We start from the raw sequence: 144,179 nt of genomic DNA, 5'->3' as shown, positions 1-144,179 counted from the left end.
GCAACGTGAACGCCACACGGGAATTCCGCGATTGACCAGTTCACAATAGGTTTCACCATCTAGAGAGCATACTACGAGGGTCATTCAAACCGTTCTACCTCCATTATCACATCTTTGTTATCTTACATGTCAGGATATTGAAATTAGTCATGATAATACTTTTAAACCTAGGCTACAAATTAAAGTTATTTGATCAAAATGTGATTTTTGGTTGTTAAGATGTGTTAGTTAAAGTGAATACAGATTTGGTACGTGGAAAACGGTCTGAAAAGCAAGGTTAATTTTGCTTTCACCTTTTGTAGAAATCATTACAGATTTATTTTCTGAAAATGATTAAATTGCTTTAAGGAATGGGGTATGAACGTTTGGACAGTATTTATTGTGGCACATCAGACAATCGGCATTCTGAATAAGAAGAATGTCCTGATATCAAATAATTTAGATTTTTTGAAATTCGCAATGTAATACACATTTTATGGCAAATGATTAAAAATTGATATTTTTGATATTTAACAGTACTCGAAGTAAACTTTATAAATCAAATTTCAATAATTTGTCATAAAATTTGCATTATATCGTGAATTTCAAAAAATGAAAAATATTTGATATCAGAAAGACATTCTTCGTTTCAGAATGCAATTCGATATGTCTGATGTACTCTCATGTCCCACAAAAAAATACTGTCGAAACGCTCAAAACGCTCATTTCCAGATCCCTTAATTTGCTTTAATTAATATCTAATGTTTGCATATAGTACAGTTTTACTGCGTATCATGTGTTTTGCACAACATGCTGTTGACTTCGATCGGGTGACTTGGTTCAAGTCATATTAATTGGTTCATAAGTTAAAGTCTGTTTTGTGTCTGTGTGTCTGTTGAACCGTTCGATGTTTTCTTCTCATATAAAACATTTTGTTTTGAAGTCCCAGGGAGCGCAAATATCTATTCTGAGTAAGCAGTTTGACAACCATATCTTATCCAAATAAATATTATCCAAAGATACAATATGATGCTTACTAAACTTTTGGCTTCAGTTTTTAACCGTTTCCGATGTACCAAATCTGTATTCGCTTTAACCAACATATCTTAACAAGCAAACATCACATTTTCAATAACTTTTATTTTGTACCCCAGATTTAAGAGTATAATGGGTAATTCAACTCCCTGGCACGTAAGATAACAGAGATGTGATGATGGAGGTAGAAATATTTGAATGACCCTCGTAACTAATTTTAGACTAGCGTAAAATGCAGTTACCGTTCAGGTTTCGCGTTTCACGTAAAATTCGCAAAATCTCTAATATTAGGTGTATCACCTCAAACATAAACGCAGCAGAAACACGTTATTTTTTTGTTTCTACATGAATGATCTTAATAAAAGCTTTAAAAAAAAACCACCATTATACCGACTACACAGGCAAAGCGCGTGGGCGATTTGCGTCCCCGTGCGTGCGTGTCACGTCGCGTGTGCGCCGACGCGTTGCTTCTTTGTTACGGTACGTGTTTTGTTGACATCCTTAGTTCAGAGTCTTGCCACTCCGGCATGGCGTGTCCGTTTGAATGCAATACGCGTGCGTCATGCCGCTCTGCGACAAGTCGCATGACAGTATAAAACCAGCAAATACAGCGAGTGAGCGATTGTAACGAACGAATCGAAAAAAAACTAAATGATAGGGGTAACGCATGAGGTGCCCATCGCACCTAAAAATAATGGGAACGGGATTAGATAAACAAATAACATTGGAAACGGGAAATCAAAAACTAAGTAGCAAATATATAAATGGGAACAAATTATAACGAAAGAAGGAATGGAAGAAATTAAAAAGGAAATGTAAGTAAGGACAGATTTACCTTTTCAGTGAAGGACAAAGAAACAGATTTATGTACGGGTTATGGGTTTTATGGTACAGGATCATGACCAGTATGAAAGCCAATGTTGCCGCTAAGCACCGCCAAAAATTGGCTTGAACTCCTATTTTAGTCAGCGTATTTTGAACACGAACGACATCATTTTTATGTTGAAAAGGAAAATTAGAAAACAAAATTATTCTACCAACTTTATTAGAAATGAAATGATATTACATAATGAAACTGTCCCCCCCCAAAAAAAAAACCCCACCTTACATACATAAAGAAAGCTCCATGAGAGTTATTCTTGTTTGCTAAGAATTACCTGAAGCCACAACAATGATGCTGCGGGATAATTATGCATAATTAAAATTCTTTTTTCGATTTTCTTTTTAAATTTCTTTCTTTTTAACTCTTATTCAATTTCCTCCAACAGTTCCGTAAGCAAGTCCCAGATCACGTATATTCCTCTCATTACATGTGGTATATCTCTGATTCGTGATTATATCGAAGAAAACAAGAGTTGTAATTATTGTGTGTTCTCATTTCAAATCCCAGCAGAAATGACATTAACATTTATGTTTCTTGGGTATCAGCTTGTGTCAAAATTGATTTATATTTCATCGACCAAAAGTTTATTTGATAATCAACTTCGTATTTATATCCAGCACGCATTCAGAATGCTAGTGAATCGATGCCTATTGTTATACATTTATTTTACAGCTTAAAACATCAACGTCATGTATTTCAGCATATTTTTTTCCAATTGAACGATAGGAGTACTTCAAGTATTCCTTCACCCTAAAACTAAGCTTAGAATTGTTTTTCACTGAATAATCTGGATTTCAAAATACATCATTATGCAATAGGGACACCAAAATCCACTGGGACCCTACTTGCAGAAACAACCACATAAAGAAATCTCAATGAGAGTTATTCTTGTTTGCTAAGAATTACCCGAAGCCACAAAAATGATGCTGCGGAATAATTATGCATGATTGAAACTCTTTTTTTGATTTTCTTTTAAAAGTTATTTTTAACTTTCATAGAATTTCCTCCAACTGTTCCGTAAGTAAGTCCCTAGATCATGTACATTCCTCTCATTACATGTGGTACATTTCTGATTTGCGAAGAAAAGAAGAGTTGTAATTAAAGATGCAAGTGCGGGACAAGTGGATTAAAATCCCTTAGCAAGGATGCATGATCAATTTTGAAGAATAAAGTAACAGACATCAACTTTCAAGGTTTCCTAACTGGATTAGGTACTGGTACTCAGTTATCATTATTCAACATAATGGAAAGAATTAAACCGTTGTTATAAGTAATTAAAGTAAAATAGAATGTAAAGCACATTATATCTTTGCATACACATTCCCAGCACACTCTGAAAAATAATTGCTCAACACTAAAGCTAGAATGATGAAAGACTACTCAAATTCGTGGTTCAACTTTCTACAGGATGTCCCAGAATAATCTATATCCTTAGCAATAAAATGTTTTAATGTCCAATTGTTTGAGGTAGTAACCTCAAAGACTGCTCAAATTGCATCTTTACATAAGGAATGTCCTAGAATAACCTATACTTAAATGTCAATATCAAAGGATCAAATTGGTTAAATTAAAAAAGCAAATGAGAGCTGAGTGAGGTCTTTCTCAATTGAGTTATTTCGTATTCAAATATTATTGTATTGAATTAGTAATGCAAGATTACATGAACAAGATTATGGTATTGTTTTGCTAGGGTGTAGATATACTTCTTGGGTATCACACACGCATAAAAACAATGTAATATTATATACTACATGTTGTTATAAGACAGGGCCTACAGATTACTTTTTTAATATAACACTATATACAAGCTCAAGTGTTTTAAAATATACATATTAAAGCATCATTAATAAGACTAAAAACCACCATTTTGAGACACTGGTAACAAATCTTTCGTTGTGGATCTTTTAGTATCGTATATCACATTTCTTTTGTAGCACACAGTTTATCTCATTGTCATATATTTCAACACATCGTTTTCTAAATCTCATGGGGATAAATGTGTTTTTTTAGTCTGCTTTCAAAACAAAAAAAACAAAAAATAACCAAAAACAAACAAACAAAGATACTGCATTTTGACTGATTAAGTGACTGACAGACTCAGTGCATTTGTGGTCAGAATTTTACTTGAAGTACATTAAGATTTTGTACACTATCATTCATCTCTGCATCAGGGTTTTCTTTAAGCATTTTGCAGAAAGGGGTATATTCAATTTTATCTCTGAAGGGGTATAACACATTGCTCAATGGCAGGAAACTCAAGAATCTAAACAAATACGAGAAGGGGTAATACGGACCGAAAATTTTCTCCTTCCTTTTACGGTCATGATCCCATGGTTCATTGAACTTTGTATTAAGGAGTACAGGAAGTGCGTGAACGCGTAGATATGCGTGATTTGTGCGTTAAAGTAAACCCTGCTCTGCATAGTAGTCGAGATGGAATTGTAGATGAAAATTATTTTAAACGTGAAATGGCAATCGAATCAGAGCTATACAATACGAATACCGAACTTTATTAGAAATGTATAATGAAACTGTTTTCCAATAAAAGCTACTTACATAAAGAAATCGCCATATAATAGTTATTCATGTTCGCTAAGAATTACCAGAAGTCACAAAAACGATGCTGCGGAAGGATTATGCATGACTAAAATTCTGTTTTCAATTCCCTTTTTAACGTTCTTTATTTTTAACTTTCGTTCAATTTCCTCAAAGTAAATCCCTATATCATGACACCCTCTCATGACATGTGATACATTTCTGATTCGTGATTATATCGAAGAAAAGAAGATTTGTAGTTATTGTGTGTTCTCATTTCAAATCCCAGCAGAAATGACATTAACATTCATGTTTCCTGTGTATCAGCTTATGTCAAAATTGATTTATATTATTTTCATCGCTCAAAAGTTAAATTGATTAATTTGATTAATTGATTGATGTATTGGAAAAGTTAGTTTGCTTTCGTCTGAATACATTTGTGTCCGACTAGACTCAGTCGATCACTTACAGTCAATGCCAAGGTACATAAATGGATTAATTGAGGAATGTTATTGCTAATATAAAATTGTCCATGCATAAACCTCAGACGAAACGTGTACGCAAATGGGTTAATTGAGGAATCTCATGAAAACACTTGATAAATTAATTACCAGATACAGGAAAGTAATCATTTCAAAATGAGAATGCCACTAGACTTAGCTGTGGTCTAAGACCACGAACACAGCCGTGTTGTGACCCCTTAATGACCTTTGACCCCAAAATATATGAAAGCCCCATAGACATTGGCTAATGTCAATGCACATTTGCACGTGGCACGTCACTATGCCATGTTATTTGTGGCAGAAGGGGCATTTTGAAGGTTTTTCGTCTCAGTTTTTGTGGAAGAAGATGCATTTTATAAGTATTTCGTTTTAATACCGGAAATGACCCCTTAATGACCTTTGACCCCAAATTAAAAAATGCCACATATACACTGGGCAACCACAATTTATGTGTGCATATACCGTTACTGTCCTACGTTTTTCTTAGCTAATAAAATTTTTTGAAGATATTTCGTTTTATACCGGAAGTGACCCCTTAATGACCCTTGACCCCAAATCTGTGTACACCCCATAGACACTAGGTAATTACAATACATGTGTGCAAGTGGCGTCACTGTCCTGCGTAATTTGTGGGAGAAGATGCATTTTAAAGGTTATTTCGTTTTATACCGAAAGTGACCCCTTAATGACCTTTGACCACATATAAAAAATATCACATATACACTAGGTATCTGCAACTCATATGTGAACATACCGTTACTGCCCTATATTTGGTTTAGCTAATAAAATTTTTTTGAAGATATTTCGTTTTATACCGGAAGTGACCCCTTAATGACCTTTGACCCCAAATCTGTGTACACCACATAGACACTGGGTAATATCAATGCATGTGTGCTAGTGGCGTTACTGTCCTACGTAAGTTGTGGGAGAAGATGCATTTTTAGTTGAAATCACGTTTTTGACCCCTATGACCTCTGCGTGACCGTTGACATGTGAGTGCTGGAGCAAATGTAATGGTCGACAGAAGAAGAAAGATCGCGACGAAGGAACTTATTCTTTGAGTCATGTATACAATCAGCAACTGCAAACAACTTCACACCCTGGGGATGAGAGTAGAAGGACCAGAGGTGGTGCAGCGGCTGTATCGGCGCATTGCCGATGAAATCTTCCCCACGAACATGGAAGATGAAACGTCTAAATCGTAAGTAAATTTCTGGACTTGTACAACAAAATCTGATATTTAATAAAACAGTCCCGGTATAAACCACAGACGAAACGGTCAAGACACCACTTTGTATAAGCATACAGACTTTCGCCCAAGGCACTGTCTCCAAAAAAAGTCCGTGAACACAAGTGCAAAAATATTCACTGTCATTCGAAGCTCTATATATTTTCAAGAGTACGATTACGATGTGCTGCTTTTGCTGTCTTGCTTACCGCAAGGAGGATGTGGATATAGCAGAATGGTACCAACAGGAATCCAAAGAAGTTTAACCAATGAAAACTACGATGGAAAAATAGGTCGAAGAAGTTTAACCAATGAAAACTACGATGGAAAAATAGGTCGCTAACTCATAGCCTTTTATGGTTGATATTTTCTAGCTCAACACCTTCAATAAAGTGTATTTGAGCTGTAGTCGATATTAGCTCAAAGTTCGATATCAACAGAACAACACTAATAAGTAGGGTAACAAACAAGGTGTGCATAAATGGGTTAATTGAGGAATTTGTTTGGTAATATAAAACTTTGTATAAGCATACAGACTTTCACTCAAGGCACTATCACAAAACAAAGTCCGTGAAAACGAGTGCGGAACCTACTATTTTAAGAATCCAACATTAACTGGGAAAGCATCACCGGAGGGACAGTTTGCTACCCGTTAAACCCGTAAACCGCATTACATTACAAGCTTTCTACGCTGCCGAATAGTTAGAAATAGTTATAGTAGACACATTATGACATTTTGGCCAATCCCAGCTGTCTCTTTAGTGTCAGGAAACTTTCACTAAGCTTTAAAGAAACAACAGAGATAAATATCATATTTTCCACTAAAATTGGAATTATTTTATTACTTTGATTACTCTATTCGTTTAGTTTGTAAATGACAACCAAGTTTTAACCACCGTTTATCAGTGGGAGCTGGTAGCTTAATGGATAGAACGTCCGTCTGGTAATCGGAAGGTCGTGAGTTCGAATCCCATGCCGGCACATTCCCTTGCTTTTTTCAAGTTGTGTTGTGTGCCAGTTGGGATTTGTGTTAATTTGTTGTCTTGTTTAATTTAAACACTTTGGGTCGGTAACCTGTTCTTTCTTTCTTATTAATTATATTCAGTTTCCTCTTATAGCAAGAAATCGTCCCCCTTTGTGTTTATTAGTTCTTTTGCAGGATGCGTTGCCCCATTACCTACTTTACATTTCCTTGTTATAAAAAACAAGGAAAATTATAAATCATCAAATTGTGTGCACTAATGCGAAGCTTACAAAAAAAAGATTTCTGAACAATTTAGTAATTGATATCATATTTCCAGTCATTGCTTTTTTCTCCTGATGCCAATTTCGTGAAAAAATAATATTCATATTCAACACAGCAAAATGCAATTTTGATTGAAACTAGAGGAAACAAATAAGCATCTCAAAAAAGTAGCTAACCCCCCTTAAATATTATGGCCATTATTTATAATCTGTAAAATGCGTTGGAAGCAGAATTTATTTCTGCGCATTTTGACACCTCATTTGATACGATAGGTCAGAAAACAATGAAACACCGGTCAATTTAATGTAGTGGGGTCCAGATTTAAAAGTTGCATTTATATGCAATACAAAAATACTCAGATATCATTACACAGACTTTCTTCCATTATACTGAATACAAAATCAATACAACTTACTGCAACTTTCAAATCTTGGGTTACATTGATTTAAATGTACGTTGTGACGTCAATATTTAGTCAGTAGCTACAAATGAGGTGTCAAAATGTGCAGGAATAAATTCTGCTTCCAACGCATTTTACAGATTTGTAATACAATCGACCATTATTGAATAATGGTCATTATTTAAGAGGGGTTAGTTACTTTTTTTGAGATGTTTATGATGGGATTGTTTATTGATATTAACGTGATTGTATTCTTGATATTGTATGCAATCACGGTATCAATGTTAAATGTAAAAGGGTAACAAACGCGAACACGTGACGCTATTTTCTCGCATATATAATAGGCCATTTAAAATGTTAAAAATCGTTTCATGTCCCCACCTCTTTGGGAAAAGTGTTGTTGTTTGTTTGTTTTGTTTTGCTAAATTGAGAAAATACAGCAGTTTCCACGTAAAATGGACAATACTAGCAGTTTTCAGCATCTGCCAGGAAAACGATGAGGCTTTTTTAAAATTACGACTATGTGGGGTTCCCCTAAAACACTTGCAAGTGATTCGTGCTGACTATAAACATGTTTATCAGCATTAACTTATTAGTTAAGTATTAAAAACTTAAAATTTAATATGAAAATGGTACAATCATAAGCAAAATATAACCTATTCCCAGAAAGTGAGGAGGGGTGTGGGGTGGAATTTTTTCTTTGGCCTTATAATACTATAGTTTGATCAGCACGTAATCGGCGGGCCTTATAACATCGCGGATTGATATCAATATAATTTATTTGGAGAAATGTCTTGTGACATTTCGTCAGAAATATTTCAAATTTTTAATTTTCTTTAACACGCACAATATAGGCTAGACCAGGCAGATCAACTATACCACTCTTAACAGTAGACTTCGGTTGTATATATAAATGCGCTTTTATAAATGCGCACGTGACCAGATAATGCGCCATATTTGCATTACATCACTGTCAATCACTGAAATGGCGACCATTGAAGGAGTGGCTACAGTTGTGACCTTGTTTCGTGGCTAGCACTGGCAAGGAACATTGGCTGGAGGTTCGATGCTATAAATTTGCAAGGATAAATCATGGATATCAAAGGATCATGATTATTGCACAGCACCCCCATGTACAAACATAACTAATGTTTATTTATTTATTTATTTATTTATTTATTTATTTATTTATTTATTTATTTATTTATTTACTTATTTATTTATGCGACGAAAAACGAAAACCCTGTTCTATTTTGAACAAATTGGGAAACAAATTTTTCCTGTACAAATGAATGCCGACCCCAAATTTCGGAAATTTCAGGACAATTTTTTTTTTTGTATTTTCTCAAATTGAAATTTATTTACAGATTTTTGTGTTTTTTTGGGTTATTTAAAATTTTTTAAAAACCAACCGACCGACCGACCCTACTTGAAAGGTCCGTTCGCCCGTAGAACAGGGTTTCTCTCTTTCTCGCCTTACTTATAATTTTATAAATATTATTTGTCCCCCCCCCCTTCCCCCCAAAACCACCCCTCCCCCTTTTACACTCATAAATTAATTGGTTTTTTGCTAACTTTCCCCTTCCGTGTTAAGTAAAACTTTATAAGCCGGTTGAATCAAACTGAACAAAATTTGACGTATACAATTACAATATACCATGACAATAATGTGTATGACGCGATCTAACTTACTAGCGGAATAAACCTCAAACCATGCATCACATACGTGATTGTACGTCATATTGTCATGTTACGTATGAGCGTGATGTATAGTAGACGAGTCTTCCTCAACATCTTCCAGCCGGGATGATTAGATCATGTACAGTCATCTACGTGTTTATACTCTAAATTGTACGTCAAAGGGTGACAAAGGGTGTACAGATTACCGATTTAGCATGGGGGACACAAAAAGGTGCTTAAAAACACATTTTGAATTTGTTTTTTGTCCATTTGCGAGCGAATGAGTAAGATAGAATTGAGGAGGTCGGGCGGGGACATCTAGCCTATTAGTTTGAGAGGGTCATTATACCGAAAAGGGCTAAAGTTATAGTTTCCTCAATTTACGTTATAATTAGAGTTAAAACTAGGGTCAGAGTTATGTTCATTGGCGGCGCTACGGGGGGTACTTATCTTGACTCCCAAATAAATAACTCCATGACCCTTTCCTTCCGAAGGAAATGACAGCCCCCTAAGTTCCCTACGTGCAAACATTATCAAATAACATCATCGGCAGCTACCCAGTTCTGACCTTAATGCCAGTAAGAATCACATTTCGTCATCAATATGGCCAATTGCCACGCCCATTTAGCACGGAAATAATGAAATATAACTTTTTAAATCAGCTATATCTAGCTTTTCCGTCATAAATGTTTTTTTTTTCCGTAATGGAAAATCCAAATAAAGAGTCTATGTTTCGGGTCAAATTATTTTGCCCTTTGCAATCAATGCCACTATTTTGCAAAACCAATTTTCCTTGTAACCTGTCATTTTCGCCTAATACTTTTGCGTGTGGAATTTGTGCACATCCGGGTACCTTACATCGTTGAACACGGTATGGCGACTTGTAGATGTCACGTGCGCATTTATAAATGCGCATTTATATATATACCCGAAGTCCACTGCTTAACCATAACGTGTGTCTACTTTTCGGCGTAGTGGTAAAGCCTATTAATTTCCGCCGATTACGAGTTGATATTATTTATTTACTCAATACACCCACAAATCGAGTAAATTTAGCGCCATATCATGATATACATTACGTTGGTTGTTTCCTCAACATCGCTCTCACTTAAATGGAACTGGTGGGAGTATTGCGTATCACACGTCATTCTTTGCACGGTTTGTTCATCTTGATCCGCCACGATATGCAACATTTTGGTGAAATCCAACAGAGAAGGCGCACTGTTACAGTGTAGTTGAACAAAAAACGAACTGTCGAAGTTAATTTGAATTTATGAAAACTAAAATGATATCCGTCTGCTGGGTAAAGGACACGTACAAAGAGGATTCTATCATTGCATCGTATCAAGACATATTTTAACGATGGATGCTCGTCTTTTCTGGACATAACTAGATTTTAGGTGAAAACCGAGTTTATTGCACACTACGTTTGACTCGTAATCTGCATGGTGTTATTCGCATTTGCTATGTTCGTAATTTTCAAAACAGAATTAACCACTCCGTTGTGATATATCTTATGCAAAAACAAGTTCTAACTCTCCATTTCCATGTTATCAGTTCTTACGGAATACCCATAAGAGACAACTAGTGGCTGATGGTTTCCAGACAAATGCCTCATTCTAACGGAATTCCGGCGTGAGATAGACTGATATTCAGCAGACTTACTACTGATGAAAAGATAAGTAAAACGTTAAAGACCAAGATCACTTTGGATCTTATTGGCCGTAATTCCATGATGGCGACGAAGCATAGCAACGTGTTTGATGTAAATATTACCGTTCATAGTTGGGACGATACAGAACTACTGCGTCACAATGATCTTATAAAGGATATCATAAAAGACATCTGTGCTATTCAAGAAGACTATGTTTGGCGACTAGTTATGTTTGTCATTTTTTTGGTATTTGGAATTTTTGGAAATATTGCTCTGCTGATTATAATTTTGAAGAACAGACATCTGCGCAATGCTCCAAACATTCTAATCATTAACCTCACAATTGCGGATCTTCTATACATCATGGTGACTGGACCTATCAAATTTGAGAATGAGATTCACCCGTGTTGGATGAGTGGCAGGATACCATGCGCTCTTAGAAACTATGCACCGGTTGTTTGTCAATGTGCATGCGCATATTCATTAGTCGCTTTGAGTCGCGAGCGATATTCGGCGATAGTTCATGGGGTGCATTCCCGTAAGTCTCGTACTAAACGTGTTTCATTTTACTGGGCGATACTTGCATGGGTTTTAGGGTTTATAGTTGCTTCACCGATTTTAACGACATATTTCACGACAGAAAAAGACATTTTTAACATCACCATTAGCTGTCAATCTGTTGAAAGAGGCAGCGGGAGAGCTAAAATATTTGAGGTTTGTAAATTATTTATGCTCTATATAATTCCCTTAACATTAATAATGATCCATTATACCAAAATGGCGTACTTTCTCATTTCAAGCTCAAATGTATTTAAAGAACGAAACAACACTTTTAAAAAGCAAATCAAAGCGCGTAAGAGACTGGCTTACATAACCATGATAATTACATTATTTTTCTGCATCTTTTCGCTTCCAAGTTTTACTTATAGTTTGATGTTCCATTTCAAATCAATGAATGAATTTAAAGGCGAGCCCGTTACCAAGTTTCGACATTTTTATTATTTTATGTCTTTAGCTAATTCAAGCTTGAGCCCATGGTTGGTGTTTGTCCTAAGTTCTACTCATCGAAAATGTCTAAAGAGGTGCTGTAATTGTACAAAACCTTCTAACAATTCTAACGTATTGAATTTACAGCGCGTGTCTTTGAAAACATTCAATAATGGCGAACGTCAAAATTTGATTGCACTCAGGCTGAATCATGCGTCGTGATACAGAAAAAATAAGCATATTTTCATCCAGGCCTCGGTAAAAGTGGGATAGAATACCAACTAGAGATATTTTAAAGCTGGCCGTGAAATAAAAGCACAGGTTGACTGTACGTGTACATCACATGAATAGAATTGAAACAATTCAACTAATTCAACTTTTCGCGCTCCTTTTTTTTTGCGCTCCAATTTTTGCGGTAAATCCATTTTGGGAGCAGGACGGCTTGAAGATTTTCGAGGACACCCTCTCAAAACGTTTCGAAATCTTTTAGGTCGTCGGTACATTTGCGATTTTGGGCCTCTGCTTTTAAAATGCTGGCTACACAATTGATTCTTCTTTTATCATTTATGATAAGTGTTATACTGACAACTGTAAATATTCTACAACTTTACACATGGCTCTTTCATTAAAGGAAGGTGGAATAATATAAACTGGGCTCAAAAAAGAAACTTTTTATTTTTTCACAAGGTAGTATCTTAAAATCCTGTCCATAAAAATGAACTAAAATTACATACAAGATTACTTCAATACTCTATTCTAAAAACATGTCAGTATCCAAGCAGTTGTCCAACTGACACAACAGCAAAATGCACTGACACGGAACAGCTTCCTGGACCACATTCACAGGCGAATAATCGGCACCCAGCAAAAGAAATCTGATAGAATTCGTACAAGATCCGTACACAGGTTATAATTTTCTTGTGTTGGGTCCCAATCATTGGGCGAATTTTGCCGTTGTGTCAGTTGGACAACTGTTTGGTTACTGACCAGCGTTTAGAGTAGAGTATTGAAATAATCCTGTGTGCAATTTTGGTTCATTTTTATGGACAGGATTTTAAGATACTACCTTGTGAAAAATTTTGGTTCAGTTTTATGGACAGGATTTTAAGATATGACCTTGTGAAAAATTATAAGTTTCTTTTTGAGCTCAATTTTTGGAAAATTGAATTCTTTAAAATTAATGTTTAATCTAAATGTTGTCCCTTTAAAGCATTCATGCAAAGAGATCACGTACCGTAAAACCTCGTCTACAAGCATATAGAGTACTTCTGATGAAAGCTAACTTAATCCCGGTGCCATTATGGAGTTTATGCAAATAAATGACAGATCCAAGCATATACGAACAAGTATTATTGTAAGACCAATATTACTAACCCCCCTTAAATAATGGCCATTATTCAAAAACGGGCGATTGTATTACAAATCTGTAAAATGCGTTGGAAGCAGCATTTATTTATTTTGACACTTCATTTGTAGCAATTGACTAGATATTGACGTCACAGCGTACATTTAAATCAATGTAACCCAAGATTTGAAAGTTGCAGTAAATTGTACTGATTTTGTGTTCAGTATAATGGAAACAAATCTGTGTAATGATATCTGAGTGTTTTTTGTATTATATGTAGGTGCAACTTTGGGGTTCATTCATATATTTTCATGACTAAACGGTTGTTTATGCCCGAGGGGCCGCCCGTTCATATATACCAGAACATTTTGTGATTCCTATTTCATCAAAATAATAACAAAAAAGTAACATTATTAAAAAACACGATTTTCCTTAATTTTCCCTACCCGGTGATCGCACATCCGGGATACCGGGCATAAACGCTGTTTATGCCCGGCTCTCGACCAATCACGCGCGCTGTTACATAGCGTGTATATATGAATTTCAAATCTGGACTCAACTACATTAAATTAACTGGTGTTTTATTGTTTTCTGGGCTATGATATCAAATGAGGTGTCAAAATGAGCAGAAATAAATTCTGCTTCCAACGAATTTTACAGATTTGTAATACAATAGCCCCTTTTTAATAATGGCCGTTATTTAAGAGGGGTTAGTTACTATTTTTAAGATATTTATTTTCTCATTAGCATATTGAAATTAGGAGTTCCTAATTGGTGTATTTGTCTCAAACGCTGTATACCAAAGTCGAGACTAATTCGACAGTTTTTTTATGATTTCTCCGGAAATATACCGATTTGGAACGCCTAATTTCAATATGTTAATGAGAAAAATACGAGCTTTCACCTGATACCAAAATTTACTTTTTAAGGGGGTAAAATGGAAGATAAGACTGTCAATCGGGCCACCCATAAACTCATTGTTGTGACGTGAATGTTCTTATAAAGGACCATTTTACAAACACGATTTAAAGTTTCCAATATGTGTTTTTATTTTGTTTGTCTACTAGCTACCTTGACAACATTACACCAGTATCAAGGTCAGTTGTCAGGGAGGGGTAATATTTTACAAAACCTGGTTTCTTCAATTTCACTATTTTCAAAACTTTCATTATTGCCGGTCACCATAAACAAAGTGGATGCTAAAGTTGTGTTACCATCTGCTGATTCACCACATAACAACTTTAATTTTTGCATATCAAAATGGCGGTCTTTGCATCTGCTGATTTGCCATGATAAAAGTATTATTCCCTGTTGCCTTGTGCAACATAGCCGTACTATCTCTCCATCTGCTGGTTCCCTAGACAAAAGGTTTTTTATTGCCTGTCACCTTGTACAAAGTGGTTACTAAGGTTATCTTTCTGTCGTCCTCCACGCAAAAACCTTGATTATTGCATGCCACCATGTATTTCATATTAATCAAACGGGGTACAGAAAAAGTTTGTACTCAATTATCCGTATTCTTACCTAGCTGGGGGTTCACAAACCCCCGTGCTAGGTACTGTTTTTCTATCCGATTCTTCTTTCTTTCTTCTTCTTCTGGAAACAAACTTTAAAATGCTTCTCCTCCTACTTACACCCTACAATTATGTAACTTGCACATATGTATCGGCTATATCCAGTGCCCATAGTGCCTAAACAGAATTGGGGTTAAAGTTCATTAAGGAGGCATTTGCGGTATTTAACCAAATACCTTCAAAATGCTTCTTCTGCCAATAGTACAATGATGTCATTTGCATAATGCATCGGACAATACCACACGCCTATAACTATAGAATTGGGGTCAAAGGTCGATAAAGGGATAAAATCTTACAATTGCATTATCTGGAATGGGGTATGGGGCTCAAACTCGGTGACAAAAAATCTCATGACCAAGGGAACATTCTGCAGGGGTCAGGTCAAATGTCATGCAGAGGTCAAATTTTAGAAATGCATTTTCTGGACATCTGTTATGGGTACGGGGCTCAAACTTGGTGACAATAAACATGATGACCAGTGGAACATTTTGCAGGGGTTAAGTCAAAGGTCATCTGGGGTCAAGTCTTATTATTTTATTTTCTGGATATCTGTAAGGGGTATAAAATTGGGGTCAAAGGTCGATAAAGGGGCAAAATCTTACAATTGCATTATCTGTAAGGGGTATGGGGCTCAAACTCAGTGACAACAAATCTCATGACCAAGGGAACATTTTGCAGGGGTCATGTCAAAGGTCATGAAGAGGTCATGAAGAGGTCAAATCTTAGAAATGTATTTTCTGGACATCTATAAGGGGTACGGGGCTCAAACTCGATGACAACAAACTTGATGACCAGGGGAAGATTTTGCAGGGGTCAAAGGGTCAGGTCAAAGGTCATCTGGGGTCAAGTCTTAAAATTGCATTTTCAGGACATCTATAAAGAGTACGGGACTCAAACTCGGTGACAACAATCCTCATGACGAGGGGAACATTTTTGGGACATTTTGCAGGGGTCAGATACCTCCACAACACCAACACGCCCCAGCTAGGTTTGTGGTCTATGACCACCATTTGCCACTAGTTTGTTTTCTATTTCTCTCGCTTTCGTCTCTCTTTCTTCTCTTTCCCATCTCTCTTTATTTAACAATTCTTTCAGTTTCCATGTCCTCCTAAGCATGTATTTATAGGACCCATTTACCTCGTCATCTGATGAGTGTGACTGTTATAATTACTGTAAAGCATTGAATGTTTTTGTACGGGGATGTGACATGCAGAAAAGGCACCCAAATGTGCCCTATTTGGGCGCTTCTAAGGAAACTTTTGCCCATGCGAGCATTGGTCTGCACTGAAAACCCACCTATCGATATACCAAAATAGCTGAAAATACGGTGGCACATACCCGTATACATTCAACCATGCAGACCCACTGGGGCTAGTGTGTTCTCGAACGATATGAAAATTTACCATGTATTTTCGTTTTTGTCATTCACCCGCTTCCATGTAAACAGGTCTTGCCGTCAAGATTTAAAGGCAAGTGAGTCAGTCACTCGCTTACATGATGGTAGGTCGAGCGGTTGATCACTCTCTAGTAGTATGTAGTATTCGATTTACTCTAGCTCTGAAAAATCATTCACCCCAATATGAAACACTTACGCACTGCTGACACGCAGTTTCGTTTTCTGGGATTACAGCTAATATTTTATTTACGATAAATCAAATATTGAAGTGCTGAAACTTGAATGTAAATTGGATTCAATTTTGGGTTTATTACATAATAATATTTTTAGAATCAATTTGAACATCCTTCGTTTACATCCTTTTTACGCCCCATGTTCATGAGATCAAAAACGTGTTCATGTTTTTTTTTTAATGTGTGTCCCCTAAAAACCGCGTTGAGTGATTGCTTTCTCCTTTTTTATATATGTGCTGCAAATCGATCAAAGAAACGATGTCGCCATTTATAAGAACCAAATGAAGTATCGATTAAGTTTTAGATACCCGTTTGGGGGAACATTTTAGCGAATCTTACATGACAAAAAACAACTGTTTGTTACTATTATCGATATCTTGATTTTGGAACGTAATTTTCTTCATTAAAGTTTTATTTTGTCGCCGACAGTATAAAAATTTGTTTTGTATGTAAACTGTATATTCAATAGAAAACATAAATTTATGTAGATATTGTTTAGACAGGGTAACCTCATCAGCCCTGATTGCTACTCTTCCTGAGTGCCCTGGTGGTCTAGAGTTCGTTTTGCTTGCCATAAGACACAATCAAGTTATGTACATAAACAATCATCCTGTTTGTTACTCATACAAGACAGAGGGCATGAAAATATGTTTCAATACGCTAGAGTTTACCTCATTCCACACATTTCTCTTGAAGCCAGTTTTTCAGATTTGCCTTGAGTTTATGCCTCGGAATAAAACATGTCTTAGGTTATACTGTAGGATATTCGTCAATTAAGGGTAATGTACTTTGAAGCAAGAGATAGACGTGTTTCTACTTCTCACATTGGTGAAATTGTTTTCTCCAATTCTCAAAGAATTTATCCCAGACGCATGCAGTTTTTATGGTGTAGCTTTTACAGTTTTGCATTGACCTTCCTAATGTTGGTCAAATGTATTTACATAACAAAATACAAAATAAGCTTTTATGGATACTACAAGAATCGTATAAAAACGTATAAATTAAAAGACGTATAAACCTATTATCTAAAACCAAGTTTAATCATAAATTAAATATCCCAGTGAGAGAAATGTTGGTGCGTTGGATATAGCTTTACATTATTTTTGTATGTTTATTACATAATAATATTTTTAGAATCAATTTGAACATCCTTCGTTTACATCCTTATTACGCCCCATGTTCATGAGATCGAAAACGTGTTCATGGTTTGCTTTTTAATGTGTGTCCCCTAAAAACTGCGTTGAGTGATTGCTTTCTCCTTTTTTATATATGTGTTGCAAATCGATCAAATGAAGTATCGATTAAGTTTAGATGGTGTAGCACTTATATTTTTGCATTGATCTTCCTAATTTTGTTCATATGTATTTACACAACATGCTATAAAAATAAAGTATAAAAACGTATAAAAACGTGGTTAAAGTCCTCTCCACATCACGCCCGTCGATAGAAAGGTTTCTATACAAAAACGATTATCTTAACCATCAAGCACACAGTTTCCACCTCGATACACCTGAGCACACATTTTCCTCCAAGAGCTGCCAAGCAGATAGACTATATGCCATAGTCGATTTTTGATAAAGAAAAGCATGAAAGCATTCAGTTGAACTCGAAATTATACTGATATTTATTACATCAAAATACTAGTATAAAATTGTTATGAAAAAGTTTATATAATTATATTACTTGGGAAGCTAACAAACAGAGGGAGTCGGGTGACTCACTGAAAAGATCAGATGTGAAAACCTATCAATTGTGCACACTTTAATTAAATAAGAGTTTTAAGCTGAAATACAATATCCAGAGTATGCACAATGGGCAAGTGGACTACGGGGTAGTCTACCAAGCAGAGAACAACAAGCACTGAATGTCTCCACCACAGTCTTTGATTACACTACACGATTGAGTGTATAGCAATTTAAGAACTGTAGAGCTTCTACCTGAAAATGGGCCTCTTTGATTGGTTTTTGTCGAAACCTCAAGTGTTCCCTTCATCCAATCAGAATTTTGTTATATCAAACGAAGGCTAACACTTCCCCCTAAAAACCCTTTCAGTCACTAGGTCAACAGATAACGCAATTCAATGTTATAGCAAGGCGAATGTGGAAAATATGTTGAAAACTACCTATCAAAGCACATTTTTGACCAAAATGTAGGTTTTAAAAGTCAAAAAAGTGTTCCTTAACAATATTTTTTCAGTTCTTATGTCATTAAATGAAAAAGCACACTTATATTTTCCATATTCTAGAGTCACCAGAATGAGCAATAGTCAATTCTCTTTAAATTGCAAATCTTGTGGAGTTACTATTTTCGCCTGTTTTGTCCTACGGTTGTAACTTCAATGAACTATGACTTTTAAAAAAGAGCGCTTACAAATTAGTATGAACCTCCCCCCTTATGGTCCGCCTAACCCTGCCCCATAGGATAATTCACGAGCCACGCCGCCAAGTTTGACAGATTCATGGTCCTGTGCTTGTTGATTGATATACAAGGTACTAGTACGTATGTGTTCATTCTTTTCTGCGTGGCTGTTTTTGTTATTAACTTACGCCCCTTTGGAATCAAGCTTTGATAAAGCCATGTTATAACCTTAACGGTAAATATAGAATTGTTCATATTCAAAAATTGTTTTCATCGATTGCTATGGTAGTTAATCCGATTATTACGTCACTTCGCCAGGGAATAGCAGCGGTAGGAATTGCTGTATGTATTTACACCCACTTAGTTAAAAAAATGCTTCATGGATATTTTGCAATTTGATATTTACTTGTTTTCAAAATAGCCGGCATGTTCTTATTCTAATAATTTCTCCTCATCTCGGATGTAAACGTTTAAAAAGATTCTGTAGACTTGAGCTGTAAAAACAATTGCGTACTCGGGGTGTTTGTGTAACCTGTTTAACATTATATAGCCTATATACATAATACTATCACGTCGAACCAACTTAGCAGCTGATATTGCCAACATCCGACTTGATCATCTCACACGCTCACATTACTTGCACCACTTGTTGGGAACTATATTTCTATTTTAAAGCAATATTGTATTGTAACATAAAAATAAGATTAGTATTTCTTTTCCATAAAATGTTTTAGCTATATCCACTTTTAATTTTGAGCCATATAACTGAGGCAAAGCATAGAAAATTTACTACCAGCGCCAATGCGTGTTTCTCCTTCGGTTGTGCTACGGTATGATCCTCTGATGTGTGTATGACCGTCCCACACGACGTGTACGTACTGTGTAATGAACATCGCATACGTGTTCGACCAATATTTCCATCGTAATAATAAACCATCTTTATAGGACGGTTTATTCAAAATCTCGAAATTTTGACGCTGCAAGGTATCTTACTTTACTGGGGCAGGGTAAAAGTTGTAAGTTCCTGCCCAGGTAACAATTTTCAATAAGGGTGATAAATTTGAATATATAGCCCACTATTTGTAGTCAGGGCAGTAACTTTCTAGAAGTACAAGCATGCAGGTAGCGAGTTAAACAAATGAGCAGCACCAGCAAATATATCTCCATACTGAGTTAGATTAAAAAGATTACACCCAAAATGTGTGCCATTGCCCTGAGTGGATAGAAATTGTGTTACATGCATGTACATGTGTAAGTATTGCAGGATTCATTTCACTAAACCTTTAACTCTTCATTACTCAAGAAACTGTTACGAATCATCATCATCAGTCGGCTGCGGAGCAGGCGACTACAAGCTTTCTCCAACTGTTGCGATCTTGGGCAAGCGAAACAATTTTCTTTGGCTGCAGTATCCCTTCAGTATCTCCCAGGAGGTGCTGGGCATGCTGTAAGTACAGTGTGCGCGGCCGTCCTGGTTTCCTCTTCCCATATGGTGGAATATAAAGGCATACTCTTTCACAGGCTCATCGTCTTCAAGACGCAGTATATGGCCGAGAAATTTGAGTTGATGAATCTTGACTCTGGCAACCAGTGGAGTGGTGTTGGTCAGATTATAGATGGTTTCATTTGGAATCCGATCCACACGCTTGATGTTTGACTTAAGTAATAAGTAACTAAAATAAAATTAATTCTGCTTATTCACATTGCAATATGCAACAACTTATCAATGATTACACAACTGAGACATCTAAAAGTATTTTGGTAAGATACTATGGGTAATGATGTGGACAATGCCTTCAAAATGTTGTAAGATATATTTGATCCATGATTGCAATTGGCAAAATTGGAAAGATAAATAACAAACTATATAATAACACGCGTGAAACCTTCGCTTTATATACAATAAAGTAAATATATGAAGCGAAATTGTTTTGGTATTATGGTTTGATATTAGCGTCTGTACAACAACTATGCTTTGATTTGGTATCATAACAATTTGACCATGCTTATTTTTCATCTGATTGCTCATGAAACATGACCTTCGAAAAAATTAAGTATTATTGTTAACTATAATATAAGTAGGGATTCGTGGGTAAGTAAAATATTTGCGAGTATCACATATTTGAAAGTATGAATTGGTAAACGGCAAAATAGACAATATTACTGAGGGTTAGCGATCATCATGTGGTTATTTCTCTTTGTATTTAACGATTCCCGTTTCTCTATTCAATTGCATTCTCCCCCGGCATTCCCCAGAAATGGTAATTTACGATAATCAATCAAGCCCTCATGATACAGTTTTAGTATAACTACAAAACAGTACTGTTTTGGTTCCTATTTTGCATGTTCTTAAAATTTTAAGATGAACAAGAAACATTCCATTTATGAGTAACTCCGTGGATTCGTGGGTACAGCCGAATTTAGCTACAAGTAATACAGTTTGGGGTTTGAATTTCTGAAGTAAAAGTGTAGGTACATAATTGTAAGTACTGTTACAAAATATACCATACCAGCCTTGAATATGTGCTGATGTAGAATTTAAATAAACATTCTCCTTGCTTTTCAGGGCAAGCATTTCTGCCATCGTACATTTTGAAGCGTTGAACGATTTACACTTTCAAAGCGCTTAGTCAAACCATAGATTTTACGAAATTCAGCCATCAAGGTCATTAAATGTAAATTAAATTTATAGCAGTTATATTTGCTGGACTCGTGGATTGTCATCCGTGGTAACGTCACATTTGATTATGTGGAATTTTATGCGTAACATTGCATTCATATCAAATAATGACTTGACTTCTTTCTTTCTTTCTTTCTTTCTTTCTATCTTTCCTGTTCAGCAAAGATAAGACGGAGGTTATCACCCACTTGCGTGCGCAAGGGGGGAGGGGGTGCCCTCACTTTTGTCAGTGGGGAAAATGCACCCAATCTTAGCTATTAGCTATTACGGCGAGCGAAGCGAGACAAAAAATTTAGAACAGTCGGAGGAATCGGGACCCGTGGCACCTGACTTTTGAAAACCAGCGTATGCCACTGAATAATGCTGTTTTGGACTCTGATATCACCTTTCTTTTGCAAAGCCTGTTTACGTACCTCGGTGCTCGATTAGATCAAACTTTGTCTATGTCTGAACATTATTATCAGTGATATCTGTCAGTCCTCATTTCTAGCTTTGAGAGTACAGGGTGTATCAAAATGATTGGGACCCATCCCTTGAGCATGGCTAAGACTGTCACATCAAAATGCAGTACAACATCCACCTGCAGTTTTATGTTATGAAAGGTAATACAACTGTAATTTGTTGTCATTCCATGGATCTAATGCTGAATATGGAATAATCAGGTATTTCATTAGACAAGAGCTGATGGGCACCAATCATTTTGATACACCCTGTATTGGCTAAATTCGATACTTGTTTGATAAAGCAACATCCTGTCTGGTTAATTCAATAATTCTTTCGCAGCTCGATTTCTGCAATCTTTTTTGTATTCAAGTTGGAGAAATAAAATCGTGCCGAATGAGGTATTGACCACTTTATTTTATAATTTAGTTTTAGTACCGTATCTTGGGAAATTGCTTTTGGTTTAACTATAGGCTACAAATGATGTGCTTAGTACCTAAATTGATCCTCACTCACTATCCTAGCTCATTTCTGTAAGTTCTGACATTTATGTCGTTTTTTTTGGGTTTTTTGTTTTGTTTGTTTTATTATTCATTTATTTTTATTTCTGAACTATGCAAGGCATTAACAGTTGCTCTCAGTTCTATCATGTCTGCATTCTGTCTTTTACACCGGCCAGCAAAATGTGTGTTATGGCGGGGTGGGGGGGGAGGCAAAATCAACCAATTGCTGCAAAAAGTGAAAATGTTCGTAATTTTGGATTTTTACGGGGGGAACTGGGGGTAAGAGTTCCGACTGTGGGGGATTTTCCCCATGCCCCCGTGGCGCCGTAACTGCCGTCACACAATGATCCCCAAATACCAGAGTGACCGGACCAGCCAGAGTGTTGTTGACAATACTGGAAGCCTCTAACGTTCAACTTTATCAAGTTAAAATTTAGGAAGAGAAGCTACATTCGCAAATACCAGGAATGAACGAGGATTGAAATTTGGTTCAACAATATTTGCTGTGGCAAATATTCCACGTACAACTGTAACGTGTAGCATATCAGCCTAATAAATAGATGTATTTGTATAACGACAATCTGAATGGTCGTGAATATTATTGCAAAACAGACCCCGGAACAAGATCAACATTTAAGATCAACACGATTTTAAAGGTTGGTGTATTTTTTGGTTTTTCACTATTTTTATAGAAAACTAAATATATTATTTATGTCTTAGTAAAACATTGCTTTTTTTATTAGCGAACCATGCACTATTTGCCTACAATATGTTACAGCACAATTTGTTGTTACATTTGAAGCACTTCATTTGGTAAAAATGCCTTTGTGAGCACAAATTTCACATAATATTTGTTCTTTCATTTGTTCTTTTTCCTATGTTTTGACTAAATGCATTTCTCCTGTCTTTTTATTTTATAAAAAAAACCGCTACATTTTATACTACATACAATGTTTGTACAAGAATTGAAGCGATAGTTGGCCTTACTACGTACTATGCCATGAGCGAGGAGTCAAATGTTAATCCTATTTCATCGGGTAATCTCATCTCTGGGGATGGGGAAACCTCATCGTTGTACTGCAAGTACGCTTCGGGTGAAAACCAGTTAAGGGAAATCAGTCCAAATAATATAAACCATTATTTTTTAAAAATACTCAAATTATGTTGTTCTTAAAATATTGTGTGTGAGGGAGGGGGCGACAGGTTTATTGGGTGTTCCATTTAACAAATAAATGTAAAAATACTGACATCCAAAGACATTTCCGTTCTAGTGATCAAACTTAGTGAATAGGGATAATTTACTGGGTGGGCAATTTAAGTTATATTTGCTCTCAAATCAGGAAAAAATAATATACTGGGTGGGCAACTGTAATTGATGGCATACAGGCTTGTGGATTTTTCCTAAATGAATTGTTGATAGCTCTTTTTATCATATCTCCTCAAGACAATGGACCCTTTGTGATTGCCATGGTAGGGGCAATGATAGGGGGGGGGGGCAAAATTGCAAATTTGTCCCACTGAATGACTAACATGCGAAAACGTGCAATTTCAAGTTATTCTACAATCCCGAGGCAATGTTAGTCAATTTAGTCAACTTAGGAATTTATGAAATTTGTTTGTTTGTCAATTGGTAATTTTTGTGTGACAAAACACGAGGAAGACATATATCCTTTGTGTATAAATCTTCGCACAGATGCAAACCTCCAATACGGTGCTGCCTTCACCAATCACCAATTTTTTAGGAAACAGACCACAAATAAAATGTTGTTCCACCTGTTCCTATTTAATGTTGATAGACGTTTTGTTCTATAAACCAGACTTCAGCAAGTCGACAGAAGAATATATTCCCCTTTTGGGAAGAGAAGAGCAATTTGTTGCACTCGCAATTTCCTTCGATATGCATGTGGACAATTCCTTTAAAATGTTTGAAGATATGTTTGATCCAGGAGCGCAATTGGCAACATTCGAAGGATAAATAGCAAACTATCATAACATGCATGGAACCTATAAAGTGTGCTGAGGCTTGTGGATCAACGTCTAGGCGTTGTACCTGTGCGTAGCGCACTATAAATCACTGCGCTTTCTTTATGGAACCCCTATGCATTTAAGTAAATATGAAGCGAAATTGCTATTATGGTTATGACTTTCACAACCGTTAAGTGTTATCGCCAACTATACTTTAAGTAGGGGTTCGTGGGTATCTAAATATTTGAAGGTATGTATTGATAAACGGCAAATATATAGAAAATTAGAAATCGAAAATAATAACAATATATCTTCTCACGGATGAGAAAAATGATACTTTAAGGCAAACTATTGACACAGTAGAAAACCCTTAAGAGGTAAAGTAATATAATATCTATATAACATGTGGCATGCCTGAGGACCTTAGAGTCAACTATATCTGTCTATTCAAGAAGGTATTAATGCTGTTTTGTGTGGGATGGATAGTAATAAGCTCATACTGAAAATGACGGAGGTTATCACCATTTGAGCGTTTGGTTAGCAAGATTGAGAATAATACATATACTATACAGATTTCAAAAGCCTTTTAAGTACCTCTTCTCACGGATGAGAAAAATGATACTTTAAGGCAAACTATTGACACAGTAGAAAACCCTTAAGAGGTAAAGTAATATAATATCTATATAACATGTGGCATGCCTGAGGACCTTAGAGTCAACTATATCTGTCTATTCAAGAGGGTATTAATGCTGTTTTGTGTGGGATGGATAGTAATAAGCTCATACTGAAAATGACGGAGGTTATCACCATTTGAGCGTTTGGTTAGCAAGATTGAGAATAATACATATACTATACAGATTTCAAAAGCCTTTTAAGTACCTCGGAGTTGGATTACGTCAAACTTCCTTTATGTACATTGTCATCTGTCATTCCTGATTTCAAGCTTTGAGACGTATTGATGCATTCGACCTTACGTTTCTGATAAAGCATAAAGCTCGATTTCTGCAATCCCTTTTTTATTCAAGTCTGTGAAATAAAATCACATCGTGTCGATGAGGTATTGACCACTTTATTGTTAATTTAGTTTTTGTGTCTTAAAGATGAAGCCCCACTTTTGGTCTAAGTTCCTTAGGGAATTAGTCAAGGTTAAAAATATCCATGTAAATTCCGTTCCGTCTGTCATCAAAGTAACAGGTGTTAGTCAGTTCTTCTGTGGAGAACTGGCCAGGCGAGGCTTCAAGTTCAAGTTCAAGTTCAAGTTTTATTTGTTTTCATCTCAATTCACACATTCACAAAAAGTTATACAAATGGAAATGCAAGATAAGAAATACTTAATGATAATTACTTATAGAAATTCAATTATAAAAGAACATGAGAAGTGAAGAGATGTGGATGCCGCAAAGACGCAGAGCGTGAAGCTTGTGGCACCCAATCTGAACAAGATGGAAATTTAACTTACTCTACAATATTAATATGTACTACAATGATGATATCATGTGGCCGAAATAAGAATAAATGAAATTTAATTCAACGGAATCATTAAATCAGATAATCAAAAGTACAATAATAAAAAATATATAATAAATCACATATTTTGACACAAAGCTGAATGAAATGAGAAGCATATGATTCCTTCACATAAAGGTAATTTGGATAATATCGGAATCAAATATATTGTGCCAAATAAATTAATGGGGTATGGACAGACTGAACAATACAAGACAGGACAGGACGGGACAGACCCAAGTGAAATGGAAAGTTTGAAAATACCCTTAATCAGTTGTGGTATAAGATTCGATTAAATAATCTTTAAGTCTATGTTTGAAAATAGCCAATGTTGGAGACTGTTTCAATGATTGGTCGAAGGAGTTCCAGAGTAGGGCACCCTGAATCCGAAGGATATTTTCAGCCAGCCTGGTATTGGTAAGGCTTACATGAAGGTCATTCGAAAAACGGGTGTCATGGGTGTGGATGTCTTTGTTGGTTATAAAATAGTCTAAAGTCGGAAGTCAAAATGTTGTTCCGACTTCAGACTTCCTGTTCAAGGGCTGGGGTAAAGGCAAACTTAAAGTACTGGTAACTGGAGAGAGCGACGAGGAATCCTAAACACAGAGCCAGGTAATGACGGGCCACCGAGTGCAAATGTGCATTCATTTTAGAAGGTTCATGATTTTTTTTTAATTTGGGGCGAGACCAAAACCATCTTTTACCCACTTGAATTCACTTCAAGATTCACAACTCAAAACACACTGTTTGATTAAGTTAACAATATTTGAATCTTTAATGAAAAGTAAAATATTATTGATCACATGAACAATGCACATTATAATCACACTAATACATATGTTAGGAATGTTACTGCGCCAGTGTTGTGCTTGTCAATTACACAGTTCTGTTGTACTCAATGACTGATGTATATCCTAATTCACTTGTCCTATGCAGATCACTTTTCAGCAAAGTCCACTAAACGCTTATATCCTTTACGTATACATCCTCGCACAGATGAAACCTCCAATACCGTGCTGCTTTCACCAATCACCCATTTTTTAGGAAACAGACCACAAATAAAATGTTGTTCCGCCTGTTCCCATTTATGTTGACAGACGTTTTGTTATATAAACCAGACTTCAGCAAGTCGACAGAAGAATATATATTCCCCTTTTGGGAAGAGAAGAGCAATTTGTTGCACTCGAAATTTCCTTCGATTATATGCATGTGTGTAATGATGTGGACAATGCCTTCAAAATGATTGAAGATATGTTGATCCGCATTGGCAACATTGGAAGGATAAATAGCAAAATATCATAACATGCATGGAACCTTTATTTTGTAAAGGACCCCTGTGCATTTAAGTAAATATGAAGCGAAATTGCTTTGGTATTATGGTTATGACTTTCACAACCGCTAAGTGTTATTGCCAACTACCCAGCAAACACAAAACGTTTTCGATATCATTCGCGAAAGGTTATAAAATGTTGTCAGAAAACGTTTAAATGTCGGGTTATATAAAGGGTATATTAAGAGTATAAAACGTTTTCATAACCTTAAAAAACATTTTTGATAATCTACTGCTCAGCAAACAAAAATGTTTTACAGAAAACGTTTAAATGTCGGGTTATATAAAGGGTATAAAACGTTTTAATAACTTTCCAAAAACATTCTTGAAAACTTGATACAAAACATTCTAAACAGAATGTTATTTTGGGGTTGAAAACATATTTTGCGAAAAATGTTTGCCCAAAATATTTTCAATAACGTTTTAAAAACATTTTCATGACCTTTATATAACCCGACATTTAAATGTTATTAAAATGTTTTGAAAAAAACATTTAAAGAACATTTCTGTGTTTCCTGCGTTCAAATATTTTAACATAATGTTATTTTAGTATTGACACAATATTTGGCAAAAATGTTTGCAAAAATAGTTTACAATAACATTTTTTGAAAACATTTAAAAATATTGTTGTAGTGTGTTTTCATACAAAACGTTATAAAACGTTATCATGACCTTTATATAACCCGACATTTTAATGTTATTAAAACGTTTTTACCTAAACCAAAAGCCAAACTATAACTTATTTAAAACGTTTTTAAAACGTTTTTGTGTTTGCTGGGTATAACTTCAGTAGGGGTTCGTGGGTATCTAAATATTTGAAGGTATTTATTCGTAAACGGCAAAATAGAAGGTTAGAAATCGAATATAATAACAATAATAATATCTTCTCACGGATAAGAAAAATGATAATTTAAGGCAAACTATTGACACAGTAGAAAACCTTATAGAGGTAAAGTAATATGATATCTATATTGCATGTGGCATGCCTGAGGACTTTTGAGTCAACTAAAGCTGTCTATTCAAGAGGATATTAATGCTGTTTTGTGTGGGATGGATAGTAATAAGCTCATACTGAAAATGACGGAGGTTATCACCATTTGAGCGTTTGGTTAGCAAGATGGAGAATAATACACTATACGGATTTCAAAAGCCTTTTTAGTACCTCAGTGTTGGGTTACGTCAAACTTTCTTTATGTACATTATTATCTGTCATTTCTGATTTCAAGCTTTGAGACATATTAGATGCATTCGACCTGACTTTTTGATGAAGCATAAAGCAACATCACGTCTAGTTATAAGAATCGCGGCTCGATTTCTGCAATCTCTTTTTTTTATTCAAGTCATTGAAATAAAAATCCTATCGTGTCGAATGAGGTATTGACCACTTTATTGTTAATTTAGTTTTAGTGTCTTAAAGGAGGATTTCGTGATCCTAGCATTCTCTTTTTATCACATTTTTCAGTAGATATCCATGAAAAAAAGCTTTTTCCGAAAATTTCAGTTGATTCCGACTTTGCGTTTGCGAGTTTTGCATGATTATGTGTATTTACACTGCTGCATATAGGCCACTGTTGTAATTTCGAATTAATCTGCAGAAATGTTTGGTACATAAACATTATGTAGCCAGAGGTTTCCAATGGTATAAACATGGAGGTATATAAATAAATGGAGAATGATCGCCAGAATTCTAATCTCCTAAGTGGAGATTATCGCGTTACCTCTATTCAATGAGTCACCAAACTTGAATTGACCAGCCACTTCAGCCAAGCTATTGATATCCACGATGGTTATGAGCCTCTACCATGGTTCATTGATTATCACTCCCAAAATTTCCTCATAGGAATTGACCCTACAATGACCCGTACCGGAAGCCTTGTAAAAGAGACTGTATAATGACGTCAGCTAGTCAATTAGCTAGATCAAAGTCACCAGTTTTGATAGCTTATAGTTTCAATGTATGATCGTGCGAAAACCCGAAGAAATTCGGATGTTCTGTTCTCAAGTTATGAAACTGTTTTCTACACTAGTTGTGCCGTAACTTGACAAATATACTTTGTTTTCATGTTCATATATCAAGATTTTAAGGGGTCTGAGGGAGTTCAAATATAGTGCAAATGAAAGCAAAACGTTTTTACCTTCCGATTGTGAAACAATTATGTTGGGCCAATTTGGGCCATTTGAGTTACGAGCGAGAAAAATTTACCGGAAGTACTTCGGAAATCGGAATTCAAGCAAAAGTGATGATCAGACAATCTTTTCTAGAGAGAAATTGATATATGGAATGTATAGGCCCTATATACTTTGTTTAAACAGTTTCTCATAGTTTAGTGTATGATAATCGTGATTTTGGTTGAAGCTTCGGGTCAAATTGATTGAGTGCCATGACGGATATGTCATGTTATTGTTTTTAAACTTTTAATTCTGTATTGTCATGAAATCGTATAGGCCGCCTAAATCATCATCATTAAACTTCTCATTGTATAATAAATAATTAGCAGTATTTAGGCCTAAATGATTATTAATATTATTAGGAGGCTATCATTTTCTTTGGAGGAGGGGTTCCAAATATACGGGGGGGGTCATAACTTTTGGAAAAAAAAAAAAAGTCATAGGCCTAATTCAATTTTTTCATGACCAAAATGTAGGAGTCACAAGATGACAACAGATAAGGTGTTTCTTTTTTTAAATTGTCTGATTTCTTGATGCAATTTAAGCACTCAATTTTTGGCGAAAATGAGATTTTGATATCAAACTTTTATGAAACATGAGCACTTAATTTCCAATAAGTATAAACTTCATTTTACCCCATTGAAATCAATGGCCAGTGAAACAGACTTCACAATGTAATCAGCTTAGCATAATCAATATAAACCTGAAATTGCCTATTCAACAATAATTGGTCATAACCAACGTAGTACAAAAGAGGCTTGGCTGGATCATCCTCCATTTATTTATATACCTCCATGGTATAAATATCTCAACTATTTTTGAGAAAAGTGGGAGATGAGGCTGTAGATCACGAAATGCCCTTTTACGAAATGTCGTCTGTTTTTAAGTGTAGACTGCATTTGGTGTACGGATACTTTTTATGGGTACTAGTGATATTACATATATTTCAAATAATTATGCCCCCATTCCCCCGATCAATGTTGGTATTTTTTTGGTCATGCAACCCTACAAACATCCAACATTGACAGTGGCGTACCGTGGCTGCCCCAACCCCGGGGGCTGAAGCACGAAAAAGGTTGACCCAATTTTTTTCTCGGTCGTTAGAAAAGTGAAGAGCAAAAAAAAGGGGGTTTCAGGCGCCGGCTAGTGCCCTAAAAGCAGCACATTTTGATGTATAGTACCATCAAATTTTTCCGCCCTTTTTTATTTACTAATTCTTTTTGCCGCCCTCTTCGTTTTTGCCGCCCCTGTTTTTGCCGCACCTTCTTCTTCCGCCGCCCCTTCATTTTTGCCGCCCCCTACTTTGACCCCGGGGGGCTGGTGCCCCCCAAGGCCCCACCCCCAAAAAATACGCGCATGATTGATTGGTGGGGCAGGGGAGAGTTGTAGTAGTCGTTAACGGTTCAGACTTCACACCAAAGAAAGCGAAATTTTAATATATAAAGTATAACAGAAATACGGTTTCAAACAGTCCTACTTTGACACAAGTGTTCCAACTATATATTTCTGTAAGCTCTGACATTCATATCGGTTTTGTTTTTGTCTGAACTATGCAATGCATTAACAGCAGCTATCTATTCTGCATTCTGTCTTTACACCGGCCGGCAAAATGTGTGTATACAGTGGCGGCGGCGGGATTGGGGGGATCAGGGGAATATGTAAAATCTAAAAAATGTGCCCAAAATTGCTGAAAAAAGTAGCAATGTTCGGAATTTTGGGTTTTATAGGGTGATGGGGCCGGGGGTGGGCAAGAATTTTGACAGTGGTGTATGTACCACCAATTTGTAAAGTGCGCCACCACGGATGCAGGATAGGGTGTAAAGTTAAACCTGGGATGAACGAGGATTGAAATCTGGTTCAACAATAGCTGTGCCAAATATTTCACGTACTACTATAACGTGTAGGATATCAGCCTCGTAGATGTATTTGGATAACGACAATCGTACGTCATACTGAATGTTATTCCAAAACAGACACCGGAACAGACTCAACATTTAAGAACATTGAACAGGTTGGTGTATTTTCACTATTTTTCACTATTTTTATAAAAAACTAAATTTATGCCCTGTAATATTGCGAACGGTGCACTTATTTGCCTACAATATGTTTACAGCACAATATAATATTTCAGTATTTATATTTGTTGTTACGGTATTGTTTTAGCAATTCTTTGGTAAAAAATGCATTTGCGAGCACAAATTCCTTTAATTTGTTCTTTTCCTATGTTTTGTCATAATGCATTTCTCTTGTCCTTTTATTCTTGCTGAATATACGCGTACGGCGGGTTAAAGTCAGTTCGTGTGAAACCCCACACTACAATCTTTGTACAATAAGTGGAAGGGATAGTTGTCCCTTATATACGACTAATATAGAAATGCCATGAGCGAGGAGTCAAAATGTCAATCCTATTTCATCGGGTAACCCGCACCTCTGGGGTAAAACTCGTCATTGTACTCAAAGTACGCTTGGTTGCAAACCAGTCATGAAAATCAGTTATTGCGCACGAGCAAAATATCCTCAAAATATTGTAGGGTTTATGGTTTATTGCGTGTTGTATTTTTTCCATTTAATAAATAATTGTATAAGTATATAAGTACTGACAAGCAAAGACTTCCCTTTTCTAGTGATCAAAAAGTTTTCACACACACTCTACTTAGCAAGCAAGGGCAAATTTAATTTGAGAATTGGGGAAATCTTGATAATTGTGGTATCATTCCAACGATTACGCTCTGGATAATGTTATTGCGCATATTATTTGGTAACATCAGCCTATTAACAATGATCAAGTTAAGGGTCATAAAATCATTTGAAATATTTTTGGTGAAGTTGGTCAAAATAAAAAAATAAATAAAAAATAAAATAAAATAATAAAAAAACGGTTCCAAGATATTTTTGTATAGTTTTTAAAAATGAATAATTTTCTTTTTGGCCCCAGAATTTTTTGTTACGTCTTACTTCCATGGTTACGTTGACCGAAAAAAAATTGGGTCAAAAATCAGTTGTATAGGATTTGCTCCAAAAAATGAGCATTTTGGCCCAAATTTGACCTCACAGGTGAATTTATCAGGTCTTTGTGTATACTTTTATATACTTCAGACCAGCACATTAGCAGTTTTCTGAGGCCCGAAAGTTTCCACAATTCCAGGGTTATGACCACCCTTAAATGGTAATCGCCTATCTATTACATGCACTCTATGACGTACGAATTGAATTACAATACAAGACTATTACATTCCCAAACAAAGTATGTTCGCATTTATATAATAATAATAATGGGAATATGTCTATTATATATGAGCTTTTTATGGTCTCATTTTACTGTACTTGCAACGTAGTTGAACTGGCTTTGAACCTTTCAAGGTATTAAAATTGCTTTAGGGTTGATGTCGGTAACAAGGTTTTAGTATTTTTCAATTCATTTCAGAAATGGCTTTTGGAGCACTACTCCAACAAGTTCTGGTGCTGATTATATTAGGTAGGTACGTTCGATAACTACTTGGATTAGGTTAACAAGTTTTAAAATGTGAGTTTTTACTAGTTACGTATTAAATAAAGTTTGATATAACCAAAATATTTTCTTGCATTGTTTGATATTAGAATTAGGGTCTGTGCAAAAAGTATGAGGGGGACAGCATTTTTTAGCAGGTGGACCATGCATTTTTAACAGGTCGAAAGATGGGGGCTAGCATTTTTCGCAGGTTGAGAGTGATTTTTGGCAGACCATTTTGAGAATTCATCCTCGGGCCGCAAATTGTGTAATATCAACCCTAAAGCAATATTAATTACCAGTGATATCAAAATATAACATATACGGTAGAATGTCATGTAATATAATACAATGTAATGCGATGTTATACAATGCAAATTACTGTAATGTAATGTAATGTAATGTAATGTAATGTAATGTAATGTAATGCGATTCAATATAATGAAATATAAATGTAAAGAATGTAATATAATGTTATTTAATGCGATGTAATGTAATGTTATGTAATGTAATGTAATGATATTCAAATATTATCAATCAATCAATCAATCAATCAATCATGCTGATCAATCAATCAATCAATCAATCAATCAATCAATCATGTTGATCAATAAATCACGTTACAATTATGTATTGTATCGACGCAGTGCAATATACATGATATAATGCGATACAATGTACAACGCAATGTATCAGAATTAATCAAATGTTTATGAAAGGTTAAGAAAAGGTTAAGAAAAGGTTAATAAGTTTCACTTATTAAACATGCTAAAAAATAATGAATGTGTCTTTATTAATTAATAAGGCATCCTTATTGTGACCTCCGAACCCATACCAAAGAAAGGAGGAGTCTCTTATGCCAGCAGAGGCAAGTTTCGCAGGTATCTAGGACGCTTTAAGCATGACACCGACATGAGCGAAAGAGAATTACGTGATTGTGACGTCACCCCAACGGTATGACAATGTTCCAACTATTATCGTCTTTATTATAATCCCAGCAAACACAAAAACGTTTTTAAACGTTTTAAATAAGTTATATTTTGGGTTTTGCTTTAGGTAAAAACGTTTTAATAACATTAAAATGTCGGGTTATATAAAGGTCATGATAACGTTTTAAAACGTTTTGTATGAAAACACACTACAACAATATTTTCAAAATGTTATTGTAAAACATTTTTGCAAACATTTTTTGCCAAATATTTTGTCAACACTTAAATATCATTATGTTAAAATATTTGCACTCAGCAAACACAGAAATGTTCTTAAATTTTTTTTTTCAAAACGTTTTAATAATATTTAAATGTCGGGTTATATAAAGGTCGTGAAAACATTTTAAAAACGTTATTGTAAATATTTTGGGCAAACATTTCTTGCAAAATATTTTTTCAACCCCAAAATAACATTCTGTTTAGAATGATTTTTAGAATGAAGTTTTCAAAAATGTGTTTGGAATGTTATTAAAACGTTTTATACCCTTAAAATAACCCGACATTTAAATGTTTTCTGTAAAACATGTGTGTTTGCTGTGCAGTAAATTACCAACAAATGTTATTTAATGTAATGAAAACGTTTTATACCATTAATGTACCCTTTCTATAACCCGACATTTAAACGTTTTCTGACAACATTTTATAACCTTTTGCGAATGATGTCGAAAAAGTTTTGTGTTTGCTGGGACTTGAATTAGTATAGAAAATTAAAAACTATGTTTAAGAAGCGATTGGCATTATTAACATGATTAAGTAAAAGCTGGCAACCATCGTATTTCAGTTAATTTGAGTATGCTGATATTTTAATATTTTACTGTGATATGATATTCCAAGAACCCCGGACTGCTCGTATTTAAAAAAAAACCTCGATGAAATATGGTGCAATAAAATAACCAAAGTTTTTCTTTTCTTTTCTCCGATGCCAAGTTCCTACCACCAACAACCATCAAAACTGACGAGCGATTGAAAAATCTTCGAGATTTAATGGCGAGTCAAAATTTAGCAGCATTTATGGTACCTTCAGAGGATGCGCATCAGGTAAGAATAATAGAAAACAAAAATGTGAGCACGTAGAAAGAAACAAAATGTTGTTGATGTCAAGGTGATTGGGTTTTATTAAAACCTCAAGTGTTCCCTTCATTCAATCAGAATTTGTTTTATATCGAACGAAAGCTAACACTTCCGCCATTCAATGCTAATAGCAAGACGAATGTGGTAATGACCAAAATGTAAGTTTTAAAAGTCAAAACCTCAAGTGTTCCTTACAATATTTTTCAAATTTATGTCATTAAATAAAAGAGCACACTTATATTGTCCATACTAGCCTCATTTAAATGAGCAATGGCCAATTCTCTTTAAACATGTGTTAAATTACAAATCTTGTGCAAAAAGTTACTATTCTCGCCTGTTTTGTCCCCGGGGGTTTTGTCATACGGTTGTAAATTCAATGAACTATGACTTTGCTAATGAGCGCTTACAAATTGATATGCAAAGCAAAAACAAAGAACCGGCCAAATGCAGACCCCTCCATCACACTGAGTCAAGTAAGGCAAAAACGACAATGCATGAATATTATTAAAACAAGTTAAAAACAAAAAATCAAAATGATCCAAAAGTCAGATCATGAAGCGGTCCGCAGCCAGATATTAGTTTGAGTTAATTGGAAGGGTAAATGTAGATTCATTTAATTGACTTGTCATTATTTTTTATTACCTTCAGCTCCATTGAAGTACACACCAGGTTCATTAATGTCATTAAGTTTGTGGTATTATGATTAAAAAATTTTAATCAGAATGCACAAAACGAATACGAACTCTGCATAAATGCATAAAATGCACACAGGTGCCTACAATTGCACGACATTAAGTTCTGTAAAATGCAATAATAATAATAATAAAAATGTGGATTTACGTAGAAGGTATAGGTTATAATTTAAAATGCCAATCCATTTAATTGAATTATCATTTTTGACACCTCGATGAAGGTGCAGCGCTGGTTTTCTGATTTCAAGTTAAGCGGTATGATGTTCAAAAAATTTTAATCATGAAAATGAAAAACGCGTACAAAGGTCTGTATTAAATATTGTGTACAGGGTGTTCCTGAAAGAACTGTATCGTCGGAAACTTAATCATTTGGGTATTTAACGCAACAACTAAACATCCAAACAAATCCCTTTTGTGTAATGGAAATCCCTCAGCAAATCCCGAAAGAGATATTCCTTATATTTTAGAGGAATCCTCAAAGTTTGTGTTTGTTGATAATATGGGTATGGGTGGTGGCAAGCTTCGAATCTCTTAGCTTGATATTGAGTTCAACTTATACGACATAAGAAAAATGATGACCTTTGTTGTTTCTTTATCATAAATCTAGAGTGAATATATAGCAGAACGTGACAAAAGAAGGAAATACATCTCTGGACTCAGTGGTTCTGCTGGTAAGTAAGTTTGTACTTACACCGCAAATTATCTCTTCGTCGTACATGTTTGGGATATTATGGCGCATAACGACAGTGTGTGGTCAAAATCCTAATCTTTTTGAAACTGAGTGGACGTGGGCTACAGTGGCGCATATTTCTTTTTGACATTGGGGAATGGGGTTGGAAAAAATAATGGTTCGTGTAATTGCCTTAAGTACATAAGGTCCTGGGTTAAAATTCCTGGCGATGGAGATTTGCTGGGATATTGGCTTGGCGAAAAATGTTTGAAATTAATTGGCAACCTCTGTAGATTAAATTCAGACTTCTGCTCTCTCCTTGGTTCATTTAGAATCGGGTAAGTGAAACATGAAAGTCCTTCGGAGGGGACGTTAAGTCGTCGGTACCGTGTAGCCATACCATACACGTATCTCGCAGCAAGTTTCGAAAAGAGTAGGGTGTTAACCCCTGACTGTTCCCAACCCATCTCGGTGCTCAAATTGACCCCAATGGAAAAACGCTTAAATATATGCTTCCTTGGCTTACCCAGGGTTGACAAAACCCGAACAAATCAGATTTTAAACGATAAATGTCTCTCGTTTTAGGAAACTAAGACATAGTTTGCTTTTCGTTTCATATAGGTTTAGCCATAGTTACTGCTGAAAAGGCTGCATTGTGGACGGATAGTCGATATTGGTTACAGGCAGATATGGAACTTGACTGCAATTGGCTGCTCATGAAATATGGTAATATAACGCATTTCTATTTTCTTCGTTGATTCTTTAAAAGATTCCATTTTGTTTAGATTCTGGGAAAATTGGCAATTGACATTTTGTTGGAGGGCTATAACGTTTCCAATCATTATTCGCAAAAGATTCAAATATCTTGCCAGAAACCGTTTAAATGTCGAGTTATATAAAGGGTAAACATTTTCGTAACATTGAAAACTTTTTTGAAACCTTACAGCAAAATATTCTAACATAATGTTATTTCAGTGTTGACAAAATAGTTTGAAAATGAAATCGTGTTTGCAAAAATAACAATATCATTTTGACATTTCAAAATGTTGGTGCCATTTGTTTTCATACAAAACTCTTTAAAAATGTTCATGACCTTTATAAAACCCGACATTAAAGGTACCAAAGGTACCAAAACCCAAAGTGTAATATGTTTGAAATGTTTTATGTTTGTTGGTGGTCAATAAACGGTTTTGAAAAACAATAGATTTTAAATCAAACATTTATTCAGTTTTACCATCCAAATAGAACTTGAAATCTACGTTTGTTATGGTTTCACAAAGCTCTATTGTTATTTAAATGTTTCTTATTTATACTCTCCAGGAGAACCAGATGTGCCCACCTCTGCCAACTGGTTAGTTGACAACCTGAATCCCGGTGACTACGTGGGCTTTGACTCAAGACTAATGGCAGTTAGTAAGTTGAGAAAAGCGGGAAATTTAAAAAGCACGTGTTATACTACATGTAATATTAAGTTCAAAGAAAAAAAAACGTTTACAGGTTGGTAGTCAAAAGGGTCATTATTTTGTCCTAAAACCCAATAAATTGGTTATAAACCATAATCCTTACCCTAATTCTAACCGTAAACGTCACCCAAACCCTAGACTATGCAACAGTCGATTTTTGATAAATAAAAGCATGTTATTAATCATGATGAAAGCATTCAGTTGAAAAATACTAGTATAAATTGTTATGAAAAAGTTTATATAATTACGTTAGTGAAAGTAAAAGTAAAAGTGTACGTAGGCTTATATTATTGAATGCAACATATCATAATGTCATAATTATATGGGCACTTCAATACTGAACAATTCTGATTTTAGAATCTACCAGTATTAATCGCGAAAGTCCCGAGTTAAAAATCGACTATGGACTTTCACTTTTAAGCAGAACTTTACCCCGGGACTTCGTTCTCTAAAACACACTGTCAATCATACTTCTTTATCATCAAATCTAACCACAAGACTAAGCATGGTGGTACAATACGCGCTAGATGCGTACGTTCATCCACCAACTTTCGCGCCAGCACAAAAGCGCCGCATTCCATAGATAGTTGTGTACCATGTATAGTTAATGGTAATGGTACGTGTCGGGAGGATTTAAACAATAACGAGATCTGGGCGACCAATCACAAGCCAGATTCATTTAAAGATGCATTACATCATGACCAATTTTAGTTAGGCCAGAAATTGGCCTAACTCTCCATAGAGTCCCGTGTTAAAAATACTAACCGCAATCCAAAGTCAGTAGTCCACTTGGGAAGCTAACAAACAGAGGGAGTACGGTGACTGAAAAGATCAGTTGTGAAAATCTATCAATTGTGCACACATTAATTAAATCAGAGTTTTAAGCTTAAATACAATATCCAGAGTATGCACAATGGGCAAGTGGACTACAGAGTAGTCTACCCAAACCCTAACATAAACCTAATCTTTAATCCAAATCCTAACCCTAACTCTAAACATAGCCCTTACTTGAATCCAAACTCTGACTCTAAGCCTAGTGTGTTTAATACAAATAATTGGGATAAAGGTTGAATTTTATTCACTACTAAAGATTATAATTAATATATTGATTATTTTGATAATTCGGCAACTTTTACTTTTTCTCTTTTCCCTTTCTGTTTATCTGTTACTTATTTTTATTTATTTATTTATTTATTTATTTATTTATTTATTTATTTATTTATTTATTTATTGATTGATTTATTTATTTATTGAATTTGTTTCTATAGCTCACCTGTAATGGGTTTGAGCACTCTAAATTCAAAGTTAGTCACTTGTAAAGTATACTTGTTATATATTTGTTTATATATTGATGTATTTATTTATTTTATTTATTTCATTTATTTTATTTATTTTATTTATTTTATTTATTTTATTTATTTTATTTATTTTATTTATTTTATTTATTTAATTTATTTTATTTATTTCATTTATTTCATTTATTTATTTATTTTATTTATTTTATTTATTTTATTTATTTTATTTATTTTATTTATTTTATTTATTTTATTAATTTTATTAATTTTATTTATTTTATTTATTTTATTTATTTTATTTATTTTATTTATATACTTACTTATTCGTTATGTATGTATTTGTTTTGGTTATTTTGTTACTTTGATTAAGTTTTGTTTGTTTAGGTTTCGTTCTTTCTTTCTACAGGTACATATGACTATTACAACAGCACCTTTGAATCCTCCCAAGACGGTGGTCCCGTTTTGATTGACGTGTCAACTACCACCGGCAATCTAGTTGACACCATTTGGAACGCAGACGCTGAAAACCCACAACCTTCCTATCCAAATAAACCACTTCTGATTGTGAACGCAGAAAAGTATACAGGTAAGGCCTATTAGTCTAGTAGGAAGATGGGGGCTTTTATGCACCTATTGATATATTTTTGAAGTTGCTTTTTTGTAATCCCGAAGGTGTTAGCAAATTACCATGTTCCCATCACAAAATATTGTCCAAATAGAGCCATGCTGACCCCCAAATGACCTCAGGATTATAAGCAGGTCTGGTTATAAAGGGTGAAACATTAAACCTGCTTCAGTTTCATTCAAAAATATATCAAATTATCTGTCTGGTCGTAAGGATCACAAGTATATAGACTTTGTACAAGTACGACCTATGGTTGCGGAGTTCGGTACCAAACAGATTCGGAGGTCATTATTTTCAGTTTTTTACGGAGGTCCAAAATTAAAATTGCTCAAATTTTCACAAAATTTTGACCAAATTGGTTTTTTAGCTTCAGGGAGTCCATAAAAGAATAGTTTCCATTATCTGTAATGTTTTGTTAATATATTACGCGGAAAAGAAGGTCTGTATGATCTACTGAAAAAAATTCCTTTTAAATCAGCTTTTCAGTTCTTCCTTAGCAATTATGCATGATAGTTGATGGAAGCTATTCATTTGAGGCCAGTATAAAAATTATCGGGGTTTTTTTTTGTAGTGTTTTTCATTACGATAAACGCTGCGATTTGTGATTAAACAATGGTATTCTCGGCTGTGATTTGCGATTCTCGGCTGCGATTTGCTGTTCCTCGCAGCGGTTTGCGGTCCTCCGCTGCGTTGTGCGGTTCTCCGCTGCGTTTAGCGGCACTCCGCTGTGATTTTCGGTTCTCCGTTGCGATTTTTGGTACCCCGCTGCGATTTGCGGTTCCCCACTGCGATTTGCGGTTCGCTCCGCTCCAGTTACCTGCTCAGTGATTAGCTTTGTGGCTTTGTTTTCCTACGTTAATTTTCCGTTGTCTTCCTTTATTTTTCTACTCTTTTTATCCAATTTTGAATCATCTAAGGTGAAACCTGGCGACAAAAGATATGGCAATTTCCCAATACAGAAAGTATACGAGGTCAAATGTCAGCTAAAGATGCAGATGCACTGGTGGTCACCAAGCTGGATGAAATTGCATGTAAGAATAAGTCAATATCGACTTTTATCTATTATTGTACATTTGTACCAAGTTTTGACAGCTTAAGTTCCCAAGCATGTAGCTGCCAATAAAACAATAAATAAGTACTTAAGGGCTGGGGTATGAACGTTTGGACAGTATTTATTTTGGGACATCAGAGCACATCAGACATATCGAATTGCATTCTGAATACGAAGAATGTCATTCTGATATCAAATAATTTTCATTTGTTGAAATTAGCAATTTAATACACATTTTATGGCAAATCATTAAAATTGATATTTTTGATATTTAACAGTACTTGAAGTAAACTTTATAAATCTGATGATTTATACTTAAAGTGTATGTAGGTGGGATGAAAAGCCGACGATCAATTGAAAATTTTGACCTTTCGTATTGAAGATATGGATTTTTTCCCAAAACACCAAAAAAAATAGGTCTTTTTGGGAAAAAAATCCATATCTTCAATATGAAAGGTCAAAATTTTCAATTGACTGTCGGCTTTTCCTCCCTGCTACATACACTTTAAGAATATATCATTAGATTTATATAATTTACTTCGAGGACTGTTATATATCAAAATTTGAAAAATATCAAATTTTTATAATTTGTCATAAAATTTATTATATTGTGATTTTCAAAAAATGAAAATTATTTGATATCAGAAAGACATGCTTCGTATTCAGAATGCAATTCGATAGGTCTGAGGTGCTCTCATGTCCTACAAAAAATACTGTCGAAACGCAATAAACGCTCATTTTAGATCCCTTAAGGTTATTAATTATTTAAAACTGTTGTGATTTGGTAGTTCACAGCATCTTACGAATGGTAGTGAGCTTTGGCAAAAACTGCATCGCTCAATTCATAGCGAGCGTGTAGAAGAATTAAAATATCACAGCTATACCTTTATAGGTGCTGCGGTTCTTGAGTTACGTTGTAAAGAGGGCTGAAACAACAACACTTTTGTAAAACGTACATAACTCACTAACAACAATAAATTAAGCAAGTTTGCAAAGTATACGATTAGTAGAATGAACTTTTTCAAAACACAAGGTGTTAATTTTCAATAATATATTGATCTGGATAATGAAAATCGATTTTTAAGTTGCTTCGACCAACAATACCTCGTCTACCCTTAAAACAGAATCTTCATAATCTGTAAATCCAACGAAAAAACACGTATATGTTAGGTTACGTAGCGATGTTACCATAATGTGTGTGTTTTTCTAGGGATCTTCAACCTCCGTGGTGAAGACGTTCCATATAACCCAATGTTTGTATCATACGCCATAATTACTACTGATACAATACAACTGTACCTATACGACATGAACACAAGGTTAACGGACGAGATACGGAATCATCTAGGTATTGGAGGTCCCGGATGTGAAAGCAATGGTGAGTTTGTGCAAACTGTCGAATATGAAAATTGGTCATGTCGGATTAAGAGAAGAATTATGGCGAACATGTGGCAAACGATGTAAATTAAATAAATTTATTATAGATCCCAGATTTCAGTTGTCTTTCTTGCAATCCTATTTTTTCCATTTTATGTTGATCAGCGGATATTCATTTGAATTAAATAATATTTTTTTGTTATTGAAAACATTGATGAAAATTTCATGAAATCAGAACCGTTTTTGAGGATTATAGCCATTTAGAAGGAGAAAAGTGACGAATTTGTTTCTTCTTTCTTTCAGACGGAGATGAGTGCGTCACTGTGAAAGACAATGAAGATTTTATACCAGATTTAAAATCACAATCGTTGACACGAAATAAGATTTGGATTAGCGATAGATCGAGTTATGCAGTCTACTCAAATGTACCTGAGGTAAAACACTTTTATACACAATACCATGTTTGATGAATCCAATGAATCCAAATGTGTGAAAATATTGGATACCAAACATAATAATGATAAATTTGGATGCGAACAAAATTTATTGGTCCCGCGATGAGTCTTAAAATATTAGACTCGAGTACGTTACGTCCAATATTAAAAGTCATACCTCAACCGACAAATATGGGCTCAATCGATCAAATTTAATACCAAACATATCCCAAAGAACTTCTGACGAAAGGCAGCACATTGTCCTTTACATCTATCTTGCTTAGTCCGCGGTCCCCATAGGCGTAGATCAGGGGGGGGTAAATTCCCCAATATTTTGACAGGGTGGGATGGTCCATATAATCACCCCCCATGTTGACACCTGTATGTGGGTTTCAAATCAAATTAACCTCATAGTTGGCCATTTTAGCCCCCAAAGAGTAAATTTTATCCCATTTTTGTGTCATATTTCAACAGTTTAGCTTCAAAATGGCAACATTTTTCGCAACTTTACCAAAAGCTCATTATGTCGCCAAAAGGTGCTAAATTCATTATAGGCCCCCTACTCCAAGAAATTTTTTCCAACTCCACCCCCCCCCCCAATATTTCGCAAAGCATTCTGGGAATTATAGGTAAATTGTTTCTTTTCAGAGTAAGCGTTTGCTTGAGGCATCACCCATTCTCCTAATGAAGGCAGTCAAGAGTGATATGGAGATTGAAGGCATGAACTATGTACATGTAAGAATTATTGTAATGATTAACTGTAATAATTTTTATACTAAATTTAACCTTTTAAAATCAAATAATTAGAAAAATATTTGTAAATAGGTGAAAAGATTCATTTGAGTAGGAATGTAGAGATAAACTGGTTGATTTTTCTGTTAGTAAAATCTATATCATATACTATAATTTTATGCAAATCTATTCCAAGATCAAGCTATGAACTGGGTTACGCAATAATTGTATAACGTTCGTTATTTTCATACTGCTGTCTAATTAAGTCATAGATATCCGATATCATACTCTTTTGGTATAAAAAGCAAAAGACGTAACATAAAACTGTTAATATTCATTATCTAATTTCTTTATATCGATATATATTCCATAGTATAAGGATTCTATAGCCCTGTGCCAGCTTGGAGCATGGATGCAAGAAACGGTCAATACTTTAGAGGTAAGCTTTAGCTGAGAGCTGCTGAGAGACCCATCACTACCCTAAAACATTTTACTCAAATTGGGTCAGATAAAGATGGATATCCCGGATATTGGGCCTACCGTAAACGATTATTCTTAGAAAACAAGAACATGGAGAAAGTTTTAAAATCTGTTTTCATTCAAACATCGAAATTAATAATATTACTGTATATGACAATATAGTTGTGATAATCTGATTATTACCATTCATTTGTATGCTTAGGATCCCATCAACGGTGACATCAATGTAATAAGTGAATTAATTGTGGAAGCTAAAGCAACAGAGTTCCGCAGGTAAGGCTGGTAAATAACTACCGTATTTTCTAGAATATGAGCCGCAGCTTACCTGTCAATTACGGAAACTCCTTGTGTACGCACAACATCTCACCCACCAAAAACAGTATAAAAACCATCGAAACAAACCAAATTATTAATATTCGTATATAAAATAAATTAACCTTTAAATATTAAAATATTTAAAGGTTAATTTATTTTATATTTATATATTTTATTTAAAAATCAACAATTATTCAAACGATATTATTATTTGTGTATTATGTTCTATTTTTGAATACGTTAAGCGTTTGTTACATGCTTGTTCGATCGATTGCCTTTTTTTCCAGCGCACAGCCTGACTACCGTGGGTTAAGTTTTCACACTATATCTGGATTTGGTCCGCACGCTGCTGTCATTCATTACGGGTAAGATAAATAATTAGATAAAATTAAAAGATATAATTAGTAAAAGAGCAAAATAAAATTAAAGCTTCTTTTTGATTCAATCTCTCATTGTTTTGCCACCTATCGATTCCCGTACGCGCCATTGTATAATAGGTGTTCACAGTGATATCTGTAAAACGCTATAACTTTGTCAATTCAAGAATATTACAATGAGCTTTGCAGAGCAAGGTTATCCAAGATTCCCTATAAATTCTGTCGATTACAAACCTTTTCACTTTTCATCGTGTAAAACAATCATAACTTTAATATAGTAAAGGTCAGAATAAAGTCGGACGTCTTATAGAGGAATCCAAATTCACGCATTCCTACACCTGACTAGCTGCCTTTAGTTGGGTAGCCGCCGGCTACAATACACCCAAAATGTGAAATGATTCGGCCTTGGCGGAAATTTTAAACTGCATTCCATCACCCGTTTTACACCTTCCGCGAAAACACAGGTGGACAAAAGAATGATTAAAGTTCCCTTTGTCAAAACACACAACTTCTATATTCTCTGTTGAAGTGATATAATAATCGGATTAACAACACGCGGTATCTATGCATTGATGTACTTGCGAACAAAAGGACTATGTATGAATAGATGCGACGGGATTACCTGCAGAATTATCTATATTGTATATATTATTCTATTACCCCCTCGTCCTTGCATCTTCTCTAGATGTTAGGCGGCTTCTATATTCACACTAGCGCTCAAAACACCAGGTTGGTGCTAGCGGCTACCCAAAGATGGCCGACCAAATCCTGACCATGACTTGGCTCGTTGGATTCGTCTATATGTGTGCTTTGACGTTTTGATTGGAATACGTCTGACTTTATAAACCTTCTTTCGTTTTTCATCGACAGTTCTTCAAAAGAAACAGACATTCCAATTACCAAAACGAGTACCTTTCTGTTTGACTCAGGGAGTCAGTATCTGTAAGTTTCATTTTTACCATGACGTTGGTCCTTGATATAACAAGTTGTTGTACCCCATAGAGATGAGTAGTCAGTTGCATAGTTGCATTCGATGTTCAGTCCAGCTTTCCAGGACGTGACCTTCGCCTGCGGCAATATGTTGTAAAGTTGGTGGACTCAATGACACGTAACACATTGTCCATACGGGTCGTATGGGCACGGTAAATGCCGTGCTGGGATAGATATTCTGTATTACAGCATACGTACATGTGCGGGCATACGTAGTATGTATTTTAAATTTTTAACACGATAGAAGAATATAAAAACATTATATTTGAAGGTCGTTACATTAAGTTTACTCAAGGTTTTAACATTAAGGTTATTTTTTTTAGAGAGACAGCCCGGCACCCTTAAGGTTAGTCATTGCTTTCATGCTCTGCGGGGCCCTTATATTGGGGTCCCACTTGTTTAGGAGTGTTTAAGAGTCATATGGGAGTCGTCGACCTCGAGCCTGCCGGTCATGCGGCCTTGATCAAAAGAGTACCTCATCCTCATTAACCCGACCTCAACCAAGGATCAGCTTCAGAATGAATTCATTCATAGATTTTTGTTTGCTTTATTAAGATTATCATGATTAACTGTTTCATTTCTAATACTATTGTGTATTAATTGCTTTATTTATGCCAGAGATGGTTCAACGGATATCACTCGTACTTTTCATTTCGGCACGCCAACCGCCTTCATGATAGTAAGTTTTATTGTAAAAATTGCATAAAAGATTAATGATTGCATTGACCACTTTGACTTTGTGTGGCGATCATTTTGATTGCGATCAAATAGTGATAGTAATAATCGGATTACACGTAACACTTTGATGGTGAATTTTCAGGGGATTTTCTGGGCTGCGATAGTTATTCTAACTGTAGGCTGATTTGGGTACTGCGCTCTGAATTACGCCAAAATGTCTTGTTAAGGTTAGCCGAGAGTTTTTCATGCGCTTGATTTCAGAGGGGCGTAAGTTCATAACAGAAACAGCCATGCAGAAAATGAACAAGCGTACCGGGACGTAGGCCTACTTACAATAGAATATCGATCCACGGTCAAGACATGAAAACGCTATGAAACTTGGCTTAGCTCGTGCCCGGAGCTCGGATGCCGGGGGGGAGGGGGTGGCACAAGCCGTTTTCGGCAATTTTCACAAGGATTTTATAAATTTTAAAATTGATTGGGGGCATTTTGAATTTATAGCCTTGATATCTTTGATGAAATCAATGCTGCTATTCCCCTGATTACAATGTAAGGGTAGGCAACAACAACAATATCAAAAAGCAATTATTTGTAAATCGAATTTGGGATGAAAATCAACAAGACAGACTTAGCAGGCCTACAAATTTCTGAATTATATAAAGTGAAAAACAATCAATCACGATTCACTGCACTCAGCGAATCAATCAAATAAAACTAAAAAGAAAGGAGCAAGAAAGAATAAAGAAATAGTGAAAAATAGAAAGAAAGAGAGAGAAAGAAAATGAACGAAAAAAAGAAAGAAAGAAAGAAATGAAAAAAAAAAGAAATGAAAAAAAGAAAGGAGAAAGAAAAGAGGAAAGAAAGGAAGTAAAAATGAGAAAAGAGAAAAAAAAAGAAAATTCAGCCACACGGAGACTCGAACCCACAAAAATAGTTCATATTAGATTCCCAGTCCAATGCTCTATCCACTGGGCCATAGCTCAGCTTACGCAATTGACTGTTCTCAAAGCGGATGATATTACTGTAATTGGATGCAATTACATATGATTACAATCGCGTCCGCATTATGGCTCTTAGAATAAACACGCATGTCGGCGCTGAAATTTTGAACGAACTGATGGAGGAAAACCTCGTTTTTGCAAAACTAGCTTCAATTTGGAGTGAAAATCAAATGGAATAGCAATTGGCAGAATGTTGAGAAATAATGTAGGTATTCAGATGTCTAAATTAACGTCTCGTAATCAAGATATCGATAATTTCACAAACCAGCTTTTTCTCAAGCAAATTCTCCAAAATTTTCCCCCCCAAAACGGGCTTTTAAAATTTAATCGGTACTGTATTTGGTTCTTCCCCATGGCAACATTATTTCTTTGATCGATTTGTAATACAATACGAAAAAGAAGAAAACAATCGCTCGGTGTGGATTTATACGGAGCGCACATTTGAAAAAAACCTCATGGAACGTGTTTTTGATCTTGTGTACATGGTGGGTAAAAATGCTTTAAACGAAGGCTTTTCAAATTTATTCTAATAATTTGTATATAACACACACAAAATGTTAAGCTACATCCAATGCACCAACATTTCACTCGCTGCGATATTTGATTACTGAGAAAACTCTGTTTTAGAGAACAACTTTATACGTCTTTTATACGTTTTTTATACGTCTCTTTGTGTAACCTTAAGCGCAATAATCTGATTTGATCAATTAATCATTATAATGTATAAATGTTGACATTATCAAAACATCAACTTGCACAACATTTAAATAGCAAAACGGTCTTTTTGGTTGTGTTGCTTTTGTGCTTCTTTTTTAAAAACGAAAATGCAAAACATACATGTGTAACATGGGGAATAAATGGATCCTTTCATCTTAAGCTTTTGCTACACCTCTGCAATAACGTTTGTTGTTATTGGGTTACTGTTACTTGCAAGAGCTGTGTAGATAAACAGTTTGCACGCTGCAGTTTGCCTTTTGCTAAGTAACATTATTCAACATAATGTATTTGATTGATTCTGACTAATTGTATGTATTTATATTCACTCACAAAGTTCCCAGCAAACACAAAAACGTTTTAAAAACGTTTTAAAAAAGTTATATTTTGGCTTTGTGGTCAGGTAAAAACGTTTTAATAACATTAAAATGTCGGGCTATATAAAGGTCATGATAACGTTTTAAAACGTTTTGTATGAAAACACACTACAACAATATTTTTAAATGTTTTCAAAAATGTTCTTGTAAACTTTTTTTGCAAACATTTTTGCCAAATATTGTGTCAATACTGAAATAACATTATGTTAAAATATTTAAATCCAGCAGACACAGAAATGTTCTTAAAATGTTCTTTCAAAACCTTTTAATAACATTTAAATGTCGGGTTATATAAAGGTCATGAAAACGTTTTTAAAACGTTATTGAAAATATTTTGGGCAAACATTTTTCTCAAAATATTTTTTCAACCCCAAAATAACATTCTGTTTAGAATGTTTTGTACAAAGTTTTCAAGAATGTTTTTGGAATGTTATTAAAACGTTTTTATACCCTTTATAGAACCCGACATTTAAACGTTTTTTGTTAAACATTTTTGTTTGCTGAGCAGTAGATTATCAAAAAAGTTTTTTATGGTTATGAATACGTTTTATACTCTTAATATACCCTTTATATAACCCGACATTTAAACGTTTTCTGGCAACCTTTTATAACCTTTTGCGAATGATGTCGAAAACGTTTTGTGTTTGCTGGATTATTGTTAAATTATACTTTACTTTTGATTAAAAATTCAGAAATTGTTAACTTACTCAAACCATGGAGGTATATAAATAAATGGAGAATGATCCAGCCAAGCCTCTTTTGTACTACGTTGGTTATGACCAATTATTGTTGAATAGGCAATTTCAGGTTTATATTGATTATGCTAAGCTGATTACATTGTGAAGTCTGTTTCACTGGCCATTGATTTCAATGGGGTAAAATGAAGTTTATACTTATTGGAAAGTGCTCATGTTTCATAAAATTTTGATAGGCCTATCAAAATCTCATTTTCGCCAAAAATTGAGTGCTTAAATTGCATCAAAAAATCAATATTTTTAAAAAAAAAACACCTTATCTGTTGTCATCTTGTGACTCCCTACATTTTGGTCATGAAAAATTGAATTATGACTTTTTTTTTCCAAAAGTTATGACCCCCCCCCGTATATTTGGAACCCCTCCTCCAAAGAAAATGATAGCCTCCTAATAATATTAATAATCATTTAGGCCTAAATACTGATAATTATTTATTATACAATGAGAAGTTTAACTTGATGATGATTTAGGCGGCCTATACGATTTCATGACAATACAGAATTAAAAGTTTAAAAACAATAACATGACATATCCGTCATGGCACTCAATCAATTTGACCCGAAGCTTCAACCAAAATCACGGTTATCATACACTAAACTATCAGAAACTGTTTAAACAAAGTATGTATAGGGCCTATACATTCCGTATATCAATTTCTCTCTAGAAAAGATTGTCTGATCATCACTTTTGCTTGAATTCCGAAGTACTTCCGGTAAATTTTGCTCGCTCGTAACTCAAATGGCCCAAATTGGCCCAACATAATTTTTTCACAATCGGAAGGTAAAAACGTTTTGCTTTCATTTGCACTATATTTGAACTCCCTCAGACCCCTTAAAAGCTTAATATATGAACATGAAAACTAAGTATATTTGTCAAGTTACGGCACAACTAGTGTAGAAAACAGTTTCATAACTTGAGAACAGAACATCAGAATTTCTTCGGGTTTTCGCACGATCATACATTGAAACTATAAGCTATCAAAACTGGTGACTTTGAACTAGCTGATTGACTAGCTGACGTCATTATACAGTTTCTTTTACAAGGCTTCCGGTACGGGTCAATGTAGGTCAACTCCTATGAGGAAATTTTGGGAGTGACAATCAATGAACCATGGTAGAGGCTCATAACCATCGTGGAGATCAATAGCTTGGCTGAAGTGGCTGGTCTATTCAAGTTTGGTGACTCATTGAATAGAGGTAACGGGATAATCTCCACTTAGGAGATTAGAATTCTGGCGATCATTCTCCATTTATTTATATACCTCCATGCTCAAACAGTGTGTTTTGTTGTGTGTTCTGAAGTGTATTTGAGTAAAAGGTGTTTTTGGGTTTGAATCATTAACGACTCGTAACAACATATTCAATAGCCTTATTGTCCTATCCTTGATTTTTTAGGAAGCTTATACACGGGTTCTAATAGGGCATATCGATCTTGCTCTTGGAGTGTTCGCAAAAGGACAGATTTACGGTAAGAAATGCACACTGCAAACAAAAATAAACAACACATTAAAATTGGTTCAAAAATAAACAACATAATGAAGTATATTCTATTTGCTTTCTATTAACTTTTACAAAATTTCAAGCTCAAGTTGTTTATATGTGCCAGGTTTAAAGAACTTATCATGTTGTTTAAAACTAGCTTTTAAGCAACTTGAGTTGTAGAAAATATTTTTTGCTGTGCAGAATCTTAATGGATCAAACAGTTAATACTAAAAATTTTAATAAGATTTTGTAATAGAAGTAATTATCTAGCATTAGAAATTGATGGAGAGTATCAATCGCTTCTATAAATAGTAGCATTAATTACTTTTCGTAGGGCCCTATGGGTCTTCGGCATGCAACTGGATAAAGCCTTGTAATTTAGGACGGGCCGCTTTACGTCAACCGATCAAGTGGTCGGTTTCTTGCATTATTCATCTTTCGACTTTTAATTAATCTTTAACGACTGTTATTTTTTCATAACATCAAATTATTTGATTTTGCAAATATCCAGATAAATAAAATGTTTCAGGAAGTTCACATTGGGGTAATTTTCCGTGGCCCGTATCCCATGCTTAATAATGCATAAATATTAAAGTAGTACTGAGAGTTGATTTAATACATCGCGACGGCGACAATGTGGTACACCGCAGCTTAAAGACCTACGCTACGGTCGTGAATGACATGACTTGTCCGCATTTACCATGTTTACAGTAGGCCTAGTGAAGACTACTGGTCATCCATAATAGTAAGTGTACCTACTTCCAGACTCGAAGTAGACACAGTTAAACAATATCTCGGGACAGTTGACGTTCACTACTTACCTTAGTAGATTGCGGCTCAATTCTTCATTTCCCCTTTTCATTGTAGGTCGTGATATTGATGCCTTTGCACGTGAACCACTATGGCGAGGAGGCTTAGACTACAAGCATGGTACGGGACATGGAATAGGACATTTTCTTAATATTCACGAAGGTATGTTCCTGAGTATAACATCCAGCACTGCATCTTTAGGTTAGGTAAAATGCGAGTCTTGCACCTTCAGTTGTCTCAGCATTGTGCAATATCTTTACAGTTCACAGACATGACAAGGTATGCGGAACATTGGCCTTTCAGAAGATAGCGTATTTTAAGGTCTTGGAATCTTGGAAATACACAATTGAACATACCAGCAACATAATACTGGAATCTCGCATTTCCTTACACTAAAGCCTAGTAAACCAGTTTAAACCATAATTTAATTAATTTTAGAGTATTATTTAGGCCTACAGGCATTGCATTAAACTAGGGACAACTAGAAGATTACCTTTCCCCGGTATGCCCATAATGTTTTTAAAGACATCATTAACATTAGTAGTATATTTGTAATAATCTTTTTTGTCTATTATATAGCTCCAATCAACATTAATGCCGATTACGAAGGAGAAGAACCTATTGATCTTAACGTTTGTGTCTCGGATGGTAAGCTCTATGCCTACTCCCGGGGGGGCACTCAACTTTGGAGGTGACGCGTATGTAGGGCTGTTAAGACCCCCTTTTCAGCATCGCTGTCACCCAAAGACCCCATATTTTTTTTTTTTTTTACGAACAAATGCTCTGTCACCTGAAGACCCCTTATTTTTCCATTTGATCTGTCACCCAAAGACCCTTACAAGTTCAATTTGAACAGCTACTTTCATTTGTCACTGATTTTGTTACTTATTTTTAAAAAAACAATGAAATTTGAAGCCATTTAGAACTAGAAATCCGATTTTCGAGGTTTTTGTTGCGCTGTTTCGGCTCTCACCCAAAGATTCCATTTAAAAAAAAGGTCATGTTCTCACCCAATGACCCCATATTTTTTACATTTTGCTCTCACCGAATGCCAAAAATCATGCTCTCACCCAATGACCCTATATTTTTTACATTTTGCTCTCACCGAATGCCCCTTAGTGCGAAAGTGCCAGCCCTACACCTATATCCGTTTCATATTGAAGTGCCCCCCCCCCCGGTGCCTACTTGTTCCTCTCTTTTTTCCCTTCTTTCATACTGACTTTTCTTTCTTTCTAAATGTGTCTTCTTCCTTCTTTTTTGCTTATCTTCATCATTTTCTTTCTATTATGTTCAGTGTATTGCACAAATTGGGAAAATCCCCAAGATTGTAAAGTGATTATAGCATCATATGGGGAATACCAAAAGGAAGTGTTGTATGTGACAGAATGGTCTATTAATAGATCATGGGTTTTTTGATGAGTGTAAAGGTGAAAGCAACGAAGTTGCTCTTGGCAGAATATGAAGAGAGTTTGTAAGCTATCCATGTGTTGGTCGTCGCACATCGTCATCATCCCTATATCTTCGTATCAAAAATTGCCGTGATAGTACGATGAATCCTCACGTTTTTCAACAGCTACGCATGGTGATTTTATTCGAGATAGGCCGAGCGACTCAGGCTAAGCATACAATGTGAGATTTTGAAAGTCTGCCACACTGTTTCTATTCTATGTTTTTACGATTTTCGCATGATCAGATATGGCTGGCCGTAACCGCCACAACGTGGAGCTGCTACGCGTAGCTTACTTTTTGCTTCGCGGAGCTAAATTGACCAATCATGTAGATCTTTTCATTACGCGGAGCCAGTTGATGCATCCTCGTTCCAGAGAGAGAAACTCTTGCCAAAATTAATGTTTACTATGTGGATTTTAAATGAATCGAATGTAAATAAACCACAAACAGTTGTACAGGATCAATACCATTGTTTGATTAGTGTATAGTCAATGTTACCTTGCACGCATGTGTCATGTGTGTGGCGTGTTTGTTTGTTTGTCTACTGTGTCAGGCCAGGATCACTGACACCCACGGTACTGATACTGTCATACTATCACGGTGATCATATTGTTGAATGTTGTTGACTTTAAAATAATCATGATGCAGTCATGTCTACAGTAGAATTCACCACGACCTTTGAAGGACTTAAACCCCATTAAAAGCTATTAAACCAAGATAACACTCAATGAAAACAGCTCAACTATGTTACATCAGATCTTTTCTGGTTAAATACACACTGCACTTGTGTCTGTTTTACCTGTGCAATGAGCAATGAGCTGGTATTATAGTTTCAGTTGGGTGAATGATTATAAAGCGAACGCAAGGTAACAATACTGTCTGGGCTTTTGTTTACGAAATGAGACAATAGTCTGCTTTATATTGTTAACCAGCGTTCTACATATCCTTCCTAAAACACAAAAGTACCAATATTTCCAAACACCTAAATTAGCTAAAAATTTAGGAAATGTTACAAAACTATATTTTCTAGAATTTCAGAGAATACTTTAAATATTGGCTGGTTATTTTTTACACAGTGACGTCAACTAGGCAATGGCATAATACTTCTAACATACACTAGGTCACGCGTCAATGGTGAGCGCACTGAGTATTGTGTATAGGAAAACGGGCAGTACCGTAACTACAGTATGTATGGCCTACTACTAGTATATAAAGTAAATCCGAACTGGTTTGCTGAAGGTCGAATTCCGCAGGCCACGCCGCGCAAGATGTACAAATCAGCTCCCGGCGATACACTGCAGATCGCAGAATTGTGTGCATGGTTTACCACCACTCTGCCTAGCTATATAGTTGTGTACAATACTGTATGAGTTTCTTGTGAGTGCATGTCCATCTTAATAATAAGTCGGTTCGTACTTTTCATAAACTACTTTTTGAATCATAACTTTCGTGACCGAGGATATCTTGCAACTACGTGAAGCTCGTCTGGCAAATTCTTAATGAATAAATTCGCTTCACGTAATGAGTAAGTCGTACTTGATTGGTCAGTTTTACCTCCGAGTAATGAAAAACTCTAACATGATTGGTCAATTTGGCTCCACGGAGCAAAAAGTCAGCTACGCGTAGCAGCTCCACGTTGTGGCGGTTGCGGCCTGCCATATCAGTATCCCATATGATATTTCTATTGCAAGAAAATTTTATTTGTTGTCACGTAAATCACAGGTTTCGTTTAAATTAACTACCTGGAAATTAAATTAACTAATTAGTGAGGACCGGTATTTTGCTGTGGATATGTTTAACTGCAATTCTGATGTAAAACATTTGAAATCCGCTGTAAATTCTCTTTATCTACGTCAATAATAGAATAATCGATTTCAATCGAATTGAATACGTTGCTCTATTTTGAGTTTGTAGTTGACTACTGAGCGACCTAAGCGATCGATTGCTAGCCAATCAGATAGAACTCCTTTTCTTGCGTTCAGTGAAATACCACTCGCCTGTCGCTCACTACCACTCGCCCGTCGCTCACCAACGGAGTATTAAATTTATATTTATCGTATAGGGCGTCGACACTGTGCGTCGTGCTTCAAAAAGAGGTACATTTGAACCAGTTTGTATAGCCAATAATGTGCTGTTTTAATACAGCAACGAAAGAGATTTTGAGAGACTTGCTGGAGTCTGGTTTATAAAACAACACATCTGTCAATAAAGTTGAGCAGTGCAGAAATAAGCGCGTTTCCTGGAGAAAGAGAGTGATTGGTGAAAGGAACACCATTTTTGGAGATTGTCATCTGCGCAAGAAGTTAAGTGTTTGGAGAACGAGCAAGGAGTTAAGTGTTTGGAGAACTGCGCAATGAGTTAAGTGTGGAGAAAGCAGCACCATTTCTGTGCGAAGATTTTATACGCAAAGGATTTTACGCAGGGGATTATAAATGCAAGTGTACAGTGGACTTCGCTGAACAGTGATTTTCACAGGACAATTGAATAAGGATATACATCAGCCGTCTAGAACTCTATAATCACCAAGAAGATGACTGCCGGCTAAGTAGTAATTAGTTAGGAGTGATTATATTTGATTATATTGCATGTGCATTTGTTGTCAAGTATCAAGCATATTTTCCTTTCAATTAAAGACTTGGCTTGATTTTGTTAACTTAATCAAACAGTGTATTTTGTTGTTGTGAAAGGTGATTTTGGCCTTGGGTCATTACGGCTCGTAACAATTTATACTCTAACCCTATTCGTAAGTAATCTGATCTTTGGTCTTGGATGGGTGTCGAACCAGTGGAATGTCCAACAAGTGGAGTATTATGGATTGATTCAATTATTTTCATTTTGTTTGACAATTATGTTTGTTTGTGTAGAGCCTGGTTATTATGAAGATGGTGAATTTGGTATACGTATTGAGGATATCATGTGTAGTGTGGAAGCAGACACGGAGGTTAGTGAAATATTGTTGTTAATGTCAGGAAAGTTGATATTACATTACATTGGAATCATCAAAACACCCAGCAAACACATAACTTCACTCATTCAAAACTCTTTTAATACATGTAAATTCAAATATCTGTTTCACGTTTCAAAACCATAGTTAAAATGCTTTTATGTTGACAAACATCTTTAACAAGTTCATTTTTGTTGACGTTTAAATAAGATCGGTTGCGGTCATTTGGTAGTAAAATTTAACAAAGTTGTGAAAGTTGTCTGCAAACTTTTTATAACCAAACATGGAACGCATTCTGATAACATTAATGTGCCCATTTGAAAAGGTAGTCTTGCAAATACGATTTGTGCTTGCTGGGAGAGTCACATGACTTTCTTTTTTCCCCGAGTGACATAATTCTTTGGTTTCAAAAAGCTTTTTTCTGAAAAGTGACGTGATTTTGTTGTACCCGCATATAAAATAAAAATGAATAAAATAAAAATGAGATCTAAAACATTTTTGAAACTTTTTAACATACGACATTTTGTAATGATAATACTATCTTTATGCTCATGTATTTGCACACACAGCATAAGTTTGATGATGCGACATACATAACGTGGAAAATGGCCTCTCTAGTTCCACTGGAACCTCCTCTAATTGATTTCAGTATGTTTACTGATAGGCAGGTAAGATTGTTATCAACAGACGATGTATACGTTAATACACGGAACTTATCCTGGGTGCTGTAGTTCATTCTATTGAGCGTAATAAGGGTACTGCACATGTATATTGTTGCGTTACTGATAAGGTTAAATGAATTGTGAAATTCTTAAAAATACTATTAAAAAGGAATTCTCCGGCAATCACAACATTATGTTAGAAAAATAATAATCAAGCACGAATCACGTGATTTTATTTTAAACAAACTCATATTGGCCATTAGAAATGAATAACAGCCGTCTCTCAACACGCGATATTCCAAATTCCCGGGCGTTGAAATTGTCTAGTGCAATGACGTCCATGTAATACAATGAAGGCTGGCGACAATAATTACTGAACACAAATAATCATTACGTCATTGCACTAGAAAATTTCGACGCGGGAATTTTGAATATCGTGTGTTGAGAGCTGGTTGTTTTTATACGTTTTTATGGTCAGTATTAGTTTGTTTTACAAAATGATGTGATTAGTGATTGATATTTAAGGCATAATGTTATGATTACCGGAGACTTCCTTTAAGACGATTGGTTTTGCCCACAGCTTGATTGGTATAACGCCTACAACCAGCGTATTCGTAATGAAATCGGCCCAGCTCTCCTCGCTCTAGATGACAATAATGACGCATACAACTGGATGATGTCAAAGACCAAACCTATCACGTACAGGTTCTCACTAGGCTCATCAGGGTATTCTAAGAGTCATGCTAAGACTGTTGTTATATGGTTACTGGTATGCGCGGTGGTAGTTTTAGCAGTTTCTTTGCTATTTATTGCAACAAGACAATATTATAGTAGACAAAGATTAAAAAATAGAGGTTTTTAAGACCAAAATGATAAAGTACCTGAAATGTTTGATTTATCATTTAAAGTTAGGTAAACATGGTAGAAACTTTATCCTAAACTCTGGAGGCAGAGGGTTCAGGAGTTTCCTTTTATCGGCACATCAATTTTACATTAATATCTATGGTTACCGCAGGTTTTTTTACATATTATATTTTATAGGAAACCGATCAATGTGCTTTGTGCCAGTTTCAATAGTTTAGTTAGAAACAGAACAATACAGAGACCACTAAATAAACATATTGTTCTTGAGAAGAACACCAAAAACTATGCATCACCAAAACAACGTCATACCGACTGGCAGCCGGACTAATTCCAGTGAAAACGAGAAATCACGAAAGTAAATTTGTTATTTTACATTTGAAAGTTTATTATAGTATGAAGTAATCATGATTAAATTAAATTAAATTGCAAGTACGATTTACTCTTACATTCGATTTCCCAACAATTTTCGGACATCACTGTAGATTTATACTCATGCTTCACCACCATGTTGACCATACGGCAAGGCAATAAATGCTTACACAAACTGTACATACAAACTTTCAGGTCTGCAAACTTAATTCAAGTTCGCCTATTAAGTTATTTTCTTCTTGGTAGATATAACGGGCAATTGTGTGTTCTTTATATTGCTAATAAGATTCATCCTTAAATAAAAAGAGGCGAGTTGTGATTCCAATTTCTGTAGAGTCTTATTTATATTTTATTTATACACCTTATTTTAATTGATGGAAACATTCAAAATTTTGATGACGTCCTATAAACAAAGGTCCTTTTGTTAGGGGGAATGGTCGCGTTTGTAAGAAAATAGTATCGGTCAATAATGATAATTTGGGTTGGAATATTCAATATTTTTCGTTAAAGAGGAAGGACAAATGAAAGCACTTTTGTTGATAAGATGTCATCGAACTTTTGCTTTGTTCCCTTACATGCTCCTCAATCATGTTAATAAACGAAAGGCTAATGCATCTAAGACTGAACCGTGTGCCTTACTTGCATTTGGTCTTGGCTCAAATGACAAAAATCCGCCCATTTCTTCCAACAGAAATATATGTTCTTGTCCATCGAGAGTCTCATCACCAATTCTTCTTCATCAAAAGTGGGATTTTGGTATCAGAAATCTCATATTTTTCTCATTATCCCATTGAAAATTTTCAACCTTACTAACAAGTAAAAAGTCAGTAGCTCTTGGCAAAATGTTACAACAACCAAATGAAAATCAATGATTTGACTGCAGAAACCAATGATGGGCCTCACCAATCCCCTCTATGGTTTGATGGCCAGTCATACCCCCGTGTAAGGTGCTGGGGTAAAACATTTTAGTGCAAAGGAATGATCTACAATTAGCTTAGGTCATTTGGACGTAAACGCGTACGTTTTTTCATAACGGATAAAATATATTGGGGTGGCAAAACTCCCTTTCGTAGTTCTAGGGTTAAATTGTGTGAACAAAAACGTAGTGATATATGAGTAGGTATTATCTTAAGAGGCATTGTTAAACACGCTTTTGCTCCTCATACATGTCATATCAAATCGACTGGAACAGTACAACACAAAATTTGGAAACATATTGTTTTAAGGGATCGGTCACCCAACTTTGCACAATATTTTTGTGGGCCTGAGGGCACATCGGACATGGCGATATGTATTCTGAATACAAAGAATGTCCTTCTGATATCAAATAATTTTGAGTTTTTGAAATTCGTGATAAAAATAATACAATTTTTTGGGCAAATTATTAAAAACTTATAAATAAAAGGCTTTTAAAAATACTTTGAATCTGGCGTCTGTTAAAACATCAAGATTTTCGTCCTTACCATGCTAAAAACTTCAACTATTTGTTTAAAAACATTATCACTGTCTTCTCTAAAACTTTAAAGTACCAGTAAATGGACCAAAATATACAAACATATTAACACTTTACCAATTAAAATATATCTTATCATAACAAACAAAAGAACATACACTACTAAAAAAATGTAAAGGAACAGAATCTGACAATTTTGATTTTCCCCTTTCTTTTTTGTTCTTATGGTGCTAACAGGTCTTGCCGTTTGAGGCGAGCGATCCCTCTCGCTCGCCCATACTTGATTTCTAGTGAGCAATTTTCCACTCGCCATAGACACTAAATAATACTCGCTGTGAATCTCCCAAAATCAGCCATCGAATCAGTCAATTCATCATTTAATCGATTCTTTGTTCCCTCCAACCGGAGAAAGTCACAAATTTTAGCGCACTTCTTGCGCATTTCATCATAAGTACATGAATACCGTTTTAAGCCGATCTACTTGTAAAAAGTGGCATTTGTGAAAATCTGACCACACGCCTAGCATAATACTAGCGAGTGATTAACTACTCGCCTTTAAAATCTAAACGGCAAGGCCTTAACCAAAGTGTATTTCAGTATCACTGGACTTCAGCACTTGGTAGTGCAAGTGTTCTGTTGCCTAAAACATTACCGAATGAAATGACACTCGTCTGATTTACAAGGTTAAATAAGGACAAAGGCCGCCACCAGCTACCACCGGTCTATGAACCTGTTCTGTCACATGACATCGTCAGCTCGTCATGTGACATCCCAGATCAATAAACCAGTCACCATCAGTTTGAAAAAGACACAGAGTCGTCGTGTCGAAAGCTCACGTAAGTGAACAAATTTAGTTGTGTGTAACGGTTTAAACTCTACCAATAAGGTTAATGCTGTTTTTGAAAAATGTTAATAAATAAGTCTGATCACTTTAATTTCTTTGAGTAGTGTATGAATGAAAGTGGCGTTCAATAATTCACGTAGTCGTAGTTCGAGGTGGTAGAGGCATGGGTTGTATTGCCTCATAATCTGGATCATACGGCCCTGCGTTATCTGCAAGAAAAGAAAAAATACCAATTTATCAGAATGTATACGGACATTCTAGTTTGGTACAACATTTCTAAGATATGGGGTATTTGTCAATTTGAATGGTCAAATACTGAGTGCTGCAGGCAGCCTGTAAATAGCGTCCATCCAAAAAGGGCTATACATGGTCATCAGCCTAACCAAATTATCTAAATATGGACAACAAAATAGTTATCTGGACTCTTGTTGTTCCTCTTGTAATCTATAATGTAAACTGAAATATAAAGCGTACCTTCATGCCTTGCAATGTTCTAGAAATTTATTTTTGTATTCTCACTTAGGAACCTGTCCTTCTCAAAAAAAATAGTAAATTGATTTATTCAAAGTATTATTGTCACTGGGCGGGAAAAACATCATATGTACTTTTTGCCCTTGAACATGGATGAAGCAAATCATTTAATATACAGTCTACACCTACAAGGCTTTATCCATTTTCAAGGGCCAAAAGTAAATAGTAGGTTTTTCCTGCATGTACTTATGGACCCTGAACATGGATGAAGCAGCCTCTTTAATATAAAGTCTGCACCTAAAAGGCTTTATCCATGTTCAAGGGCCAAAAGTACATTATGAGGTTTTCCCCGCCAAATGACGTTATGTAAACTCACCATATGTATTGTCGGTGTACGATGTAGGGTGATACGTGTTGCTACTATTATCATACGTGTGTCCGTTCCTACTATTATCGTACGTGTGTCCGTTGCTATTATTGTCATAATGTCCGTTTTCAAACTGTGATATCCTGGAGGACACAGCAAGAGGAGACATCGATGATGTTGAGATCTTCTGTTGCTGTGTGATGCGGCGAGTTGTGGCATCATTGGATGGGTAAGCTGGAAAGAGAAGGCACTTTGAGTTGAGTAATGCAGGGATACGATACCGAAGATACTGATAAATGCAATACCGTTTTTTGCAAGTTGCAACATCGACAGGAAGTTATAAGATGTATTATATATTTTTACACACGTTGTAAATTCGCTGTACCTCATAATTACCATAGGCTGATTTCTGCACCATCTTGCACACATTTAATGTTTATTCCTCTTTCCACTCTTCGTCACCGCGTCATCATCATCATCATCATCATCATCATCATCATCATCATCATCATCATCATCATCACCCTTGCATACTGTTGGGTCAAGTCAATAAATCAAAATTAAATGCGGTTTCGCCAATTTCAATGCGTCAATTTTTGGAATAACAATTAGCACTTCCTCAACACATTTAATGTATATTCCTCCTTTCACTCATCGCCATCATCATCGTCATCATCAAACAGCAATATTTCCATTCAACCCATAGCCTACACTACATTCCTGTTCTTTTCCCTAGTTACCGAACTTTCTTATTAACCATGAAAAATTATCTACGAATGCTTATAAATGGTATAAATGCTTACGATCATCTTCAGGTGGTGCACATTTGGGACAGCACACCCTAAACCATCTTTTACGTATATCGGGATTGAGAACACATTGAAAAAAGAATAGACTGAATCCTTGTAATGAGTTAAATATTGCGAACAGGTAGCTGAATGTGAGATCTGCACTGCCCACAGCGAAGATGGCCAGGATCCAGGTTAGACCCAGGAGGAAAGTTATGCTGAGAGGTTGAGAAAAAGATTAAAAAAACAATAAACACAAGGAAAACAATGTTCTGGAGGAAAACACCAAAATGCAGCACATCCCTTACGGATGGTCTCAGCCCTGGAATTGTGGAAACAGTTGACCCTCATAACTGCTAAATAATTCTTACGTAAAAAAACATACGTAAGAATTATTTAGCGGTCAGTTATGAGGCTCAAAAGTTTCCATAATTCCAGGGTTAATGTCAACCCTAATGCATAGAATATTTAACAAGACAAAGGAATGTTGGTTGTATATTAACTTAAATTGAAAACATGAATACAAACCCCACCCAAGTCCATGGAAAGTGATTTTGAGAAAACTAAAGAAACTGTATTATTTTAATTCCTTCAGTTAGATTTACCTGGAAAATAGGTCAAGTTTTACATGCAAATGAATGGCTTAAACTGTATTAGGTATGATGATTAGCATTTCGGGGATTTCGTGGGGTGTTATTTTGTAAACGGACTTGGGTTGTTTTTTGAATCACATAGCTAGTGTATTCTTTACCCTTTACTCTCAGTTTTTTTCTTGTTCTGTGCCCATTCAGCTTCATTTCTGCGTTTTTTACCACTTATTCCGTCATCACTGTTGCTATCACCTCAATTTAGCATGTCAGCCATCTTGCCCTGTTTGGAGGGCACTATAATATGTGAGTTAAGTCCTGGACTTGGGTGGTTCTTGGATTTCACATACTCAATAGAGGCACGTAGATGATGGTGAGCATATGATAGGCCTATGTATAAGCAAACAATTTCCAACGTTTAACTCAATTTGGTCAAAGTATGGACTTGGGTGGGTTTTGTATTCAGGTATTCAATTGATTTTTAGGTTTTTAATATTTCATTCAGGGATTTCAAAGAATCGAGCCGCTTGTTGTTTAGCTTCGTCTGAAACGTTATGATATATAATACAAATAAAGTAATAAAATGTGGGTTTAATTTCAAAGTTACCTGAAAGAAGCTCGGAGTTGGGCTGCCAGATCAAAGCTGTCGGATTTTGTGATTTTTCTCTTGCGCATGTCACACAACTGCTTTGTCACCATGATGAATACAATAGAATTGAACAGAAGAATGAGACATACAGGAGCAAGAAAAGCAGCGTAGAATGGAATCGTAGACAACCAACATCTAGAATGGAAACCAATTGGAGAAAAGATTATTATTAGCGTAGAATGGTATCACAGACAACCAACATCTAGAACGGAAAACAATTGGAGAAAAGATTATTATCGTTTAATGATCTGCTTGATTGCCATAGGCTTCAATAAAAGGTTTTGAGTTATGACGATAGGCTAAAACAGGTTTTCGTTATTTCCCCTTACAAGAAAAATCCATGCACATGGTGGGAAATAAAACCCATTATAATGACCTTGGGATCTCATGTATTAAAATCATATCTTCCCTGTGAGTGTGGGCTTTATTTTTCTCAATATGTGAGCACCAAACACCACTAGCTAAGGCACCGCTCCAACTCACCTTGAGCAACCTATACTAAAGTAAACAAGCATTTTTTATCTTGACAAATCCCAAAAATCAAACTTGGAATTATGTGAGTCAAGTTACTACAAGTTTTCAAAAATATACATTTGAAATTCAAAAGAAAAGTAAGACTTTATAACTTGCAGTATTACTTACAGACCACTGTGATATCCATAGTTGTTGATATCAAATCCAGCTGTGAACGCAATAGCTATGATTGGTAACCCTGAAAGAATACAAAATGATACATGAATAGTGTGATTGTAAGAGAAAAAAAGTAATTTGAATTTGATTAGAATGCTACCATAAAATCATTTACTATTTTCAAGACGTAACTCACCCCATCCGGCAATGCACATCTTCAACAAGTAGTGACTATAATAACTTTCAAACACTTTCACCAGAGCCATATACATATCAAATGCCTCCAATGCCATCCACATCATAGCCGACAATAGAAAATAATGGAGGATGACAGCCATAGCAACGCATAACGGCCCAGAACCACTGTAATCTGCCACTAAGGCACCACAGATGAAGAAGAGATTCACTAAGAGGAGGGCGACGACAAGGTTGAGCAGGATCTTGGTACGTTTATCACGCCGTCCGGATCTGTGGTACAATATGTAGTAAATATTAGTCTTAGACAATAGAGCCAAATTAGTTCAATCTTCTGATCGATCCTTATTATTTGTGTAATATAAATATAGCTATTATAATTGTTGTAACATTTAATATTTGTAACTAATGCATTGTCCAATACAATTTACCCTAACTTTTAACTAATTAAAATTAGTTGATAGTTCATTAATAACAAACATCACATGCAATAATGTTAATAACTTTTATTTTATTTTATTATATTATATTATATTATATTATATTATATTATATTATATTATATTATATTATATTATATTATCAATCAAAAATAATACCTTCGGCAGAATTACACAATACGAGGTTTCGGTCTGTATAGAACACTTGTATTAAAACATCGTACACCCAATAATAAGCTTAACTCTGTTTATCAAAAATCGAGTAGAGTAATACTTGCTATACTAGAGCGTACCGGCTATATTTAAACACTTTGTTCGATTACAATTCTTGTTCTTCCAGATAAATGTTTACATAAACTTCAGTATAGAAGAATATGTTCTAGTTATGACTAAATTCTGAAATACAGATGTACAGAAAATGTAAGTGTATTACCTGCGGTCTCTCCTCTTTCCTTTCTTCTTGTCTCGACTGCATATGAAATGAAATGAATGGAATGCGTGCATATGGAGATGAAAAAAGCTACATAATTGCAATGCTAAAGCTATAGGCCACTTGACATCACTGTTTATCAACAAAGGCGAGGGACTGGTCTATCGATATGCTTGAACGAATCGCTGCAATGTTCAATGGCTTACTTGCACTATTTGAAATGAGGTGGGCTATTTAAAATGCTCTGAGCAAACTACGATGCGTATGCACACTGCAAAGCAAAGAACAATGGCAATTGTCATAATTCGCGCGCATAATGCCGGGCAATGACGTCACATGTCAAGTGGTCTATGCAATTAATATTAACATAAACTAACAAAACATATAATATAATAACTGGAATACTGCATAATACATGTCACATGTGACGTAAAAACCTCTATATTATGCATCGTTCAAACTTAACAGAAAACTGTTTGGGAATTCGCATACATAATGAGATTGTCTTAATTTGAGCAGTCAATTCAATGAGTTGAACATTGGACATGGTCATTCCCGGGGTACTGGTAATTGACAATTTATGATACACCACCATTACATGATGTCTATCGTCCGTGAAAGTTCATCTGTGTTGGTATAAATCATAATTTTGATTTACACTTTTGATCCAAACACAAGGAATGAATTCCTGCCTCGGAATTTTCAGATGGTACTCCATCTTTTATCAGCGAGTGAGTGAGTGACTGTATGAGGTTCTGATCTGAAAGTTCAGACCGGTGATGTTTGGTGAAACTGAAGGCCCTTTGAAAACGCGGTTTTATGAACATAGGAGGCCCATTAGTACAGCATCTGAGGTCTCAAACGACATTCACATCAAGTATAACTTAAAATCAATGGCGATACTAATTAATTTCTCATTTACTTGCAAAATGACATCGTGTAACTACATTTATGGATTGAGCTGTTGGTTGAACATTACACTGATGATTTCTTTATAACTGGGTGATATAGACAATATGTAGGCGTATGGAAAGCAGGCCTAACTTTAACACTTACAAATGGTCATTGCGTGAATTCTGGTGCAAAGAGATTTAATACGCTTACACGGAAGAGACAATGAGCAGTGTTTATGCCAATATTCAACATCATAGAATACAATGAGCATGGTGTTTATGCCAATATTCAGCATTTTAGACGGCACGCACAATGAAAACATAGACTATGGTGAAAACTACTGGTACTGAGCTTGATTGATGTTTATGCCAATATTCAGCATTTTAGCACCCACGCACAGTGAAAGCGACCGGTACTGTACAACAACTATCACTACCTCGGTCTTGGTATACATTTTCGCGGCAAACATTCGGGATCTACTTTGTTGCTACTCGTGACTACAGGAACACTTATATAGCCATGCCTACTTACATTCAGTGTTTCCAAAAGTTTGACAGCATTAACAAAAGTAGTACAATTCTGTTAGCACTTGTGACAGGGTAGAATGCTGATGGGGATCAGACCCTTTTTCAGAATATTCTTGTTTGCTTACAATTTACAATATAAAGGAATAGAAACACTGCACCGTCGTGAGACGATTTCAGATTTCGGATTCCGATCTTTTTCAAACTCAGATTTCGGATTCCGATCCTTTTCATAAACGGCCATAGCCAAGTTATGAAGAGGATTCGGAAGCCGTTGTCCCTTATCGGGTTGTCCCTTATATGACTCCTTAAAGAGTGAAGATTTCAATCTTTTGGAGTACCAATTTCACTCTTTTAGGTTGATTTTCACTCCTTTTGGAGTGCATAAGTACTCACTCGTTTGGTTCACTCTTTTACATTAAGAGAGTACGTCAAGAGTATTCATTACTTACCCGCACATTGTATAAGTAAGCAATGTTAACAGTAATGCTATGAATGACACAGCACATCCTATGTATGAAATCACTGACAAGGCGATGGTATGTCCTCTGGATAACTGGCTACCGTCTTTGTATACATCCTGCAAAGGAATGACAAGAAACGTATCGTCAAGGAGAGCTGTAACGTCATTTATGATAAAATGCCTTATTAACATCATTTATGATGTAAAGGAAATGGTATAAATAAAGGTTTTTTATTATTTTGTTAGAGTTGAAAAAAGATTGTTGAAATGAATTAAATCTAAAATAAGGTACTGAACTCAAATCCTATGGATTCATTGCCAAACATCTAAATTGATGGGCTTGTCCAACTTACTAAGTATGGCCCATCACACAGAAATATCTCTAAAGGAATATATTCATTATTTAGAACACACACGTTTGCAAGTTACCTCCTACAAAATAAAGAATCATTTCGTCACTGGGTGGGAAAAACCTCATATACACTTTTGGCCCTTGAACCTGGATAAAGCCTTGTAGGTGTAGACTTTATATTGAAGATGTTGCTTCATCCATGTTCAAGGGCCCAAAGTACATGCAGGAAACACTTTTGGCCCCGTGAAAATGGATAAAGCCTTATAGGTGTAGACTTTATATTGAATGGTTTGCTTCATCCATGTTCAAGGGCAAAAAGTACATTATGAGGTTTTTCCCGCCCAAATACTTACCATAATCATAGCAAAGTTAGTAAGATGGTCGCATTCGCATACAGTCAACGATTTACTGGATTCCTCTTCATTAACTCTACATCCCTTCTCAGACCAGCCTCCTTTGCCGTCTGAAATACAAATAACAAAGTTATAACCGGAAATGAATACTATATTATTAGATAGGCCATAAAGTGGTCACACTAAATTCCCCCATAAGACTTTAAAATTAACAGTAAAGTCTGTTATAAATTTTCCTCCACTTGAATTGAAACTTACTTTTCATGTTAACATCCCAAAACACGCATCTCGGATTGAAGGCATCCTCGTTAATGTTACGTAATTTGATAATAGCAGGTTCGTCTAGATCGTTGACCTCTAGGTCACCGATACTACCGGAAATGACGACACTGTTCAGTATGGTGATGATATCCTCATTGTCGCCATCTTGTTGATTATCTTCCTCGTTTGGCGATTCACAGTCTGTCGCTTGGAGCGAGTCGTCGCTGGTTGATGGGTTGCAGGCTTGATCCTGTGAATTACTGGTTGGTCCTCCGACATCGATAACCTAGTAGGGTTTATGAAATAGGGGTATTGGTGTAATTATGTAATGGAGAAGCGAGCATGTACATACGCACACACACCCCCACCCCATAAACAACACACACAAACATTGAACTAAATGAAAAATAACGGTTAAATGTGCGTTTCCCACCACCCCAGAATCACAACCCGAATAAAAACACACACAAATTAACACTGTGCACACCGGGGCGTGAGTGGTATTATATCGGGTGTATCAAAGAAATAGTGGGTAAAATGTGCGTTGTCCAGTTCCTGGTTGTCCATTGAACACGAAGGCCTACTTAATTGTTTCTCATATCTTTGCAATGTTAGGTTAAAGCACTATTTTCTAGCCGTACGAATTAAGCCACATAATAAGACAAACCTCAAAGAAAGTTGTATCTTGGAATAAATTGAATTGACACCTGTCAATATCATCAGCAACAGTTTGTAGAAGTGAGTTTGGTAGAAGAATAGAAGCCTGCAGAATACCATCATCGTCCGCAATATTAAATCCAGTTAGGGAAAAGTTCAAGTATAGTTCAGGCTGTAACATGAAGAAAATCAAAACAACTTGTTATGATTTGATTATTAAATCAATCATATCATGATATCACTGTGTATTTTCGAAGCCCGTCCTCTTTTCTGATCCATTAGAACTACCTGTCGATTGGCCAAAATGAATATCGTGTCCAATTTTGAACCAATCAAGGATTACTAAGATCATCTGCAAATGCAAGTTTGACCATAAATAGTTTATAAACACCCTAGTCATAATTGGCAATTGAAATTAGCATTGCAAGTTATCAACCAATCAGAAATGTTCTTAGACGACCAGTAGTGTCCACTGCGTTAAATGAATTACCTGACTACGTCGACATCTCTATAAGCGCTCGGCCTAATGCAACTTTCAAGAATCATTTGGTGTTTGAAATTAAATCACAGTGTAATCTTTCTTATTAGCCCCTTCGTAGAAACAATGACGATAATTAATATGACATACTGTGGTGAATCATTCATAACGAAATCTGAAATTCATAACGAAATGTGTTATCGAGCCACATATGACTTCAAATTAAAATCTTATTTGTTCTTTTTCAACATATGAAGAGCTTGGTTCCGAACCATGTTAAGTCCCCCTGGTTTACCTGTGCGATTATTGCAATTGGTTGTGATGCTATAGGTATAGTAATTTTTGTTGGATTCACCATTACAAAGCAAACAGTGAATGGATGCACCGTAACAATATTGTGTGAGGCCTCTGGTTCCTAAATGAGAACGATAGTCTGCATATTGTCAAGGGAAGGCACGTTTTCATATCTGCAGTTCATATCTGCAACCGTCAGATATATGCAGTGTGTCAAATCTGCAGTGAGCCGGGTCCATATCTGCAGCATGGTCAAAGTAATTGTGATTGTATCACACAAGTATGAGAAACATGTGGTTGTGGATTTAACATAGTTTGGAAACAAGCACTTCATATATAAGGAAAGAACATATTAACGTTTCACGTTATTGATGGGAATGTATTTGTTATCATTTAAAATAAACAGAAGAATGACCTCGTTTTTGAAATTGTACTACCCAGTCAGGATTTTGTGGAGTTCATTTTCTCGTAGTACGAAGAAACGTACAACAGTTAGTAAACCTACTTGGTAGTTGGTATCCTTGGTCCCCACAGAACGAAATAAAACATCAGTGTTCAGATTTGTGTTGTCTATCTTAGCTACGGCCATATCCACTGCCTGTGTATTCTGAATTATGGATGTGTCTGTGAACTGCACGCGCAGGGCAAATTCGTCGACTGTCTTCAGAATTCTGTCAAAAATGAAAATATTGTTCGTAATTGCGTTTGTTAGGACATCGTATCTGAATGTGTTTGTGATTTATTGTTTATTTTTCGGTAAAAAGGGGACCTCAAAATAAAATGTATCTGAGTGTGTCCAGACAATTTGGCATATAGTATAGCTTACGTATATTACAATGCGATGTTTGTGTTCAGACTGGGTCTCTTATTTGTGCATTATGAATTACGATATGCCATTGCTACTAATGACTAGCGTTACTGTTCCTCTACCCAAGAGGGGAGGCCTTAATTTGACGACCAACTAACTACTGCCAGCTCTCTGACTCTTTAGCACACTCCTGGTGAGCATAAGCTGCAGCCTTTGTCATCCAAGATGTAATCTCTGTGAACGACATGCCAGCTGCAGACTCTCATTTGGCAGTTGTGATGCAATGCAGCAGGCATGATTCTGATGTCCACGGTGGCATCAAGAGATGGTAGGTAGAATTCTTTGGGTCCTCCATCTGAGGAAGTGTGAACAATCTGTGCATCCTGATCCTGTGTTATGATTTTGTTGAAGACACTCAACAAGTAATATGCTGCTTTTGTTTCGATTGCCATAGAAATCCTACTTCGAGAGGGATGATGAAGAGTGACTAGCTGAAAAACTCTAGGCGAACTCCTAACCAGCTCGTACCATGGACAACAAGGTCAAAGCTCTCTCACACTAATCACAGTGTTCGTATCATAGTTAGGATGGATGTATTTTGCGTATTCTGTTATAATAGAACTCGATAAACAGTTCAGTTACATGGACATGGCAGATGCTAATCCTTATGTCGTACTCACTTGTTGATGATTCAAATTCACCAATGACCTGGCTTCTCACTTTCTTGATGGTCCAAATGCACCAATGACTTGGCTTCTCACTTTCTTGATGATCCAAATGTACAATGACCTGGCTTCTCACTTTCTTGATGATCCAAATGCACCAATGGCACGGCTTCTTACTTTCTTCATGATCCAAATGCACCAATGACTTGGCTTCTCACTTTTCTTCAGCCAAGAAGGGCAGGAGTAGTAATCAACTCGCATCTGAACAGTTTTAAGTTTCGAGGTCGCTATGTTCCAAATATGAACTTGAACAGTGGTTCGTACAGACGACATCAAGATAGCTGGACATGATCCTCTAGGATGTTTATGTAAATGTGGAACGGACCTTGCCGTGGTATAATGGTCAGAGGAATCCGGCGTTGTGCAATGAGACAGCCTGACCAGTCACCTACAAAAGGTGCAGCATAATCATGCAGATATGAAGCCACGGGTGCCTTGAGGCCTTTGAAAACCTGATAATAATAATCTGTATTTTTCAATGGTGAAAAGGAGTACCCCTTTGGGGTGGCTTCAACTCGACCGCCGGTTGAACCGCGTTCCATTGTTTAGAATAATTAAAACCGGCTCCAACCGAACGGAACCACCTGCGCCATTTTGTTGTTAAAAGCTGTTGCCAGCCTTGTGTCTCTTTTGCACACTCATGGTGAGCATAAACTGCAGCCTTTGCCATCCACGATGCAATATCTGTGGAGACGTGGCCACAGCTAAGGCGCCGTTCTGGCACCTGGCTTCCATCAGTAGCTTGATTGCACCCAGGCCGGAGATCACAATCCAGCTGCAGACTTTCATTTGGCAGGTTTGATTCAAACGTGTGGAACAGGCATGATTCTGGTGTCCACGGTGGTATCAACAGATGGGAGGAAGAATTCCTGTGGTCTTCCATCTGGTGAAGTGTGTATGATCTGTGCCTCCTGATTCTGTGTCATGATCTTATTGAACAGACTCAACAAGTAATCTGCTGGTTTTGTTTCGATTACATTGAAATCCTTCTTCTTGAAAAACTTTTGGCGAACTCTTCATCAGCTCGTACTATGGATGACAAGGTCAATGCTCTCTCTCTCCCTATCTCACTATGTTCGCATCATAGTGAGGATGTATTTTGCGTATTCTGCCATAATAGAGTTCGATAAACAGTTCAGTCACATGGACATACCAGATGCTTATCCTTATGCCGTACTCCTGGAAATGGTCTTTGGGAAACTCATTGTTATAAAGCCATGATAGAGTGGCACAATTGTAACGATAGGAAACACATCCTCCAGTAGATTGTACAAGCATTGCATGTGTACTCAAGATTTCTTTCAAATGCAAAATGACCTGGCCTCTCACTTTCTTCCAGTCAAAACAGGTAGCAGCACTAATAACTCCCAATCATCTGAACAAGCTTTTGTTCATCATTGCATATGATATAGCCAAAAGATCTTGGCTATATTCTGTACTGGTTGTTGACACAATTTTAGAGGTCGCTCCTTGCCAGAAATGAACTTGAACAGTGGTTCATTCAGATATCTATATATCTGGACGTGGTCGTCTAGGATGTTTATGTAAATATGGAACGGCCCTTGACGAGGTGTGATGGTCAGAGGAATCCGGCGTTGTGCAATGAGATGTTTGGTGTGGTACCAGCCTGGCCAGTCAACTACAAAAGGTGCAGCACCATCATGCAGATATGAAGCCAAAGATGTCTTGTGGAAAAGCTGCTGATAATCATCTGCATTTTTCAATAGTGAAAAGGAGTGCCCCTCAGGGGCAGCTTCAAACTCGACCGCCGGTTGACCGAGGAATAATTCCTATGGTCTTTCATCTGGTGAAGTTTTGTGTGAGCTGTGCTTCTGATCCTGTGACTAGGTATATTCTATGGTTGATTATGATGTTGATGGTGTTGTTGTTGTTGATGATGTTGTTGTTGATGATGTTGATGACCGGGGTTGATGATTATGTTGATGATGTTGTTGATGATGATGATGTTGATGTTTGCGTGCGCGTCTTATAATTTACAGTTCCAGAGTAAAATACGAGGTATACTAAACTAACCTTGAAGACGTGTTTTCCTCACGCTGACTCGCCTCCAATTCAATGATTGGTACATCAACCATGTTATTCACTGTCGTTAAGACATTAGTTAGAATATCGGTATTAGTAGTAGGGTTGAGCGTATCGATAGAATCAGATAGATGCTCTATAGTGATGACAGCATTGTTAACGTCATTATCATTCAGGGAGTCTGGATTTGAGGTTACCACAGCTAACATATCTGAAACTTCTTCAGCATTGTCTGGTGATACAAGAATAGATTAAAAAAATACATGTAGTATTAATCTGAAAATGTAGCTTCTCGTTAATAATCTGCCACGCAGGGAGCAATTTCCCATAGCCTACTAATATGTTGTCGTGAACCGTAATGAAATGTATTCATCAACATGTACAGATGCTGTACATTGTACAGCATCTGTTATCCTGCTATTGTGGTGACATTTTCAATCACATGAATGTATCTCAGACACATGCTTGGTCATCTTTATCATTGGTTAATTTTAAGATCAGGTCCGACGGAACCCAATTCCATTGCCGAATCACTGCAACTTAAACACAGTTTTTGTTGTTGGTGGTGGGGCCGTGGTGGTTGAGGTGTTTGTGGGGATGATAATATTTACATATTCCCACCGAATTTGCTTTTCGTATGCCATCCCAAATTTGTGGCAAATCCGGTCTCCAAATCCAAGAATATTATTTTATAGCTATCCATTCGCGAATATTATATAGCTGCCGTCTTAGACCATGTCTGGCTTGGTCCTATGGTTCCCTGAACCGATAATTCTTTCGATCGTAGACCCTGAACATTTATATACTTTTAAGTGCTATCTTTTTAATCAAAATACACAACAATGACACTACACAAATATGCACTATTACCATGATTTCGCTCAATACTATTAAGGGCTGGGGTATGAACGTTTGGACAGTATTTATTTTGGGACATTAGAGCACATCAGACATATCGAATTGCATTCTGAATACGAAGAATGTCATTCTGATATCAAATAATTTTGTTTTTTTTGAAATTCGCAATTTAATACACATTTTATGGCAAATCATTAAAAATTGATATTTTTGATATTTAACAGTACTCGAAGTAAACTTTATAAATCTGATGATTTATACTTAACGTGTATGTAGGTGGGATGAAATGCCGACGATCAATTGAAAATTTTGACCTTTCGTATTGAAGATATGGATTTTTTTTCCCAAAACAACAAAAAAAAATTAGGTCTTTTTGGGAAAAAAATCTATATCTTCCATATGAAAGGTCAAAATTTTCAATTGACCGTCGGCTTTTCCTTCCTGCTACATACACTTTAAGAATATATCATTAGATTTGTATAATTTACTTCGAGGACTGTTATATATCAAAAATTTGAAAAATATCACATTTTTATAATTTGTCATAAAATTTGTATTATATTGTGATTTTCAAAAAATTAAAATTATTTGATATCAGAAAGACATGCTTCGTATTCAGAATGCAATTCGATAGGTCTGAAGGCGCTCTCATGTCCCACAAAAAATACTGTCGAAACTCAATAAACGCTCATTTTGGATCCCTTAATGATTACATCTCCAGGATAATGATAAACAGATCCATCGGTACATACCGGGGCACCGATAGCGACATAGGCCCAACTATACATGTTGCCTCCACGTAAGTTATGAAAATGTTCAGGGTGCGATATGAGCCATCGGTACTAATATCGGGACACCGATAGCGACAGACGACCAAAGTAAACGTGGTGCCTAGGTTAACAATGTTTTGATCATGCCGGGCTATTACCTTCAGTGATTTCTTCATCAGCTAATTCTTCAAGGATTTCCGTATCAGTAGGGCATTCATCAACATCAGCGTCCATCCAGTAGGCGCCACTGGTGTCCAACCAAGCGCTGTGAAAATAGTATCAATTTGATGTGATCAGAATTTGTGTACAAGAAAACGTGTATCTGGTAAACAAGTCATTAGACAGTATTAGATTTTCGCACGTCGCGATATGTAAATGTGTGACGTCAATTTGATGTCACTTCAACCACTGAACCAATCACCATTCTAGAATCGTGTCAACTTTACGTCACGAGTTCGAGCATCTACTAACCTTGTTTTTTATGACTTATTTGGGCAAAATGCTATGATAAAGGGCTGACAAATGTATATTAAAGTACTCTGGTGATAAATTAGGCATCTAAGCCAGGCATACACGGTGCTTGATGCTGCATTGTTTACTTTCAATCTACACAAGATGTATTTAAAGGAGTATTTCGTGATCCTAGCATCCTCTATTTATGTCATTTTTCATTAGATATCCACGAAAAACCCTATTCCCAAAATTTCAGTTGATTCCGATTTTGCGTTCGCGAGTTATGCATGATTATGTGTATTACACTGCTCCATAGACAATGCATTGTAATTTCGTTCTGGTGCACCAGAATGAAATTCAAATGTCACAATATCTTTGCTAAACGAATTAATCTGCAAGAAATATTTTGTACATTATGTAGCCAGAGGTTTCCAGTGATATAAAAATCTCAACTTTTTTTGAGAAAAGTGGGGGGATGAGGCTGTGGATCACGAAATGTCCTTTTAAGTGGGTGTTGTTGTTTTGAAGCGATGTCAAGCTTTTTCGCATTGGGATTTGGGATACAGTAATATGGTAAGAAAAATTTTCTTAGGTTCCAGGATATTTCAAGACTTGGTTGGCGACATAATAGGGTTCAGACTTGAAAACATCAACTGCCTCAACCACGCCTAATGTGTGTGCAGAATATTCCAGTTAATCTTTCCGGGTAAATTTTGTCGTAAAATTACCAACTTCAACCTACCATGTCCTTCTGGCATATGTAGTATCGCCCACTGCTGTCTGATATGGACACTTGACTTTACTGGTCACTTCCGGAGTGGTCTCAGGCCAAGATATTTTCCCTTTATCGCCTTCATTGGATACCTCTTCATAGCAAACCTCGGGTATGACTGGAATCGTACCCGTGACTGATACCATCGGGGCTGAGGTTGTTCCTGGTGTTAGTATGGGACCTGGAAAAAGTTTATGGTATAGTTTATGGTATAGAATGTTTATGGTATAGAATGTTTACAAATCTTTCATAACCACATTGACAGGGTTTGAGGGATATATTGGCACTTGGTTCATATGGTACTGAACAATATAATGACACGATATGTTAAAGTCAGGCCAAATTGGACAATTGTGATAATTGAATTGTAAAGTTACTATAAATGCTATCAATATTTCTTTCGACATCTAATAATTGAATATATGAATACAAAAGACACCCAAGTCCATACTGTGGCCAAATTGAGTTAAGCATGGGAATTTGTTGCTATGCATAGGCCTGTCATATGTATGAAAAACAACTCAAATTCATCCACTGTGTCTATTGAGCATGTGAAAAATAGCATGTATGAAAGAATAACACAAGTCCATAATTTGAGTCTTGTAGCACATTGATTGAAATCCAGTATGTATAAAAGTCCGCTTGTAACACATTCATCGCTGGAGAGTGACTTTTGACAAAAAAATGGGTTTAATAAAGGAAAGTGTGTTGTTTACATTACATGACAGAATGCTTACCAACATTATACATACCTGTGTGCTTTATTTTGTATTATCTTACTAGTGGTAATCTCATTCAAACATTGTTGTCTTTGTATATGATTCAAAAAACCACCCCAGTCCAAAATTTAAAATGATCCCCACGAAGTCCCTGAAATGCTAATCGTCATACTTAATACAGTTTAACACACTCATTTGCACGTAAAACTTACCATATTGACCAGGTAAATATAACTGAAGGAATTAAAATGATACACAGGTTGTTCTCTGAAAATCACTTCCCATGGACTTGGGTGGGTATTGTATTCATGTATTTAATTGTTTTCTATGGTGTAATTTTGAAATGTCAAAAAGTGTTGTTCAAAATTGTAACATTCGAGAACACAACTGGGAATATTTGTGACAATCAAATATTATTTAACTATCATGACTAGGCACTTTTGAGTATTCAACTATTTGTAGATTTCATTATATATCAATTTCAAACAAATTTAACTACAAAAGGTAAAACATTTAAATAAATCACGAAAACAGCACAACATGTAGGGAAAATGTAACACACAAAATGTAACACACAACTACAGAGAGATCTAAATACTTGAATTACTAAAGAATAATCTTACGATTTTATGTGACGCCTCAAACGAAAAAGTATTCCAAGTCTTTTTCCGTTTTGCTCAAAATCTAAGTTATACTGTATAAACTGTTGAAAATGAGACTGGTTAAAAACTATTTTCTAAATAGAAATTTAATTTGGCTTCTCTTTAAAAAAATACATGACTTGAAGTACTTATCGATATTACACGTCACAAAATATGGTATCTGGCATGCATGACACAACTAAAAATATTACACTATTTTGTGATATTTTAAACTATCGCATTTTCTTAGACTTTCTTACACTCAGGGTGGTTATCGTATGGCATTTAGTACCGACATGTCTGTGCCGGAATATTTGAAACACTGATTTATATCGATATAATCGTGATATTGAAACACTGCGGAGTACTATTTAGCGGACGTAAGTAAGTCTAATGGTAACATCCCGGAACTGCGCGAAGTCTAAGAAATTACGGGTTCAAAAATATAAATGAAAATAGATAAGCACTAGGCCGTAGGCCCTATATGTGTACAAAATGAAGACAAGTGAAACTTGTATTATGGTCTAGCTAGCAGATAGCAAACGTTAGCTTGATTGTTAGATTTCTCAAGCTATGGCTACATAATTTTGGCTGTAGGCCTACTATTTCAGCAACGATCGAAATTGTTATGGCGGCAGACCCAACGGCAGGGAAGACAAAAGCAGCAAGCGGGATTTCATTTAATGTGCATTTCGTCCAACTTTTCACATTCTCTACGGGTTCGATTCATGATAGCAACTTAGCAAGCTTGTGGGTTCCATCCTCGGCGGTGCAGTGCCATCGTTTTGTTCATCCAAAACCGGCATTTAACGTCCATTGACTTTCTCCACTCGGTGTACGGTACACAATGAATGCTAGGGCTACAGATTCTTTGTGTAGAAGTGTGTCGAACCCCCAACAGCGCAACATTATATCCGGGTATTATTCAGTGGAGCCTGGTCCAACAAATGGGTATACATCGGCCTGTAAATAGGCCTACACGAATGGATGATTATCCTACTTCACCTTTAAACCTTCTCTTCCAAATAAAACCCCGTAAAACCTCGTCTACAAGCATATAGAGTGCTTTTGATGAAAGCTGAATTAATCCAGGCGCCCACCATCTATAACTATAACATTATGAAGCTTGAGCAAATAAATTGTCGATACAAGAATAATTATACAAACAAGTATTGTTGAAAGACAAATCTTTTGGATTGTCATATTTACGGCTACTTCGTATTAAATATGAGAGCTTTCATCAAGAACACTCTATGTTGTAGTCTTGCAGACGAGGTTTTACGGTATTAAAATGTGTAGTCAACAATACACATTATAATTATTATCTCATTTTGTTCGGCTGATTCACCGGTATGTACTTTCAATCCGCCAATGATGAGAAACGATGTCAATTAAATCGAGATTTATAAATAAACACAGAAAACTTCGGCAGGTATCCAAATTGTGTCATTTATTCATTGTAAAAGCTAGTTTATGATATGATATAATATGATATGATATGATTTTATTAACCTGCACAACATCGCGGCCAAACGGCCGAATTGCATTAGGCCTATACAAGAAACAAATATTATGAAAGAAACCAATTACACATAATTATAAAGCAAAAAAAGAAAAAAGGCAACTTGGCATGGAAAACAGCAGAGAGATGCAAAAGGGCACAATGAGAAGCTACCAGCACGCAAGCAACTACTGCTTATTCAGCAGATTAAGGTTGGTCTGAACCCTGGAATTATGGAAACTTTCGGGCCTCATAACTTCTAAATTGTTGGTCTAAAGTATATAAAAGTATACATATTTAGAATGGCAAAGACTTGATAAGTTCATCTGTGAGGTTAAATTTGGGCCAAAATGGCACTTTTGGCCCAAAATCCCAAAAATAACGGTTTTTGGCCCACTTCTTTTTTGTGCACCGTAACAAAAAATTCTTGGGCCAAAAGTTTTTTGAAACTAATTTTTAAAAACTAGATCAAAATATCTAGGACCCATTTTTTCATTTTTTTGAATTTTGACCAATTTCACCAAAAATATTTGAAATTTGTGCCAAAATCGGGCTTTTTATGATTTTTTGAAAAATCAGCATTTTTTGACCATTTTTGGCGCAAATTTCTCAAAGTTAGTCGAAATTCAAAAAATGAAAAACGGGTCCCAGATATTTTGATCTAGTTTTTAAAAATTAGTTTCAAAAAATTTTGGCTCAAGAATTTTTTTGTTACGGTGCACAAAAAGAAGTGGGCCAAAACCATTATTTTAGGGGATTTTGGGCCAAAAGTGCCATTTTGGCCCAAATTTGACCTCTCAGATGAACTTATCAAGTCTTTGCCATTCCAAATATGTATACTTTTATATACTTTAGACCAACAATTTAGAAGTTATGAGGCCCGAAAGTTTCCATAATTCCAGGGTTCAGACCAACCTTAATGTAGTAGGGAATGTGGCTTTCAGCAAATCTGCTTGTGCCCGCACGCAATTTGGAGATATGGGCTGCATTTCTCAGCTGTCTTCCATGGACTTCACTTCTACTAGGAGGGAGCAACATGTTTATAAGACAAATATATATTTATTACAAATTGATTTACTTGATATAATAAATATTCTTAATATATAATTTAATCGAATTAATCCATAACGATAGCATACCTAGTGGTTTTTCACATATGTAGGGATTTAATCTCGTACAGGGGTTATCGTTCCATATTCCACCTCTACTAGCCCATAAACCTACACAGTCTTCACCGCTACCGATATTATTAGGTTCTCCCTGTTTCCAGTCGGTAAAGTCGAGCTGCAGAAAAATAAAACACCGGGAATAAAACACAAGATGGGGACATGCTATGATAGTCCTAGACTGCTGCCCTCATTCGTCAACCTTCTGCATTGACAAAACATAGTACATGCACAGTGTATACGGCTGGCGGGCGATTTTCCAAATGACTCCTTTTTTCTTCTAAAATTCATCAAATTTCACTGTTTTGTCAACTTTTATATTTTGGCACCAAATGTTTTGCAGTCTCCCTGCAAGACCTCCATTTTGGTCAAATTGTCCCTATTTTCTTGGAAATACCCCCGTTTTGTGGCCTTCACAACCAAGTACCCGGTTTTTGGTATCAAATCTCTCACCGAAAGACCACTGGTTTTGAACTGGTATCCCCACATCACCGTTATTTCCAAATTAGAGTGCCCCCACGGATTTCGGAAATAAGGCCAAAGCATACGTTTGTCACAAAATTGCAGTCACAAAATTCAGATACTTGATACAAGTCTAAGCATTCATAATATTACCATTTTTATGTTCATTGTTAAGAGTTTGTTATAAAACAGAATTATATTTTTTTTGCTAAAGATTAAAGCGCATAGACTAATAACTAGTGGTAATCGATTAAAACATATCTATTTTTAAATCGTTATCATTCTTGGTTTTACTAGAATTTTATTGGAATTTGCCGGAGAATTTGTTCTCCTCTCCTACTTTTTGTTCTTTTAATATATAAAATAAACAACATGAGAAGTAAAAGCCTACATACCGGTGTACCATCTACCCACTGAAACTGTCCTTCAATTTCTATGTCATCTAGGCCAATATAGTAGGAATGCAACTCGTTATTCGGATCTTCGTGTAAGTTAGCTGTGGAGGTAAAATAATCATTACGGTAAACCAGCCTTAAATAAAGGTCGCATTTTTACTACACAAAATTATTCTCCTGAAAATTAAACCTGCGAGGCACGGGCACACATTTGGGGATCTGAGGAAATGCTCAAATCAAACCGAGTCCAGGACAAATTCCTTCATTCCTCTCTTGAATGTTTCATCAGGCTGCCTCATTCCTCATTACCGACCCATTTAAAGTGCGCTATCGTAATGCCAAATCCACTAGGCCTCTGCACACTTTAATGCAAACATACGTGATAAAAAGTCCTTTTCTTCTTGGCATACTTTAATGCAAACATACCTGCTATAAAGTCCTGTTCTTCTTGGCTGTGTATGACAGCCAGCTGAGCGTCTAGAAGGCTGCATTGTGTCTTAGCGTCCACGTAAGAAACGTATTCGTCGCTATGCTGAAACAAGTAGCATTCATTGTTGAACTCGCTCCATCCTTCGTGGCACGTTGGAATATCTGGATTGGAGAGAAAATACAAGGGACTATAGTTTTCTCAGAGATCGCAGACCTTGAATATAATTATTGTAAAAATAATCACTATTTACGATGGGGAGTATATAACAATAGGTATGTTTTTAGCGGGTTCGCCGTCGGACAAGTTTGGAACTGTCAAGCACCTAAAGTACCTAAGAAGGATAGGCCGCCCCTTGTCTGCTGTCGAAAAGGGGCAGTCTTCAGTGAAGGCTCTTTTCAGAGCCACCAGTAGGCAAGGGCCGGCCTACATGTCTCATTCTTAGGTACAAGTTGTCCTGAAGAAGTCAGAGCTACTCCTGACGAAAGTTTGACAGTTTTAAACTTGTCCAACGGCGAACCACTAAAAACTTACCTATTAATATTTTAAGCTGGGATATGAATTATAAATTTTGCTGACCCCTTCCGTCGACCGTATGGTCCTTATCTAACACTTCATCAAAAGTAGCATCTTCATTAGCTCAAAAGGTTGAGTTACCTTCACACAAATACTCTATCTCCAGATATTTGAAGGTCCCTGGACATGGATCACCAAATACACCATTGCTTGCCAGGATGTCACATGTTCTGAGCCCCTCACATTGTTCTTGAACAATTGTCAGTGAATTTTCGGCGGCGCAATCAACATAGACAGACCGTTCGGTACACACATCGGATTTTTGACGGCCATACAATGCCGATGAAATAGAAATCGTTTGACCAACAGCACATTCAATGTGAAATGTATCATGTTCACAGACATAATTATCCATTTCAGCATCTAAAAAGAAAAAATAAACGAAAAAGAGGCTCAGAACATGTGACATCCTGGCAAGCAATGGTGTATTTGGTGATCCATGCCCAGGGACCTTCGAATATCTGGAGATAGAGTATTCATGTGAAGGTAACTCAACCGTTTGAGCTAATGAAGCTAGATAAGGCCCATACGGTCGGCGGAAGAAGGGAGTCAGCAAAATTTAAAAATTAAAGTCTGTCACATTCCTATGTCACATTCCTATGGTAAACTCATAACAGACGTTGTTGTTTCTTTTGAAGAATTGAATGTGTTTTTTTTATAAATACAAGCAAAGAAAATCCAGATGTGTAAACCCCAACAGTTTGTTGTGCATTTTATTTCACTATTTCATTTGTTTTTGCAATAAGGAAAGAAAATCTTTCTTGAATCAGGGGAGCACACACGCGTAACAACACACCACAACTACACCAGCTTATCTACATGCGCGGCGAAACCTGCTCCCTTTAACGCCTTCCAAGACTGCGTTGAGGGCCAGCTGGCAGTATAATCATCTTGCTTCCGGTTTTTACTAGCACATGTTTATTTTGCGAACAATTTGTTTTGTTTATATCATGCTTGTACCACGCATGACCACCCTCGCAGTGCGTTTGATACAGTCATCTATGAGTACTGCGCAACCAAGGAAGAAGAAGAAGAAGAAGAACCTATGGAAGCACTGATCTCACAAGAACCTCGTGGTCGAATGGCTCCGTTTTAGCTGATATCACGCGAAACCGGGGCTCGAACTCAGGGCCTCCTATCGCATTGGAGTCTGATATCCTACCAACTGCGCTAACTTGATTGAATCTGCTGATAATAGACGAAGCAGATGCTACACCTGGGAGGTCAGAGCTTCCCTAAAAGACTTTTACACTACAAGATTCCTATTGCTGTCGCCTGCAGACCTACACAGGTACACCGTAGCTATACCTGACTGGTACACACTGAGTACCTACACAGGACCAATGCTGCTACTGCACACGACCCCCCACCAGCAGTGGCAACTGCACCGGTACTACTGGCATTCTGATGGATAGCACCAGCCAAGTACCTTGGCGACGGGCTGTACAAGCGACCGCGATCGGACTCTGGTACTAATATTCTTAAGATTATAGACTAATACACCAACCAACTTACCTAAGTATTTCGCCATAACAAATTATGATGCCCCAGCCACCATTTCACAGCCTTGAGTTAGTTAGTCATTAATTAGTCATTAGTCACATGTTAGTCATTAAGGTACATGTACTTTTGACAGAACAATTACACATCAGACTCAATTGTTAATTACCCCGAAATAACGGTACAATTCACCTTGTTAACATTTTTGTTATGTTCAACCAGTTTTGTAGATACGATTTTTAAAGGCATTACTTAAGTTTCTTAAAGATTTATGGGCAACCGACATTACAAAACACCATATTGCCATAATTATCAATAACAATTGTTCATGTCATGCAAAAATTTCACCTTACTTATACAGCGAACGTACAATTTTGACTCGAAAATTTACGGCTCAAATTGTTATTGCATTAGTACCATAAGAATAGAACCATTAAGTCTAAAACGCATAAGCCTTTGAAGAAACTGACAATACCTTTAGAAACCAATTGGCATCACAGTTTTAGTACGAAGTCCACCAAAAGAAGTTGTAGTCAGTGCATTCTCCTTTGAGAAGGAAGTGTATGCTGACAGAGTTAAACAGAGGTCCCAAAGATAGAGTCACATTGATATAATGTTAGAATTTTACTTGTCATGCTTGTTGAAGTTGTTGGCAGCGGGCACTGATAGTCTGCCGGCCAACTGCACCACTGAGTTTCTGGATTAAAGATGGTTCCATCAGCGCAAAATGTCCTTCCTGTAATTTGTCCATCACTGCATGTGAAATACGCCGCACAGTTGTCCACATCGGCAGGGTATAAACCATCATCTCTTCCCAGGCATGAGAAGTCGCTTACACCATTACAATCATAATTTTGTGGCCAGTCGCAGCATTTGCAGTACGGGTTGAAGACGAGATTCGTGTCACATGATATGTGAAATTCGCTTTGACCATTGTCTGAGCATGCGTAGAATTTCATGCAGTCTTCAGGATCAGGGTATAATCCGTTTTCTTTACCAGCACATTGTCCTTCAGGAACAGGACTTTGAGGTTGATCAGGACCTGATGGACTAGGAGATGGTTCGGGGTTAGCTGTGTAAGAAAAAAGCGCAATGCATGATAGCATGGAGTTTGTGAAAGGAATGTCACAAATGCATTAAACGTATGCAACAGCGACAAACAACTTTGGCAACCGTGGCAACATCTAAAACAAACATAATATGGACTTACAGCGCAAAATTAGCCGTGTGTCACACTAGCATGCATGTATAGTAACATACCAACAATCGCACCACATTTCAACATTTGACAGATTAGTGACCAGTTAACACGTACAGAAGGGTATGTCACAGATAGGTAAGAAATGTGCTTTTTCTGGATTGCCATCGGACATGAGGAATACTTTGGGTAACTTTTCAACAGCATTTGAGCAATTTGAATTTTGACCTCTGTGTGAACTTTGACCCGCCATATCTCAAAATGCTCAATGCTGACAGAGTTCCAGTAAACTTATTTTTGAAGTTTGTGGTCTTGAGAAGCAATATCCATCAAAAACAAAACTATGGACACCAAAACAAGCTTCTGTGGCAAAATTGAGTTTGGCAGCCGGACAATAGCCCATGATTTTCCTAAAATGAAATTATCAAAAAAGGAAACTATAGTTTGGCAGAGGAGCGACTCGAACCCACGCCGCACTAGACCAGTCGTCCACCTGGATCATGAATAGCCATCTTGTAATTTGAAGCTATATACACAACTCCAACATACTGGTTATAGAATTAACTAACAATATGACATAAAACGTACCATATTTTGGGATTTTCCCTGCTTAAAAACATTAATGTGTATAGCGCTAGCTATATTGGTGATAATTCTGTGTGTCTGTGTCCCAATATTGTACCATACATGTATCGATTTTGAGGGGGGGGGGGCAAAGAAAATAAATTGTCCAGTGAGAAAAGTGCAATTGTACACAATTTTGTATTCAGTACTAACATGACTAATAACAAGGAATATTTCTGTTTCTTTTGTTCTTTGATTTAGTTTGGCTTGCAGGGAGCAATCGCCCCAAGCACAAGTGATAACGTAATGGCGTCACGTTGGATGCATGCGTTGTGGTTTTCCTAGTGAGATTTATAGAGTTCTTTCTGGATCTGTGGTTTTAATGTGGTTAGGGTTTTAATAGACCTCAATATAGTGAAATACATGTTAATTAAGGTACCCACACCTCACTTTTTGCAAACACCTTTCGCACTGCCCGATTTGGGGCAGATAGTTTATGGTGTAAACATGACGTCTGGTTCCAATTGGCTAATTGAATCACGTCATCATCACATCAGTACCTCATTGGTCGATTAATAACATCGCGTAACGCAGGCGTGACCTAGGGTCCATTTCACTAAACTTTTCACCCTTCGTAACTTAAGTAACCATTCGTAAAGCTACGAATACCCAATACTAGACGTAACTTTACTAAGGGTCCCTGTAGTAAATCCCTATTACTTACGAAGGGTACCGTTCGTCGTAAGTTTAGTGAAATGGAACTTACGACCTGTCGTAATTTACGAACGATTTCGAGACTTACGAAGCTTCGTAAAGTTTAGTAAAATGGACCCCTAGTTCTTTTACGAGAATCGGTCGGCAGTGCGAAAGGTCTTTGCAAAGTAGCGTAACATCCAAACTAATCCTCTGTTGACATAACAAACAAAAACCAACCAAAATCCCATCAAATTCTTACTTTTCAACATTTTACAAATAAACCCATTCTTATCCGTGCATGCTTGGTCATTCCATGATCCACCCTGATTAAACTCAGTGCAGTCCTCCTCATTTCTATAATTATTAGGTTCACCATCCTTCCAAAAGACAAACCCAACCTAAACATAAAGAATAAAAACGCAACAGGAGCCTGTTTAGTGTCAAATTCAGTCTCTTACACATACCTTGAGATTTCTTGCAAATGTATTTGTAGGTATCTGAGCATGGAATGTCATTCCATAGGCCAGTGTTAGAGCCGCCATTCTTGAGATGGACACAGTCTTCCATGCCTTGATCATTATCTGGTTGATAAATGGCCCAGAACTCAAAATCCAGCTGAATAAATGGAAAGTTGTAAACATAAACATCTACTTCAAAAACCCAACCAGATTTGTGTAAATTGAAATCTACAACTCTAAAAATCTATCTGTAACATCACTGCTACTAATAGTCCGTAGGTCTATGCCTTCCTCGAGGCAGTCAAGTAAAATCGGATTTTGTGATTTTCTCAAAAACTGCTCATTTTTATGCAGGAATCTGTTATGCTAGTTGGATTCCTTGCATCATTTCCTTTCTGAAAATGTATACTTTTATATACTTATCATTACGTTCAGAGATATGCAAAAGGCAAAACAATTAAAAACAATAAAATTAAAAACTCAGCTCGTAATCGACGGGAATTATTAAGCTTTTACTCCCCGGGTTTTACCCCTACGCCAAAAAGTAGACCCACATTAAGAGTTGATCTGACTGGTCTACATTTGGCGTGTTAAAGAAAGTAAACAAAGTATAGGACTTCAATTAATAATTTGTAATCCTTCTGGCGAGATGTCACAAGACAATTCTTCAAATAAAATATATTGATATTAATCCGCGATGTTATAAGGCTCGCCGATTGCGAATTGATCAAACTATAAATTACTTACCGCGCCGAATTACTTACCGCGAGTGTTGTGTCGCTTGAAAAGCTATGGGCAATCGCTCTTGAAAAGCGATGGATAGCTCGTCGCTTTTGCAACCCCCTCGACACTTCCAGACGACATTATTTAATTTTTGTGAGCTAGTGATTGAGAATAATAATTTTAAGTCTTCCATTTGGTGTGTATGGATTTCAACTGGAATAGCGTTATGCAGTGGCTATAAACTATTATTGATCTAAAGGCCCGTAAATTAGCCCCAATCGCCAAAGGCCAGAGGCTAGCAACGGAAAAACGGATGTTTTTATGCCCTTTAGGTCAAAAAAGGTACAAATTTTGAAGAAAAATAAGTCCACTTTTTCAAATCCCCCAAGTTTTCTTTTTCAAAATCCTGGTTGCGGGCCTGTTGATATGATACCAACACAAGCTCTTGTAGATATTTATGGTGGTAGACCCGCTGTTCTTACCGGAGTTCCATCTATCCATGTAAAAGTGCCCTCTACGTCTATATCATTTAAACCAATCCACTTTTGTCCATTGCCTGCTGCGACTAGATCTGCCAATATTAAGGGAAAACAATAATTATTTCTTTGGTTATCGACAAGTTCCTTACGAAATTCTTTTACTAAAGAGACGAAAGGCAGACACCCTCCACAAAAAAAACTCATTTAGCGGTATGTATGCTTTTAGCTGGAATTCTACGGTATTTTTTATTTGAGGATCAGATCTGAAGTGCTTTGATTTGACTGTTATAATAATTTCATAAAGTGAACAACCTGCTTGATTAAACATATTGTGGGATAGGCTTCTACGACGGGAGTTCATACCAATTAGTAAGTTTTTAGCGGGCTCGCCGTCGGACAAGTTTAGAACTGCCAAGCTTTCGTCAGGAGTAACTCTCACTTCAGGACAAAGTAATAAATAAAAATAATAAATAAATATATTGTACCCAAGTATGAGACATGTATGCTGCTCCTTGCCTACTGTTGACTCTAAAAAGCCGTTCACTGTGAGCAGTGAACAAGCAGACCTCGCCTACCTGCTAATTTAAACGTTTTTGGTGGCTCTGAAAAGAGCCGTTCACTGAAGAATGCCCTTTGTGAACAGTAAACAAGCTGACCTGCTTGTTCTTTGTTGACAAGGGGCAGTCTTCAATGAACGGTTCTTCTCAGAGCCACCTTTTTATATTAGCAAATAGGCGAGGTCTGCTTGTTCTCTGTTGACACGGACAATCTTCCGTGAACGGCTCTTTTCAGAGCCACCAAAAACTTTTACATTAGCAGATAGACGAGGTCTGCTTGTTCCCTGTTCACAAGGTCAGTTTTCAGTGAACGACTCTTTTAAGAGCCACCAAAAACGTTTACATTAGCAGACAGGCGAGGTCTGCTTGAACGGCTCTTTTCAGAGCCACAGATAGGTAAGGGGCGGCCTACATGTCTCATACTTAGGTACCGGTACTTTGTCCTACTCCAGACGAAAGCTTGATAGTTCTAAACTTGTCCGACGGCGAACCCGCTAAAAACTTACTAATTGTAAATCTGTTTGATTAGTAATATTTTGTTTGAGTGAATGAAGACGACTGACTGACTGACTGACTGACTGAATACAAATATTTTCACTTACCAGACAGAAATTCTTGTTCATCTTGATCATGTATTGATGTTAACATAGCATTCATTCCTAGACACGCGGTTTGAGCGTCACCAAATGTAACCGCCTCGGAACTGACATAATAGCAGTAATCACCGTGTGTGTTCCAACCTGCTGGACATGCCGTTATCGATTCTCGTTTACTTCTTTTACGTTTTTTACCTGATGAATGAAAACGAAAAATGTAAAAAAATTTATTTTTACTCATCTCCTGTATGTTTCATGTGCTAAATTAATTGTTATGTTATTTTTCAAATCAGTGCTAATATTGTTTGTACATGAAGTCACAGGAGAGATCATGCAGTATTAAATGTTAGTACAAAGAATAAAACGTTTTGAAAAAAGATTATGATTCGATTTCTAGATTATGGAGGAAGAATATATCAATAATAAATGATTTGTCTTTCGTAGTACCCATTTATATTTTAGCACCAGTATTAATCAAAAGAGTGGCTGTTTATTTGAAAATTATGTGAAAAAATGATGCAAGAACAAACAAGGAATATCAAAGTGCTAAAGATAGTACTAGAGTTACCAACCTAAAAACACCAAAGAAGAGCAAACACTACATGCCATGGTTAGGGTTGTCTACCTAATCATTACAGTAACTAGAACTTCAAAAGAACTATCATAATAGAAATCTCGTTATTCCATATATGTATATTAAAATTTCCAAGTGAAAAACTTTCCTTTCGGAACAAAGTAGAGAATATTTACCTATTGGATCTTGGCCACTGTCGCAAATCACATACGCATATTGCGATTTCCGACATTCCTGGTATTTCAATCCACGATGCTTACACGTTGTTATTCTTTCCTCATTACCTATGCATGTGACGTCATCAAGCCAAACCAGCGATTGAGGAGATTTTATACTACCAGAGTTTTGATCAGCCGATGCATAAGCGGCAATAGCTTTCTCCAACCCAAGTTGTCGGCACACAACCGACGCGCTTTGTATGTTCCATTTTGTGCTGCCGCATATTCTTCCCCATTGTCCGCGGTGAAATATTTCCACGTGTCCTTGTGTTGAATTTAAATTTCCCGCCAGTCGAATGGCACCATCTTCAACTTTATCTTCCAATGGGATAGCTGGTAGTGGTATTGGCGTTGGTAATGGCGCCCAGTTGGTGTCTACTGAGTAAATGGGTAAATGTATGCAGCGTGTACGCACTTTTATCAGCTAACTATATTCTCATACTGTTTTTAATTGTGACGAGCGCATTTTGATTTTATTTATTAAAGAAATACATTCAGCTCTTTCGCACGTGTTTTTCTAATTGAAATTGATTTTTTTAAATAAAATATATGTTAAATTCCATTAAAGTATATATACCTACTCACAAAAAAGCAAATAAATAAATAAATAAATAAATAAATAAATAAATAAATAAATAAATAAATAAATAAATAAATAAATAAATAACAAATAGTACCATAAAATAACACATAAATAAATAAATATATACAAATAAATGACAAAAGTAACATCAAATAAACAGTGTATAATATGTGTCATGCACGCCAAAAAGGTACTTTAGTATTTAAAATTAAACTTGGATATCAAGATACCAAGTTATGGTAAATAACTTACCATAGCCACAGAAAGTCCACTGACCAGTGCTTCCCCAGCCAGTTGATATTCCGATGAAGTTGATGGTCGGTTCTTCATCGAATTGATGCGTCAAGATTGGAGCCATACCAACAATTCCGACATTTATTACGGAACCTTTGAATAACAATACACATATAGAAGAGATGCTTACAAAATAAATATTAACAAGAAAACGATGTAATATGCCCATGTCATCGCTCTGATTAAGCCGTAACTTGACTTTTTACTGTCTAATCATTACCCGACTTTACATCGACAAATGAGATACATTCATAATACATGAAATGTGTTACGCAGTGTATATGTGATATTTTTTTATTTGGGGTCAAAGGTAATTAAGGGATCATTTCCGGTCCGAGACGAAATACCTTCAAATTGCATCTTCTGCCACAAACAACATAGCTGAGTATCGCTAATCACACACATGAATTGACATAAGCCAGTGTCTATATGATGCTCACGGATTCGGGGTCAAAGGTCATTAAGCTGGCCGGCTTGTTCGTGTTGTATGCAATACTAGTTTGTAGTTTGTACTTTGTTCTCAAAATTACCAAAAATGGCAATTATCGTAGCAGGCTGAGGACACCTTACCTTCAAATGTTACCTTACCTTCAAATGTTACGTAGAAATGCTTGTCTTCTGTTGGGGACATCAGCAGGTCGGGAGTGGACGCCTCGGCCAATGGAGAGCATTGTTTGCATGACCGTATCACCGATTTGTTATTTTTCCAGCCACCTAAAACTGTAAACAGAAACAATAAATAGTTCTTATTAGGATTAACAGAGTTTGTCTTTCAAATGGGCCGGGGAGGGTTCTTAGTGGAAATGAGGCTACGGGGATGTGCGGCAGATTCGGGTGCATTTCTACCATTTAGTTAAAGACTAAGGGTGCATTTGCAGCTATTTTGGGTTATTGATGGCAATCATTTTCATGAAAAATTTGTTTACGAAAGAGTATATTTCGGGTGTTTTTCAAAATATTCTTGGAAAAAATACCAAATTGTCATATCCTTGTCTAGCAAAATTTGCCACAACTTTTCCAAAAATTGGAGTAATTTCGGATCTGTTTTTCGTCAAATTTGGTTTAAAGTCGGATAGTTTTCAGTGTCCCAGCCGTAAATCCCCACTCAAACGAAAGATGAGAACCCCCACCCGAATCACACAGAAAAAAATGCTGAAGTGGTTGACATCGTGGTGGTACGCACCACAAATGAAAAATGGTCCTTTCTTTTAATCTAAAAAATATAATAGAATAATACAATATTCGATTTTGAATTACACCGCGTAGTTTTACTTTAACGCATCAAACCCCATACTCACCTATTTCTATAAGTTCATCTTTATCAACACGTTCATCGGACAAGGCAATATGCCCGTCATTATTGGCGCGTAGTTTGAATGTTACTGCGGTAACAGTATTAGGAACTCTAGGCCATGGGTATCTGTACACATACTGATTGGGTGTTTGGTACACACGACAGCCATCAACTGAAAACAATAATGGAAAAAAATTGTTGATAAAAAATAAGTAAATCTGAAAGTGATATTTTCCTCTCATTCCCTTTTATTTGTTCTTACAATAATAATTGTGGGACCATGGAAACCGAATAACCTGTCAAGCGTTTGCAAAGTATATGTCTAAGAAGGAAGCGTACCGTCGGTGAAAGATATATCGGCATAGGGAGATATTTATGAGGATGTTGTATTAATACCGACTGTTTTGGAGGAAATAAATAAAGTGCGTGTCAAAATACAGTATAAACAGTTATATAAATGCCATAAATTAGAGGTATTTGGTCAAAATGCTCTATAGTTGAATCAACATCATTCCACAATTTTAAAATCGCGTGCGTGTGACCATTAATAAGGACTCATTGGTTATTTTTGTGAGCCAAGTGAAAATGTAGTTAAATAAGACGAAACCAAAATAACATGAAAATCAAAACAAAATGCAAATCACATAATTCACCAATTTCTTCACAGTAATGGCAGTCTTAGTCCTTAACTCCTAGCTCAGCATGGCATCAATACCACGCCCGGCTACCAAAGTGATGATGTAACAGGATTAACTACCATAGCAATATGTTAAAACGATTTTCGAATATCGCCCTGAACTACAATTAGGTTGCACCATCACTTGTGTATGTCTGCAATAAAAGATTGAATACAATACCGCTCTTTTCAAAGATACTAATCTTACAGGTGCGAGTGATCAGCATGATAAGGTTCAATGCAGAGGTACCGTGTGAATTTACTAGTGATGTGCGATATATGCGAACAATTGTACCTATTGCTATTCTAATTAATCATCACTTCTACAGCGAATACCTATTTTGTGCGCAGTGTAAAGGGAATCATGTGCACGAGGGGAAGGGAACGAAAGAAAAAGTCGGGACATTGACAGTGCAGATAACCTTAACTTAACCTCATCAAACATATTTACATCCATTTTTGTCGTGTATTTTATGATCGAAACACATAGTTTGGTTTTTCTGTTTGAATTTTGGTATGGTCATTCAATTAATAGGAATGTACTCATTGTTGTTTGAAAAAAAAAAAAAAAGTCAAAGAGTGCATGGTCTAGTTTGTGCCAATCACACAGTCGTATCGGCCAACATTTCCGTGTGTAAAATTAAAAATACGTCCCGCAGACAGTAGCAGAATAACTTTACTAATTCTAAAATATGACTATTTTGGCCCAAAACAGGACAAAAAGGAAGATGCATATCACAAATGTTATTTTTGTTCTACCAATTCAATCCAGGGGGACATTCCCACAGTTAGTACGCAAGTGCCACTATAAGCTCAATGTGCAATTGAGAAACTGATTGACTGAACATAAATAGCGGCTTCTTGGTCGCGACATCGGCGCTCGGTCCTGGATCATGAGGGTTTGTAGTCAAAGGAAATATTATTAAGGAAGTTATCATAGAGTTAAGGAAAGGCGATTATAGTACAGACAATAACTACATATTCACAAGTTTACTACAAATAACAAAAGTACATAAAAGTGCACTTACATGCAAAATCACCATGCTGACGTAAACAGTTGTTAATGTTACCATGGTTACGGTGTCTTCGGGATACTGCAAATTGGTCATGCAGGTAATAGTTCGAACTTTGACATTTAGATGTCGATATTGTTCACGAAACCGTATGTTTAATATGCAATTTTGTCTCTATTTTCATATCTACATTGATATAATGTTAAATACAGTTTTATCTGACAAACAGGCAAAAACAGAGGCCTATTTATTTTGCTGATGCATCCGTCAGTATACCACCGACTTTAGAAAAGCTGGTATTGTTCTGACGATCTAACAACTGAGCGACTGAAATGTGTCCAGACTTACCATAAGGGCGTCACTCAGCTGTTCCAAGGTCACAACAATACCCACTGCAATAAAGTGTTTGGCTCACTGACGAAACTGTCAGCAGAACAAGTACGTTTTTGCCTGGTTTTGTGTATTTAACTTCGATAACAAAACCTTTTGAAACATTTCAAGATGTACATTATTATCTTTTGGTCAGTTAACTTTATTTATTATTTCGTTTTGATACATAAGGCCCTTCTCGTGGATTGGGATACAGTTATACTTTGACGATGTTGGTTCGAATGTATAATTTCGGTAAAAACGCACTCGGCACAAAATAACTCCTATCGTACGTTTCGCAGTTTCGCAAAACATACCTATATACCACGGAATCGAACCCAAGACCTCGATTTTTTATGAGACAGTATGTTGGATGATGAGAGATGCGACACAAAGGCTGAAAAGGTGTGCGAAGGTATGGAAGGGTGCAAAAGTGCGAAGAACATAACAAATAGTAAGCAAAACACACCAAGATATATGAAAAGTATACAGTAATAGCATTAAATGTTAACTGTCATTTCACCACCCGCATATCTTACACTATAACTTCTCATACAAACAAATGAGTTGCACAGTTTTAAGTAATGCAATTTAGAAACCACACAGGATTGGAAACCGATTCAATGAGATCGTCTATACACTGCCACAGTTCTTAAAACAGAAATAGTTCTTATTGAGTTCGATGTATTGTGTACTCATTTACAAATGTAATCCGTTCTTATCACATCCTGTGCGAATCTAGGTGTCAATGACACACGGTGCTTTATGAACAAGGACGAGGGGGCTTACAGATGAGATAACAGATACTATACGAAAGCTCATTTTTAAAGGGCAACTCAGACGTTTGGTGACCTCGTCAAAGGTGATGCCGAATTTGAGGCTAGGATATACTAAACCAGATTCTTTCAGGAACTACAACATTTCTATTCAAGTACCAAAACATTTTAAAAGAATCAGTTCTGCTATAAGGAATAACACGGAACATACAACACATACGACATGCTGGTGTTAGTTCATGATATGATAAAATGTGATAAGAGTTGGTTGCCATTACTTACTAACAACCGCCGTTTCAGGCATATTGCAGAGGTCTCCTTGACAACAGTGCCAGCAGGCACTGTCTGGCTGATCGGTATTACAATTGTCCAGATTCCCGCCGTTGTTGTTAAGACATGCTTGGAGTTGTTGACAGCCTTTGGAGATACGTTTGACGCCGTTACTGGTGCGGATTACGTTCTGGCACGCGTCCTGTTGGTGCAAACAAAAAGGAAATTTTTAGCGTTTCGCATTTATATTCGTCATTATGCGGAAATCAACGAAAATACAACAGCGTAACTTATATGCATCTCGTGCATATTGGCACAAGTGGACAATTGCTACTGAATGTTGACCTATTTGTGAAAGTTAAAACTAGAACTACGAAGGGGTTGTACCACCCAACCATGGGTTTTTCATCCGTCATAAAAAGAAATGCGCGTCTTTACGCCCAAACGACTAAAGCTTATCGCAGATTCATCCTCTGCGCTCATTGTAGTGATACAATTTTACCCAGCACCTTACCCAAGGTAGGAATAAAACAAAATGCGCGTCTTTACGCCCAAACGACTTAAGCTAATTGTAGATTCATCCTTTGCGCTCATTGTAGTGATACAATTTTACCCAGCACCTTACCCAAGGTAGGAATGAAACAAAATGCGCGTCTTTATGCCCAAACGACTAAAACTAATCGTAGATTCATCCTTTGTGCTCATTGTAGTGATACACTTTTACCCAGCACCTTATTCAAGGTAGGAATAAAACAAAATGCGCGTCTTTATGCCCAAACGACTAACGCTAATCGCAGATTCATTCTTTGCGCTCATTTTAGTTTTAACATTTTTACCCCAGCACCGTACCCAGGGATTGGGCCGACCACCAAAATTGACCAGGGAGATTGGTGGCCCACCATATATATATTTCTCAGTAAAATCCATGTTTTTCATTACGCTCTCGTTAAATGATACCAAGAGATATTGATTTACACTTATTTTGGTATCACTGGATCACAGCGTCATCATCCCTATATCTTCGTGTCAAAAATTGCCGTGATAGTACGGCGAATCCTCTCGTTTTTCAATAGCTACGCATGGCGATTTTGTTCGAGATAGGCCGAGCGACTCAGGCTAAGCATAGTACGACTATCATGTGAGATACCACCAAGTTCTATTCTACAAATTATTACGATTTGCGCATGCTCTAGTATCCCATATGGTGTTGCTATTACAAGGAAATTCGATTTGTTTTGAGGTAAACCACAGGTTTTGTTTTTAATACACTAACTTGAAATTAAATACACTAATTAGCGACCATTGCTGTTGGCTCTGGATACATTTTTACTGCATTTTTGGCGTAACGATTTTTAAATCGTAAGTTAAAATTGTGATATATTTAATTTTGAGAATTACAATCATATAAAGGAACACAAATAGCCCATTCACCTAAAATCCAGGTGCTTGTATTGAATATTCGATCACACGTGTATTTCACAATGCATATGTAAACTTTCTTTATCTATGTCAACAATAGAATATTGATTTCACCAACGGAGTATGGAGTGTATGAAAATAATATTTATAATACAGGGTGTTGACGCCGTGTGGATAGAGGATACCCAATAGCTATTAGTACATTAGTACCAAATAAAACGGTATATGACGTTAGCAAATATGGCTCAGTAGTTCTACGGTTAAAAGTATACAGTCACCTACCTGGACAACCGATTCTTTAGAAATGCTTAGTCGCGCTAAAAGTCGATCGATACATGTTAAAATCAGCACAATTCAGAGATACACCTTTTTGCTATGAAATTAATTTTCTCGGTCAAATATAAAGCAATATTTTTTTTTTCTTCAGTAATGTCAGTTAAAAACTTGGTGCTTGGATATACATTTTTTTAAAATCCTGGTGTTAAAATTAAGCATCAAATTGTATCTTTTAGTGTGATATTTTTGATTTTTATAGGCCTTGAGTTCGCCTGCGAGCTTTTTACGGAATTGATTTTTTAGCGTCTCAAACTAATATAGTTTGCTAAAGAAAGATATTTCCCACCTCTGTAAAGCACATCGTGTGGGTCTATATATTATAGTTTTGTCAGAATTTCCGTTTTTATTTTACCCTTTTTCCCTTCATGCTCTGAAAATGTCAAACTCGGTGCTTTTATCTCGTGCGCAACCAGCAGAAATAGTCGATATTTTCATTGTTGTCATCCAGGGCAATTTTCCATTGAAAGGCAAAGATCATGAAGATTGCCCGACTAGCGATTTGGTAGCCCAAATCCCCAATTGGTAAATGAGGTGAATTTTAAAAATTTGCTCCCGTGATAGCCTGCAATTTCAATTTATATGGATTCCATGATTATGAAAACCATTTTGTCTGTCTGTGTGTTTGTTTACCTAGGTTAGTCCATATTAAGAGACGCACGCTTGAGGTTCATGAAAATCCACGGTCCAAACCTAGAAAAATTAGCGTGTTATTATAGGGGATTTTAATCTTCTGTCCCTCCTATCTCCATGTGAATTTTGTATGACCTACCCCCCCCCCCCCCCCCCCATCGCGGGTTGCCATTTTCATTACACCCTTCAGACTTGTGTTCGGGTTTCTGTAGAGATTCATCAGTGTTCGGGTTTGTTTTTAATTTGACATGTAGGCCTATAACCATCGGCCTATTTGTCATAATTAAGCGCTATACCTAAATGTATAGCTATGCTATATATTATTATGTAATATCATGTACATGTAGGCCTATAGGGTGGGGTGGGTGCAGTGGTGTGTGAGGTGGGTAGTGGGGGTGTATGTAGGGAAACTTTGGTGTGGTAATCAACACACTTTAACCATGACTTTCAATGCAAGGCTTTTTGTTGCCACAAATGTTTTTTTTTTTTATGGTTATTTATAGGTTTTTATAAACTTCCATGTTTAACCTGGTATTGTTTTGGCTGCTTCATTAGGGCCTATGACTTTCGGTGGGTTTCCAAAAGCAGTTTCAAACAAACACAAACAAAAGGAACCATACCCAGTCACACAATTGAAACACTACGTCAAGTATTAACATCCAAGTTATTCTGTTTTTAGGTAAGCAATTTTAAATAATTGCTTGAACAGGTTTTTGTTAAAAAACAAAAACCTGACAGAGGGAGAAGAGAGGAAGAGAGATGGAGAATCCATACGATATGCAATACCATACGATTATATTCAATAAGCCTGGCAAAAATTGTCTATTTGGGCCCCCGCCCCTCCCCCAAGTGCAGGGAAATTTTGTGGATTTGGGCCACCGCCCCATACAGGCTTACCCCCCCCCCCCTTGGAAAAAATCCCAGCTACGCGGCTGTGATCAGTAGGATCGCTATTAGGTCTGGGAATTTCGTTGCTATATTGAAGTTCTGGCAACACTGTACCCATGCCGGTATTCCTATTAAACCCAGGGATATCGATCCACAATGCTAGTATTAGCTTTTGATTTCACGCGTTGATTTTGAAATTTTTCAGGCGGGAATAAAAAATGATGAAATCAAAACGGAAATTCTGACAAAACTATGATATATCGCTCACGGTGATGTGCGTTAGAAAGTTGGGAAAAATCCTTCATTAGCGAACTATATTACTTTGAAAAGCTAAAAGGTTGATCCAAAAAAAGGCTCGCGGGCAGAGTTTAAGCCTATCAAAATCGAAAATCTTACACGAAATGACTGAATTTCACGCCTAAGTTTAACACTAGGATTTGAAAAAAAATACAGTATCAAGCACTACAATTTGACCTGACATTTACTGAAAAAATGAAAATGATTGCTTTTTATTTGGCCGAGAAAATAAATTTTACATTGAAAAGTTGTAACTCAAAATTTAGCTCATTTCAACACCAAATTCGATCGTTTGTATTGCCTCATTAAATGACTGAGTAGTCTTGCAGAACAAAAGAATCGGTTGTCCAGGCTGCTAACTGTATATGTCATACCTGGTCAGCGCTGCAATCTTGTATACTGGTACAGTCTTCATTTGATGCCGCATCGTTACATTGGTAACATCTACCGGCTGGAAATACAATAGTAAATTATACTGTGTAATGTTGAAAATAATCGGAATAGATGACAGTGAATGCAAAACCAGAGACAACAATTGGGAAATAAATTGGTTTTTTTTCCATAATGTCGAAAACCAGATGACTATATGACTACTCTCACACAATAATATGTGAATGGCCTTACAAGAAAGCGACTGAAGTCGACAGGCACACAGACAAACGGGACAGGACAAACGGGACAGACACGGCAACTTTACCTCCAGGACAGAAGTGTGCATATGCCACCTGTTGCCTACGAAGGCTGGATGGCGAATAACACACTTACAGACAGAGAGACACACAGACAAACGGGACAGGACAAATGGGACAGACACGACAACCTTACCTCCAGGACAGAATTGTGCATATGCCACCTGTTGTCTACGAAGGCTGGATGGCGAATAACATTCGGCTCCATTGACAATAGGAGGAGCAAACCTTGTGTTAAGTAGCCAATTCTTCAACCATAATATATCGCAGTTACATGCCAAGGCATTACCCGTAAGCGTTCTAAAAGGTAGAAAAATATATGAGAATTAAAAAGTGGTATTCATCAAAACAAAATACTCATTTTGGTAGTCAAGTTTGTTAGGCTCTGCGAAAATATTTATAAAAAGAATGTGAAATTATATGAATTTATATTATTCCAAGAATAGAAAGATTGAAGCTATTAATCTTCTGATCTTCAATGTTCAAATCAAATACCGTAAAACCTCGTCTACAAGCACAGTAGTTTAGATGAAAGCTAAATTAATACGATACATGCGTAAATATGCTAATACAATAGATTGGTCTTACAATAATACATGTTTGTATATGCTTGGATCTATATTTTATTTGCTCAAATTCCATAATGGCGCCTGGATTAATTTAGCTTTCATCAGAAGCATTCTATATGCTTGTAGACGAGGTTTTATGGTATTGTAGATTTTGAGTACTTTTGAGTAGAAAATGCACCCATTCTTCAAACAATAAACAATAAGAATAATGTATTACTCACAGTGTTTGTAGACGATCGAAGATAGTAATCATTCCTTGCGTAATCATGGGAATATTATTGTCAGACAGATCCCTGAAAGGAAATTCATTATCGGAACCTAAATATGTGTTTTTCTCTCCGGTTTTAATAAATTTACTGCTTAAATTAGGTTCGAGTTCAGATAATGTGCAATTTACGTGTCTATTATCCCATTACCCCGTGACAATAAAATGTACATAGACCATTCCTATATTGGCATTTTCCTGCCGTTGATGGGGTGAACATCGATGACACGCTTTGGCTTTTGTTATTTTATAATCACGAGATATGATACCCTTCTTGTCGCCGCTTTCACGATGTTTGATTTAGAGTTAGAGTTGCATTTTAGAGTTAAAGTAAGAGTTGTAATTCGAGTTCAATAAGGCCCTAGAGTTGCATTTTAGAGTTAGAGTTACAAGTTGCTGGTCATGCATCTCTAACTCCAACTTGTAACGCTAACTTTAAATCGACTCTAAAAATGTAAATCTAACTCCAACTTTAACTCCAACTCTAACTCATACAATGCATTTAGGATTACTCGAATGGTACATGTTTTTATAGTTCTTTACTGGTTTAATAGTTAACTTAAGAATGGCGGTAGAAGCGGGTTATTCTTCAGATTAATCTAGAACAGGCAAACTAACATGTTTATTTGTTTACTTACAGCCAGATTAGCGATGTGAGAGGTTGTAGCAATGCTGTCATGTGACTTGTTTCAGGTCGAATGCGGTTGTCGGATAAATCCCTGAAGAAGGCAAGTATTAAGACAAGCAAACAAATGTTATATTTAAGATGATAATTAAAGGTAAAACAGATTTAGATTATAAAATTCTTGCTATGAATCTAATCAACCTATTATATAGGCCTATGTTATAACTTTCTTGCAATACAAAGTAGGTAATGGTGCATCTAACGGACGAGGTACAAAACACACCAAGGATCAAAGGATGATGCAAGAGGATACCTAGAATATATAAAAATAGAAAGATTCGAGCCAGGTATACCAACTTGGTGTGTGGAACAAATATACATTTTGTAGAGGAGAAAAGTAACTTACAAATACTCGAGATTTTCCAGGTTCTGAAACGCACCAACACTGATCATATCACTCCGTAAGGAATTGCCATCAAGATACCTATTTAGTTAAAACAATAAGATATTTAGACTATAAAAAAGTAAAAATTTAATACATGATGTTGTTTGTGAAAGTCCTGTTAATCGGCATTAAGCTGAATTTATACTCCATCGCTGTGCGACGAGCGATTGGTTTCCAGCCAATGAAGTAGCGCGCTTTTTGTGGCATCGTGAAAAGCCCGCTACCTCATTGGTCAAATACCAATCGCTCGTTATGCAGAAATCACTATAATAATTATCTTATACGGATGTAACATGATAATATACAGGGTGATTTAAAATGAACTGTACCCAAATTCAAAAATTAAGATAAAATATTTACCGACATTTAAATAATTTGTGTTTGTAAGCTGTAACAGGATAGTATGTTTCCTATTATTGGTGAAAAAATCATGTCTTTACCTCAAATGGTTTTGAACAAAAAGTACATTTTATAAAACACACCAATTTTGTTACTGCGGTAGAGAACACGGATAAACTTGGTTCCATGCAAGGGCGTAAATCGGGTGGGGGACAGGGGGACACGTCCCCTCACTTTTCAAAGTGGGGGGGGACACAATACCAAATGCCCCCCACATTTTGGTCCCCACCCCCAAAAAAAAAAAAAAAAGGAAAAGGGAGAAGAGAAAGGGAAAAAAGGAGAAAAGAGAAGAGAAAGGGAGAAAAAGACAAGAGAAAAGGGAGAAAAAGAGAAGAAAAACGTTAAATTGCACGTAATTGAGTAGGCCCATCACTGCCCATACCTAAAAATCCGCACAGCCGAGTCGATCGTAAGTATAATATATTATAGGCCTGTGATTATTTTGGGCATTGCTTGAAGGCAGGTCATCGGCCCAAAAGCCTGTACTGTGGGCCCGTCGATATACAGGGCCCGTCACATTTTATCACCAAAGTCAGTTTTAAGACGGACTCAATGCTGACTTCAACATCAATCCATGCATGCTTTAGTAATAATTCCGAATTTCAAATCTCAAGTAAACTTTTGCAACTTGAGTTCGGTCCCTTTTTTTATTTTATTTTTAATGATAACAGTGTAAAAATTATGCACCAAATGACTTCAATTGGACCTTCATTTTGCAAAATCTGCGGAACATCCCCCCTCAGACACCCCCTACGACGTATACATAAACAAGTGGTCGCTTTCGCTTCTGTTTTAGTGAAGACTTACTTGTCCACAAGTTAGGCCGTCATTTCACAATTTTTCAGCTGTTTCAAGCTCAAATTTTACACAATAATAGTGCCAAAATGGTCCACCAAATGGCTTCAATTAGGTCTTCATTTTGCAACAGGTTCTTACTTCTCAGGGGGGAACATCCCCCTCAGACACCCCCTGCGTATACATAAACAAGTGGTCGCTCTCGCTTCTGTTTTAGTGAAGACTTGTCCACAAGTTAGGCCGTCATTTCACAATTTTTCAGCTGTTTCAAGCTCAAATTTTACACAATAATAGTGCCAAAATGGTCCACCAAATGGCTTCAATTAGGTCTTCATTTTGCAAAAGGTTCTTACTTCTCAGGGGGGAACATCCCCCTCAGACACCCCCCTGCGTATACATAAACAAGTGGTCGCTTTCGCTTCTGTTTTAGTGAAGACTTGTCCACGAATGGCTTATTAGGCCATCATTTCACAATTTTTCAGCTGTTTCACTAAAATTTTACACAATAATAGTGCCAAAATGGTCCACCAAATGGCTTCAATTAGGTCTTCATTTTGCAAAAGGTTCTTACTTCTCAGGGGGGAACATCCCCCCTCAGACACCCCCCTGCGTATACATAAACAAGTGGTCGCTTTCGCTTCTGTTTTAGTGAAGACTTGTCCACGAATGGCTTATTAGGCCATCATTTCACAATTTTTCAGCTGTTTCACTAAAATTTTACACAATAATAGTGCCAAAATGGTCCAACAAATGGCTTCAATTAGGTCTTCATTTTGCAAAAGTTTCTTACTTCTGAGGGCGGAACATCCCCCCTCAGACACCCCCCCTACGTCGCGGATCCGCGACGTGCGGCGCTGTCGCGCCGAAGTATCAATGACTTATAATTTTCATTGTGTCCCCCCCACTTTCAAAAATGGATTTACGCCCCTGGTTCCATGTGTTGGTCTAAAATGGGATGATAAATTGAAAATGCGATATCTTCTGACTAAAACCACTTATTATCAAAATTCAAAATTTCTACTACAGAACACTTATCACTGCTTTCTATGATAGTTTTTTGATATGTACAATCTCCGCGAATATAAAATGAGTAAAGTTGGGTACAGTTCATTTTAAATCACCCTGTATAGCCTAAATGATATCATACTCACAATCTCTGTAAAGACCCTAGATATTTGAAATCTTCAACACTAACACTGCTGATTGAGTTGTCTGATAATCGTCTGAAACGAAAAAACATAAAAGTTTTGTCATCGTTTTTATCTTACATTTACTTTCTTACTTTTTTTGTCTTAAAGGCCCATTCAGTGGTTTGCTCATCCGGACGACCGTAAAAAATATCAAAATTCAGAGTTTGGCACCTTTATTAGTGTATAGATGTGCTAACATAGCCTGCTATATTGTTCAGCGAAAACCCGTGTATTTAAGACAAAATAAGACAGTTACATTATGTATGCTAATTTATATCCTGACATTATACAGCCTGTCTCATCAAAAAAAAATTGTGCAAGTGAAAAGCGCCCTCTTTGGCAATTAGAAATACCGTTGTGACATAATGCTTACATCAACGTTACGGGCGCAGTCTTAGCTCTCAAATGCCGTTTGTTCTGCTCAATTTGCTTGTTCCAATTTCGAGATATGTTTATTTAACAACGAAAGGGTAAAATCACAATTGTGCCACTAAGTTTTACTAGGGAAGAGAGCTGTACATGTAAATCAATGATAGCTGATGTTGATGCGTCTAATGCACTGCCCCTTTCGGGGCGCATGCATTAGACGCATCAACATCAGCACGCGTACATAATATCTCTCCTAACAAGTAATACGCGTTCATTAACCTATAACATATATAAGTGCGCAATATTTGTTGTCTTTTAACATAAGTGACTGAGAGAACAGTATTTACCATGATACAATCGATTGACATGCACATGCAGAACAGCAGAATGTGAAATCCATTTTTACAGCAGAATGTGAAATATTTATTTATCTTTTAATCTCTTTTAAGTGGAAAAAGATAATCATCATTCCTGCATCATGATTAAACAGTCAAAAAATTTTGTATTGTGTAATTGATGCATTCTTGTAAATTTCACGAAGGAACTCTTGATAGACTTGATGCTATCACATGTAGGCCTAAAGCACTCTCCCCAAGTAAAAGTGGCACAATTGTGATTTTACCCTTTTGTCTTTAACTAAACATATCTCGAGATTAAAATAAGCAAATTGAACAGAACAAACGGCATTTGTGAGCTAAGACTATACCCTTGATGTTGATGTAAGCATTATGTCACAACGGTATTTTCTAATTGCCAGAGACGGCGCTCTTCACTTGCACAATTTCTTTTGAGACAGGCTGTATAAATTAGCATCCATGTATTTGAATGGGGCTCCAACTACTTCGTCAATACTGCTGTTTTCTTCGTTTTATTTTATTTTACGTTTTTGTCAAATTTTTCATTCCAAAAATACTAAATGACAATTTGAATGATTTATCCTTCATTTTTGAGCAATAAACAATTTTAATACACTTGCGCTAGGATTATTGAATGGGAGTTTAATTGTATCTTTGAAATCGTACATTCATTTTTTTCGTGCTATATACTTATAGTGGCAATCAGTTCAATGGGAGAGCGTGGCCTAATTGTATATCAAACATGAATATTATATAGTAATTGAATATGGAATTTGAAAATAAATCGAATTACTTTTGCAAATTTGAGTACGTATAGCTATATTCTTTTTCATAATTGCTTTCTATTTCGAATTATGTATTTTCCAGGACTCCCTGATAAGGCAAACATCTTGTTAAGTGCAAGAAATCAACGTCCCCAAAAATGTCACTGAGACCGAATTACATAAGTGACGTTATATTAGCAACGAGCATATAAAATAAATGACTTCATATCCTCTTACGTTTCCATCTACCTCATTCAATTATAAAACACCCGTCGTCTTCGTTTATAAAATACCTGCCCTATATACACATAACAAACAAATGTGAGTTATTTGCTCAATAAGAAAGTTGGACCAATTTCAGGTTGCCCAGCAATGCTTAGATACATCCGCATATACGAGCGTAGCTTCGCAGCCTGGTCATCGTAGATGTGAGCATGGAAGTGATGTGAGGTATACTGACTTACCCTGATCTTTCACAACTACATGCCAGATGAAAAATATATCCCCAAAGGGCAATGTTTAGAAATGTTGAAACACAGATATTGGAATGTCTGTGGTTGAATATACTATAGGGACCGTGAATATAGGAAAAATGCAATTAACATGCACGTATTTTGGAGGGGGCTTTGGGGGCGCCAGCCCCCCGGGGTCAAAGCAGGGGGCGGCAAAATCGAAGGGCGGCGGGAAGAAGAAGGGCGGCAAACAGAGGGCGGCGGAAGAAGAAGGGGCGGCAAAAGGCGGCGAAAAGAATTAGTTAAGAAAAAAGGGCGGAAAATGTGAAAAATTGTACTATACATCAAAATGTGTTGCTTTTGGGGCGGTAGCGCTTATAAATCCTTTTTTTTTTTTTTTTTTTTTTTTTTTGTTTGCTCTTCACTTTTTCAAACGACCGTTAAAAAAATAGGGGCAACCTTTTCGGGCTGTTGAGGAAGGGGCGGCAAAATTGGTTTTTCTTTAGCCCCCGGGGAAGGGGCGGTCACGGTACGCCACTGATTAATGCAAATATAGGCTAACCATAGAATGGGTCCCGGGGAATGGGTAAAAGGTAGGAGCATGGAGTTAAAAATATTGCTCAAAGTTAATCTTTCAATTTCACACTACGTTGCAGGGACGGAAGGAGTGGGTTAGCCTTCTCACAAAACTTTCATTTGTTCCCTATGGCAAGATGATTTGCACAATTCGTTAAAGGTAGACGTTTGAGTTTATCCTTTTATACTAAACCTTGGTAAATATTTGACTTGGTTTATCCATTGTAATACATGCATGCAAGTAAATGTCTTAATGCACTGTCTTCATGGTATTAAGAATGCACAATACACGATTAACTCGGCCGAACTAGTCCAAAATTGAAAACTAGAAATTCAATAATGAGAGTTTGCCTGAACATGAATGCCAATTAGAATATTGCATGGGCAGTGACAGAACAGAATATTGCATAACTTCGGCTGTTTTATGATATTTTAAAAACTGGAATGTAAGACAACATCTAATTTGAGACACCCAGCACTCAAAAGTTTCGACGGGGGGGGGGGGTCGTTTTAGGGGAGGTGAAATTGTCTCTTGGGGGTTGAATTGCTCTAGCAGACTAGCAGTCATGGTTCATATATAAAGGAAAAACCAAAGTAACGTAACTTACAAAATGACTGTTTCCTTTGGTATATCGGCTGGAACTGCTGTTAATTCCCTTGCTGCACAATTCACAACCAAACCCTCCGTCTCCATCTCACATGAACATGGCGTGTTACAAGCATCACTCAATACTTCCATTACCATAGAAACACATACAATTGTTATGAAAAGTATCTTGTTCAGGCTTAAATGCCTATCAAATTTTTGAAGATCCATTGTATTCTAAAATTCTACCAATATTATTAGTTTAGAAAGTATGTAGGATGGCGTCCCTTTTACTTCTGTGGTGTCTGTTGAATCTCAATTATGCATGTTATATTCCAGCGCCCGGGTTATTCCTCCTCTCGTCAGTTTTCTGCAAATCAAAACACAGATACAAAATAAACATGATAAATTTGAAGGCAAATTATGCTATACTAGAATCATGACTCAGCCTCGTTTCAGCTATTGCTTGATGGCGATGTGGAACTGAACCCTGGACCCCAAAACATTTGTTCAAATTGTAGTGGAACTGTCCGAATAAATCAAATGCTACTTTCTTGTGCAACATGCTCCAAACCTATTCATCTGAAATGTTCCGGACTATCATCATATGCTTTACGGCACCGTGACTCATATTTTTATGACGTTCAATGTCAGCCCTGTGTCACAATGAACATCCCTTTGCCAATGACTCTCTGTGCTCTATCAACTGTAATACGGATGTACCCACCGACAATAGTGATGCGTCTACTACCATCAATGATAGCATAGACCTTAACAACCATCGGACCAATTTTGGGACATCATTTCTCCTCCTCAATGCTGGCAGCATCACCAAAAAGCTTGATGAATTATTTTCAACAATGGACTCTCTTGAACCTACTCCACTTATAACTGGAATAACTGAAACTTGGTTAAATCAAAATTTTATGGACACTGAACTTTGTATTAATTCTGATTATTGTGTTTTTAGAAATGATCGTAGTTGTAAGCGTGGGGGTGGTGTTTGCCTTATTATTCACAAGTCGCTAGACCCATCTCCTTGCCCTCAACTTAGCACTACCTCTTGTGAGATCCTATGGGTGAAATGCAGATCTAAAAATTCAAACCTTATGGTTGGTATTTATTACCGCCCTCCTTATCGCCATACAAATACTCTTCCCCAACTGAGTATCAGTCTATCCATGTGTAACCAACTGTGTCCTCCAGGAACCAAAATGGTTCTTATGGGGATTTCAATGTTAATTTATTGGACAAATCCCATTATTTGTTTGACGAGCTTGCCGACTTGAAGGCTAGTTTCAACCTTGATCAACTTGTCTGTCAACCAACATGGCTTGGACATGGTAAACCTTCCATTCTTGATCATATTTATTGTAATGATGATACTCAAATTAGTGAGCTTCAATATCTGCCTCCTATTGGGTCCTGCCACCATGTCATATTACATTTTAGTGCTAACTTCAAGCCAAACAGCTCCAAACCTATTCCCCGGTCAGTATGGAAATATTCTGATGCGGACTGGGAGAAAGCTAACTCATTGTTGTCTTCATTTCAGTTAGATCATAACTTAGACATTGAAAGTGCCTGGATATGTTTTCATGACTTTTTTATGCAAACTATGACTGAGTGTATCCCCAGAAAACTATTCGTTGTAAAGCCAAAATCCACCTTGGCTAACTGGTGACCTCCGTAAGTTAATTAGAAAGAAACATCAATTGTTCAAGAAATGGAAATCCACAAAGCGGGAAGATATCTATTTAAAGTACAAGTACCTTAGAAATAGATTGTCTAACCTGCTTAAGCGAGCTAAACATTCCTATCTTGCTTCCCTTGCTGATGGCGATTCTCCCAGTAAGCGTTTTTGGGGATATGTGAAGTCCTTATTTATTAACAATGCTAACCAATAAGCATGGCTTGAACAATGTTTAAGCATGTTAAGTGCAAATTACCGATTGTGTCTTTTGCGAGGTCTTTTGCTATCTACTGAAGAACCAGAGACCCCCCCTCCCCTGAAAAATTCCTGGCTTACGCGCGCCACTGGATCTATCGAAAATTACATAATCCTTATTCAGTGCGAAAATAGCTACTAATTTGCTATCTTCAGAAGACAGTTCAGAAGACAGCAAATATATCTGTTACTTGATATGTACAATCTTCTTGGCTCAATCAATCAATCAATCAATCAATCAATTCACCTAATCCGAAGCATCGTTTTTGCATGAAGATCATAGATCAAAAATTCAAATTAATAAAAGCCTAGGCCTACATGTAATGTTTTGGTGACCTCGAATTCATAATGATCAACCACGCTTACAAATATTTTTGGAAAATGACTGTGTTGAAGCACCATATTATCAAGATTATCGTGGAAAGAATTTATTTTCATTATTTGTGGTTGAAGCACACGTGCTATGCTGTACATGTAGGAAAATGTACCATTTTAAAGGTGGTACTGTGCCCCCTTGATAAATGTGACTATTTTAGCATTTTTCTCGAAAAATAATAATACACTGGTAACAAAAGTTACGTATTTTTTCATATTATAGGGGTAAGGACTGTCACTTACTATACCGCAATTTCAGTGACTCATGACAAGCGGTACATTATTTTATTTATGATAAGAAAAGAGGTGCCGCTAGAATGTACCTCATTTCTTAACATATAATTATAATGAACCACTTGTCCAAGTTGAATCACTGAAATTTCAGTGAAGTAATTGGATTTCTTGCCCATAACTTTTGTTACCAGTGTTTTGTCATTTTTTGAGAAAATGCAAAAACTCGCAACACTTGCCATGCAATTATTTATGTTTACTAATCAACCGATTAAATTATGAATGTCATGCCAGCGCGTGTACTATTATTATGATCACGTAATACAAAATGCAATTATTAATGTTGATATTTAATATCAATAAATCCAGACTGAGCAGCATACACTAAAATATGCAAAAAACAAAAACAAAAACAAAACAACCCCCCTAAATTTACATAATATTTCTCAAAATACAATTTAGTTTTTGGCGTTTTTACCAGACAAAATATTTACAAGGTTATCTTGTTATTTTGTTAACTCATCCGGCGAGTCTCGAGAGTTATCTATTCAAAACAAGTGAACTTTAATACGCGACCTTCAGGCATAGGGCATTCAGTGCTGGGAAAACTTTTCTACCCGTCAATGAGTCAAAGATAAACTTCTTTCAATAAAAGTTCTTAATTCTGTATGCATTATTAACAATTTGACCGAGCAAGACCTGCCAATTTATTTGAATTTCTGTACCTTATTGTTCTCCATCCTTGCACACGTAAAGGTGATGGTCATGACGATTCACCCGTGATAAATATACAAACATTTACACAACAATCCAACGGCAGCTCATGATACTTTAATTAAACGAATTGTTTGGCAATTTATTTGCAAGCTATGTTGTCTTATGTGTAATTTTCAATAGTTAAGGAATGGGATATTAACGTTTAGCGACGTTTTCACGTATTTTTTGTGGGAGCTGAGAGTACACCAGACCTATCGAATTGCATTCTAAATACGAGGAATGTCCTTCTGATATCAAATAATTTTGATTTTGTGAAATTCGCGATATAGGCCCTAATACAAATTTTATGACAAATTATTAAAATTTGATATTTTTAAAATTTTTGATATTCAACAGTCCTCGAAGTAAACTTTACAATTCGATATGTCTGATGTGCTCTCATGTCCCACAAAAAATACTGCCCAAACGTCCATACCCCATCCCTTAATATTTAGTGGTTTCTCAATAGTTGTTCACTTCTCCTTTATTCTTCAAGCATTTGTTCACTGATTCTTGTTGTCATGGCCTCACGTGTTATAGAGCAGTGACATCGTAAAGCCTTATTGCTTTACATAGCGGAATTAGTTTTCTCCAGTATCCGACGCGACATTTTTTACATCACTTGCTTAGCCTTAATTTACATTACATACTCAGCAAAGTTGAGATTCACATTCCTGCATACACCTTTATATTCAATTCATATATTTGACCCGAGTGTTTGACAAACCTTCACTCTATTGTGACATTAACATGATTAAGGACATGTCATGTTTTTTACTTCTTCTTTATTTTTCAAAAATACTTGAAGAATAAAGGATAAGTAAAAAACAATTCAAAAATCACTAAAAATTAACTCAAGAAAATTACACATATTAAGACAATATGGATTACATCAATTATTAACGAAATAATAATATTGCACCCTTCTTGGTGTTTCCTGACAATAAAGAATGCACCGAAAATTGCAGTTCGTCTTCTCTCAGACTGATATATAACATGCACAAACAACTTTACATCATTGATATATCTTACCTTTTTATCCCCGGACAGTTTGAGCTCTCAACTGACCCGTTGGTTTGTTGCAATTGTGTTGGTAAATAATGTCTGATATTCACTCAATTGTATTCCAGAATTTTATGACAATTTGTAGTTGTCCCGATAAATAAAATCACAATCTATAATACAAGTGGATATAAGTGTCACTTACATGTCATTTCTTAATGATGGAGCCCATTGTATTGTCCACATACACGTTTGGGTACACACAATTCGCCACCAAAACCTTGGTTGTATTATTACTAGTAGTGAAAGTCCGTAACGTTCCGGGCGCCTTTGGTGTCCAGTTTTAATAAGAGATCTAATAATTAACCGAGTTTGGCATAAAGTGTTTAGAACTGTTTGTTTCCTAGTGTTTCAACGCAAAGAAACAAAATCAAAAGTCATGTGTGTTACAACACATTCTAATACAATTCATCATCATCTTCGACTGGTTCGTCATCACACACCAAACCCGGAAACGATCTTGGAAGATGTTACGTCATCATCTACCACAATACCAGATCAAGGACATCTCCAAAATGCAAATCTAGAGCTAACATACCTAAACACCAACAAGCCATTTTTGGTCACGCTCGATTTGCAGTTTTTATTTGCATACTGTGTGATGAAAGGTATTAAAACTTGTTTTGACATGGAAAGGAAAAATACGATAACAAAAGAACAAAAGATAACACAAATAAGCAAAAATAAAATAATTTTAATTAACAATTTACCCTTTTTATATTTTCTGTTTTAAAAAAACAGAAAAGATAAAAAGGGTAAATTGTTAATTTATTTAAATTTACAGACTGAAGGAAACAAAGACTAAAGAAGGAAAAAGAAAAGAAATATGTACTTTTATTTAATATTAAAGGAAACTAAAGTCAACTCAAAACAAATACTTACTGGAAAGCAAAAGGCAAAAAGCAAGAAAGCACTTAACAAAGGCCAGGAAAGTAAACGAACCGTAAGGCAAGAAAAACCTGAAAGAAAGGAGAAAGAAAAAAAGAAAAAAGGTGAAAGGAACTTACACGAAGACTAAAATTGGAAGACCAAAAATAAAGGAGAGATCAAAATGCGTAACACAAAAATGTCCTTTTAAGTTTTCTGAAGATCATCATCATGCTACCGTTATTTCTGACAAAATAGTCTTCGCATCGATCGCTTCCGATTTTTGAAAATATATTATATAGGGCAATCGATTTTATTGAGCATGAAACGATATACTTTTGACAGCCAAGTGCGAAGTTGATCGTGGTGGGCACAATTATATTGTCAATATTACGTCTTGGGGGTGGAGGTAATGAGATGGACAGTGTACTGTTGGCGCCATACATTTTTTTCGTGGGGGAGTAAAGTGGGGGATCAACAAATTTTGCGTAAAATTGCCACAAAAAGTTGCAATGTTCGTAATTTGGGTTTTAAGGCTAACAAGGCCTTAAAAGGGTATGTGTGTGTGGGGGGGGACTAGGAGGAAAGAAAAATATGGGGAGGGGGTACCCGCGCGTAGTGCCGCCATTGAGTAGACAATTTTGTGAGCGTCATAATTTTATGTCCCTCAAACAAAAGACATAATTGATCAGTGTAGGTCCTATACTTTACCCTATATCAATCTGTTTAAAACATGCTCAGAGCATTTCCCAATTTTAAAAAAGTGCCTCATAAGACAAAGTAGCTTTATTCTAAAAATGGCTCGATTTTCAAATGTTCCCCATAGGCCTATAGATTGTACAGTGACTCGAGTCATTTGACTTGACTCGACTCCAGATATTGCAAGAAATGAATTGAAATGACCATGAAATGACTCGACTCGAGTTATATAAAGGGTATATAAAACATTTTAATAACGTTGAGACAACATGTTTCAAAACTTGATGCAAAACATATCAGTAATAATGAAACGTTTTGACCAAAACCAAAAACGCGTTTATAACACGTTGATGACGTTTAAAAAACATTTATATATTAGTATTGAAGAAATTATTATCTATATTTTACTGCAGATACTGCAGTAACTGTCTACTGCTGATATTGGCATTGATGAAGTAGCTATCTACCGGTGATATTGGTATTGATGAAGTAACAATCTACTGCTGATATTAGTATAGATGAAGTAGCCATCTACTGCTGATATTGGTATTGACGAAGTAACTATCTACTGCTGATATTGGCATTGATGAAGTACCGGTAGCTATCTACCGGTGATATTGGTATTGATGAAGTGTCTATCTACTGCTGATATTGGTATAGATGAAGCAACTATCTACTGCTGATATTGGTATAGATGAAGTAGGCTCTATCTACTGCCGATATTGGTATTGATGAAGTAGCCATCTATACTGCATAGTGGCACTGATGAAGTAACTGTCGGCGTCGTCAATTTATTTTTCTGGAACACACCATAGAAAAATCCAAAATTTGACTCTTTTTATTTTATTTTTAATCTAGACAGTCGTATTCCAGGGAATGTTTATTTTAATTTTTTTTAAATATTGGCCCGATTTTTTGAATTATTGACCAAAAAAGGCCACAAATGTGAATTTTTTGGCTAAATCTCCCCAGGTCATTTTTAATCTCTTTGTTGGATGAAGCATAACTTTTGTTGTAGGTTCACTGTTTTTCTAATATAATTCACCATCGAGTGATTATTGTGGGCACTTTGTGCACGACCATATACCATGTTTTTGTCACAAAGCATATGCCTTTCACGGGGGTAATGAGAAAAATATAGCTTTTCAAAATTGAATAACTGAGTGGAAGAAGGGCCCAACTCCAATTTTTTACAAAAATGAGTTAGACCCAGCATTTTATTGCCTGTAGACTGTTCTTCCTTGTGTGTGAAAGATAGCCAAAATTCACTCTCTAAATAGTCTTCCACATACACTTAATCATGGTTTTCATGGAAGAAAGGCCAAACTCCATGGAGTTGGGTCCTTCTTCCACAAATATTGGGTTAAAGAGAAATTTTGTTCATTCACGAAATCTGCTTTTCACTACAATAAACTTTCTTGCTAACATATTTCATGCTTCTACTTGTGCAATTTAATGGATAATTAGCAAATTTCTGTAGCTATTTATAACGCATCTGCTAACAGAATTGACATTTACAAAATATTAGTGGAAGAAGGGGCCAACTCCAGCTCGTATTAAGACCTGTACCATTGCCATGGAAACGTCATATATAATTTTGAATGTATGTAATATTGTATATTCATGTATTTAAGGTCCCCTGAAGATGAAAACATTCTGTCTTTAAAACGTTTCCAAATATTCTGTTTTTTCTTAATATCTCAAAAACAGTTTTGATGGAGTTGGGCCCTTCTTCCACTCAGGTCAATTATAAATTGCATTTGAAGTATGATTTGGTCCGACTTTTAATAGGAAATCACAACTTAAAAACAAAGTGGACCAAAACCTCGCTACACGCGCAGTAAAAACTTTAATGCCTTGCAGAACTAATTTCTACTATATACAAACCATATCATTATTTATTTATTATAGTACTGGCTATTTGACTTTTCATTTGTTGTTGATGTTGGTGGGTGTGGTGGGCAGGTTTTTTGGTATGTGGGTATATGTGACCCACTCTAACAAAACCAGTAACAAGTCGTACATTTCATGTTTTGAAAATAAATGTTAGCACTAGACAATAAGCTTTAAAATTACACAGAAATTATATAAATGGTCCTGTGTCACAAACTGGAATAGCTTTGTGTTACAGAGTAAAAAAATGAAATGTTTCAAACATTTTACCTACAAAATGAGAGAGTGCGGGCAAAAATAATCACGAAGTAGGTGGGATTTAACCCCACCTCTTTTTATCACATTTACAATCATTCTGAGCAAGTATTAGTCTTTCAAACGGGCATTTCGTGATCCACAGCCTCATCTCCCTACTTTTCTCAAAAAAAGTTGAGATTTTTATATCACTGGAAACCTCTGGCTACATAATGTTTATGTACAAAATATTTCTTGCAGATTAATTTGTTTACCATAGATATCGTGAAATTTGAATTTCGTTCTGGTGCACCAGAACGAAATTACAACGCATTTTCAACAACTCTTCCTATACCTTTGTACTGGAGCCAACCGTTGTTAATCCGTGATGAACCAACACTTTTACTGTAGCGTATACGCGAAAATTCGTCATGCCTGGAACCTTTGTGCGTATGCCAGCTTACAAGTTGAATTCAGTATTTATCAGGAAGCGGCTAAACATTGCCGTTTTATTCTGTAGTTTTATTGCTGATATCAAAAGAGAAATCATCGAAGTTTTTGTAAGGCTGAGTGGCAATGATGAATTGACATTCCTCGTAAAATAATCGTGAATTATACGATTTTTAGCTTCTTTTCGTTGTTGAAAGGATTCAATCATAGTTTCACCGTTGTTCATCACCGATTAACAACTGGCGGCCGGCGCGTCTACGTCTACGTCGCTCGGGCAGCTAAAGCTGCCCTCGCGAAGTAAACCACTCAGACGACGCGGACGCATCGTTGTTAATCGGTGATGAACAACGGTGAAACATGATTGAATCCCTAAGTCTATGCATGGAAGTCTATGGAGCAGTGTAATACACATAATCATGCATAACTCGCGAACGCAAAATCGGAATGAACTGAAATTTTGGGAATAGGTTTTTTTTCGTGGATATCTACTGAAAAATGACATAAATAGAGGATGCTAGAATCACGAAATACTCCTTTAAATGACCTGTATTTATTTACTTGGTTTAGATGTCTGGGAGTTCATTTAGATATTTTTTTACTAGATTCAAATTTTTAATGGGGTTTTATATCAATGTTACGATATGAATCCCTCCCCCTTATCCACCTCCATAATCCACAACCACCCTTGGCACATTTCATGCCAAACGTCATAAGAAAATAATTAAAAATTATTTTAAAACAGGATAAAAACATGAGTAATATCGAATAAATTAGCCTCAATTTAAGACCCAATTGAATCTTGTAAGTGAAGGAATACCCAAGAGTCAGTGTTTTGAAATCCAAACTGCACATCAAAATGTAACAAAACCACCTTTTTGGGTACCCATATGACGCAGGATCAAATAGCATCAATAACTTTTTGAGATATGGATAATATTGTAAATGATACCTTTATATTTTTGCCTTATTGCTATTCTGAAAAATGGGTCAATTGGTTTTCTGCTTTACACAACATTGAATAGGGATTATCATAGTTCAATGGTTAATTATTTGTTGTTGGTGGTGGCGAGCGGGTCTTCTGGTGTGTGGGTATGGGTGTCATAAATGTGAATAAAATGCAAGTCTACACACAATTTTTCATCAGAAAACAAAACTGCAGAATAACAATGAATATAGACATCATGTTTACAATAACATGATCTTTTATTCAGCATAACTTGAACAATCAGTACAAAATAAACAACACAAAATATAACATAAAACATAAATGTACACCTTTGTAAAATCATAAAACGATTGCATACAAAAATAATATAATCTTGACTATATTAAAACCATGGCAACTGTAGCATGTATACATACATATACACATAACAATGTGTACTTTGCAAAACTAAACATGGTGTCCAAAATGGACTATTCCCGTTGAAATCCATACACCCCCTATGGAAGACGTGACCTTAATCTCTCACGCAGGGGGTTTGAATTTCCAATGGTGTACCTGAATGGATGACTCCATTTGAAATGAACATCACCTGTGTGGGAGATTAAGGTCATGACATCCATATGGGGTGTATGGATTTCAACTGGAATAGCCAAATATTGCAAGAAACAGTGGCAGCAACAGAATTTTTTTTTGGGGGGGGCATGGGGATGTGATTATTTGATGATTTTTTTGTTCTGATGGGGGTGGGGAGAACAAGCAAAAAGCTTGGGTTTGTAAAATTTCCCCATACCCCTCTTGGTGTTACCACTGGCAAGGGTTTGTTGCAACGTATTGTAACATCATTCAAGATAATACAACCGCTATGTGGCAAAATATATGTGCCCATCCACCACAAACTGGTCGTAAAGTCGGCATTTTCCATTTTGAGATACAATCAAAAACAGTAAATGGATTTCTATGTAAAATATATAGGAAATTTGACCTTTGATGAACTATAACTTCACTTCCAGATGTTCGATAAAGCTGGTTGAGGTGTTATTTTAAAGCTGCAAGTGCATTCTTTCAAAATCTGCAATAAACAGAAAATGATCTAGAGCCGACTTTACTACCACTTCGTGGTGGATGGTCACATATAACATTTAAATTTTACCTTTTTTGAGGGTAAATTTCATGAAAGGACCACTTTTCAGCACCCCAAAAATAAAAATCCTGGCTACTGGACTGATTGATTTTGTAGTGGCAGACTCGAATCAGTGTGTTTTTGCGTTTGCATTGCCCCGCTGGATAAGGTTTGCGCGCATGATTTGAATCTACCATTACAAAATCCAACATGGCGTTACTCTCAACTTCAGACAAGACAGACTATAGTATCAAGACAGGGATTATAAAATTATACATACTCCAAATATTCAACATATTCAAATGGAAGTCCAGGTAACTCCATTTGAAATTCACACTCCCTGTACGGGAAATTAAGGTCATGTCTTCCATAGGGGTGTATGGAGGTAAACTCACTGGAATAGCCTAATGCTGACACATATTGAGGTTTATATCACAAAGATATCCACCATATTGTTGTTCCAGTATACACAATGACCAGAGATGTCACAGGCTGACCCAAAAAAATCCTGAACTTGCGAAGCGCGAAGCTCTCGCGCAACACGGTCGGGAGGTCCGCTTAAGGCCCCCGGTGGGGTCCAGGGGCTAAGCCCCGGTAGGGGTTGCCCGCCGAAGCCAGATGGTTTCTGCACATTTAGCACCACAGTAAAGGCCATTTCAGAGGGTAAGAAGAACAGTTCAAAGCTCCTGGCTTGTGATACACTTTTAATAAAAAGTGCTTCCTTCTTCCAGAAAACATGCTTTAAAGTTTTCAGTTTCCTATGCTTTTATGTACAAGAGTCACTCTTAAAAAAAGTTGTTTGGCTTTATTACATGGACAATATGGCTGATGTTGATATATGTGAAGCAGAAAGATAAGACAATAGGGTCACTCCAAAAGCGAAAAAAGAAATTAAAAAAAAAAAAATTAATTTTTTTTTTTTTTTTTTTGAAAATCCGGAATTTTTTTTTTTAATCCCCAAAATCCGGATAAATCCGGAAATGTGACATCTCTGAATGACATACTTCTGGTCAAACCGCCTTCCCATAGGGAAACTCAGGATCTATGTATTGGTTAATGATGTGGTGGCAGTATAGAGTTGAGGGCAGACCCTTCAATATGCATATAAAAATGAGTTATGCAATAACACAAGCTAATAACATTGTTGTAATAATTCTCACAAATTATACAACAAAAGTCTTTACCTACAACATAATAATAAAAATAAATAGATTTGCTGCAAACAATACCCCACTGATAAACATATAATAGGATATACATGCACAGTAATTTCCTGAAGAACAATTCATAGCATTACGATATCTACATAGTGATGAATACCAGGATATTATAAACCATCCATCCCTATACAGCTTGGCTCACAGAGCACAGGTAATGTAAAAGTGGAAATTTTCATGGTACATAGATTTTCACGCCCTCAATGCAGCTAACACCGAACATAAAAACATGTAAATGTTTTTTATGCATATAGGTCTATGTAAGAAAACTCAAAATCACAAATTTTAAAATAAGTGAAATGGTTAAAAATTGGCAAAGCGCGAAAATTTACACACACAAAAATAACCACTTTTACAGTAGGCAACTTTGAATAGCTAATTCTGGCTGATTTTCTAACAGTGTAACATGATAAAATGGGAACTATACATTGGTTCACCTCAAGTTCTGTAATGACTGGATTTGAATTACAGGCGTCAAGTTAATCTAGCAGAGTGTACACACGTGTGTACAAGGGCGGTTTGTTGGCATGCTTGCACTGACATAACTACTGAACTTGAGATGAGCCAAATAAGTATAGTCTGTAATCAAATTTCATGATTTTCTCAAAAACTGCCCATTTTTGAAGGAATCTGTTATGCTAGTTGGATTCCTTGCATCATTAACTTTCTAAAAATGTATACTTTTATATTACATTTAGAGATACAGTACAAAGCAATATCTATATTACTGACTCGGACTATACCACCAAACTTTTCTGCTTCATTTAATAGAAAATGCAAGATTTGTTTTTTCTATATGAATCATTTGAGATGGTTCTTTTCTGGCAGCATCAACATGTACAAAAATAAAAATACAACATATAGCAAATTTTGCACCGATAATAATTTGACATAATTTTGACACAATGTTGACATCTCTGCATTATAGACATACTACTTGCACATACAAATTAAACTTTCTCTATTCAGAAATGAATTGAACAAATTTTTCTTATCAAAATTGTAATCACTTAAAGGAGGATTTTGTGATCCTAGCATCCTCTTTATATGACATTTTTCAGTAGATATTCACGAAAAAAGCTTATTCCCAAAATTTCAGTTGATTCTGATTTTGTGTTTGCGAGTTATGCATGATTATGTGTATTACACTGCTCCATAGCCTACTGTGTGTAATTTCGTTCTGGTATACTAGAACGAAATTCAAATTTGATGATATTTTTGCTAAATGAATTAATCTGCAAGAAGTTTTTAGTACATAAACATTATGTAGCCAGAGGTTTCCAGTGCTATAAAAATCTCAACTTTTTTTGAAAAAAGTGGGGGATGAGGCTGCGGATCACGAAATGCCCTTTTGAGTAAATTTCCGAATTGTTGAGTTCCGGTTGTGTGATGGTGATCATCGAGCATGTAGAAGAGGTGAAGTCTCAGCCACCTCTACGTTCTTGATGACCAATGGGTCAACCGTCTTAATGTCATGATTGTTAATTAGCCAATCAGTGTGATTGTTTATCACTTCTGCTTTAACGCTTGCATATGCTTGACACACAGCACATGACTTTTACTTGAAATAGCTACCCATAACTTTTGGGGGGGTGTTAGGTGGGAGATCTCAGAATTTGACAACATTTTGGGCTAATAAGTTGAAAGTTATCCAATTTCTTATTTTGATTGGAAAGGGAGGGGGAGGGGTGAAGCCCAAGATTATGAGGGAACTAAATTCCCCCATACCTCATGGCATTGCCACTGTTTTTGTGGAGAGAGAGCCTTATTGCCAACTTTGCCCATGCATATGAGTCCTTCTCAATTCTGAATAGAGAGTTAGTTCCAATAAATTATGGGTTATTCCATTTTAAATCCACACTACCCCTGTAGAAGATTTAGCTTCCACAGAGTAAGTATGAGTTTTGAATAGAATAGACAGTTGGGTAGCATCTATTTGAAATACTCACTCCAGTTGTGGAAGATACAGGTAAAGCTATACTTCAAGGGGAGTATGGGTTTCAAAATGATTAACCCTGCCCAATTATATTTGAAAAACACAATCCCCGAGAATGATAGTTCCAAAATCTTCCACAGGGGGAGTGTGGATATCAATTGGAATGGCACAATCTGAGTAAGTGATATATGATATACTTTGGCTATGTTTACAAGTATAAAACATATAAACAATGTACAAATACATATAAAAACTGTTTGGCATGTTGCACTTTGGAGCTGCAATTAAGTTGACATAATGCGCAATGATGCCATGCACTGCATCATAGTGTAACAATATATTTTATAACATACATACATACATTTACATACATACAAACATACATACATTTAGTATTCTATTTACAAAATTGTATAGCAAGTTTACCTACATGTATATACTAGTAATGATAACCTAGGAAGGTTAGGGTGTGCGTAATTGTTGGGAAACACTTTTCCGATATGGAATAAAGCTTAGTTGCTTGTTTGTGATAGTTGTTTGGTTATCAAAAATTTCCATCATGCAATGGGATCTGCACAAATAATTGGTGGATGTTACAATCTAGTGAAGATAGGTATGTGCAGGGTTTGTCTGCAACCAGCATAGTTGATGCGATCTGATTCTCATGATTCACTGGTGACAGTGAAATTACAGTGCTTTGAATCCTCTAGAAAAATGCGCTACATAAATCCAAATTTATTATTATTAATCTCATCATAACATCATCTGTGCAGCATATTGAATAGTGTGTTCCAATGATTACGAACTCCCCCATGGTGTAGACATGAAGAGTATAGGCATCAAATACAATATACCTCAAATGCCACCATACTGTAAATGTTCGCCTAATGGCTCCTATAGTAGAGTCCGCAGCAAAATTACAGCGCTTTGAATCCTATAGAAAAATGCGCTATATCAAATCCCAATTTATTATTATTATTATTATCAATCTCATCGTACCATCATCCAAGCAGCATAATTTATTTCCCATATTGAAAAGTGTGTTCCAATGATTACGCACTCCCCCATAGTGTAGACATGAACAGTACAGGCATCTAATACAATATACCTCAAATGCCCCCATACCATATAGATCCATCTAATAGCACATATGGGCTCCAATGACATAACTAAAATTTTAGGCTTAAACTAAAAGTACCCTTCAGAAAAATCCCACCAGCAAATAAGGGTACAAATCTTTAATTCACATTGGGATTTTCAGAGGAGGGAGCTCTCTATTTGTATGTGAAATTTACCCCATGGCATATAGGAACCATATATGCCATTAGGCAAATTTTAAAGGCATGTCACTTTGTACAAAGGCTGTGAATGCCCATATATTACTAAGTCACAAAAAAGGAAAACTTTTGTCTCAGAAACTCGAGAACAGAGTTATGTAAAGTCAAATTTACTACATAACCTGTTGAGTTCTACCAATTCTGGGCCTTATGTTTGAAAAAGTGAGATCATGGGGGAATTTTGTAGCACAAAGCTTTTTTGCCCCAGCTATTTCTACAAAAACCATTGTTTTCCTTTTCTGCTTTGCATATAGACTACCAAACAATTCAGCATATCAGTAGGAGTTACAGTTTGATCAGCTCGTAATTGATGGACCTTGTATCATCATGGATTAATATCAAAATATTTTATTTTGAGAAATGTTTGGTAACATCTCCCCAGAAGCATCACAAGTTTTTCAAGTCATATACTTTGTCTACTTTATTTAACATACACAATATAGACCGGATAGGTCAACTATATCACTCTTAATGTGATATCACTTCTTTTCGGTGTAATGGTAAAAGCATAATAATTCCCGTAGATTACGAGCTGATCAAACCATATGCAGCAATCTGTATTCTCTTTGTCAATGCCGACAAAGAGTTAGATAATAACTGTCAATGAGTGTGATGGTTGAAATATAATCATAAGCTGAAAGATGGATTGTTCCATGCACAGACTACTACAGACTATGTATTAACATTCAAAGTCCCTGTGCACTGTATGCTGTGAATTCTTGCATATTCATGAGAGTCAATTGTTCCATCGTGCCTGTGTGCCTTTGAGTATACGCGATAGAGCTTTGTGTGTCTTCGCATTTACGCGAAAGACCGTAAATATACGCGGTACGTGCATAGCAGTTTTGCCTGTCGCATTTCATGGAACAATCGTCCCTCATTATCGGGTGATGCTGAGATTTTGACTGCTTGGACACGTTCTGTTATCTCTTTCGTCCATGGTTCCATGCATCTTTCACCGAGTGATTATATTTTTACCATTGCACAAATTTATGAGACAGTTAATACTTGTTTATATTACACATACACATAATTCTATTACTTTCCAGAATATTTGATATTCAACTATGCAGCACCTAGTTTTGCTGCATACCAATATTCAAATTTTCCAAAAGGTTAACAATCAAGCCACCTTTTGGGGACCAGGGGGCACACAATTGTAAATGAATGGGCGGTCTAAGATTTCGACACTTTTTGAAAGGGTGTCTACATCAAAATTTCCTGGATGTGCTGCACCCACAATTACTTTACTGTTAATGCTAAAATGAGCCAAATTTTAGTAAACTTGGCTTTAAACAGACCATAAATCAGAAAATTCTTCTACTGGCATGTGGCGAAATGTACTAACGGACATTCAGGAATAGGGGGTCCTCCCTCCCCCCTGGTCCTTCCTTTGGCTACGCCACTGACTTACATGACACACATATTAGACGGTTTAGGCGCAAATGGTCATAACATATTGTGAGGTATAAGTATAGAATTTATGTATGAGTGATATAACATTTTACATCCGTCACCATCATCAGAAGCTGGAGACCAGTGTACATAGAGAGGCACATCAAGCAAATGTAGTTATGAGTTTAGCAAATGGCCGAATCCATCTTTTTGATAAAGTCATGTTATGCATGAATTATTTTCAATTAGAGAACAGTGGATCAGCACTTTTGCCCCAGATCAGAGCGCAGCATATCAATTGATCAAAAAGACGAATCCAGATTCGGCCTTCTGCTGAATTCGTAAAGATATAGAAGCACCTCAAATAAAATGGCCAACACTGGTATAATAGCAGACAGCTGTACATATACCAAGTCCAAAATGTACCAGGAAGCTGCAAGAGACATGAACCTTGAAGAAATGTTTTACTGTTAACCTTTATCACTTTCTCGTAGAGCTGAGATAAGAGTCATTCTCGATTGCCTCCATCTGGAATGGTGACCACAGATTAAGTGGGTACCTCACCTCAACCATTAAATATATATGATAAGAGATAGGATTTATCCATGCAGCAATTCAGAGCTCGTCTGCAGCAGTTTCCTCTTGACTGCTTGAGAAGGTTGGCATTGAACATAAGGTGCGATCAACGGCTTGTGCATGGTGAAGTTAGACTAACACTAGTCACTGTCGCTGTCACCTATTACAAAAAAATAATAATTATGGAGCATAATTACTTAAATATACAATAAGTTTAATCATTTCTTAAAATGTCGACAGGTTTTGCTTGTGACCCTTTTTCAAATGGTCCGCGACCCCCAGAGGGTCACGGCCCAGTTTGAGAAACACTAACTTATACCTGCAATACCATGTTGAGCAATAGAATTCTTAACTGCACAGAAAGTTTAGCTTTAATTCAGTTTACACTATTTTCTACAAGTGGCTCACTATTAGATATCAGAACATGCAAGGGAAAGCTATGCATTTTTCTTTTATAAGTACTAAATACATATGATATTGGGCTATTCTTTTTCTAATCTGAATCTATTACATAAACCCACAACAGTTTTTGTAATTATGGTGTTAAGGTAACCGTGTCCATAATCCCCAAATGCCTTTGCAAAAGAAACAGTCAAACCGAGACTATGTTATACATAGTCAAAGCACACATTCATCAGCTGGTTGTGTGCACTGACCATCTGTGCATTGACAATGACCAGGGACAGGCGATTTGCGCTGAACTTTTTTTTCCGTGCAATACCGCGCAATTTGCTATTTTTTTCCGCGCAAATCGCCTGTCCCTGACAAAGACATAATAGTCTCTGTTATGCTTGCAAATGCTTACGGGAATTACCAAGATGGTCTACTGGACAGCTAGAATATATATAGAATGCTGCAGGCAAGGAAAGCTTGTAGACATATCATTATGAGTTTGGCAGATCGCCAAATCTTGATTTGTCTCTTTGATAAATTCAGGTTACTCACAAATTATTTTGAAGTAGAGAACAAGCTAAGGCTCAGCACTTTAGCACTAGATTGCAGCATATCAATTTTATACCTGACTTCAGCATAAGTAAGCAAAAGAGGGGTTAGCTAAAAAAATACATGCTGCCCTCTGGAGCTAAAGCGCTGGTCCTTTGTTCTTCAATTCAAAATAATACATGCATAACATGAATTTAACCACTCATAAACTCATTAAGATTAGAGGCTATCATGAAATGAAAAATTGTTCTAGGATCTTTTGCAAACTATGCAAAGAAAATACCTGGAAGACTACTTTATATTTCAACATGTATATCATCTGCGAACAAAAACAACAACAAAAAATAGGAGAAAGGTATTTTTTCATGGGTGTCCAAATAATCCCAAACTCAAAAATACTGTGTCTAACTTCTGTGAAATCACTATCTGTAAGCAAGTATTAATTGCTTAGGACAGGATTGTTAACAGGCAGCCCAAGGGCCAAATCTGACCCCAAAACACTGATATTTGAGCCTTGTCCAACTCTTAAAATGTAAAGGAAAAATGAAGTACATTTGGATCTCATGTTTGAAATGTGTTTGGCCCCTTGTGGCCTTTGAACAAAATAGTTCAGAACCTTGTTCAGAATAAAAGCTGAGGTATATTTTAAATAAGTTGTTGTAATTGCTAAATGGTATGTAAACAAGCACACTATGTGACACAATCTGGTCCATATGGAGGCCAAAGGAAGCATTTTATACAAACATCAGGCTATCATATACTAAAACCACCAACAGTCTAGCATAGGCCTACTTGGTTCTGAAGTTATGTCTATTTTCTTATTTCTTTTATTAGTTTTTAACTCCATATTTTGCCTTATCTCATTTTCAAATTTGCTGCCTTTGTCCTTCATGGACCAGATCATGTCACACATTCCTTGTTTAATGGTGTGATTTTACATAAAAGTTAAATACTTGCTAAGCGATTTTTTGGAAGCCTATAGTGTAAGTGGATGATATTGAAGTCGAAATACAAGAAGTCAACCAGGAGAAGATATTCACAACATCCCAACAGAAACTCCTGTTTGCCATCAAGAATTCTCAATCGTGGAGCAGCTGCCCCTCCTGTTTAAGAGGGGGGGAGTGCATCCACATGCTCCATATTTACACTGAAACCTTCAACCCATTGGCATGTACAACACAGAATCAGAGTGCATTGTGGGATACTCTGAATACCTTCTTTGATTAACACAATTTAGAATGAGCTAGCAACCTATGTTAGCTAACCTGCTAAACCCACTTACATGATTATATAATAACAATGTAGCTGTCAGCTAAATGATGTGTTATATGCTAGTCTCCGAGCACTCACTCTCGGCTCTCGGTCTACCAGGACTTAGCACCAATGATGACCTAGCCATACCACTAATTTGCTCCACACCCTCCACAGATGATAAACCCTCGGCTGGTGCGCCCTCTATTGATACATCACCAGCGGATGCGGACTCACTTGCACCTTCAGAACTGCTATCCCGTGTTTGCGGTGAATCGTTCTGTTGTTTTCTATTTAATCTGTCAATTGTGTGTGTTACTATATGTTCATTTTGTGATTTCCATTCTTGTAAGTTTTTGTGGTCGATGGATGCCTTGAAGAAAGCTTCTATTCTTTGGAGTTCATCTTTACGATCCTGAAATAAAATAGACACAGTCAACATGATTACATCACAGATACAAAGGCATTTCTTCTTTCCGTTTTATAGAGAACAGAAAAAAATCACGGAATTGGAGCAGAAAACACAGAAAATGGAATTTCGTAAAATTAAGCTATTATATTTCCACCTAAAATATCAAGGGATGAGAGCCAGAGAGCCTCAACTCACTATCACCTGCTTCCACAAAATGAGCATAAAGTTGCCAGGGCACTATAGAAGATAGAGTCCATTAAGCATGACAAAATTCAATAGAAAACAAAAGACATTTTGGAGGGAATATTGATTTTTGAAGACCAAAGCGATTAAGGAGCCAACATTATGCTCATTTTGTGAGAGCTGGTCATAGTGAGTTACGGCTTTCTGGTTCTGAACCCTCGATATTAGATATTTTGAATGTACATTCAGCAAAACTATCAACACATCGATCTTCATATGAATGGTAATAGCTCCCAGATGCAACAATCTATTTTGGCTTCAAATTATCAGATCATTAAAGGGGCATTTCGTGATCCACAGCCTCATCCCCCCATTTTTTCTCAAAAGATTTTGATACTACTGGAAACTTCTGGCTACATAATGTTTATGCGCAAAAAATTTCTCGCAGGGTCGTGTGTCTTGAGCTCGCCACCAAAAAAAGGTGGCGATGTTACATTTTGCCAAAGTCGACTCAAAACAAATGATGATATCTCTGTCAAGCAAGAAGGTATTGTCATGCTTGTGGTGTCATTTTATTGCTAAATAAAATGCACTTTCAACCCTGTAAAACAAATACTTGAACTTTTTAATACTGACACTGTGCTTCAAAGAATTCAGAATGGGCAGGGTGGCGGTGGTGGGGGATGTGGTGGTGGGGGATGTGGTACACACAAACTCTATGGGATTGGTATTTTTAGTGCGTAATCTGCTTCTGTAAAGGCTGTAAATTGGATTTGGACTCTATTTAGCATCTAAACCACTCATGGCCTTGCAGCTAAACAATTCTACTAATTGTTTTTAATAATTTATGATTGGTTTAGTCTATAAAATACAAACTTTTCCATACAAAACTACCCGTTGTCATATTAAACACTGTAGTAAGTAATGCAGATGTCTTCAAAATCTAAAAGTTACTGTAAAATTTTAATTACTTATCCTATCATAGTCAAAGTATAGATTTTCTGAAGGGAAATTTGACGAGGAATCTAAACATGGACATATTTTTTCTGTATGGGTTAGGGGGGAATGTTTAGGTTCAAAATATGTTGAATTGTAAAAAAATCTAACATACTTTGGGACACCCTATATTCCTAGATTACCAAACTGCTGTGATTTTGGTTTCTTCCAAAGTCAGTTGGCTCTCCATATCCTCTAACCAAATGAATGTTGTTTACTTCCAGTTTATTACTGTAAGTTGGTAATAAGCAATGCATTGAGTGACCCATTTTTTATCAAAATATTTTTTATTCCACCCTGTATAACTTGCAGGTCACCCTGTATAATGAGTTGAAATGTATATATTTGAATTGCTTATGCTGTCAGCTTTCCAAAAATGTATACTTTTGCTAGTTTAGAATTGATGATTGTCGAGATAGCCTAATTAGAAACCCGGTTGGTGTAAAAATTCTTAATATTTGTCATGTAACGCTAAGGGTGGCGAGTTCAGGATACACGGCCGCAGATTAATTCGTTTAGCAAAAATATCGTCACATTTGAATTACGTTCTGGTATACCAGAATGAAATTACAACACATTGTCTATGGAGCAGTGCTCGTACACAGTCACATAATCATGCATTACTCACAAGCGCAAAATCACCTGAAATTTTGGGAGTAAGCTTTTTTGTGGATATCTACTGAAAAATGTCATAAAAAGAAGATACTAGGATCACAAAATACTCCTAAAGTTCACATATGCCCTGTTACATTAGTAGCACAAAAATTACGATTATTAGTGATTTTATATTTTAACATTTTTTTTAATGTCACATATCCCGGTTCCAATTATTTTGATAATAATGTGATTTTTATTATCACTGTTGTATTACATAATTGTCATTTTATATTTCAGCATGTTATGATTGTAATAATACCTCAAAATTAACATATAAAGTTAATTTTACAGCATATCTCTTCACAATCAGATAACAATGATCAAAACAAAAATCACACAAGGCAGCCTTTTGAGCTACGACAGTATGTGATGCAGATGACAACTATTTAGTTGTTCTACTTGTTACTGCAGCTTAGGCAAAAAAAAAAAAATCAATTCCCGACTTAGTATTTTTATGGTATTTTGAGAAAAAAAATCTGATTTTCGCTGAATTATTCTGTAAAAAACTAATTTTTTTTTTTGTTGAAATAAAAACAAATTTCCGCATTTCTTTTTCATCAAATTGTGCAATTTTACAAATGCGCACGCAATCTTTGAGACAAATGTATTTGTGCAAGACCAAAAAAAATTGTATTTGTGCAAGACCTTCAACCAACTCTGTATGATATCCTGAAATGAATTTACATTTTTTCAAAATTTGCCTTACAACAGAGCACAACACTGAGAAAACTCCACTTAAAGTTACCAAATTTCTATTATTTCTGTTGAAACCAGCTCCATAAAATGTCAATTTTTAATTTTCTTTAGGTTTTGTATAGCTGTGTAACTTTGCAGCTGTAGAAGAGAAGTATGAAACATTTCAAATCTGTGAAAATCTATTTTTTTCTCAAAATATATGGATTTTTGGATATTTTGCATTATAGCTCTAAATCACATTTGCAGACTTCTGACCTCATTTGTGGTGGATGATCACATTTTTATTATACACAAACGAGTATGAGAAATAACACAGTAATAGCATAAACAAATGCTATAGGCTATTCCAGTTAAAATCCATAAAACTACATGGAAGACATGACCTTAATCTTTCACATGGGGAGTGTGAATTTCAAATAAGCTTACCTGAATGAACGACTCCACATCCCCTGTGTGGGAAATTAAGGTCATATGGGGTGTATGGATTTCAACTGGAATAATAGCCCAATATTAGTGCACTCTTAACAGCCCTATATGTTGTATAACATTTTTAAAAGCTCCTAATTATACATTTGTGGAAATGCTCATCGAAAAATATCACCTCAGGTGATATCAGGATTAGGGTTAGATTAGCTCTTATCCAACCCTTAAGGTTGGTCTGAACCCTGGAATTATGAACACTTTCGGGCCTCATAACTGCTAAATTATTAGTCTAAACAATATAAAAGTATACATTTTTAGAATGGAAATGACTTGATGAATTCATCTGTGAGGTCCAATTTGGGCCAAAATGCTCATTTTTGGAGAAAATCCCAAAAAAACGGTTTTTTTGGCCCAAATTTTTCGTGCAACGTAAAAAAAAAATTGTTTGGCCAAAAAAAAATTTTTATTAATTTTTAAAAACTAGATAAAAATATCTAGGAACCATTTTTTCATTTTTTTTGAATTTTGACCAACTTCACCAAAAATATTTGAAATTTGGGCAAAAATCAGGCTTTTTTATGATTTTTTTGAAAATTTTGCATTTTTTGACCATTTTTGGTGCAAATTTCTCAAAGTTGGTCAAAATTCAAAAAAATAAAAAAACGGTCCCTAGATATTTTTATTTAGTTTTTAAAAATTAATAAAAATTTTTTTTGGCCAAACAATTTTTTTGTTACGCTGCACTTAAAATTTGGGCCAAAAAAACCCGTTTTTGGTATTTTCTCCAAAATGAGCATTTTGGCCCAAATTGACCTCACAGATGAATTCAGCAAGTCATTTCAGTCTAAAATTGTATACTTTATATTCTTTAGACTAATAATTTAGCAGTTATGAGGCCCGAAGTTTCCATAATTCCAGGGTTAAGACCACCCTTAACTCTGATATCACCTGAGGTGATGTTTTAGAGGAGCATTTCCACATTTGCAGATCAATATTGAAATTATTCAAATGTCTATATTGTTTACAACCACATTCACAGAGTTAAGGTGGTACTACCCCCCCCTGATAAATTTTGTGACTAATTTTGCATTTTCCTCAAAAAATAACTACACACTGGTATCATAAGTTATGTATATTATAGGGGCAAGGAATTATGGGCACGTATACTGTCAGGCAGTAATGTCAGAGGTCAACTCATCTATAGCCTGGCCTTTAATTTATTAGTTATTATACACTTATACATCATAAGCATATATGCCTGCCTCTAAATGAGGGTTTTTTTACGAAAGGCAGACACCCTCCATAAAATTTATTACATGTATTTGGAATTTGAGCAACTATATTACTGATAGACAGCTGTACAAACACACATTATTGCAAGACCAATCTATTGTATGCTTTTGTGGCGGGTGTCTGCCTTTAGTCGCTTTTGTCAAAAAAAACCCTTATTTAGAGGTATGCTTGTAGATGGAATTCTACGGTATCACACCAAACTTTTATTTCAATATTACAACATTAAAATATACAAAAGCACACAAACAATGACATGGAGAATATTATCAAGGGGGTGACACTAAATTCACGGTTGTTCTATTAGCAACGCAAAACCTATGGAAAATTCCGCTGGTTTACTAGCTAGAAAGTGAGGCCAGTTATCGATCCGTTATGAATAATTCATGTTCGACCCCTTGGATCATGTTAATTAATATTAGCAAATAACAACGTTGTTAGTTTTGCGAACTTTGCCTGTTCAATGAGAGTATAGCGCGCCCCCAATACATCTGGGCACAAATCACGCGAAATTGATCCAGTTTAATGAAATGGCGGACAGGTATTCCCATCAGGCACCAGTGATATGTTCTTTCAAAGAAAGTCTACTAATTTGATATGAAATGACATTTTGCAATAGCAAAGTCAAAATTAGGACTTGAAGTCAATAATATGAAGGAAATACGTGACAGAGGCAAGGTGTGAAACACAAGTAGTATTTGAAGTTAAAATAACCTTTGATACCCGACCTGACCTTCCATAGCTTTCCATCATGGCGCCTTATTCGTCTTTATGTATTTCTATTATGCTCTCAAGTAAAATAAAATACAATCTGCACTAAGCAGACAGAATGTTACTTGGCTCCCTGCATGAATTATTGATTTTATACGGAAGTAAAGAAATACACAATTGCCTGCAAGCCGTGTACCATACTCTAAATACTTACGGTAAATCTGAATAATGGTCACATGCTGAAATATCATGTGTTCGGGAAATCACGTGGCAACATTTTAAGATTTCAGACTTGTTTACTAGTTAAATTGACATTTGTATTATTGATTATCTATCTTTGCTAATTAATATATCTTTTAAATGCTGATAAATCGTGGTTGGCTGCCCATATTATATGTTAAATTCAATGTTTTATGAATATAATTCTACCACGCAGATGGGGTCACACAGCATAATTTCACACTACACGATTTAGCTAGATTTGGAGCTCTGCACTTCAAATTCACGTCAACTTCAAAGTTTATACACTTAATATATTTAATATAATACTTATTTTTTGGTTATAACAAACTGGAACACGAAATATAGGCCTACTAGCTTATTACCTATACAGAAAGGGGATTTATACACATTCACTCAGCAATTTGACATGCCTGGCGCATCAAGACATTCTCTGTCTGGATAACATGACTGTCGCCCTCAATACGTCTGGGCGCAAATTTAAATAACAATACGCTATTTACATATGAATGCGGCTTCATGCTAATTTCTAGTGCCGCTTCCAGGCCTATTCCGTGATATTATGAAGTGACTAAAAAGGCCAGATGTGACTATCCCCTAATGATACAATACATAAAATCAAGTAACAAGTTGCACAAAACAAACAAGACATGCCCCGAGAATCACTAAGTGCATTGATTTGTCTACTTTCTTGAGCAGCAAGTAGTACTAGTTGTAAATCTTATCAACACAAATCGTATGCGATTTTACAAACGCTGCAGCATAGCTTTGAGACAAACCTTTTTTTTTTTTTGGCCTTATTTACTGTACAATTAGTCGGCAGGCTGCATCTGGCCTGCAGGCTGCCTAATATTGAGAACTCCTGCTATAGCACATTAAAATATTTATATACATGTAGTATGGCATATAGTATGAAGAATGCTCTGCTATAAATATCTCCACAGATCCAGATGTAACACCACAAAGCAGATGTTATCGATGTAAGCACACATGAATACAAGCGTTATATCGCCAAGTAGATGTTACCGATGTAAGCGTACATGAATACAAGCATTTTATTTCCAGCTAGATGTTACCGAGGTAAGCACACATGAATACAAGAGTTATATTATATAAGCATAAAAAGTTACCTTTTCAGAGTCTGAGTAGAGCAGAGAAGTAGCTTGCGACGCCATCACCGCATCTTCATTCAGCGTAGGGATTACACTCCTCCGGTCACCTGACCACCCGGAGGGTGGTCAAGTGACAGTAGATCGACACAGATGGCGAATGAATCACTACGCTAAATGAAGACGCTGTGATGGCACGCCAAGCTACATCTCTGCTCTACTCAGACTCTGAAAAGGTAACTTTTTAAGCTTATGTTAATATGACAGAGTCCAATATCAGTCTACATGCTGCTAAGAGTTACATTTCCAGGTAGATCTTACAGATGTAAGCACACATGAATACAAGCGTTATATTTCCGGATAGATCTTACATACAGTGTAAGCACACATGAGTACAAGCGTTATATATCCAGGCTATGTTATGTTATGAACTGCATGGCAACCCGGCATGGCAGAGGATGTAATTCATAACCACCTACCGTTAACGTCCTCTCTAAAGCTCTCTTCTCGAGAACCCTCTCATTCTGTTTCTTTCTGGCAACCGTAAGTTGCTGCTGATAGAATCCCTTATGCTTTACGCTTGTCGATCTTTCCAGACCTGTCAAACCGACCTTTGCCTTCTTAAAGCTTCTAATTTGTTCTCTGAACACATCCTTTCTGGTATATTCAGGAGTTCCTGGCAACGATGACGTTTCTGGCACCGATGATGTCGAAGCTTCACTATCGCAAGACTTGTCTATTTATTTAGAACAAAAACATCAATTATTAATCCAAAATACATACAAAACATACCAAATTTGCATGTTACATACCATTAGCGACTGCTGCAGCGCCCTCTTTGCAAGTGTTTTATCGTTTCTTGCAGTGCGTGTTTTCTGAAGTTGTTGGCGATACCAATCTGCTCTTTTCTGGCTCTCTCTACGACTGATACGGGCTGCTTTGGTTCGGTCTAGGCCTATTACTGGGACGTTACTGCTTTTGAGGCTACTGTAGTGTTTTAACATGTCTCCCTCCGGGCTACCTTCTAAAAATAGAAATAGATGAAGACTCATGGGATGTTAGCAATGCAAGCATAGTCTTTGTGAATTTGAGGATTTTTGTCTTTTGCTGCTTCCCTTCATTTGATAATTTTCATCTATTATATCGTTATGAGTTTGGCAGACAGCCGAATCCGTATTCGTCTTTTGGTAAATTTGTATTACACATGAATTATTATTGATTTAGCGAACAGGGGATCAACGCTACAGCTTTAGAGGGCACCATATCAATTTTTAAATGGAGATCAAATTGATATGCTGCCCTCTGAGACTAAAACGCTAATCCCTTATTTGCTAATTCAAAAATAATTCATGCATAACATGACTTTTTTAACAAAGGCGATTACATATTTTGTTGTCTGCCAAACTCATAGCAATCCCTTCTAATTCATTTCTGTGGTGTTTGGAACTTTTCATATAAAGCAAAGAGGCCAAAAAGATTTTTGAAGCGCATGAAAGTAAAACAATAATGAAGCTGTTAATCAAATAAAAACATCAAATAACCACATTGAAGAAGCTTTTTAAAGTGTTTTTACATAGCCCATTTTCATGTCTGCAACTGAATTTAGACACTCTAAAATTTGATGCTTGCCAGCAGAATCTGAAAGTGATATGAAAATAGCAATAAACACACAAATTTATTGTTTTGTTTGGGATGAATGTTACATAAAAGAAAAAACATAATAATTGGGTAAAAATTATATTTCCTTTGTTAGATAAAATGTCTGATAATCACAAAGGTGGACTGACTTGAGTCCCAGACTGGAGTTAGGGAAGAGGGCCTATAGGTGGGACATAAATAAAAGCTCTATTTAGTTCAAACACATCCAAGTGGAGCAACAGTTGGATACTTAGAGGTTAATAACTGCGCATCGGTTATTTGGAGGGCATTGTGAAAAATCTAAACATTTTGCCTTTGGAACCGAGGAATATCCCGAGGGAATATTCCGAGGTCCAAAGCAAAATGTTTAGATTTTTCACAATGCGCGACATATTACAGATGCAAAGTTATTATCCGCATTCATAACCGTCACTTTGATCTTTTAATTTTACAAAATAACACAAAATTTTCCTCAAAAGTTTGTAAAAATAAACAATTTTTACATCTTCCCTTTCCCAAAATAGACCAAGCTAAAACAAGACGACCAATAACAAAAGTGCGTATCAGAATCTGTGCAAATATGGTAGCGCGCAATCCAAATCGGCAGCCAGCGCTTGCAGCAGTTTGTTGGACGCTGTCTGGGCGCACGCTGAGGTCAATTGTGTGCGACATTATTACGCATTTTGCAGTCAATTGTGAGATATTAATGACCTCGATTTGCATTCACGTTTTCGCAAATAATAAAATATGAGTGGATCGGACGCATCGCGTTTATTAATGAGGTTATGAATCTTGGATAGGCACCTAAATCAGATCATTATGTGTGTCACTTGTTTTTGAAATAATTGTGACTAAAATATGCTATACTATCCAGAAAAGTGGGCTACTTGTGTGTGGTTATGTTAGCAGTCCTGCTCAAGGATCCATTTTAAAGCCTAAAGCCCCCAATTGAATCCAGCTTCTTGAAGTTGCCACAAGAGGATTCTCTAATATAAAATTTTGCAGAAGGTTTTTGTTTTCAAGTAGATCTGTAAATACATGGATTTTTCTTTAATTACAGGGTGCTCTCAAATACCTATTTGGTCAAGGAATAAAGTTAGTCCTTCTTTGTAAATACAAGCCATGTTATCAACTGATGGAAGAAATTAGGATAAACATATTACATGTCTATAACTTAAATCGATTAAATCATTATGTATTAAAATTTACGAGGGGGTTTGTTACTGTTGGTTGCTGTTAATATGGACTGACAAAGGGTTGGGGGAGAGGAAATTGTTTTGGTTTTTTTTTGAATAAAAATTCTTAAGTTCTCCAGCTGTTCAATCAAAGTTCCATATTGCTCCTTTTTAATCAAGTTTCTATGATGCAAATGACCCCCATATATTCACCTACACTGTACTGATATCTTAATCATTGTGGTTGACCAAGTACGTACTAGCTTGCAAAGGTTAGGGCTGGTGTAAAGTTAAGAATATAGAAATGGATCCAAAATTTTGCTGAAACTTCCCCATATCAGCTACACAACACAGCCCTGTGTAATATGATAATGCAAGGTTGTCCCCCCATGACAGACATGACCTTAGTCTCTCACACAGGGTGTAAGATATCAAATGGAGTCACCCATTCAGGTAACCCCATTTCACACTCCCTGTATGAAAGACTAAGGCCATGTCAACTAGAATAACCCAATGCTGAATGTAATCAGCATCATCTCCATACTTTGAGTATGGTTTAGCCATGATCATACAAAATTAATTCATCAATAATAAAAATGACAACCACTCTTACAGCAAGCGAAGTGTCTTATGTCAATTTTTACACATCAGGGGTGTATTTTACAAACACTTACAACACATAATAAGTTTTGACATTTCTTGGTACTTAGGTCGGTAAACATGAGTAAAATTTAATCTTTCCTTAGAGAAGTCCTTTTCAGAAGGTTGAAAAGGACCCCTGAAAAGGACTTCTCTAGGTGAAAGATTACATGTAAATCTTACTCATATCATAAGTTCTTGAAGTGACTGTAAAAACTCATTGCAACCCTAACATATAAAACCCTGGAAGAGTTACTATGGGTTATTCCAGGTGAAATCCATACACCCCTATAAAAATATGACCTTAATCTCCCATACAGGGGGTATAGATTTCAAATGGAGTTACCCATTCAGGTAATCCCATTTGAAATTTACACTCCTAGCTGTGTGGGAGTTTAAGGGCATGTCTTGCACAGAGGGTGTATGGATTTCAACTGGAATATCCCAATGGGTTTGGAAGTTGGGATCGCTTTAAGACTTGATAAAATGTGTCCTAAAAATGAGTAAAATGCACCCCTGATTCTGACAGTTTCACCTATTATCACTAGTATAAGTAAAGGGTGACAGTTTTACTACCGTGTTATCATTAAGGACCAATCTAATCTGGGCAGAATTTCACATCAACTCACAATGCATCATGGGTACTTGGAGATGACTCCATTAGAAGACTATAGCAGATTCAACCCACTTTCATTTCCAAAAAATCCAAGCTGTCGGTCAATCATCTGTATAGTACCTCATCTTTAGCGTGATATGCATGATCGCCTGGTAGCCTAAATTTCCGCAATAGGTGGAATCTGCTATAAGTCTAACATGATGGTTCAAACTTCTAAGCATTCATGATGCATTTAGATCTTTGTGAAACTGGGCCCAATTTTCAGTTATCATCACAACACTACATGCATACAACACTACAAACATAAGGGAAGGATGTCACATCACAATACATGTAAATCAATTCACCATTAACCTACCACATCACATCAATCTTCATCACATGCCCATCATTAATTGGTTTAATATGCACACACCAATCATGCATGCTTTCAAAACTATTGCCCCTGTGCTCAGATCCTCCCTTTGGCTACCAAAATGAGGATCTCTCTGTGTGCAGAAGTGCATTTTTTCCCTATTTTTCTTGCATGCATTAATGCAACAAGCCAGAACAGTGGCGTGCCGTGGCCGCTCCTACCGGCGGGGGGCTGAAGAAAATTCAATTTTGCCGCCCTTCTTCAACAGCCCGAAAAGGTTGACCCAATTTTTTTTTTCGGTGGTTTGAAAAAGTGAAGAGCAAAACCAACACATTTCAAATTTTTTATGCACTTTTTTCTAATTCTTTTTGCCGCACCTTCTTCTTCCGCCGCCCCTCTTTTGCTGACCCTTCTTCTTCCGCCGCCCCCTCTTGCCCCAAAATACGCGCATGCAGAATACTTGTACAAAGTGTATGGTAATTATAGAATTTCAAGCTCAATATGTTTTCATGCGTGCAACCTATTTGCAGATAACTACATGTATCGCACTGGCTGACCAATCACGTAAAATCATGCCTGTGTCACATGATGCTATGCAGAGTGATAGGTGAATGAGGTGCTGATATGATGATGATGTGATTCAATTAGCCGATCAGAACCCGACTTTATGTTTACACCATAAACTGCACCAAATCGGGCAGTACAAAATATCTATGCAAAATGCTGTAACAGATCTGTGTGGGCTAGACTAGCAGGCACTGTAGTTACCGATTGAGCTATTTGACTAATTTCTGAAGGCACTGGCCCCATGTAACAATCATCCATAGGGAAACTAATCCATGAAACGTTTTGGTCTTGAGAATCTTTGTTTTTTTTCAAATGAGCACTATATCACAACCCTGCATCCAAGTTACCCAAGTCAACCAAGTATTTGAAACAGACACTCCCTCCCTCCCACACTTCCCAAGTCCCCCATCAATCAATATTGACGGATCTTGCAGGTCTAATACAAACATAGCTTTGCTCAACATTGTATTGGAGGAAGTGGGAGGAAGCAAATGACATTAAAATTTTAAAGTGTGCCAACATTATTATCTTGATTGTATATAGACACATCCAATTTCACACATATCTATACCTCAATGGCAGACATTGCTGGGTTCCATCCCACCTGAAATGTGAAATAATGTAGGCTTGGTGGGATTTAAAACTGCATTACATCACCCGTGATCAACAAAAGAATGATGAAAGTTTACAACACAATACAAAATAAGCGGCTTTTATCTACCCAACTGGGCAGTCACAACACCACTTGGGTGTGAATGGACCCCAGTAATGGCCGAATGAATTCTGACTATCACTTGGTTCCTTGGATTCGTCTATATACCTAACTTTGTTTACTTCATGGTTCATTGATTTCCCAGCTTGTTACTTAGCTTGTATTGTGCAGAGTGATCACCTACTTGTGCAACATAAGCATGCGTGTGTGCTTTGCAAATATCGAAGAGAATGACATCTGTGAGTGTGATATTTAACTGCATTGCCATAACTACTAATTTCATGCAGTGCAAGTACAAAAATAGAAGTTCTATGATTTCTGTTTAAGGGCATTCAAAATATAAACTTGTTTGACAGGTAGAACTATCATGGAAGTAATAGATGACATGGAACCACAACAACAGAGCCACATTTACATTTTTCAGGGCCTTGTGCCAGGTTAAAATTGAGGGCCCTGGCTATCCGGATCCACATGTTAATTACACCCCACCCCTGTAACCTATTTCTACCCACCCTACCCCACTCCTGTAACCTATAGGCTATGTAACAGATTTCCACTAATACTTTCTCACTTTCCTCTTATTTTAAATTTAGTTTGTTTTTTATATCCTCCCAAAGCTTGGGAGCCCCCTAGATCTTGGGCTGGGCCATCTCGCCCTTTGGTAAATCTGACCTTGTACAACAATCTGAACCACTTCCAGATACCCATTTATAGGAAAACAATCAACCTCTGGTAGCTTCTCTGTCCCTCTTGTTGCTGTCAGTATGCATTGTGTGGAATGAATACTCTCCATCCAGGAGGATGTTGATTGTTTTCGTATTCACATATTAATGGTTATCTGGAAGTGGTTCTGATAGTTGTACGGGGCAGGATCCATCATGAAAAGTCAGGAAAGTGACTTGTGATTTCACCATCAATGTATTGTGGATCCTTCTTATCTTCTACTTCCATATGGACCATTCTTCTTAGCATGCTTCAGCCGTAGCTTTGACACTGATAGTCACATGAGTATAACAAACAAACCCGATGTCAAAATGGATATCACATGTTGTCAAATCGAATCTATTTGCATGTGCAGTGCACTGTATATGCTGCTGTATATGGCTGACATTAATGAGTGCAGCATGATCACAAGGTTGTCGGTTCACACTTGGTCAAGGCTCCTTTAATTTGCTTCTAATACTTTCCACCCAGATGTATTATAAAGGGTACCAGAGAATATGTATCACATGACTCGTTGACCACTGGGAAGCCCTTGGTGTATAGGTCAATTTGGTAATTAAATAGTTGGATATTTAGGCTAAAACAATGCCATAATGACATTATATGGGAGTGTGTTGGTACTTTGTTTTGTAATCAATGGATAGAGGAGAATTATGGGCTATACAGCTGAACAAAATGTAACAGCAAATGTGTTTATTACAGAAAATCTAGGGAAGGAACTGCAACTACACTGGGTTTCAGAAAAGAACGGCAGTCTCTTGCTCAGATTGACGCGAGCGCCCTGTTAATGAGCGACATACACAGAGCTTTGTGTTCATTTCAAGGGCGCACTGCGCCCTTGAGCGACATACACAGATGTATGAGCAACATACACATAGCTTTGTGTTCATTTCAAGGGCGCTGATCTGCACCGACCAACGATTTGCTGCACAATCGGCCAATCAGATTATCGGTCTGTTGCTATGATTGTCAGGCGATTGATTCAGGTGATTTCAACATCAGCATAGGCCATGTATGCAGAGTGTCTCATCTCATTGTATAGGATTTCTGGTGCAATTGGGCAGCAACCTTGCCTATTCATCTTATTATTCACTACTCACTAGCTATCTAGGATTCTTCTAATTATGTATGAAATGAGTGTCGGTGTTTGAACTGCAATCAGTGATTAGAACACAATCAATCAGTGGCATTACCTTAACTAGTTTATAACTTTATAATCTGGGTCTAATCTGTGAACGAAATAAACAGGCCTTAATTGTCAGACTAGAAGAACTGATCCTTGTACATGTATTCGCCGTAGAAGTGATGTAATAATTAGATAACTACCATAGCAATAGGTGAAAACAATTTTTGTATATATCCCCTGCACTGCACTATATCCTGCTGGTCACTGCTATAGAAGCAAGACAGAACCTGTATCTCAACTGGCACACTGGATTCCGAAGCATGGGAAAAGGAAACAAGGAAGGCCTGCCCTAACATATGTTGACATTCTGAAACAAGACACCGGACTTGAAACAACTGACATGACAACAGCAATGCAAGACAGGAAGATATGGAGGGCCATCACAGTTCGAGGACACCACTCGGCATAGGCAGGTAGGCAGTAGGCAGGCACTACAAGCTGGTTACACTCATCACCTGTGCATGTCTGCAATCATAGATTGAATAAAATACCACTCTTTTCAAAGATCTGGTGCGAGCTCGAGAGATCAGCATGATATCAACTTTCATATGAATATTCTATGGAATTATGATCCAGGTCTTTATCCCTGCTCTTTTGACATCTATGGCTTCACGGGAACGTACTAGTGCAGCGCGATATGTTCAAAAATTGTTTTCACCTATTGCTATGGTAGTTAATCCAATTATTACATCACTTATACAGTGAATACTGTAAATCTTGAAAGTTGCTACTTATGCAAACTTTTAAACTATAATACAAGATGTCTTTAACAGATAGAGCTTTGTTATTCAAATTATCTAGCTATATTGTAACTTTGGAGAATATAGGGGAATACTATTGCACATTTTCTAAGTGTACAATATAATAAATTCAAGTATTAACAATCAATAATAGAGACAACATGGGTAGATTATCACAGGAGGGAAAAGGTATAAAATTTCAATTATGGTTTTGATCAAAAATGTTTGTTAGAAACATATAATGCACTCATTGTTAGAAGAAACACAAAGCTTATTAATTAGAGTTTGCACAAAGCTCTTTTACGATGATGTTATTTTGGTCAATATTTTAGTAAATTTTGTAGGTATGTGAAGTTGAAAAAAAAAATAATGATAATAAATGCACTCCCAAGTCTACCAAATAACACACATATTAGTTAGCTGTGATATCAGACAGAGAGTGACCATGCAAGCAAAAGTGGAGTATGATTATCAAATATTACAACATTAGTACAATGACCTATGAATCATGAGGTGAAGTCTACAAGACAAGGGGTTTAACACAGCAAAACAAAACAACACTGAGCAGACACAACAGGTTTACATAATGGGTGAGGATTACAACAGGTGTATTTAAGCCAATTGTAATCCTCAACTCCAAAAGACAATTATTTGGTCCTTATGTAAGTTGTAGTGGTTCTCAACTTTGTCACATTTTCTGCTGAAATAATGGGTTATTCCAGTTGAAATCCATACACCATATGGAAGACATGACCCTAATGTTATACACAGGGAGTGTGAATTGCAAATGGAGTCACCCATTCAAGTAGCCCCATATGAAATCTAAATCCCCTGTGTGGGAGATTAAGGTAATATCCTCCTTAGAAGGTATGTGGATTTAAATTGAATAGCCCAAGAGATTCAGAGGCTAAGAGATTGCTAAGCAGAAAATATTGTAAATGAGAACCACTACAACTTATTGTACACTGGTAGTAAATAATATTACACAATCATATTCTTGCACTGAATCACAAACCAGTAACTCATTAACCCCTAAATCTGATAGGAACTACAGTGTATTTAGTAACACTTTATTCATGATAAATTGATTGAATTCAGAGTTCAATTCCAAAATAATTCAGTCCCTTCATCAACTTTCAGATTGAAAAACTACTTTATATACCGTTATTTTCATGTACATAAAATAGACCATTTTGATAATGTCCAAAAGCCTTTGTAAAAAAAAAAAAAAAAAAAAAAATGTTGGTGGGCACATTGTTACATTGTACATTCGACCAGCTCACTGTGCGCAGTGATGAGCTGTGCAACAATGATAACATAGTCTTGGTTTCCATGCAAAGGATTTTTGGATACAGCAAATTGTGAATTATTTCATTGCACATATCCTGCCATATATAGGCCTGTCACTTTTTCCTTCCAAGAATTATTTGGGTTTTTTTAGAAAGAGCATGAGCAAAATACTGCTGCTAAGATAGAGTATATGTTTGAGAGTACATTTAGCAATATATGACAGTTATTAGAATAAGTGGCTTAACTGATGATAATATGACTAGGAAAGTTGAATATCATGGAAGTAAAAGCTTTAGAGAGTATGCCATTAGTCCAAAGTTGCCAAGATTTCACACAAACTCCTAATGACAGAAAACACACTTTTTAAAATATAAAAAAGCAGTAACATAACAGATTGCATTATTGAACTGTCTACGAAAATGATATTAAAAGTAAAAAATAAAAGATTATATTTGATCATGATTCAAATTTCAGGTTGTTAGTTGAAAGCTTGAAACAAGCAAAAGCTATCCCATTGGACTATTCCAGTTGAAATCCATACACCCCATGGAAGACATGCCCTTAATCTCCCACACAGGGGGTGTGAATTTCAAATGGGGTTACCTGTATGGGTGACTCCATTTGAAATTCACACTCCCTCTATGGGAGATTAAGATCATGTTTTCCATAGGCAGTGTATGGATATTTACTAGAATAATTTTTTTAAAGGAATACTACTGTAAAGGTTCTTCTGAAGCTGGTCAAAATCTCTTCACTTCTTATCTAATTATGGATTTAGTCTATAAATGTATATTAGTGTCTGTCCCCAAGTGAGTTACTGATGAATGATAAAGTCAGAATGCAAGAATAATGATTAAATGTATAACAAATATGACATGTTGTATCAAAAATCAGTCTAAAAATTGATTGAGCAATATCAAAAATAAACCCAGTAATGGGCTATTCCATTTATAGTCAACACTCTCCCTGTGGAAGAGTTTTGGTAATATCTTCCATAGCGGGGGAATGAATTCTAAATTGAATTAGCACATTAACCAAATCTATTGAAACTTGCTTGCCCTCTGTGGAAAATTCATGTTGAATCTTTCTCAGAGGGTGTATGACATTCAAATGGAGCTGCCTGATGTGTTTATCCCATTTGAAATTCATATTCTCCCTATGGAAGACATGTCCAAAATCTTCCACAGGTTGAGTGTGGATTTGAAATGGAATAGCCCAATGAATTCCATAAACACTCTAGTATGCCCAACTTTAATTGATCAAATTTGATACAACATGTCACACCAGTTGTCACCCCTTACCTAAAAACTCAGGAGATGATACACTCCGCTGCATTTGCTTTTGCGGTGATTTTGGTTCACCGTCTGTAAACTGATCCGGATGGAATGTCAAGACAGTTTCGCTTCGCCTACGAATGGCCGTCATCATTCGCTTCAAAATTGTTGGACTACCCATAGGGCTGTTGGTAGGTGTGGATGGTGAGCTACCACTTGTAGTACCCTTTAACCGCCTCATAAAGGGTGACTGGTTGGCTGTAGGACTAGTTGCACTATTACTATATTTACTGAAATTATGGTGTGGTGGTGACAGGCTGGTCCTACTGGTAGGACTTGTCACCGGGCTGTGTTTATTAAAGCTATATGGTGGTGATGTTGGTGAAAGTTCAAATGCCTGACCTTTGAGCAGAGGAGGCCTCTGTGGGGTGTCTGGTTGGTCCTCGCCGCTGGGGATGCTGCCACTTTCTCAGCGTGTGTCTTCACTTTTTACTGATTTTTCATCTTCGCTATCACTATGATCATGGAATCCATCAATATTTGCGAATATATAATACAAAATCAGTCTTTCATCATGCACCATATGTTGATCTGGATCAACATATGATGACAGAGCTTTCTTGGTTACAGCCCTTAAGGAATTGGAATTTGCTACCAGAGATCATCAGGAGAGCTGCCAGTGTGGAATGCTTTAAGGTTAAATACCACTAATTATGTATTACACGGGTTTCAATGGGTAAAATGGCTAATTTCGGTGGAATTTTCTCATATTCAGAACTCTCACAGTTAAATGCCACTAATATCAGATGAAACTATATGATTTAGATGCCAAATGATCAAAACTCAACATAGGTTGACCTGAGACTTTTCTTGTTTTAACGCACTGAACCGTAAACACCTTAAAATGGCAGTGCGCCTCGAAGCTGAAAGTTACAATATGGTAGGGCGAATATTTACTAAAAACCGAAGCTGTGCGTATGAATTTTGGTACTATTACAACAAAAATGTCATATAATGAGAGAAAATATACCATTTTGAAGCATCAAACAACTAAAAAGTACTTTTTTGGCTATATAACTTGATAAATTTCAGCGATTTTAATGCAGTCTTTTCAGATGCCATGCAAACAAATAGTTACTCGTCGTATTTCCATGTATCGCCCAAGCCTATTAGTGGTAAGTAACCTTAAGACTACTCTAAAAGGCCTATCTCTTTGATTTGTAACAACTGGTTAGTAGCATTGTTTCTTGTTTTTCACTAATTTAAATACATCTTTATAATTCACCATGGGGTTGGTTAATGCTTGAGAAGCTAATCTCAGGGCATTTGAAATCCAACTTGTTATTACCGTACTGACGCGAGTATAGTCCCACCTTCGAGTAAAGTCCCACCCCCAAATTTTCGAAAAATTTCAGAAATTAAAAAAAAAAAAAAAAATTTTGTTTTGGTAAGTTATTTATTTTTTCGGCTTTGGAGTGTCCCAGGACCTAGACCTAAATGCTAAAATAATTCATTGTTGAAAAAAAAAAAAAAATTAAAAAATTTTTTTGTTTTGGTAAGTTATTTATTTTTTCGGCTTTGGAGTGTCCCAGGACCTA

General features: G+C 36.3%; 4 protein-coding genes across 7 annotated transcripts; 2 read left to right on the top strand and 2 right to left on the bottom strand.

The window, feature by feature from the left end:
* Positions 1 to 11,224: 11,224 nt before the first annotated feature.
* Positions 11,225 to 12,352, top strand: LOC140141666 (gastrin-releasing peptide receptor-like). Its single transcript, XM_072163578.1, has one exon. It carries the CDS (start codon positions 11,225 to 11,227, stop codon positions 12,350 to 12,352), a length of 1,128 nt encoding a protein of 375 aa, XP_072019679.1.
* Positions 12,353 to 31,523: 19,171 nt separating this feature from the next.
* Positions 31,524 to 57,972, top strand: LOC140140773 (xaa-Pro aminopeptidase 1-like). 2 transcript variants are annotated; one of them, XM_072162512.1, is made up of 23 exons: positions 31,524 to 31,641; positions 33,055 to 33,105; positions 33,923 to 34,071; positions 35,034 to 35,144; positions 36,477 to 36,540; positions 37,161 to 37,265; positions 37,860 to 37,952; positions 39,704 to 39,883; positions 40,840 to 40,953; positions 42,184 to 42,351; positions 42,654 to 42,784; positions 43,433 to 43,519; positions 43,890 to 43,955; positions 44,199 to 44,269; positions 44,599 to 44,676; positions 45,559 to 45,630; positions 46,297 to 46,357; positions 50,596 to 50,668; positions 51,550 to 51,654; positions 52,072 to 52,140; positions 55,806 to 55,882; positions 56,455 to 56,553; positions 57,128 to 57,972. In XM_072162512.1, exons 2-23 carry the CDS (start codon positions 33,057 to 33,059, stop codon positions 57,407 to 57,409), a joined length of 2,304 nt encoding a protein of 767 aa, XP_072018613.1. In that variant the 5' UTR covers positions 31,524 to 31,641; positions 33,055 to 33,056; the 3' UTR covers positions 57,410 to 57,972. The 2 variants fall into 2 exon arrangements, with proteins under 2 accessions (XP_072018613.1, XP_072018614.1); XM_072162513.1 differs by lacking the exon at positions 52,072 to 52,140.
* Positions 57,973 to 59,926: 1,954 nt separating this feature from the next.
* On the bottom strand, positions 59,927 to 110,344 carry LOC140141665 (uncharacterized). Its single transcript, XM_072163576.1, has 36 exons — positions 110,232 to 110,344; positions 105,737 to 106,084; positions 102,573 to 102,644; positions 100,189 to 100,266; positions 99,796 to 99,876; positions 99,114 to 99,185; positions 98,460 to 98,623; positions 98,009 to 98,085; positions 94,077 to 94,266; positions 90,965 to 91,132; positions 90,255 to 90,386; positions 89,625 to 89,759; positions 88,748 to 89,164; positions 88,004 to 88,192; positions 86,848 to 86,936; positions 85,649 to 85,799; positions 83,355 to 83,798; positions 81,308 to 81,589; positions 80,650 to 80,814; positions 80,224 to 80,324; positions 79,340 to 79,484; positions 75,310 to 75,520; positions 74,273 to 74,379; positions 72,478 to 72,718; positions 69,416 to 69,581; positions 68,149 to 68,310; positions 67,479 to 67,767; positions 67,221 to 67,330; positions 66,505 to 66,632; positions 64,638 to 64,673; positions 63,766 to 64,037; positions 63,582 to 63,651; positions 62,898 to 63,074; positions 61,719 to 61,921; positions 60,925 to 61,149; positions 59,927 to 60,286 (listed from the first exon to the last, which is right to left on the bottom strand). Exons 2-36 carry the CDS (start codon positions 105,943 to 105,945, stop codon positions 60,210 to 60,212), a joined length of 5,835 nt encoding a protein of 1,944 aa, XP_072019677.1. The 5' UTR covers positions 105,946 to 106,084; positions 110,232 to 110,344; the 3' UTR covers positions 59,927 to 60,209.
* A 12,419-nt stretch (positions 110,345 to 122,763) lies between these two features.
* LOC140140775 (uncharacterized) lies at positions 122,764 to 143,093 on the bottom strand. 3 transcript variants are annotated; one of them, XM_072162518.1, is made up of 4 exons: positions 142,609 to 143,093; positions 132,146 to 132,402; positions 125,049 to 125,364; positions 122,764 to 122,916 (listed from the first exon to the last, which is right to left on the bottom strand). In XM_072162518.1, the coding sequence occupies exons 1-4, from the start codon at positions 142,820 to 142,822 to the stop codon at positions 122,897 to 122,899; spliced, it is 807 nt and encodes a 268-aa protein (XP_072018619.1). In that variant the 5' UTR covers positions 142,823 to 143,093; the 3' UTR covers positions 122,764 to 122,896. The 3 variants fall into 3 exon arrangements, with proteins under 3 accessions (XP_072018619.1, XP_072018618.1, XP_072018620.1); XM_072162517.1 differs by having other exon boundaries at positions 124,981 to 125,364; positions 142,609 to 143,091; XM_072162519.1 differs by lacking the exon at positions 132,146 to 132,402 and adding an exon at positions 132,479 to 132,690 and having other exon boundaries at positions 124,981 to 125,364; positions 142,609 to 143,084.
* Between the last annotated feature and the right edge of the window lie 1,086 nt (positions 143,094 to 144,179).

This window comes from Amphiura filiformis, chromosome 19, assembly GCF_039555335.1.
Source record: "Amphiura filiformis chromosome 19, Afil_fr2py, whole genome shotgun sequence".
Taxonomy (NCBI): Eukaryota; Metazoa; Echinodermata; class Ophiuroidea; order Amphilepidida; family Amphiuridae; genus Amphiura; species Amphiura filiformis.
This window is presented reverse-complemented; position numbering and strand designations above follow the sequence as displayed.

Bases quoted from the DNA above. Each gene is read 5' to 3' on its own strand.
- LOC140141666 (XM_072163578.1), top strand. From the start codon at position 11,225: ATGGCGACGAAGCATAGCAACGTGTTTGATGTAAATATTACCGTTCAT.
- LOC140140773 (XM_072162512.1), top strand. From the start codon at position 33,057: ATGGCTTTTGGAGCACTACTCCAACAAGTTCTGGTGCTGATTATATTA. The intron at 39,884-40,839 runs GTAAGGCCTATT...GAATCATCTAAG, and splicing joins GAACGCAGAAAAGTATACAG to GTGAAACCTGGCGACAAAAG. The intron at 40,954-42,183 runs GTAAGAATAAGT...GTGTTTTTCTAG, and splicing joins CAAGCTGGATGAAATTGCAT to GGATCTTCAACCTCCGTGGT.
- LOC140141665 (XM_072163576.1), bottom strand. From the start codon at position 105,945: ATGGATCTTCAAAAATTTGATAGGCATTTAAGCCTGAACAAGATACTT. The intron at 98,624-99,113 runs GTGAGTAATACA...TCTACCTTTTAG, and splicing joins TTCGATCGTCTACAAACACT to AACGCTTACGGGTAATGCCT. The intron at 83,799-85,648 runs GTATGTGTAAGA...TTTCTTACACAG, and splicing joins CATTTGCAAGAAATCTCAAG to CTAACCCCGAACCATCTCCT.
- LOC140140775 (XM_072162517.1), bottom strand. From the start codon at position 142,822: ATGAGGCGGTTAAAGGGTACTACAAGTGGTAGCTCACCATCCACACCT. The intron at 132,403-142,608 runs GTAAGGGGTGAC...CTAAATAAATAG, and splicing joins ATCATCTCCTGAGTTTTTAG to ACAAGTCTTGCGATAGTGAA. The intron at 125,365-132,145 runs GTAGGTGGTTAT...ATTTTATTTCAG, and splicing joins CTTTAGAGAGGACGTTAACG to GATCGTAAAGATGAACTCCA.